The sequence below is a fragment of the Trichoplax adhaerens genome, genomic scaffold, assembly GCF_000150275.1.
Source record: "Trichoplax adhaerens TRIADscaffold_3 genomic scaffold, whole genome shotgun sequence".
Taxonomy (NCBI): Eukaryota; Metazoa; Placozoa; class Uniplacotomia; order Trichoplacea; family Trichoplacidae; genus Trichoplax; species Trichoplax adhaerens.
The window spans coordinates 1,380,907-1,525,085 of NW_002060945.1; the positions used below are offsets into that span (position 1 = coordinate 1,380,907).

At 33.6% G+C, this 144,179-nt stretch overlaps 20 protein-coding genes across 20 annotated transcripts in view; 8 read left to right on the top strand and 12 right to left on the bottom strand.

Moving 5' to 3' along the window:
- The window catches only part of TRIADDRAFT_63722 (expressed hypothetical protein), a gene marked incomplete at its 5' end in the record, with an annotated part of 3,075 nt that extends 278 nt beyond the window's left edge, over positions 1–2,797 (bottom strand). The window contains 11 exons of the mRNA XM_002110799.1: positions 1–25; positions 173–313; positions 377–406; positions 708–785; positions 918–983; positions 1,105–1,202; positions 1,361–1,487; positions 1,613–1,675; positions 1,777–1,851; positions 1,977–2,125; positions 2,746–2,797. The exon at positions 1–25 is cut by the window's left edge and continues 278 nt beyond it. Coding sequence (XP_002110835.1) covers positions 1–25; positions 173–313; positions 377–406; positions 708–785; positions 918–983; positions 1,105–1,202; positions 1,361–1,487; positions 1,613–1,675; positions 1,777–1,851; positions 1,977–2,125; positions 2,746–2,797 — 904 coding nt within the window. The remainder of the gene's footprint in view (positions 26–172; positions 314–376; positions 407–707; positions 786–917; positions 984–1,104; positions 1,203–1,360; positions 1,488–1,612; positions 1,676–1,776; positions 1,852–1,976; positions 2,126–2,745) is intronic.
- Positions 2,798–7,818: 5,021 nt separating this feature from the next.
- TRIADDRAFT_54160 (uncharacterized protein) lies at positions 7,819–12,327 on the bottom strand (the record flags this gene model as incomplete). The annotated part of the gene is made up of 10 exons (XM_002110800.1): positions 7,819–7,980; positions 9,196–9,336; positions 9,408–9,485; positions 9,655–9,720; positions 9,951–10,048; positions 10,191–10,362; positions 10,467–10,529; positions 10,682–10,756; positions 11,019–11,095; positions 12,279–12,327. The coding sequence occupies 10 exons, from the start codon at positions 12,325–12,327 to the stop codon at positions 7,819–7,821; spliced, it is 981 nt and encodes a 326-aa protein (XP_002110836.1).
- A 234-nt stretch (positions 12,328–12,561) lies between these two features.
- On the bottom strand, positions 12,562–17,168 carry TRIADDRAFT_63723 (expressed hypothetical protein; the record flags this gene model as incomplete). The annotated part of the gene is made up of 10 exons (XM_002110801.1): positions 12,562–12,627; positions 14,606–14,746; positions 14,915–14,992; positions 15,141–15,206; positions 15,733–15,812; positions 16,040–16,157; positions 16,307–16,369; positions 16,453–16,527; positions 16,936–16,991; positions 17,114–17,168. The coding sequence occupies 10 exons, from the start codon at positions 17,166–17,168 to the stop codon at positions 12,562–12,564; spliced, it is 798 nt and encodes a 265-aa protein (XP_002110837.1).
- Positions 17,169–19,259: 2,091 nt separating this feature from the next.
- On the top strand, positions 19,260–22,714 carry TRIADDRAFT_22538 (uncharacterized protein; the record flags this gene model as incomplete). The annotated part of the gene is made up of 11 exons (XM_002110268.1): positions 19,260–19,432; positions 20,656–20,752; positions 20,936–20,983; positions 21,153–21,242; positions 21,343–21,437; positions 21,526–21,559; positions 21,649–21,722; positions 21,821–21,911; positions 21,998–22,152; positions 22,346–22,509; positions 22,602–22,714. The coding sequence occupies 11 exons, from the start codon at positions 19,260–19,262 to the stop codon at positions 22,712–22,714; spliced, it is 1,134 nt and encodes a 377-aa protein (XP_002110304.1).
- An 808-nt stretch (positions 22,715–23,522) lies between these two features.
- Positions 23,523–25,659, bottom strand: TRIADDRAFT_54163 (uncharacterized protein; the record flags this gene model as incomplete). Its single annotated transcript, XM_002110802.1, has 6 exons — positions 23,523–23,633; positions 23,833–23,943; positions 24,157–24,190; positions 24,321–24,377; positions 24,542–24,733; positions 25,511–25,659. 6 exons carry the CDS (start codon positions 25,657–25,659, stop codon positions 23,523–23,525), a joined length of 654 nt encoding a protein of 217 aa, XP_002110838.1.
- A 2,773-nt stretch (positions 25,660–28,432) lies between these two features.
- Positions 28,433–39,289, top strand: TRIADDRAFT_54164 (uncharacterized protein; the record flags this gene model as incomplete). The annotated part of the gene is made up of 16 exons (XM_002110269.1): positions 28,433–28,484; positions 31,322–31,500; positions 31,681–31,743; positions 34,710–34,799; positions 35,399–35,509; positions 35,777–35,962; positions 36,188–36,305; positions 36,445–36,517; positions 36,718–36,909; positions 37,017–37,151; positions 37,295–37,370; positions 37,492–37,548; positions 37,644–37,875; positions 37,988–38,266; positions 38,335–39,020; positions 39,125–39,289. 16 exons carry the CDS (start codon positions 28,433–28,435, stop codon positions 39,287–39,289), a joined length of 2,694 nt encoding a protein of 897 aa, XP_002110305.1.
- A 1,540-nt stretch (positions 39,290–40,829) lies between these two features.
- Positions 40,830–43,048, bottom strand: TRIADDRAFT_12445 (uncharacterized protein; the record flags this gene model as incomplete). Its single annotated transcript, XM_002110803.1, has 3 exons — positions 40,830–41,188; positions 41,354–41,591; positions 42,293–43,048. Coding segments are annotated over 3 exons (1,353 nt in total), but the record flags the coding sequence as incomplete, so codon positions are not given.
- Positions 43,049–46,338: 3,290 nt separating this feature from the next.
- On the top strand, positions 46,339–48,099 carry TRIADDRAFT_21945 (uncharacterized protein; the record flags this gene model as incomplete). The annotated part of the gene is made up of 3 exons (XM_002110270.1): positions 46,339–47,142; positions 47,305–47,542; positions 47,720–48,099. The coding sequence occupies 3 exons, from the start codon at positions 46,339–46,341 to the stop codon at positions 48,097–48,099; spliced, it is 1,422 nt and encodes a 473-aa protein (XP_002110306.1).
- A 2,161-nt stretch (positions 48,100–50,260) lies between these two features.
- Positions 50,261–54,644, bottom strand: TRIADDRAFT_22844 (uncharacterized protein; the record flags this gene model as incomplete). The annotated part of the gene is made up of 13 exons (XM_002110804.1): positions 50,261–50,485; positions 50,598–50,764; positions 50,835–51,134; positions 51,205–51,409; positions 51,511–51,762; positions 51,872–52,066; positions 52,187–52,545; positions 52,663–52,834; positions 52,997–53,251; positions 53,499–53,830; positions 53,935–54,100; positions 54,223–54,365; positions 54,584–54,644. Coding segments are annotated over 13 exons (2,832 nt in total), but the record flags the coding sequence as incomplete, so codon positions are not given.
- Positions 54,645–67,741: 13,097 nt separating this feature from the next.
- TRIADDRAFT_54168 (uncharacterized protein) lies at positions 67,742–75,152 on the bottom strand (the record flags this gene model as incomplete). Its single annotated transcript, XM_002110805.1, has 17 exons — positions 67,742–67,873; positions 68,372–68,542; positions 68,682–68,851; positions 68,985–69,201; positions 69,366–69,659; positions 69,863–70,105; positions 70,210–70,404; positions 70,636–70,871; positions 71,034–71,180; positions 71,333–71,510; positions 71,675–71,998; positions 72,129–72,433; positions 72,943–73,005; positions 73,153–73,339; positions 73,539–73,741; positions 74,443–74,551; positions 75,132–75,152. The coding sequence occupies 17 exons, from the start codon at positions 75,150–75,152 to the stop codon at positions 67,742–67,744; spliced, it is 3,195 nt and encodes a 1,064-aa protein (XP_002110841.1).
- A 3,297-nt stretch (positions 75,153–78,449) lies between these two features.
- TRIADDRAFT_54169 (uncharacterized protein) lies at positions 78,450–81,309 on the bottom strand (the record flags this gene model as incomplete). The annotated part of the gene is made up of 9 exons (XM_002110806.1): positions 78,450–78,589; positions 78,722–78,839; positions 78,968–79,138; positions 79,287–79,406; positions 79,550–79,649; positions 79,769–79,794; positions 80,142–80,256; positions 80,414–80,520; positions 81,199–81,309. The coding sequence occupies 9 exons, from the start codon at positions 81,307–81,309 to the stop codon at positions 78,450–78,452; spliced, it is 1,008 nt and encodes a 335-aa protein (XP_002110842.1).
- A 5,248-nt stretch (positions 81,310–86,557) lies between these two features.
- Positions 86,558–95,501, top strand: TRIADDRAFT_54170 (uncharacterized protein; the record flags this gene model as incomplete). The annotated part of the gene is made up of 13 exons (XM_002110271.1): positions 86,558–86,596; positions 89,682–89,729; positions 91,723–91,869; positions 92,505–92,594; positions 92,858–92,982; positions 93,141–93,246; positions 93,408–93,518; positions 93,589–93,917; positions 94,035–94,137; positions 94,292–94,361; positions 94,634–94,712; positions 94,788–94,947; positions 95,091–95,501. The coding sequence occupies 13 exons, from the start codon at positions 86,558–86,560 to the stop codon at positions 95,499–95,501; spliced, it is 1,818 nt and encodes a 605-aa protein (XP_002110307.1).
- Positions 95,502–100,402: 4,901 nt separating this feature from the next.
- On the top strand, positions 100,403–105,587 carry TRIADDRAFT_54171 (uncharacterized protein; the record flags this gene model as incomplete). The annotated part of the gene is made up of 21 exons (XM_002110272.1): positions 100,403–100,462; positions 100,983–101,056; positions 101,406–101,477; positions 101,650–101,732; positions 101,808–101,864; positions 102,007–102,107; positions 102,213–102,305; positions 102,396–102,476; positions 102,620–102,695; positions 102,816–102,906; positions 102,989–103,049; positions 103,135–103,338; positions 103,424–103,480; positions 103,619–103,704; positions 103,809–103,890; positions 103,954–104,049; positions 104,201–104,293; positions 104,910–105,008; positions 105,096–105,194; positions 105,272–105,344; positions 105,487–105,587. The coding sequence occupies 21 exons, from the start codon at positions 100,403–100,405 to the stop codon at positions 105,585–105,587; spliced, it is 1,839 nt and encodes a 612-aa protein (XP_002110308.1).
- A 415-nt stretch (positions 105,588–106,002) lies between these two features.
- TRIADDRAFT_54172 (uncharacterized protein) lies at positions 106,003–108,725 on the bottom strand (the record flags this gene model as incomplete). Its single annotated transcript, XM_002110807.1, has 6 exons — positions 106,003–106,180; positions 106,425–106,569; positions 106,709–106,853; positions 107,158–107,229; positions 108,312–108,367; positions 108,413–108,725. 6 exons carry the CDS (start codon positions 108,723–108,725, stop codon positions 106,003–106,005), a joined length of 909 nt encoding a protein of 302 aa, XP_002110843.1.
- A 6,420-nt stretch (positions 108,726–115,145) lies between these two features.
- Positions 115,146–116,158, top strand: TRIADDRAFT_22252 (uncharacterized protein; the record flags this gene model as incomplete). The annotated part of the gene is made up of 5 exons (XM_002110273.1): positions 115,146–115,224; positions 115,438–115,535; positions 115,622–115,687; positions 115,783–115,910; positions 116,023–116,158. The coding sequence occupies 5 exons, from the start codon at positions 115,146–115,148 to the stop codon at positions 116,156–116,158; spliced, it is 507 nt and encodes a 168-aa protein (XP_002110309.1).
- Positions 116,159–119,314: 3,156 nt separating this feature from the next.
- Positions 119,315–123,006, bottom strand: TRIADDRAFT_54174 (uncharacterized protein; the record flags this gene model as incomplete). The annotated part of the gene is made up of 6 exons (XM_002110808.1): positions 119,315–119,428; positions 119,568–119,675; positions 119,900–119,983; positions 121,603–121,700; positions 122,694–122,790; positions 122,932–123,006. 6 exons carry the CDS (start codon positions 123,004–123,006, stop codon positions 119,315–119,317), a joined length of 576 nt encoding a protein of 191 aa, XP_002110844.1.
- A 761-nt stretch (positions 123,007–123,767) lies between these two features.
- TRIADDRAFT_54175 (uncharacterized protein) lies at positions 123,768–128,571 on the bottom strand (the record flags this gene model as incomplete). Its single annotated transcript, XM_002110809.1, has 11 exons — positions 123,768–123,979; positions 124,406–124,504; positions 124,766–124,877; positions 124,986–125,068; positions 125,138–125,186; positions 125,317–125,418; positions 125,516–125,560; positions 125,637–125,721; positions 126,578–126,659; positions 127,141–127,181; positions 128,549–128,571. The coding sequence occupies 11 exons, from the start codon at positions 128,569–128,571 to the stop codon at positions 123,768–123,770; spliced, it is 933 nt and encodes a 310-aa protein (XP_002110845.1).
- A 2,865-nt stretch (positions 128,572–131,436) lies between these two features.
- Positions 131,437–133,341, top strand: TRIADDRAFT_54176 (uncharacterized protein; the record flags this gene model as incomplete). Its single annotated transcript, XM_002110274.1, has 8 exons — positions 131,437–131,471; positions 131,636–131,726; positions 132,210–132,323; positions 132,427–132,498; positions 132,689–132,772; positions 132,875–132,985; positions 133,134–133,193; positions 133,300–133,341. The coding sequence occupies 8 exons, from the start codon at positions 131,437–131,439 to the stop codon at positions 133,339–133,341; spliced, it is 609 nt and encodes a 202-aa protein (XP_002110310.1).
- Positions 133,342–136,911: 3,570 nt separating this feature from the next.
- Positions 136,912–137,474, bottom strand: TRIADDRAFT_54177 (uncharacterized protein; the record flags this gene model as incomplete). Its single annotated transcript, XM_002110810.1, has 2 exons — positions 136,912–137,126; positions 137,321–137,474. 2 exons carry the CDS (start codon positions 137,472–137,474, stop codon positions 136,912–136,914), a joined length of 369 nt encoding a protein of 122 aa, XP_002110846.1.
- Positions 137,475–138,096: 622 nt separating this feature from the next.
- TRIADDRAFT_54178 (uncharacterized protein) overlaps positions 138,097–144,179 on the top strand; it is a gene marked incomplete at both ends in the record, with an annotated part of 7,974 nt that continues 1,891 nt past the window's right edge. The window contains 13 exons of the mRNA XM_002110275.1: positions 138,097–138,251; positions 139,544–139,715; positions 140,471–141,449; positions 141,547–141,587; positions 141,766–141,867; positions 141,982–142,100; positions 142,205–142,355; positions 142,473–142,663; positions 142,796–143,113; positions 143,237–143,321; positions 143,496–143,547; positions 143,673–143,883; positions 144,163–144,179. The exon at positions 144,163–144,179 is cut by the window's right edge and continues 36 nt beyond it. Coding sequence (XP_002110311.1) covers positions 138,097–138,251; positions 139,544–139,715; positions 140,471–141,449; positions 141,547–141,587; positions 141,766–141,867; positions 141,982–142,100; positions 142,205–142,355; positions 142,473–142,663; positions 142,796–143,113; positions 143,237–143,321; positions 143,496–143,547; positions 143,673–143,883; positions 144,163–144,179 — 2,593 coding nt within the window. The remainder of the gene's footprint in view (positions 138,252–139,543; positions 139,716–140,470; positions 141,450–141,546; positions 141,588–141,765; positions 141,868–141,981; positions 142,101–142,204; positions 142,356–142,472; positions 142,664–142,795; positions 143,114–143,236; positions 143,322–143,495; positions 143,548–143,672; positions 143,884–144,162) is intronic.

Below are 144,179 nucleotides of genomic sequence, written 5' to 3' on the forward strand. Positions count from 1 at the left end.
TCAACGGATGGCATTGTTTATTCATCTAAAGGAAATTAATAACATAGGTGTAAAAAGCATTCATTAATTCTATAATGTACGAAATTTTAATCTCAAAGTATTGATATCATCGTTTTGTAAACCACTATATATAGTGATTAATTATAAATAATTTAGAACGTAGCCGACTTACATTGCATGTTTCAGAAGTATGCTTATTGATGCAGCCATAGATTGGTCCTAAATCGCATTTATTTGGCATCAGAGTGTTAATCTCGTTGGAAAATTGCGTATAAGCTCTAGCTTCTGAATCCTTGCAGGTGTTTACTAGTAACTAGTTATGATAAACATAAAATAGAAGCTGTCTTAGTGTGGTTCATGATGTAATGAAGCTTACTGTACCCGTATATAGGGCAATCATGTAGCACTGATAATTATAATAATTTAAATTTAAATTATCAGATATCCATAATTATCCAATTAGACATTAAAATCTGTCTCTAAATAGTTCTAACAACTTCATATTACGATATTGAAATTTCCATTATGGACCGTAATCAAATTAAAAATTTAGCAGTAGATAAAAGTATTTCTAGAACCTGCCTTGTGATTGAAGAGTTATGGTCGTATAAGTATACGGTATTACACAATCTATGACGCCTACATAAGTTGTAATAAACGAAACTGATATATCTCGAAGCAATGTAGCCCTAAAGCATATGACTTACACGACAGATTGTCCTTGGAGGTAATTTTTCGATAGTTTTTATGATACCGGGCATGTAGTTTCGAATAAAATCTATGCACTGAATATAGGTTATAACATCGAATGATTACACTTAAAAAATGAAAGTTTTCTTCAGTTTTCATTTTAGTCATATGAGTATAATTCATACAAAGGCCTTTAATAGCAGTAATACTAATAAAGTATGGCATACCAGCTTTTGAGCAGCATCGGTTAAACTCTCGCAAGCACGGTCAACGAGTACCTGTATTAGATTTTCCTATAGAGCAATAAATAAGTTTTGAACTTATTTAGTCCTTTCTCTATTAATATAATTTCAATTTGACATATTTGCAAAAAATCATCAATATCAGCATTGGTTAAGTCCTTTTAGAACTTACAAGTTCGCCTTTGCGTTCAAATAATGCTTCAACAACTGTAACAAAATATTCACAGTAGCCACATAGTGTAGCATTCTTTGAGCCAGGAAATGAAGGAACTGCGAAGATTTTAACAACAAAATAAATACGTCAACCCATATATTTTATTCAAAATTAGAACTTTACATAACCAATGAAATATGGCCCTATTTTCAATTTGGGCTAAGATAACTACAAGAAAGTTAACTAGCATTGACTAATAAAATTCGTTACTCACCAATAGGCAAAACACTTTGTGCTAAAGTCTTGCTAATCTTCGCTTCGTAGCATATCTGTTCAGTGGTAGCGCCAACATGAAGTAGTTCAATGATGCTCATAAAGTAATTTTGAGTAATAACTTGGCACTAAATTGATAAGTAGAAAGATTTTAGGATATTAAAAGATTGAATTCGATATCATTCTTCACCTGAATAATAATGATGACACATTATGATAAAAATGAAGCATTTTCTAGGCTAACCAGTCTTACCACTTCACGCGATTGTCCAGGAAGGATATTACATATTCTACGTGATTGCTCAATTATAAATTTCTAGTGTATGTGAAAGCATATAAAAGTTAAAATAGTTAAAACACCAGTCCATCACTATGCAATATTTAAATTGTAAAACTAAACTTAATTTTGAACCATACCTTGGTGAAGTTAAGATTCAATAGTCTTTTCACTTGTCGTGTTATATACAAGCAATGGAATGGTTGCTGTAGTTCCTATATAGAGTGAGTTGGCAATATAAAGTCTTAATTTTATCCATCCATTTTAACAGTAGATATCATGCTGTCTTAGATATATCCAGAAGCATTTTAAAGGAACGCATTAGGCTACTATAAATTACCAGCTGTTCATTGTTCGATGCCCTCCAAGCAAAGACTTGGCAATAGTCGACGGCATTGCATTGCATTGCAGTCTCAGCCGAGCTACACCAGTATGTTGCACCAGCAGAGCAACGGCTTACTCGATGTAGTGTAGCGCTTTTGCATTGCCCTGCAAAGGAAAATCAAGCAAATTTATTTATGTCAATAACATGAAAATAATAATAATAATAATAATAATGCTTTTATGTGATGTAATTCTTCTAATATGCTAATTATATTCTAATTCGATTTTTGCAAAATGTGGTTCCACATGAGCTAACTTGACCAGAACAAGAACGAAGCTAAAGTTGCAATCGATAGAATACTGATCTTTTCTGGTTACAACTAATATGTATCAAGCGTGTATAAGACATCGTCCAATTGGTAGAAATTACTACATGTGCATTTCGCTGGTGTTCTACGGTATATTTTATGGCATCGATTGACAGCTAGCTGTGAATCTATTTAGTACCACACTTGATTTGAGTAGAACAACCCTATCATGACCTCTACGACGAAATAGGCCTCTGGTGGAAAATTCTCTATTCGCCAACATGAATTCATCATAGCATTCAATAGAACAAACTAGCTCAAATCCATGCCATTTCTTTTCGTATTACAGAATTAAATAGGTGAAAAAAAAGCTCTATTTTGCAGCATGTTAAAAAATATTGCTATCCTGAGTAATTAATTATCTATGATTAATATCAATCGATGAGTTGAATGATGAAGAGCTGATTTTTAGCTCACCGATAGAGCAGCAGTAATAGAATGCCACCAGCACGATTATCAATCTCATCATCTTCAATTTTGAATTTTATCCAGGGGAAGTTAGATGAAAAATTCGGCAACTACTTTCAATACTTTGAAAACTTCCAAGTCGATCTGATCAAGGTGAAACCAACTGTCTCTAGCAACTGGCAGCTTACCACTCGCTATTTGATCGGATGAGATTATTTTGCTCGACTTTATGTAAGCGGTACTACCGATGCCTTTTAAATCAATCGATATTGTGATGATAATTGATTTTGTTCGGACAAACGGTAGGAGATACCAGATTTAGAGTACTAAGTACTGTGGCTAACGGTGCATTGCATGGGTAATATGTACAATATGTGTCTAGTTCTATCGTCTTGATTATACAGCACAGTATAGAGAAACAATACTGATGGATCTTCTACGATCGTCGTTGGATGATACCATTAAGAGGGGAAAAGACAGTAGACAGACTGAGCTCGCCAACTGACTTGAACACCAATACAGTGGATGTGCCCATGAACTTAGTACAGTGAATTAAACTACACAGTGGAAAGTATTGTAATCTAAAACCATTACGTAATGTTTTTCGACTCGGCGATCATCTTCAATAAACAAAGAGTCGCCCAGACGACTTTCGCATTGTGTATGATACCATATCGGGTACAATAGATACTTGTATCAGCTATCGTGGGCAAAATGGTTGTCTATGAGAATAGGATTAGTTTAAAATGAAAGGTGCATATACATATACAGTAGTAACGATAGAGAAAAAACGACTATCTTCTTCTAGTGCATCATACAACAAATTAAAGTACGCGCAATACACTAGAGATTGCAAGCAAGGCCGATTACCATAATCTACAGTTCATTTAATTAAAGGACAGCTCGTTTTTGCAACATGACGACGACAATAATAAATAGAAATTAATTTAAAGCTAACTCAGTCAAGTTGTTTATCCTTGCTTACTACCATTGGACAGAGTAGCTAACGATGCAATCAATATATTAAAAATAAACTGATGAAGTCATGCCATCACTATCTCCAACCGATGAAAAGATCGAATCGATTTCTTCCACCTGCATATTGTTCTTATGTTTACATCACGTGGTAGAATGCCTAATGTCAATAGAGCTACTCGCGAGCGATGACCTAATTTGGAAGTGTTATTTTGCAAGGATGGCAGTGAATGATATTCTTTATTTCAACAAAAACACCTTTAATTAATATCCATCAACAAAGCACTGCAGGCCCAGGTAGAACTTATTGTAAGTGTGGAGGGAATGTATATTTCGAAAACGTAATAGGCGGTAATAATATATATTTATCTCCACTAACCAACGATTGCGGTGATGGAATAGAGATGTTATTATTCTGCATGCATCGAAGGATGTCATAGTAGAGACTATTGGATTGAGCATTTCTCTGCTTTCATTGTATATTGAAACGATCTACGTAGGGTTGGCTACCATGATGCGATTGCCAAGGTTGGATATTGGCATGGGGTAGTATGGGTGGATACTACTATAAGACCATAACATAAAGTTGTTTATATACGTGTTTAGAAACGTTTAATGAAGTAGTTTACTTTTGAACTAGAGGGACGAGTTCCAATTTCACAGATAATCAAATAGAAATTGAGGAGTATACTCAATGTTGATCAACAGACAGAAACGCGTAAATTTAGATATAAGGGTATACTTTCGAATATTACTCAAGCCCAATAACAGATATTGTACTATATTAAGTAGTTATAAGTAGAAAATGGCTTCAAGCGAATCGAAAGATGTACGCATGAGTCGATTATATGACATCATTTTTATTTAATGAGTACAAAGTACATATCAATCATGAAATGATAAAAGGTATGTATATAAAATTAGATTATTACTGTACCTCAGTAATAGCAACTTTAGCTCTAAAAACTAATTTGATCTAGTTACGTAATATACTGTCAATAAAATTAATTAAACTACATTTGAACGTAATCATCAAAAAATTAGATACTGTAATCTCCAATAAAGCATGAGATACTCAAATCGATTTTGAGTAGGATGCTGAATATTGATGATCAGACACAAACGCGTAGATTTATAGATATTGGAGCACAGTATACTCTCGAATATTACAGGTATACAAAAACAGACGTTATATGCCCTGTACTAAGCAGGTATAAGTAGAAAATGACATCAAGCGAATCGATTATATAACATCATTGCCGTTTAATGAGTATAAAATACATAATATTACACATCAATCATGAAATGATGAAAGGAATGTACGCTTATATATATAATTAGATTATTACCTCAGCAACGGCAATTTTAGCTCTAAAAAATAATTTGATCAACATACGCAAGATACTATTAATAAATTAAGCTATGCTTGAATCCAATCCTGAAAAAATTGGAAACTGTAATCTCTAGGAAAGCAGTTTTATTGACCTACGTTATACGTTAGTATTCGTTCAAAACAAATCGAGATGGTAATAATCCAGATGATAATAAAGAATTGATAGCTTACATTATTTGCCCAGCAGGAATGCTTACTGCATATTACACAATCAAAGTAGTTTTAAAATACTGTTATCGTGTTTAAAATGTCAATAGTTGGATGCAACCACGACTACAGAAGCTTATGCCAGGCATACTACGATAAATTTTTTAAATTGTAATAATAATTCAATAATGTATACCTAGAAGATTAGAATAACATATCACAAAATTTAAATACCACGTCGTATTGATCAAAGTTTTACGAAGCATTCATCGTGTTATACCTTGCTCGACCAACCCGTTAAATCGATGATGTAATGTGAAAAAGTATAAGATCCATGATACACAGTTCAATCCCCATATAATGACTACATACGCGGATAGCATACTGCATTACTGTAATGATATATTGTAAATACATTAATCATGAAATTACGCTGTATAGCGAGCGTATAATACGCATCGTGACGCTGAAGGATTACCTATACTGTACTGTATGTCTATCACGTTATTTTAACTTTTCTTCTAGTATCTATATGAATATCCATATAAAATCATAATAATTTACCAAAGAATTAAACACTTCATCATGTTGATCTACCTTATAAAGCATCCATCGTGGCATATCTTGTATGGTCAATAGGTAAAATCGATGATGTATTGCTAAAAGCGTAAGGTTCATAATGTAAGCATTATTTTATCGCCATATGAGGGCGATACATGAAACTTAGCACCACATACATCAGCTACGGCACTGTATATGTAAATAATGATGATATCTATGTTGTTCAATTTTGCATACACATGTTTTAGCTATACGGTATAATTTTGTATTTCGATAAAATTATAGCATATAAGGTAAGATTAGCACGCACAATCAATTTTTTTTAAATTGCATGGCCGGTAATAATGCAATATCTGTGGCCATGGAGTTGTTATACCATGCTCCAGAACAAAATATAGTGCTCCGTTGATCATAGTTTGAGAAAGCGCCCATCGTGCAATATTACGAATGGCCCCATAGATTAAATCGATTATGTAATGCAAAAAATCGAGTCCCTGGTGTGCTAACTACATAAGAATCTACGATTTTCTGTATTAATAATATAATTGTAGTATGCATGTAGATACACAGTACATACAAGTATAATCACTCATTCCTTTTGAAACTAAGCAATCATGTAAAATTGGCCCTGTATTTATGGCATGACAAAAGTTTTAATCATGACCAAATAGAAGAACAGCCAAGGTAAGTAAGCCGATCATTAAAGTGAAATGTTGCACGTTTTCATAACTGATGTTACTGTAGACTGTCAGCTACTAGTATTGCTGTAATGCCGGTATTTATTAGTTCATGTTAGAGATCATCCTCCTCCTAGTTTATCTCACTACAGTGTGACATCATCATAACATCGAAAAGGGACGTAATATTGTATTTTTATCGTTGTTTGTTTTTTGTTACCACATTTATAAGTATGCAAATTATTTTATTAGTAAAAATGAGATAAATAGTAACTAAAACTATTTACGGCCTTAAGATGTTTTCATGCTACTGGTAGAATTCCATTCGAGGTTAATAAGCAGACCTGGAACTAGTCCTGTTTTCATAATGAGTAACTTGAAAACAAAGTATGAATTGCTCCAGATATTTTTAGTCGAAATTTTATGAATTATAACAGTTAAGGTACTGAATTTGATAAGAGTATGATTTAAGGAGCTAATAGCAAATAAAGTATAGAACTGCAGCATCCAACATTTATATTCAATTTGGGGTTGCTTATCTAGATGAGCTTTCTTGTCAATTGGCAAATAGCAAGAGATGAAAATTGATCAATAAGTAAAAAATTATAATGAGAGATTGCTTCTTTCGGTAGTCAAGGTTCAATAAAATAATCAAAAGTATGGTACTATGCCTTTCTTATCGAATTGGTTAACTAGTTGGTATCAATTAGATTATTAAATTGCGTTATTGACCTTTTACAGACATCTATTAAAGGTAGAGAATAGCTTTATTGTAGTCTAGCCGTAAGAAGTTAATTTCTAAATTGATTTTTATCATAATATCTCTTCTTAAATTCTCGTTCAAAAAGCACCGTTTCATCTAACAAGATTTAGAAACTATAGTTTATTAAATTGTTCTGTTAAAGTTTGAACTACCTGGTTGATAGTATAGTTGAAAATTTTACTGTTTTTCATTCTAGAGGATATTTTCTGATCGGCCTTCTAATAATAACGTTGCATCCTGACATTTCAGTCATCGATAAGGGTTTTAGCGATACATATCAATTTTAAGTAAATTTATCTTGGAACTATATTTTGATTTCAAGATTATCGCAGATTTGGTCATTAATATATCATATCTGCTAATCTTAACCAGATCAATGTTTATCATAACATATCTCAAACGGCGTTAAGACAAGACATAATCTTCTTAACTATCTTCCAGCCCTAATTAACATTGCAACGATGTTAAGGCAACACGTTTTACCCAGTTTAATTAAAAAGTCTAGAACATTTCTTTTATCCTTATGTAGACTAAACTAGAGTTTTCATTAGTTTTTCCTAAGAGTCCTAGCCAGGCGATGCTCTTTCATCTAAGAAAGGAAATAAAATGCTTTCCTTTGCAAGACTGCTACTATAAAGCGCCGGAGCTTCGGATAGATTAAAAGCAAAGTAAATAACATGAAATTTTGATATATATAACATTGCTCTGTGAATTCTTGGATTTAACAGCTATAAATTGGTCCCAAAACACACCCATTAGGCACAAGTTCATGAACACGATGCAACATTTGAAGGCTACTTTGTCCATCGTGACCATTACAAAGGCGAAAGGTTACAGTAGCTTTAATAAAATAAAATTTATCCGCTTGAGTCCCGGATTATCATTACTTGCGGCTATTATAATTGCAGCTTGCAATAATCACATGAAAAGCAAGCAACTACCAATTTAGAATATTCAATACTTAGGTACTAGGATATTTTCTAATGGAAAGGATAAGGGATGTTTTTTCATCAAAGGATTATAAGGTATAGCAATTGCATATGCACTGTAGCGTAGTCAAAGTAAGTGGAGTAGTAATTTGAACGAAACAGTATTGATCAAAATTAATTATAAAATAATCAGGCTATTGCATCTTTTTGACACAGCCATTTGTGCATATTAAATTCATTTTCGACGCAAAATTAATAAAGATTCTCGCGAAACATTGTGAAGCCTCTTTTTGGTATTAAATGGAATTAATGCAATATATCGTTTATTATAGAGCAAGAAAATCATCTTGCGGTAACATGATTGGATATAAATTTATCATTTACAGATTCTATGAAATTAAAGCTAAGAGATCAAACACGACAGTAATCACTAATTGAAACCAGGAATACAAAATTTTAGTTATCATAAAGGATGAGGAGATAAAAGCTGTAACTTAAATACTACTTTCGCTCTAAACACATATAGAAATGAAACGCTATCCAGTAAACAAACTGTAATCTTCTTATGCTACTGATATCACACTTTACTCTCTTATTTAATCCAAGCTGATAAATCTGCTATTAAGCGATGACTAAGATTTAAAATTTAATTTAACGTGGATGAAGTAGCATTGCATCCAATGCCTACTTGTTCATCAAGATGGTGTCGATATCAGGAGCTTAAGTAGGACGCTAGGAAAGGTTCACGGATAGTACGTTAAAATAAATTTACTTTTCCTATTTCTTGTAATCCTTTCAAGGGTATTCCGACTAAATCATATTTGATAGTGGTAATTTTCTAGTTCATTATTGACCACTGAGCATCTTACTGCACTGCTTTTTCATCTATAATCAGAATTAAAATATGCGAGTCTTGATTGATGAACCTTAAATTCCCATAACTTGATAGAAATCCGACATGATGATGACAAATCTCCAGAAATAAAATGTTAAAATTACTTTCCTTATACTTACATTACACCGTTCTGCAAATTCTTGATTATAACAGCCGTAGATGGATCCCAAAACGCATCGATCAGGAATTAATTGATCGATCTTGTTTAAGATATTAAAATGCTGTTGTCCTGACGGCCCAACGCAAACATTCAGAAATAACTATCATATCAATAGAAATTTCATTTAAAAATTATCCCAATTAACTCAATCAGTCTAACAGTAAAACTTACAAAGCAATCTACTCGTGGAGGTAAGTTGATAAAAGCTTCAATTAAATAAGCTAAGTCATTGTTGGCGAAATACAAACACTAAAATTTTCAAAATAGAAAGATTTAGTTTTAATTTTATCATTGCTAGGTACGACATTAGTAATGCAGTTCTATCACGATCAAATCATATCTAACTCATGGAGAAGCTCAAATATAAACAAGCATAAATATGGTTCAAATTTTCATTTTCCTATTAAGCTTTGCCGACCTCTTGATTTTCTGGTGGTGGTAAATCATTACAGACTTGCATTCTAAAAGAACTAATTAAGTTTTGCTGGATAGATAAAAAAGTAACTAGAAATTAGATTATTATCATTTTAGATGCTACCGTAATCAAAATTTTCCATTTAAATTGTTATAAAATTTATAAAACAATAAAAAATCACGCAGTAAAAGTATTTCTTATACAAATATCATTCAATAGGCGATTTCTTAGATAGTATGGTGAAATAATATACAAAAAATAATCATCATCAACAATCCAAACATAAATTATTCCCTTACAAATTCCTTTGGTTCTTGTAATTCTTGATCAATAAGGGCAAACAAGTATTCGCATAAACCACATATAGTACTGTTCATATCTCCAGGAAAGGGAGCAACTATATTAGAGCCATACAGTAATAACAGTTTTAGACAATTCGCTAACATTGCTTAGCCAAAAGCCAAGTTCCATTAGCAAAATTTGATCATTTAATAGCTCAGTTGCGTTAACCATCGGCCAATTTTATAAGTATTCCTTACTCGTTGGCATATCAGGTAGACTCAATTTTTTAGCTTGCGGCAGCAATTTTCTTGCCATGGTCAATTCACGACAAATTTGCTCAGGCTTTTCTCCTAGCTCGATATAAGCAAATATCCTTTCCAGAAAATGTCGAACCCTAACTTGACACTGCATTTTAGCAGCAGATGAAGGCTAAAAATTTCATTACAAAATCAAAAATTATTTTAGTACAGTTATCTATATATCCAGTGCAGCTAAATGTGCAAAAGTTTATCGAATTCAAATATACTCTATACCATGGAGCGAACGTTAGAGGATATTCTATTACATAGCTTGAAAGCTTGTTTTATAAAAAATTCCTGTTTTAAAAAGATAAAATAGGGACTTATTAGTGTTTTAATTGAGAAAATTATAGCAAGACTGTTTGGGCTCATTGTATAATATTCTCTTTAATCTAAACATAATCATAGTGTCTCAAATTAGAACAATTTCCTATAGTTGGAATCTTTACTTTGGTATTATTAAGGTGTAACCACTGTCGAATTATTCTTGTAGTAAATACGCAGGAAAATGGTTCCTGAAGATCCTATCACCGATATAATCGAATAAAATAAATTTTAATCGTCAATTAATAAATCTGTGTTAATTTATTATTTAAGTAGAATAGAATTCAAATGAAAGCTTTAATACTGAATTTAGATTTATTATTGAAAACTATGCTAGTTCCTTGAACATCATTTTTATAGCTTCAACAATTTATAATTTCAGGTATGCGTATATGTTATAAAATCTAGCATAGATATTAATAATACTACACGTAGGTAATTATCATTCAATTATTGACTTACTTTTAGCTTTTCAGGCAGTGGTGATGAAACATGATTGGCAGGTTTTATCATTTTCATTTCAACAGTTTTGCTATAGCCTTAAACGTCCAATCATACGTAAATTTAGTGTCATGCTAATTGAATAACTTTATTATAAATATCAAAATTGCAAAGCTACACAAATATTGTTATTAAAGCTATTTAATGAAACTCTTTCTACTCTTCTTTTAAAGAAATACAACTCAAATGGCATAATTGCAGTCTCCGATTCTAATATTCCGTGCAATATCTCATTAATATTGTAATAAAATCAATCTAAGTACAAAGTGGTTTTGCGGTAGCCCGAACATTCAACTGTAAACTAGCATCTCCTACTATAATAACCATAGTAACTTAAAAGGCCTATTTTCAAATAACAAATTGCAAGCGTCGATAAAGTATAGAGTAGCTACTCAATAACGGTTATTTAAGCTATTAATTATATCCTAATAATAAGTGCATAAACTCTTTCTGCTCCTCAACCTAATAATTTGTCAAAGACGAAATGGTCACCTAAATAAATCTCTTTGCTTTCATAACTGACTATGATTATGACCGAAATTAAGAAATATCGCAACAACATATGGGCTACTGCTGAATCTAACTCATGCAGATCATCTTCTAAAATTAAACAATATTATCTTCCTATATGGACAGGTATTGGTATAAGGTATTTGTATAGGATAGAGCTCTTCCAACTTTTAATAGCAAAATACTGCTACATGTTGTAAATGAAGCATATTCATCAAATCGCGATTCTCTTAGGTCAGCACGATCAAAAGATGGCTTAACTATGCAATAAGTAAGTATAATGCATCTATGAACTCTTGCTACCATCTATTCAGAAAAGATGCAATATGTTATGGAATCACTTAATAAGCGATTCCCAAGGATGATAAGCAATTTTTCCGTGAGCGACTAGTCAACAATTGAATGTCATGAAAGCTATAAAAATCACTTTATGTCGCCTCTCAAGCTTAATAAGCAATTTCTTCATGAGCAATTGTAGAATCAGCAATTAACTGCCACAATAGCTATAAAAACTAGATCGTTTAGACGATATCTACAACAGCTAAGACTTGATCAAATAATATGAGTAAGCTAAAGTTCTTCTATTGCAATTATAAGTGCATAGTTCAGAGAATTAAAATAGCACAGTAGTAGCTATCGCAGAAAACTTGGTTAAGATAGCAAACATCACAAGCTGTAAGCTAAATCGAACTTAATAAACTATTTTTTTACCTAGTTGGCATAGATAAAAGGCAATAAGTAATAAGATGAAAGCTTTCATTGTTCAGTTTTTTGGGGGAAAAAGTTACAATTAAGTCTATTAAAAATAATCAGTTGCTGGGAATGATCTTTCGGTCTTTATGAGCACTGATTCCTACTTTCACGAGTGTTATCTTATACTACCCCTGTAGATTGCACTAGTAATGATTTAAATAGTAGAGAAGCAAGCCTGTTGATAGTTTATTACCTTTACTTAATTGTTATGCATCGATGTAATCGTTACTCCCTTTTCTAATTACATTTGAAATAGTACAATGACTTTGTTATTATTATTAAAAGCTATGAAGATCTCATTATTTAGCTAATGAAAAGAATGAAAGAAATATGAATTATTCATGCTATCGGATGTTCATGTAGGTTAGAGTTCAGTGGAGGCTAACAGTAATGAAATGATAGAATCTATTAAATCACTAGTCAAGCAATTTAAAAGGAATCTGTATTGAAATACTGGAGGAACTAGCATTACGTCATAGTTCAGAGAGCATGGCGATAACTTGAACGGCTAAAAATTTGAACCTTCTTATGACTGCTTGAAAAGCCCCAAAATTCTCTCTGAATGTAAGAGGAATATTGCTAAGGTATTAGTTTACATCAGTTGTTCATTTCCAGTTATAGAGTGGTGCTATGGGATTAAATTATCGTCTTTACCACCATGACATTAACGACCATAATGTGACTTATAAATGACCCCTAGCATTCGAATAACGCAAACAACATTATTGAGCTCATTCCAAATTGTAAACATTAAGCATCTGAACTTTTACATTCAAGACTCAAATCTCTTATACGAGTATTCCCCTATATAGTTGCAAGTATAATATAAAAGCACATGTAAATCAAGCTATTTTTAGATCAATAAGGAAGTAGAACTGTTTTCATAACCTTCTACGGAATATCGATTCATGTTTATCTCAAAGGCGATAGCAGCCTGTTTACAGTATATCCTCTTAAATATCTATTCTTTCTTAAATTTACTTATTAATATAATAATTCAAACAAACTCATTCAATTCTGATTTAGACTATGTTAAAACTAATCCATCAGAAAAATTTTAATGCACTGGTATTCAAAAATTATTATCTAAGCTGTACAGTATTTCTGCCTAGAATAATTTTTCAATATTCTAGTAATTTCTTTTTTGACCTCATGTGCATCTACCGTGACCATATAGTCCAAATTATAGGCTGTAGTATACTTGGCAATGGTAACTAAAATTATTTATCGGTTATTTAGTAGCTACCTGATTAGCTAATTACATAGTTATATCGCAGTGTATTTTATCGCAGTATGTAAGTGGGCTCAAATACTGCAAAGCAGTGTTGTATTTCCACCAATGATAATTTTTTCACCTTTCTAAAAGCTACCATTTGGTATTGAAGTGGATAAAATCATATAGAGTGAGTCCATGCTAGTATAATTAATTCTGAAACTAGCTCACTCTACCCATGCTCCTGAATTCATTCTCAATTAATAGGTATTATGGTTTGAGTTGGTACCTGCGAATTTCATGTAAATTAAAATATAGACGCTATTACTGTTTATTACCTCATTACGGATGCATAAGACAAGTTAACAAAGATTGCAAGCTCATTATCTGGCATATTTACGAGATTATTGAATGAACAATGCCATTAGCTAGTATGTTCTCTTTTTGATTGTAACAATTTTAAGTCATTGCTAATTACTAGGTGGATATCGAAATGACGATATCAAGCGGCGTTTATTTCTAGATTCTTCGTTTATTTAGCATCCTCATAATTAGTACATGAGAATTTGTTAAAACTTAGGCCGGCACATATATACGTATATGTATAGTATTGTATACGTATAAAGCCTTTTTAAAAATACTTTGGTTTCTTATAATGAATTCTACTTGAAAACATTGAATATTAACCTTGGCAGTAACAATAGAAACTTCAAATGTTATCCTAATTTTGTAAATTTGTTACTGTTTCACTAACTTTCGATTCTATCACAAGTTCGATTTCAATTAGAACTTGTAGTAATCTGTATTACATTATTTTGTAGAGGATATATGTCAATTCTAATTGACATATAACAATTGTGACTATAAAGACGGCAATCATAACTACAGCTTCATTAAAGGAAGGCAATGTTTTTCGGACTGAAAAATAAAATTAAAAAATTGTATCAAAGGAAATATTGAGTTATCAAAATAGTCATAATACTTAATAACGATATTCCTACAATGATTATCGTCAGCACCTTGCTATATTATAAGACACAATTCCTACGATTGCTAACGGAGATGCACTTACGTTGCACTGTTGCATAGTTTTGTAATTAAGACAACCATAGACTGGTCCAAAGATACACTTATTAGGTATCAATTCATAGACTTTATTCAAAAATATGGCATTAGCTTCACTATTAGGACCGGTGCATGTATCTAAGATTATCTGAGAATAAACAGTAAGGATGAACTTAAGAATGCAAGCTTAAATACCAAAATTTGGCTAGGAAACGATATTATAATGATTATACGCGAGTATCACTCTTACTTTTTGATCAAGTGAAACTATTAAATCGTTATCATTCAGACACTAATCGCGAAATTAAATACTTACGAAGCAAAGGGTTCGAGGAGGTAAACTAGCGAGTGCTTTTAGAATATAGGGAAGAACCTCATTTGCAACATCAATACACTGCAAAAATATATTTAAGAATACATTGATTGATAATTCCGGTTAAACAAAGAGCATCTCTACGTGTTCATCATTGGAGTGATCCACGAGAAAGTTAATTTCGAATTATTTCCTGAATAATTAAAGCAATTTGCTAAATCCAACAAACCTTAGCTCTCATTTTTCCATCTAGCAGATTACAAACTGTTGTAATAAAGGTATTTTTAAGTATTTCCTGGGATATTCCGTGAGTTATAGCATTAAAGTTGTAAAAAAGTGCAGTGCTTAGTAATAACGTTTTTAGCAACGAATAGTATGTCATAATTATCTGAATTACTCGCAGTTTAAGAGTAGGAAGAAGCATATTTTGACTTATAATACGATCTTAGTAATTCATCAATAAAGATATATGTTACCACTAAAAATTTAATGAAATAATTTAACACTTTAAATTTGATATGAAACAGCAGTAGCGCTCGGAAATCACCTACTCTTTTAAACTGCCAGAACTACAGTATATGCGATTCAAACACACTATATAGATATAACTACAATAATTTCACTCGTAGAAATTGCTGTCGCGCTTTGGTTTGCTTAAGTTTTTCACATAATAAAATTACGCAAAGATCAGACCTACTGCAAATACGGCTTTGTGATAAAGTATCTTCAAAATATTAAAATAAGAACTAATATTTCTTGCAAAATTTCCTGTTTTATTACATAAGCCTGGTTCGTTTAACAACACTATTTGTCGTACTTACCACTTCGCTGGGATCGTTAAGAACTTTTTCGAAAATTGAAAAATACAGTTTGCATATGCTACAGTTTGTAAATCTCATAGCTATAAAAAGATAATTATAGAGTAGGCTTTAATCCATCCAATTTCGTACTATTAATATATTTGGTACATCTATCTAGGCTAATTTTTAGTAGATTGATGGCAATTATATAAATGAATGTTTTTGATTAAAGCGCGGATGTACAATAGTAAAACTATAGTATGCCAAATACAAAAGCTTTTCTTGTTCGCTTAATACTTAGATATTATCGAATGAAAGATAATCTTACGAGAAGAAAACTGAGCTTGATTCTTCAACGTGTTCTTATAACAGAAATCTTCAGCACTGCTAGCACTTTGCAGGGATATTATTAAATTCAAAGCGTATGATTCAATATTTTGATCGCACTAAGCGTTAATATGTCAAATAGAGAAACAAATGAGCTTCATTAATATCTATCCCAAATTAGTAATTGTATTTTTAATATTCTATTCACTAAAAGGCAGTTTTATTTAAATCAAGTGTGAGGGTAATGATTATTATCTACTTTACTTACATGTGATTTTAATTCTGTAGGAAGAGCTTGACACATATATTTAGCATTCTCGGCTAAATATTCCTTTAACGCAGAATTAAATGTACCTGATAAACTCATACGGTTTCTTAGAATATCTTAATCGAGGAAATGGAACTTTCACTTACCGCGGTGTATTTGTAGTTTAATAAATGCTTAAGATGCCTTGCAACGTATACGCAGAAGAAGGGTTCGGGTGTGTTCTTAAGTATATTTCGATACAATAACGTCAATTAGATAATTAATCAAGCAGCTAAGATGATAATAATCTTATTATGACAAAGTATAAGGTAATTGTAATTATCGCCCTTGTATTATCTAATCGCTACTATTGCAAATATTCACTTTATCTCAAAGTTGATGCTAATTGACAAATGAGTTTAGTCGTAGTCTATCCTATATCAAAATTACATTTACAGCATATGACTTAAAGCATCTCACACAATACGTATCTAACGAGTATATGTGTTATTATGCTTATTAGCCGAGATCGAGTTTTAGCGGTACCATATACATTGGAAGAAATTGATTTTGTACGACTCATTTTAATCTAGTTGTTGCTATTTGTCAAGATTAGTATGGTTACACCATTATTATAACTTTATTCAAACCTGCAAATTGAGATTGCGTTCAGCAACATTGGAGGCGGCAACGTTGTGGAAGTTACCTACTGTAGAGTTGAGTTAATGTTACAAATCCCATGATCATTAATGGCATTGTGAATGCTCAAAGTTGTAACAAAGCTGGTTATCTGAACAAGAATGATATCAAGTTATGAAGGGATTGTACCTGCGCCGAGCATAGCGTAAACCACAAATAATAAATAGATCGATGCTGTAGCCATATTTGCCGTAGATGAGCCCAAATAATGATTGATATGGATTGGCAGCGATCGAGGCTAGGAAATGTTGCTAGGGAAATTTTTCACTTGGTAGAGTAATTGCTGCTAGCCAGTAGACTAGGAATAGCGATCCAACTTGAGAAAGCCTTTTGATGGAGGTTTCGGAAACTTAATTAGCCCGATTAAGGATGGCGATGACGTCATGCACCGTCCCGTTACCATACTGTAACTGACGCCAGTACGGTAAGTCGGTTTATCGTATGGAAGTTTGACCTGGGCCTGGGCGTAAGTTGCAAAAAGAGGGAGGGACGGAGAAACGGACGAGGCCTTAACCAAAGCAGGCTGACCTTTTAGTACGGTAGTTTAATGTACTGCACAATACAGTACTGTACTGCACGGTCAGTACTGTACGTTGATCGTATAGAAGTTTGACCTTGGCCTGGGCGGAAGTTGCCAAAAGAGGGAAGGACGGAGAAACGGACGAGGCCACACCAAAATAGGCTGACCTTTTAGTACGGCACTTTCAGTACGGTAGTCCAATGTACGGTACAGTACGCTTATGGTATGAAAGTTTGACTTGGGCCTGCGCAGAAGCTACGAAGGGGGGGAGGGACGGAGAAACGGATGAGGCCACACCAAAGTAGGCAGGCCTTTTACCTTTTTTACTGGTCATTTGACTGTACCCTACCGCAGTACATTTGTAGCCGTATAGACCTACTGTACTGTAAAGTGTACAGCATTAGAGGCAAGGGCTAGTCAAGGAGAAAGGGACGGGAAATGGTCGCTCCCTCTAGTCAATATGTGATCAATAAATTATCTTTACTGATTATTTTAACGGTATCGCGTGTCTACAATGGTATACTATAGTATCCACGATGGATATCCAACTTAGCTGCAAGGATAGTTTGATGCAGTTTCTGCAGTTTGCTACAGTACAATCATGGAATCAAATCATGGACTGCTGTATTCATGCATAAATAACAACTTGAAAACTTGAAAAGTACATTATCCCTGTAACGAGATCAAGAATCTGAGATTTTGAGCTTTCCTTTCTTTTAGTCTACTTTTTTTGGAAGCCCAAGCCAAGCGCGATATCATACCCACATTAACGAGACATAAAGAACTGTGACAACAAATCAGCTCTAGTGCGAACATAACTTGAATACCATATCCTAATGGACGTAAACATTTCTAGCATGTGATCTTAATCTAGTAACAGTAGATAAAGGCGTAGATAAGCCGTAAATAGTATTGTACGATATCTGGGATTGGCCATGTTCTATGTTGCGTACTCTACAAGGTAACAAGCAGTAGTTTACAGGACAGGCGATGTCGACAAATTCCCTTGCAATGACCTCGGTGGATGAGAGCTTCTAGCGACAAAGAATAAAACCGGTATGTTGGTTAGGGTTTTTCTTTTGCCCACAAAACATACCGGTTTTTCTTTTGCCCTACTACTCTATACTAGTTATACAGTACTATTTGCAGTGAAATTCTGATGCAAATAAAGAAGGTAAATAAAGAAAATTTTCTTGACTGCGTCAGATCATTACGTTGAGTACCACTCTGTAGCCTTAGCATAGTGACATCACTTTTGCTACTGTTTTGCACTACGTGTACTACAGTACAGTCGCACTCGTGACGATTCTTTGCAGTGCTTATTGTCTATACGGTACTGTACTGTACTCCACTTGTTCACAATCCAATAGAGGTGAATTCTATACAATGAAAACTACTGTAGCAAAAGTAATGTCACCATAGTCCGTTCAACGTCTAGGGTGCTGCTAGTCCTGTCCGGTCCAGGGCTGCCTACGCACAGATTGTACTGTACACCTTCAAGCTGACGCAATATTATTCTTTGTCTACGTGACGTTTTGGTCGGAAACGGGGGAAGCTATTTCCAGGAGCCAACAGCCATTTTTTCACGACCAACTAAGGGGCAAATCCTTTCCTCCAACGTTAATTAGGAGGAGGTCTTGCACAGATTAAAACTTGATATTAATTATTAACAAAGTGTGGATAAATAATACTGTAGAGACAGCTCAGTGTGGAAGGAGTTGCTAGCGTCTCTACTAATGCTAACCTTGCTTGAAAATGAGTTACAACAACGAACCCAAACGACGACCAGATTTTACAGTCAATCAACAGCAGCCATTCAATGCTGAACCACCTTGTGATGCCTTAATTCGGAATTATGTCACACCTAACGACTATTTCTACGTACGAAATCATGCCCCAGTACCTTCTCTACCAGGAGAATCTTACCGGTAAGAATTCATGGGATATTGTACAAGTTAGGAGACTATCTTTCACCCGATCTGCAGCGCCAGGCACAAATCGATGGCTTCGATGCAGGCGAGCTCTATTCAGCCTCTACTGCCGATCACTATCGACGAGTAGAAAGCTATCCAAATCTGTTAAGGTTATAATTTGTCCATCATTTATGTTCGAGAAAAGGAAGGATTGACTAAAACATCATAAATGATGCAAGCCTTGAATTGACACTACTTTATATGTGTTTTCATCTTTCTGGATGGACATAAACACAGCGACGTATCTGACTTATTCTATGCCTGACAGACAGCAACTTTTGCATACCTTAAAACGGATAAAATGAGGACAGTAGTCTAAATTTTATAGACAATCAGTTTATAACTGTAATTCCTACATAATTGACTTAAGGGAAAACGAATGATTTATTGGAAAATCAGAAATGAAGCAACTCTTTAATGGACGCTGCTTTATGTGTACTATCGTGTACATCTGTCTTTCATCGTTCTTAGTTAACGTAGAGAAACTCAACGATCTTCTACTGTAGCCTAACCCTAACTCATCAAGGCAGCAACTTTGGCTTACCCTACTGATTTAAAAGTGATAAAAGGATGATCGTGATCCCTATTTTAGTTTGTATATCGCTTATTCTCAGTGGCTCTGCTACAAAAATTACAATACTGTAGTTTAAGTATAAGTTCTACGCTTTCATTCTGGACATGCCAAACATAAGAAAGTGATCATGTTGATGCATAAATAGCAATAGTAAATATAGGAATCGCCATCATCAATAATCTATTGCATAATTAATACCCGGTGCGAGGATACCATTTAGTAAAGACATGTTAATTTCCGGGACCAAGTATTCAATAGCTGCTCAGAAACTACATTAACCAGTTATATGCGTACAGTAGTTGATGTAATCATTAACCTTGCAAATATTAATAAGTTGATTGCATTATAGTTAGCGTATTGTGAGATTATGATACTTCCAATGTACTGAAATTTAAAATCATACATATTCGTAAATTAAATATAAATTGAAGACCAATCAATCTATAAACAATATAGTCGATTCAACTAGAATACAGTCTCACAAACTCTGTTATTAATAAATAATTTGCTGCTATACACGGATTCTACATCACCAGTAGTCCCATCGAAAATAGTACATTGAATTAAAGTCTAATAAATATCCTTTAAATTTATATTCTTACAGGTTAATGATTGGTGGCGACGTTCCACAGCCTATTAGTCTTTCATTATCAGAATTAAAATCTCAATTCCCAAAAGTTCAGGTCATGGCAACTTTAATGGTAAGTTAATCTACGTTGATAAAGTTCCTAGTATGTCACTTGCACCTTGAAAGCAATTGTTGAAATCTTCAGAATTCCGCTTAATGGTTGATAGCCGTAGACGTGTATAATTATTAATTATTCATAGTAAAGCAATCTATCAAACGGGACGCCTAACAGGGTATTGTCTATATTGCAACATAGTGCGCTGGCAATAGAAGAGATGAACTCAATAAAATCAAAACTGTTAAGGTAAAAAATCACGGAATTAATAAACTGTAGCCAAAGCAATCATTGACCTTTTATACGGCTACTTACGTAATTGTAGAATATATACATACATGCTAGCACGGACAGAAGCTGATATTTAATTTAAAACGTCCGGTATACCTACAGTACTTAATGAACTTCTTACCTATAGGGTGTAACATGGGGACCGGCTGCAATTAGCAATGGCATTTGGGGCGGTGTACCCCTACGTTTGGTCTTACATGCGGCTGGAATTATCGAGGTTAGATACTACTGTTGCTATTGGCTTTACCAGTATTAGCCTACTAAGAACATTCTTGATGAATGGACATGTTAATTAATTAATTCATTGCTATGCGTAGTCCAATTTTAGGCAATATCACGTCTGCTTTGAGGGATTTGATATTTGCAAAGACAATACTGGATATGGATCTTCGATACCGATACCAAAGGCCATGTAAATAAATTAAAATAACCCCGTTGTTTCATACTTTAACCGTATTACCAACCTTTAAACTTATATGGTTGCATTTCAACCTGCTTAGGGATCCGCAAGGAGATGTGTTGCTCGCTTACGAGGTTCATCATGTTACAATTTTCTTTCGTCTTACACTTTTTGTCGGTGAAACTAACCTTTGTTTATTGTCCAAATGACTTACCTGTGACAGATGAATGGAGAAGAATTACCAAGAGATCATGGCTATCCTCTACGGGTAGTAGTTCCAGGATATATCGGCGCAAGGTTAGCATCTTTTATGCTCGCATGTCTAATAGCTTACTGTAAGTAGCGTTTTCATTGAATGTCACTTAGAGTTGGCTATTAATTTCTTTATTTCCCAGGAGTGTCAAATGGTTAAAATCTATTGTCGTGCAAAAGGAAGAATCTACAAATTATTTTCAACGCCGAGATTACAAACTATTTCTTCCACAAGTATGCTGCGTATACATATTAATAACCATTATGTTTGAAGAAAAACTTTGTTAATATAGCGTCGCAAACTTAAATAATCATTTTAGGTAAACTGGGATAACGTTGATCAATGGTGGGATAAGAGTCCTCCAATTCAGGAGTTGTCTGTTCAGGCTGCTATTCTAGAACCAAAGAATGGAGCAGCTATAGATACCGGTAGCCCATACGCTATTAAGGGCTATGCATTATCTAATGGGCACAGGTTAGCCAGAAATTATTCAAACGCCTGCTATAGTTTCAAATACCCACAATATTGTACAATATTTATGATCATGTACCTCGATCATAACGTAGTACATTTTCTTAATAGTGTTTTTGAACTTTTGAAGACTGTAAATGATTGCATGTATAATTTTAAATGATAAGTTGAACTTTCCACGTTCAATATCTGATAGGATTGCCAGAGTGGACGTCTCTTTAGACAACGGCGTTACGTGGGAGCCTGCCACAACGATAAATGGTGAAATAAAGGATAATACTAATAGATATTGGAGTTGGTTTCTTTGGACATACACCGTTAGATCTATGCCTTCCCCATGCCGTATCGTCTGTCGAGCGTGTAAGTTCACTCATATCAAGATACTGTAGTTCTAAAATACGTTCACTTTAATAAGACAATAATTTACAATCAATCTAATCGATTAATTTTAGGGGACTATGCATCAAATAGCATGCCTGGAGATGCACCTTCAATATGGAATTTGCGTGGAGTCATGAATAATAGTTGGCATCGAATCGACGTTGTGAGTAAAAGCAAAATTTAGTGAAGCAAAGTGTCATCGATGCTGATTATTACTACTCTTGATTGCGATTTAGTAAGTGAAGTATAGCATCTACGTCTTGTGTTGACAAGATTTACTTGATAAACAACGCTTTTCTTATGACAAAAATGACTTACTATTGGCGCGAAAAATCATACAATTTTTTGTAGTAATTAATAGCTATATTGTCATCTATTTGACGTACGCTTGATGAGCTTCTTGGAGTAGAAGGAAATATCGTATTTGCCAATTCATCTTGTAAAATGGATGCTTGCAAGAACATTTAAATTGTGATATTACTCTTAAAATTTAATGCTGTTTCTTTTATTGATGTAATAAATAAAATTATATCAAACTGCAATAAATTTGTGTAATTTCTCGAAAGATGAATATTTGAACAGGAATAGAAGCCAAGAGTAAATAAAAATTCATTAAGTTATGATGTACTAAACTATAGGGGAATGACACTGCATCATCTTATGATACAAAATTTGGTTTAAGATAAAAAAGTATTTACAAAAGACTTATAGTAGAATTTCAATCTAGATTTTACGTTGTGGCTACTACATAAGGGAAAGGGATATCACGGCAGACGGTAGCAATTATAAGTATAAATACGAGTATACAGTACCATAGGAAAAAATTTTTAAATTGTATCTCGTATTCAAGTTACCAAATTATCACAAATATGCAGCCATATATGTACCTACTCTATGTTGAATAATTTCTTCTCACTTGCATACAAATATTGTATGTGCATAAGGCAACTAACACATCGTGTTATTTTCAAAATTATTCAGTCACTATACAACTATAAACCATACTTTTTTCGTAGTTTGACTAAATCATCTTCATTGAAAGTTATGCTTTGGATATCTTGATTGGAAAGGCTATCCTTTAATTTAACTAATAGCTCTGTAGACTAAAATTAGAAAAGTAATACATTAGCTTTGAAAGAAAATTTGAAATTGACTCGAAATCTTAATAAATAGTGATAGCCTATCACTACTTTAGAAAATTGATATTAATTATGATGTTATAACCAGCTATTTTTAATGTTTTTATAGGATCCATTATTATAATATTGCAACACTTTACATCTATACTATCCGTCAACTTACACATGCTTTTTCTTGCTTTCCAAAGAACATGATTGTTAAACTGAATCGGTCAGATTTAGTTATACAATATAGCATATGATAAATTACTTGAGCATCAGCTGGTTGATAGCACTAACATTATGTAAAGATGAAATTTCTGTTAGAGCCTTCAAATTCATACCTTACGAGCATGTTAACACTTTCTGCTACTACCGAATGTTTGCCATTGCAGTGAAATATAATGTTTAAATTATTATGCAATAAAGTTTACTACAACTAGGTATCACGTATTAATATAAATCATACGTTATATCATTAAAATAAAGCATCGTATATCCTACTGACCTCATGGAGGACTTGTAATAACCCTTCTAAGTTACTAACATGTAAAAGATTTTTATCAGTATCCGTTACATAAACTGTACGATTACAATTTATATACGAAGCTTTTTTTCATATTAGAGAACGGCTAACAGTAGCAAATTGTTATTCATTCGAAATTTATCTACCTGACTTCCGTTTTATATAGTTGATATAATCTTTCTCCTCCTAGCCTACAAAGAAATCTAAATGAAATTGAACGTAGTATAATTATTTAAATAAAAATTTTGATAAAGGCATACAATATTAAAATACTATAAAGTTATGTAATTGCACAATACTACAGTCTCAGTTGATAAAAATGATAACCAACTTATATCTCTCATGGTTTGACTGGAGTTGTTTCCACCGCCTTTCAAATTCAACCGCCGTTTTAACGTTCCAATCTTGTTCATTACTGCTTGGGATACTTGCAGCTATTTCTGCTGCGTCCTGATCATTTTTACTAGCTGCAGCATTCCAAGTCTGAGTTATTCTTTCGTTAGTTATTAATCCTTCTTTGCGATCTAAAGGCCGAAGATGAGATGCAGCCACAATTCCTCTACAATGACAAGGTATATAAAATGTTTTGTAACCATATTCAAGCTGATTCATTCTTGCAATTCAAAGAAAGTCAAAGTTACACATTTAAAGCCAAAGCTAACTAGATCGATATATCCATTTAATCTCATATTTACGTGCTTAAATTATTACATAACGACAGAAGGAAGTCAATTTTAGACATAGTAAGACCCGAAACGAATATGGATAACTTACCCTAAATACGGTAGCCTGGGCTAAAATTATTACATTCTTACTAATAGAAGGAAAAATAGATCGATGCATCTCAACGCCCAAAACGAAATGAATTAATCTATCCATTTAATTTCCTGTATTAACACTTTCAACAAGATTATAAACTAAGACGTAAAATATTTATTTGCCCTTTACTTCTGTCTACTTCAATAATATAGGAAACTCTAATGGTCAAAGATAAGATTATTCCGGTCTTCTTTAATCAGTCCTATGGTACTCGTGTATCTCACTTTCATTTTTTATACCCGTGTGAAATAATTTGATTTCTATCATTATTTAATATTCACAACTTTAAATTATTTCAATTTCCTTTACTAATAATCTAGTAAATTATAGCAGTTATTATAAATGAAATTAATGGTCTTTAACAAGCTGTATACTTTTAGAACTGATTCGATTTCCTTTACATTGAATAATTAAATCCTGATGATATTTGATTAATATCGAGATACCACTTTGAGCTCTGATAGCTACCTATATAAGTACTTAACTAATTGCACCAAATAATAAGAAAATTTCTTACTTAAATTCTTCATAGGTTCCAACACGTTGTCCAACAGCTCTAATTTTAGCATCATTCTCTCGCCAATATTTCTTATCAGCCTCGAGTGCATTGGATAATTCTTTTTCTAATTTTGCAAAATCGATCTCATCTCGATCACTGTGAGCCATATTAAGGCTATCACTATTGCGCTTCTATTATATTCTATTCGCAGAATCGTCAAGGAAGCGATAAAGATGTTTCTATTTTCAAATCTAAATACGAATATATACGGTGTAGAGGTAATCATTGTTGCTATGACAGCAACGTTTGTATCTTTCTGGGATACGCCTGTTTGACTAGCCTACTTGTATCCTACTGAAACTAGACTATTTATTATAGAATTTTGGTTACAATACTATGCTAATGATGTTATTGTAAGATAGAAGTATGCTATTACCGCAATCCTGCAAATCGGCTTTACTATCTCGCAAAGTTCAAATCAATATCACTCTCATACTTATATGATAGTGATCTTAAATGCCTAACAAAGCTGTAATCAACTTAAATGTAAATGCTAACATGCCCACTCTTTATCTTGACTTTGGATAAATCAATCCTAGACAATAATGACAATAGATATGATAATTCTTCTGCTTGCTTCCACGAATTAGACTGCAAGAATATTTTTCCTATATAATACTATATCTCTATTTCTACTATACTACCAATTATATTATTCATGTTCAAATTTTACTGAGTCAATTATCTGTTTTGCGATATATATGATAATCCAATCACCCAGTTTGATTTAAAAAAGAAATTATAAAACTTAATTCTGCAAAGCATCATTCTTAATCACAGCTAACTTTGAAATTATATCAAATAACGGCATTCTCATTCCTGCTTTATAATTTTTTATATTTAAAAATACGTAAAAATTATAGGAATAAAATATCAAAAGTAGGTCAAGGCGATATGATAAAATTCCAGTATTAGTATTACATCGCGCATTTAATACTGTAATGATTGTTATGATATTTGCAAGTAGAGTATGAAATTTATTTTGGATAGAAATTGAAAAGCTCCATTGTATTAAATAATATATGAAACAGTCCTGTAGCGAATGCTTAAATTTACTTGTATAGCAAAGTAAAAGACGCCTGCACGACTGTAACATCTTATACTCGTAGAGTACAACACACGCTCGAATACTGTTAATATTATTCAGTAATCCATATAAATGGTATTTTCCAGTTTTACTTTTAATATTTGGGCGTAAATATTCGTAAAAAACTACCGATTTAAAAATACACAAAGCAGGGCAAGATAATAGGCTAAGATCTGTAACGGTTATCAACATACTCTAAATTTTGTTAATCCCTTAAAAGATCAGTTTATGCAAGCTCTCGCGTATTATAAGCCTGTAAGAACTCACTTTATGCCTTTTGAAGTTACATTAGTGAGGGAAAGCATGGTGTAGGATTCAGGTAATTTTGAAGCTTTTATTATGGCCTAACACTAGAGCTGATTTAAATTAAATCAGATAAGTGATAAAAGTTTAGCAGAGTCATTGCTACAAGATATCTTTATTGTGGTACATGAAGATGTGGACAAAAAGTTGATTTAAAGTAAGCAAAAATCATCAGTATTATCAAGCTATGCCGTATTCCATTAAAACATCAATAGTACCGTAACTTAAGCACGCACAATTCGACATTCAAAAAAATAAATCAAGTGTAAGGCTTACCTTTATAGTTAATTGTAAACTACGAATATACGGCAACTATTGAGTAAATTTTGAAGAATTAGCCTAATATTTGCTATGAGCAACATATTAATTGAAATTAAGGAGTAATCCAAACATTATTATTATCACGAAATATTGTAAAATGGAAAATATGAAATTGCTTTATCCCTGATCTTTGTATGCATTGGTTTCTTAGTAGGTAGAAGTTTCAGTTTCTTCAGCGATCGGATCAAGTTCAGGTCTTACTGATAATTTAGATTGCTTTAATAACATGGGAATGGACGACTTTCTATCTTTCATTTCATTATCTTTTAACTTTATTGTATTTCCTAATTTAATCATCCTATTAACCTTTCGTATACTGCACCACAGGACAATTCCAATCGTAAATAGGATAAAAACGGCAACAGACAATGAGGCGAAAGTGGCAATCTCGTCTGTAGTATAGCTATTGCGCGCGATTACCTTCTCGCATCGTTTTCCGGTAAAACCTTGTTGACAAAAACAGGCTACTTTTTCTTTATAAATAGAACAAGCTGCACCATTATAACATGTGCATGAAATATCTGCTACTGATGAGAATGTAGGCAACATCAGGTAAAAGAATTTACGCTTGAAATATTCCTTGAAAGCAAAGGAAAAAATTGACGAGCCAGTACAAAAGAATAGAGCTTAATTCCTTGTATGATCTGCAGTAAATCGTTACTAATCGTATAGATGTTATTCGCTAGTTTTACTGATCATAGAAATTATTCCAGTAACTATCGTGACCAACCAGGATCAAAAGGAATTTTTCTTGTATTTGATGCCTCAGCTAATAATTTCTGAAGAATTTCGTACTACCTAAATATGAAAAAATGATAATAAGCTGTCGAGTCATCCATGTCTTTTATATACTCGTGTCCTCAATGTTGATTATCCGATGGAAAGACTGCATATTCCATTTTTGTCTATATTTGAAATTGAAATTATCATGTGATAGAAATGAGATTTTAACGTTTTCCCATTTATGACGATTTCATTACTTATTACTGTATATCGTGCATACACCAGTGCTGATGACTTAAGTTATTGGTTTTTATAGATTCTTTAATACGAATTAGCAAACGACGCACTTTTGCAATTTGAATGTCATCGAGTTATCGTCGTGGTGATTGTAATAATTAGCAATTAAAGCCTATGATAAAGCAACATGATTTAATACCGTATCATAAATGGTTCATGATTTTGCGTATGGGATTTTATGCATCATAAATGCCGATGAAGGTATGTAAAATTGCTTCTCAAATAAAATGTAGATTAACGAATTGCTGTGGTGATACAAATCAGATTCGTAAATTATACAGTTTTATAGCTCTAAGATCATTCAATTGCTATCGCAATCGCAAATGAAACGCAGAATACTAAATGATACTTAAAAGTTTTATTCTGATTCCCAGTCAATTAGTGCCATTAAATGTTATAGCTTTGCTAATATAATACAGTAGTATAAAATCTAATAGCATTTATAATAGAAATGGAAGGCGTAGTATTCAATCTTTCGTTCTGATTCAATGAGGATTAATAAATCCTGCATTTTGTATATCAAATACTGTCCAATAACAACATTCATTATAGGAATGAGAAGTATTCGAATTTTATTCTGAATTAACGTAAATAAGTTAATACTACCGTACTATTTGTAAATCAGGAATTTTTGGGTAATTGTCGAAATTAAGCTATTTGTCGAATACGGTATAACTCAGTGAAAAGAAATTTGATTTTATAATTTATAAACAAAGTGTATCCTTCGTCTATTGGAAAGTTATCAATAAGTACGTTACTATAATAAATGCTGTGGATATTTGCTCGTAAAGACAGATGGTGGGCACTTGATATCGTGTCTATAGCGCTGGTAGTTTTTGAAAACTGATGTCGATTATGTTATTGCATTCTTTCATTTTATCTCTATCGTTATTCGACAAACATAAGCTAAAGATTCTGTAATAATTTCAATATGAAAATAAAAATATCTTCATCAAGTACGGTGATCTCATATTGACTGTATTACCTTCAATTGTATATCCAATTACTGTACTGTATACTCATATGTCCCTTATAGAAACAAGTCATTCGAGCTTAGAGCTAAAATTGATTCTGAATAGTACTGAAAAAGAGCTTTCCTAGAATTTCTTGTAGTTGCAATCTATTTTTATCTAATTCGGATCTACCAATGTTGGCAGTGGAACTATTGATAACAGTCAGGGGTACATCCAATATTATTGTACGTCCTTGGTTTAGTATAAGAATTAAAATTACTTTGAGATAATCTTTAAAATAAAGACCTGACAACAACTCATGTAATTGATTCATTTCTATACTGACGATTTTAGCTATCCATTGCAATGAGTAGGTTATTGTAACTCTATACGGACAAGGTCAAGTACTGTTGAATGTCCACAATTTATTTCTGTAGTCAAAATGAAACTTTTTAATGTTTCTCGTGCAGAAATCACGGAAATGATATTTACATATTTATATGTACAAATAGTATTTTGTGGGGTATTAAATTACATATAGCTACTTATGTTAATAATGTAGTAACCTGATCACATCGTTTCGTTCGGCCTATAGTACTCTCTATACTCTAACTATAGCCTCTATTTTGTGGTGTATTAAATTATAATATATACCTACTTATGTTCATAATGTAGTGATCACATCGTTTCGTTTGGCCTACAGTATGACATTATGATGACATGCTGTACTATGCGTAATACTAGGGATTGCAAGGGTGGAAACGACAGTAGTTTCTATTAGGTGCTTGAGGTACAGAATTTCTTAATGCTTGTAGAATCTACGTATAATTCCATGACTTCTATTTGCTGTAATCCACGTTCTACCATAGTAGTCCATGACTCATAACTATTTTGTGGTGTATTAAACTCATAATGTAGTGATCACATCGTTTCGTTTGGCCTACAGTATGACATTATGATGACATGCTGTACTATGAGTAATACTAGGGATTGCAAGGGTGGAAACGACAGTAGCTTCTATTAGGTGCTTGGGGCACAGAATTTCTCAATGCTTGTAGAATCTACGTATAATTCCATGACTTCTATTTGCTGTAATCCACGTTCTACCATAGTAGTCCATGACTCATAACTATTTTGTGGTGTATTAAACTCATAATGTAGTGATCACATCGTTTCGTTTGGCCTACAGCATGACCTTATGATGACATGCTGTACTATGCAGAACAGTAGAGATTGCAAGGGCAAAAATGACAGTAGCTTCTATTAGGTGCTTGATGTACGGAATTTCTCGATGCTTGTAGAATCTACGGACAAGTCCATGCCTTATTTACTGCAGTCCATGTTCTACCATAGTAGTGTATGACTCATATCACTAAGTTAACACGATGACATCATTTCGTCTTTTTTAGACAATCTGCCAGCGAATATACAGTACAGACGGATAGCCAGACCATCCATCGCATAGCCAGACCATCCATCGCATAGAGTAAACTCTATGACCAATGGAAAGGTTTCCGACTAGTACAGTACAGTACAATGTACTGTACGGTACAAGCAGGACAGTGAAGTACAGTACTGTAATTATGTACAGTACAGCACTACTGTACAGTGTACAGTACCTTAATCAATCTTCCCGGTGTTGAGTGTATGGTAGCTGTAACGTAGACTCATACACGTTGGCACTTAGTATTTAGCATCATCATCGTTGTTTCATCATTTTTGAGCGATTTGCAAGGCTTATTGCAGTCCTAGTTGGCTTTTAAAACCTATACAAATTGTTTTCTCTTGGCTAGCGAGTTGAAGTCTTCTGCTACCACGATTGTTGTTGAGCAGCAGTTTATCTCCTGTATCCATTGGCTAATAGTGGATATTGCCTACAGTACGCTACTGGAACGCCGACATTTCGTCATCACCACTCAGCAGAACGACGCGCCGAGAACGTTGCAGTCTAATCTAGACTAATAGTCAATTTGCTATAAGGTAATTGCCGCATACCTAGACTAAAGCAACAGTAGTCCCCAATGAGAGGATTAATGGAACAATTTTGGTAATGACGTTCTACTTTGTTGAATGATGATAATATAGATAGAAATTCGAAATCGACGAAAATAACTACCCACGATCAAGCATACAAAGCCGCATACGTGGACTCTTGGATTATGGAAAACCAAATGTCTTCTATGCACTGCATTGCTTCCTTTGAACAAAAACAGCATGAGCTTGAAGTCCATACTTCAACGAAATGGCTAGATTTGCTTGAAATGGTAAGATAACTGTGCTACTAAAGTACCGATTTGAATTTAGACTTTGGCATTTTTCTTCCATTAATTTCTTACTTTGTTGTTTACTTGCTATTCATCTTCATGATGAATGTTTTCAATTGAAACACCTCTGATGATAAAAATTGATTCCATTTTATATGCGTCTCTTTTCTACTACGCTAGTTGCTTTATTCCTACAATGTTCGCTGTACTTCAATCAAGTATCATGACGAAGAAGGAGACGAGGTACGAAAGAAACTTGCTACCTTTTTGTTTACAAATCGTCCATTTTGATTTATTTGTTGTACTCGGCGCTTACAGTAAGTACATGGTCGAAAAAGATACAAACGCCGTATGTTGAATGTTGGAAGTGTACTACTCTCGATAGATTTTATGCAGTACGCTATACACTACAGTACTGTCTATTTGTATGGATTGATTGAGTCAAAAGATCGCTAAAAAGAGGAATTTTTTCTTAATTTACTATACATCTGTAAACCCTACATTACATCATCAATACGTACATCCACGTACAAGTGAGTAAGGGATTGTCAATCCCAATCGGGATCGAAGATCCAAGTCTTTGCTCCATCCGTGCTAGTCATTTCCTGCTTGACATTACACGCATGGATAAAATGACTACAATGAGTACGTCATAATATGGACAAAATAACCCTTGTCTTTTTCCATTTCCAATCATAAAATGAACTAGTCCACATTCATAAAGGCTAATTTTAGAGTGGATCGAATGCATTGACCAAGTCCTCTCTGTCCTTGTATGTTGATGCCCCGTCATCATTCTATCTATACCAGATCGTGAAAAGTTATTGTAATAACCAATAGAATGATTCTTATCCACTCGACTTGAATTTATCAGCCCATCTATAGTGAGCACAGTACATAAATTTAGATTACTTGAGTAGTTATCGATTAATAATTATTAATTAGCCCCAAAGTCCTGCCGAAATTTTTTGCCGATGGCTTCAACGGCTGAAAGGGCTTTCCATTCAACAAACAAAAACAAGCCGTTCGGACGGACTACACCTGGACATATGTCTACTGGAGTTGCCTACCAACGACAGTATGGATTGTCTCCATTTTCCTCACCAATGGAGAAGATTCATTCGATGTCGTATAGTACAGTATAAGCGATAGACTGGTGAACGCGATAGTATACTATCTATTTATTTTCTTCTCCATACCAGCCAATCAAGCAAAACACTGAAGTGAAACTGCCAGCAAAAAATTGGAAAGAAAGAAATTCAAAATGGATCTCGACATTCTTGACTAATAGCGAGATACTACTAGCTGCTTGTCTACAAAGTTCTCATCCATATTAGCACAACGAAGATTGTGCTAGATAATTATACATTTGATCCTCATACAGTAATGAAGGCGAAGTATTGCATAAAGTAGAAAATAATGCATCGAGTAACAAGACTCCATCCAATGGATGATCTCAAGATGATCGTTTTGTCAACGGAAAGTTACTCTCTTCTATCACGTTGGCAAGAATGAGCCTGTAGCCTGTATAATATACCGATACTGCTTTCTTGCTAGATTGGCCACAGATAACTTTTTTACCTGTTGAAATCTTAACGACAGTAGCCCTGATACGCAATGGCTACGAAAAGTAAATTAATGAATTATTGATTCTACTCTGCACGTGCACAATCTACCGTAGACTTGCAATATGAAACAACGGTAAAGGATGCAAGCATTTGAAGAGCATTGAGGCATGAAAAGGGTAGGGTGTCTTTATGATGTCAAATTCCTGTATAAAACTTGACTGTAATCTCTTGAAAATTCATCAGAAGCAAGGATCATCCAGCTATAAATTGACTTGAGTCAACCATCTTAGTAGAACCCTACTTCGTTCTTGACAAAGGATGATCATCTTGTACTTGTATAAAAAACGCATGAATGGCGTCTAAAAGGGTTCATAAATAATGTAGAAGAGTCAAGCGCTCTCTTATACAGCGGTAAACCTTACCCGTAAATGTAATTAAGGCAACCAGTGAAATCAATACTACCTAACTCAGATTAATAACCAAGATTAGAGTAGACTATTGCGAAACCTACGTGTAGAGCAGCCGATGCAGGACTTGCAATGTATCCAACAGTGATTTAAATTGGCATTACTATATTGCACACTCGGTTGCAAATTGGAAATAGGATTCATTTTATCATGAGTGAAGCAGTTGCTATGAGCAATTGACCTTGTGCAACTTCAATGAACTTCCCGTTTGAAATTGTAGACCTTTAAACATGATAATTGAAAGCCTCATTTTAATTAATCGTCTGGTGTAAATGTACATTATAGTTCAATTAAGATATGATGAAATTGATTGGTCAAAGGACTAGGTGGGTTAGAGTCAACTTTGATCATGTAATTATTGACTTCAATTGATAGACTAGATGGTGATGACAACATAATGTAGAATTCCCCTTAGCATACGCATGATAGACAGTACTCATTACCGTAGAGCGATCACTGTTCACAGAAAGTAAACCTTAAAATCCTTCAACATCTTATACAATCCAAATAATACTACTGTCACCATACTGCTGACAGTATTGATAATTGTCGGATCGATGCATTCATGCATAGGGATAAAAGCAGCCAATCCTTAAATCGTTTATCTCATCTGTATAACAAACCTATCGTCTACAACGATCGTTACAGTAAACGGATTTTCGCCATATTCCCATGGAGACGATCAATCTTCAGCAAAGTAATTGGATAAAAATTCAATACCCTTGGTGCGAGTATTGTTACTGCAAGTGACTGTATCCAAGGATGATAAAAGAATCATTTCCTTTGCCTTAGTCCTTTACCTTTACTGTTCTCTAGCTACCAGTACTGTAGTGTACTTTGATTTTATTTTTTTTTTCTCCATCAATGACGTATGCCTTCTTGAAATATCATATTAATGAATAGATAAGAACATCGATTGAAATAGAACACACCCAATTCATTAAAAAAGAGAAATGAAAAACAGCATAGGAGACTTTGCTATTTAATTAATAATAAGCAAAAGTTTTTATTTTCTTCTTTATGACATTTATTCAATAATAATAATATCAAGTGTCCAATAGTATTATTATCAACAAGTATAAAAGTTCATCCTTTTATTTCATCAATCTTCATGATGATTGGTTGTAATATTGATTGATCCTTATAAAATTATTTTCTGTCTTTTATTATCCAGGTGTCGGTCAGCAGCCAAGGTAGAATCGAAGTCAATAAATGCATCCTTGTTGTTTGCTACTCTACAGTTTTTACTTACTTTCAAGACATGGTAGTCTAATACTGTGTTTACCTGGTATTATTACTATTTAATAATAATCATCAGTACTTTTCCCTATGAAAAATTGTTTTGCCTATTTGTTGTAGTTACTGCATTTTGGAAAAAAAACCATCAGTCGTTAGATCATAGCTGTAATCACTGCTTGATAGATTAATACCGTAAAACTTGATGAGATCAATAGCCTAGCTATTTTATTAAATTACATAAGATACAGTATAGCAGATATTTCTAATAGTTTTAGTTTTTTTATCTCTGATTTTTACGCCAGCAGAAATTCATCACCTAGATCGTATAGACTCTGTGCAAGCATATTAATTACGCGTATTTTGCGTATTTAGTTGACTAATACTGTAAACTTTCACTTGCTTACATTCCCTTTCCTTTTTTATTGTACCTGGATCAAGACGAATGGGAAGAAGTACTAAAGGTAACTTAGATTCTGCAATAGAAAAAAAAGTGCAATGATGTTCAACATTTTCAGCAACATGACATTTTGCTAACAATACTACTAGTTCAAGTTTACGATTATCATTATTAAAATTGCTTATGTAGTCTTGGAATGAATTTCTGATACCGTTATTGTATTTTAGTTGATTAGTGCATCTAAACCGGAGGCTTTCAAATTTTGCATTATCGGTGAAATTGTCAATGAACCTTTCCCTACTGGTGTAGCACCACCAGTAGAAGAAAACTCCAATCAGGTCTGTTGCATAGAAATACAAGAAAAACAATGCAAAAGAACTTCTTATAAATCAAATCTCGTAACCGTCATGTTAAATCCTATAAAGGGCTCTTGATAAGAGAATTTTTGCTCCAAAATTAAACACCGCTACTGTACTATATACTATCTACATACTGCAAAAAGAGCCTCACAACGCGCTTGTTTGGCTATTGCTAATGATGATCCTATTTTTTTATTTTAATTTATTACTGATATCGGTGTAATCCATATAAATTTTATTTGATAGACCGATCTAATAACTGAACCGATCGCAGCCGGTGGTAATGGTAATTGCGGTCGAATGCAGCGAATAAAACGATTTTTAAACAACATGAAAGAAGTTGCAAAAGAGCTCAAAACATCATCTCAGGAACTGCGTGAGACGGTGAATACAAAGGAGCCTCCAGAATGGTTTAAAAATTCATCTGATCATGTATGTTGATACCTAATTTACAGCATAGAAAATTGTAAACTAAAGTATTTCTATTATGAAGACCTTATATTTTTCAATCGCAAAATTATTGCTTTTATGCAGTAACTCAACGATAATTACAAAGAATATTTTGTATATCTACATCAATTAAGCAGTAATTATTACATTCTATCTCTCGAGTAATGAATAAATGAAATCTTAATTTGTTTTATATAATTATTATAGATGTGCCAAATGATCATCAGTGGAGTCTTATCGGGCTTAGATAATGCTGTTGTAGCATCAGTACCCGGTAATAGTACTCTGCAATCACAATTGGGTAATAATTGTGACAATGCACGACGTAAGTTATTTTCATTATAGTTTGTAAGGAAAAAAAATAATCCAGTTTTATTTTCTACTGTCTTTCATCACATGGGTATAAGATAAAGTAATTTTTTTTCCTTTAATGAACTAACAGCTCAAATAATAATTTTTTTTAGCTGTTTATGTCCATGATAAAGTTTTCTGTGACGTCTGCAATCAAACCATCGTTGGAATTCGATATAAATGCGGGTACAATGTCATTAAAAATATACAATAATTTGTATTGACCTATATTAATATATAACCCAAACGATTGCTAAAAGACTGACGGTATACGACTGTGCATGCGTATTATTCTGTTAGTGTCATACCGAACCAATCAACTATGATATTAGTAGCAATTCAACATTATTCTTACGTATGAAATAATTTTATTTGCTTGGTATTAGAAATTGTGCTGACTACGATTTATGTGAACAATGCGAGAGTATCCCAAATATCCATGATAGCACCCATGTGTTTTTGAAATTACGAAAGCCCGTTGTAGCAGCTGGACGCGACCCAGTTACTGGTTTGGTCTCGCCATTACTGCATAAATGTGTTTACAAGCCGACACTAGCGTCAGAGCAACACGAAACAGAGTAAGATAATAACTGTTCTGCTAATGACTTGATTGTAACTGTATTGCACCTATTTCTATTCCAACTACTTTTCTCATGTGCTATGTTATTTAAATTATGATGATTAGTTTCTTCGTATCAAAGCCCCAACCAGAGCCATATGTTATAGACGCTATCTTGGCTGAAAGAAATTGTGAAATTTACCGCGAGAAATCGAGTAAGGAATTAAAGAAGATAATGAAGGCTGAGAAACGAAAACTAAAGTAAGGATTAGCATCTTTTAAAATTTTTTTGTACTTTACATACAATTTAGTACCCAAGCTTTATTCTTAATATGTTAATTAATTAAAGCAGAGGTTTTAACTGTATGCTAAAACTTTTTGCAATACAATTACTTTTGCTATAGGCAAAGTTTAAGTGCAAGCTTATGTAGTGAAGAAAGCTCTCCAGATATTTATTACCCAATCAATCCAAACCAAAAAGTATGCAATATATACTATTCTTTGTTAAAGTTACCTATTCTTAACTGTTCATTGCTTATCGTCGATAATTAAATAAATCTTACAACTGTATAATAATTTATGCAAATAAAACAATTTCTAGTTTACCAAGACTTGGTGCATACGCAATACTGGTAAATCAACTTGGAACAATATCAAGGTAAAGCAATGTGCAATTTTCCAAAATGTAACAAATCATGTCGTAGCATTTTTGATTTTATTTTCTTATCTTGTTAACAATTTATCTTTTTGTAGTTGATTTATATGAAAGGAAAATGTAAATCACAGAGACTTAAACCAGAGGCGGATGGCAAGGTCTTCCTTCCCGCTGTAAAACCTGGTGAAAAACATTTTGTAACCGTGTCATTCATAGCTCCACACTTACCGGGAGAATACTTTAGTATTTTACGACTAAAATCAAATGGCATCAAATTTGGACCTCATTTCATATGCAAAGTTAATGTTGTCAATCAATACAGTCATGAAGGTATACAGATAAAAACTCACTTTCTAATTTCTAATATCTTTTGTGTAACTTATTGCTATCATGATGAAATTTTTAAAATATTTTGAATTTTATTTCATTATTCTCATAATAGATACTTTAACTGAACCGATTGCTGCTATACCTACCACAGAGTTAAACTGTGATGATATTGCATCCTCGCAACAGAGTTCGATTGCTACGTCATCAGATATTGTTATTGTGAAACGTTCTGATTACGATCCGATAGCTGTCGCATGTGAAACGTTATGTGAGGATAACTTATTGAACGCTGATAATATCGATGATCGTAATCTACACGTAGAAGATAGTGAAGCAAAAGAAAGCAGACGTACATCAGATGGTAGCATTGAAACATTATCAGTATCTGTCCGTAAGTAAAATATATTCTTATGTTTCAAAACCAAATATATCCCTAATTAGTATAATGATTTGTAATAGATCAAGATTGCACTCTTCCAGTACAAGATGCATGCAATTATAATGAAAAGACTCAGACTACAGATCGAAAGCCTGCTAATGAGGGTTGTGATGACTTCCTTATTGTGGATTTACCCGACTGCTTTGACATGACAAAACCACTTCCTCCGGAAAAAATTGCTGCAATCACTGAAGCTTTTGAGAAATCTAGGAATGAAAGTTACTTTGGTGTTGATAGTATTGAAAGCAGTTTACAAAGGACGTCAATAAGTGAAGATCTGGATACAGTAAAATCAGCAGAAGATTTTAAAGATATTAATGCAGATGATGTATCTATTGCGTCAACATCTTCAAGCGATAGTCAATCTTACAGTAGCGTAGATGAAGTAGTTAATGTAGCTGTCGTCGATCAACCTGTGAGATTATCACCTGATCGAGATGAAGAAGAGATTATGGAACCTAATATACAGCAACACGATGATTTTTCTAATTCCCAAGAAGTTAATAATGTTCCCGAGCTAGGATATAACTCTACTGATAGAACTCCTACTTCAAGCAATGAAACTGATAACGATAGCATCAGTAATCGAATGATGAATTTCTTAGAAGCGGTCTCTGCGGGCGCCACTTCACTCCAAAATGCAATTTCGCGTGCTGTTGATGGTGATACTTCAGAATCGCAACCAAGTTCAGAGAAAGATTATGAGGTATGTATGTATTATTTCCCTTTATGGATAAAGTATAACTAATATGCATGACTTTGCATAATTCAATTGTACCGTATGATAACTTTATTACGTTAACAAAACAGAAACAAGAGTCGAATCCGAATCTTATGGAAGAGCTAGTCCGGATGGGTTTCTGCGATAGGAAAGTAAATCAAGAATTGTTGGACAAATACCCTGATAACGTTAATGCAGTTATAACAGACTTATTACAAACACTTAATGATGGCTGGGCTGAGAGAAGACATTAACTTACTGCGCTGTATTGTAGTTTTTACAAGTCGTGTAATTGTAATAAACGATTGTAATAACTGATAAAGACATTATCAGGACTCACGGTAATAGTATCGTAGAACGGATTAAGACTGTTTACTACCATGTAGTGCTGATGTTTTACGTCAAGTATCTATTATCATTAAAGTTACCTTAAGCCTTAACAAATGTGGCGTCTAATTGTGTTGTTATTTCAGTCGAATAATAATTGCTAGAATAACTATCTATTGAGACAATACTTCCTATCACTTATTGATTGCTATGTTATGGTATTGTTAATGGCGATCGTTTTATCAGCTTGAGAGTGATAAATTTATTGCTTACTATTGGAAATAATTTATAGGCGATATATATTGCTTTGTAAAGTACTGTTATTTGCCTTTATAACTACGCATTTAAGGCTAATTGTTTTCAAACGCTTAATGATTTTACACTTCTTTCAGATATAGCTATTGTATCTATCTACAAACATTGTAGAGATGGTAAATCAGGTTAAGTGTTGTTTCTTTATTGATCTCTACAACTCATATATTAGAGGCATACTACAGTTTACACCTCTATCTTGTATAACTCATGCGTATATATATATATATATATCAGGTTTACATATTTATACAATTCAGTAAAAGGTACATATACTCGTGTATCACTATTGCAACTTACGGTTATCTTTTATGTGCTATTTGGGAGAAACAACACGTTTAGAAAATAAAATAACTAAAGAATAAAAAATTAATTACTAGATGTGTAGATTCCACTTTGTTGGAGATTGTCCAAAAATGCATTATTTTGACTGTAATAATATTATAAGGTCATTTTAGCAATTGAAGGAAAGATTGCGTTATGATGTACGTACTAGCCAAGACATGGATTCAATGTAGAATTAAGTTTCTTACCGCAGCACCGTATTAAACCTGTGTGTATAAAGAGCACTGATAATATTGTGATTAGCGTTATGTGCGAGTGCGTAGTAGTCTTATGATACTATTTAATAAATAACTATTACCTATTGGATTATTGGCCCACAACTAATTAATCTTAAGTTGAAAATTCATAAAAATTGTGCGACTAAGTAAAACGTCATACTTGCAATTCTTGATAAAGGATTTGGAGGAGAAATTTCATTACTTTTGATCACTCATGAAAACTAATACACCTTATATTCCTAAGCAATATTCAATACGATACGTACTGTATATAACTAAATTTAAATACTAGAAACACAAGACTCAAGGCGTGATAGCGTCGGAGAATAAGTTTATTTATTAAAAAATGGAGTACTGTATGTTCAACATACTGTATCTAGTTCAGTGAAAATAAGAAAGCGTTTGAATATCTCAGTATCTTAACAGTAAAATCTGCAAAAGTAAACTTTTCAATCCTGCGTTTTGTATGGCAATTTATAGCTTATATTTTCGTTATAGCAGAATATACCATCATGATAATTTGCATCTACTCTATATTATACACGAATAATAACATAAATAGTTTTCATGATTTTTTCATATCTTTAATAGTAACATCACAAACTAAAGCCAAGTGGTCAGATGGAGCGTTGGGTGATGGCAAGGCCTTATCTCTTTTGATTTCATCTTCAGTTGGGAATGGGACAACTTGCTTAACATCTACGTATTCTTTTTCACCAAATATATAATCAAGAGTTCCTACAAAATCCTGAACATAATTTGTGAACTGAGGTATACCACATAAACTATAGAAATCAAAGGCGTTATCAAGTACTAAATCGATTGGCTTCCATCGATCTGCGGTTGTTGGGAAGAAATGCTTTTGATGCTTTTGATGAGTAGTAAGTAACTGATAAACATTAGAATTAGGAATACTATTGAAATCGCCACATAATAGAATGGGAAGAACATCTGAAATAACTAATGGAGATATGTTCACATTAGACTTTTCAAGAAAGCTATGATTCTACTAGGCTTAAATACAACAATAGAATGACTTTTACTAAATTCATACAAGTATAGAAAATTACGTAAAGATTAGTTGATTCAATTATAACATAGTGATGAATTACGTACCTGTAAATTTATTGCGAATTAAATTCAGCTGGTGTAATACAACAGATGCTTGGACTAAGCGTACTTCCGGTAGCATAGGATTGGCATACAGATGTGTATTGCCAATACAAAATAATTTATTAGGTGCTTCTCGCCATCGAAAAACACATGCCATAGCTACATTGGGTAAATTAACGCATTTTCTCTTTAATTGTGGATGCTTCTTGATTTGTTTAGCTAGGTGACCTAGGCTTTCATCCTATATAATTTGTAAGTAAGGTATTATACATATATGTTAGTGTTGCAAAAATGCAATACAGTATAAGTTATAATTTTCGATACGATGATATTTATCATAAATCGATAATCTCGTAAATTATAAGAATGTGAAGTACTACTAACTTTAACTAACATGCATATCATAAAGTATAGGTACTGATATTCCTAATAATAACGCAATCGCATACGGCACAATTTTCTGTACGATAGCCTTAATTATTATAAACCAAATGATATATTGTAACTTGTAAGAGTTTGCAGAGCCAATTATCGAAATTAACGTATCTCGTGAAGGAAAGGATATAAATATGTTATGCAATGATAGTGAGTGATATTCTATTCCATTGCATCAATAAATGATTCTATCAGGATACATTGCAATTTCTTAGCACAGAATCATTCGTCATCAGTAGATCATGCTGTAGCTTGCAAGAATTTACGCATTTGGTCAATGTAAAGGAATTCTGTGTATCACCGTTAATTATCAATTAAATTAAATCATGTTATAACTTGCATGTGTCTGCATTGCCAATTAAGCTTTACGGATATATCTTATAAAGTTAAGGTGTGTATAATCCATACGGTAATGTAGTAACATGTGTTGCGATTATACTATACGATATCACTCATTTTATAGCAACAAAGTTAAGTCATAACTAGCAAGAGGATGAAAGAATTTACCTTAAGTAATAAATCTCGTAAGGCAAAGGTATGCAATGATAATAATTGAAATTTTGATCTATTATACAATAACGCAAGGCCTTCTTTAACCTCTGCCTTTTTAAAGATATGATTCCCAGAGTAACCATGAGTACGCATTGCAGGCAGTATGACATTTTGTAATAATTCTTTGTCGCATTCTTGAAGGCAAATTATATCGGCATTATACCCTACTAATTCATCTATTATTAAGGGCAATCGATAGGAATATCGAAGATATCTTGGATTGCAATAGCGAAATACATCATTACTATATCCACTCGATAGGATGTTATAAGAGACGATCCTAAGATCACCAACAACATCTAATTTTGATTGAGTAAATTGATATCGTTGGCGAGATAAGCATCGAATAGGGCCATAACTAACAGGTATATTGGATTGAATAGTAACAGCATCACCATAATTGTCCTCGTGCCGAGGTGTACAACGTAATTTTAATCGTTGGCCGAAATCACTAGGTTGTATTTTATAATGGATATTATCACCGACTTTCTCCCATGATTGTTTACCATTTTTTTGCCTACTAGAAAACCATTCATAATGAGATTGTTGGACACTGCTAAATTCCATCTTTACATTGGGAGCAATTGTAAAGCCAACAAATACGTCGGTATCAGGAAATTGCAATGAAACAATACGAGGTGGATTAACTTGAACTATAAATTGTTTATTATCTAATTGTAAGATATGGCCAGTTTCCCATGCTTCAACATTAGGTAATCGACGTATAATATGAGCTGATGTTTTACCGTGCAATAATACTGGCAAAGTGGTAGAAGCTACATGTGCAGCTAAGCCTTTTTTCATCCTAAAATAGTAGCCAGCAATGGTATCTAAGCCATGCTTTAATTCCGCTTCCTTGTCCACGGAGACATTAAATAAAGTTCGACTGCCATCACGCAATGTAATCAACATCATGGAGAGCTGATGCTCTCTTGCAACCACAGCACGTAGTCTAGGCGGCTGAGCACGATTTGCCAGCCATCTTCTTGCTATTCTCATCCACTGCATCCTACCATTCATTCGTTTACTTTATTCGCTTAGGATATCAATCCAATAGCAGGTGAAAATAAAGTATCAACTCCTGTGATCACCAATACTATGATTAAAATAGTGTAATAGCTTATAATTTCATGGATAGTTGCTGCAATGAGATCAATTGAAGAGGATAAAACGAGCTAGAAAATAACTTGAAAATATTTACCGATAGCTGCAAGACGACACGATGAGAGAATGTTGCCCGAGCAGTTGCATCCAGTCCCACGAACGATATCGTGTCGCATGTAGTATTCACCCGCAATGGCATGTCACCCGTTGAGTGGACAGCTGGACCGCGCAGGCCTTGTAGTCTTCGTGTATGTTGAGTGGGGAATAGGTAAAAAGTTATGTTAGTCTTGACTGGATGGCGACTCATGTTTGAGTAGTACTACTCCGTCGATTACAGTGTACAGTACAGATAAACAATTTACACTGTACACTGTATACTGTACAATTTCTGGGTAAAGATGACTCCATTTTGACTAAAATCACGGTAGGCTTTCGATGGTCCTTCATCACATCAAGAAATAACTCGATTTTGACTAAAATCACTTAGGCTTTCGATAGTCCTTAGCCACAGCAAGAATTAACTCGATTTTGACTAGGATTGAGTAAACAGACTTTCGAGCAGCAGGGTCGTTTGTCGAGTCCCGTTGCCCCCCGATCGCAGGTGTATCGTATACTGTACTATTTGTCTATTTCACTATTTTTACTTTTTCAGAATCAATTAATTATAATTATTGAGAGCCTAGAGCTAGGAGTAAGAGCGAATCATTCATTGATTCATTCAATACAATTTCTGTTCTGCAGTTGGAGTTTTCTTCGTGTCGAATAAATTGGATTTGATCGTAGTCGCCATACTGGCCACAGGACAGCAATGCACTTGTATACAGATATCCTATATAATAATTACTGTTAGCATAGAGTCCGGGTTACAGCATTGCTGCTTAGTAAACGAGGTGATAAATAGACTATGAGGAGATCAAGGCATCCACATTCATGAGTATGCAGATATCCTATACAATAATTACTGTTAGCGTAGAGTAAGGGTTACAGCATTGCTGCTTAGTAAACGAGGTGATAAATAGACTGAGGAGATCAAGGCATCCACATTCATGAGTATACAGATATCCTATACTACAGTATACAATAATTACTATTAGCGTAGAGTAAGGCACACCGTTGCCGCTTAGTAAACGAGGTGATAAATAGAAGACTATGAGGAGATCAAGGCATCCACATTCATTCATGAGTATACAGATATCCTATACAGTAATTACTGTTAGCGTAGAGTAAGGCACACCGTTGCCGCTTAGTAAACGAGGTGATAAATAGAACTATGAGGAGATCAAGGCATCCACATTCTGAGTATACAGATATCCTATACTATAGTATACAATAATTACCATTAGCGTAGAGTAAGGCACATCATTGCCGCTTAGTAAACGAGGTGATAAATAGAAGACTATGAGGAGATCAAGGCATCCTCATTTATGAGTATACAGATATCCTATCCAATAATTACTGTTAAAAGCGTAGAGTAAAAGAGTAAACACCATTGCCGCATAGTAAACGAGGTGAAAAGTAGAAGACTAGTATGAGATCAAGGTATCCACATTCATGAGGTTATTATTATAGGTTGGGACACCTGATTGATCAACCTACTAGAGATTGGTATCCAATATAGCGTGACATTGGACAGTGTCAGCTGCTGTGCAGAGATACCGTAGTCCAGGTAACCTGGTGAAAAATTGCTATTGCATCTGTCATCGATCTGTGCAAGCACTAGCTAACCTCAGCCATATTAATCGATTGATGACGATCAAAATCGATAGGCAAGGGTTAAGCAAGGATAAAATCCATTTATCTGTGTTGTATTGGACCTCAAGTATCAGCTTACTGTAATTCGTAGTCAAATACCTTTGACGAGTAGCCATCCGTATTTGGTGTAGCAATTGGATTCAGCGTAGCTGCTGCATGACCCTATTGATCAGCTTAATTCTAGCCTGGTAAAGAATTGCTATTACATCGATCTGTGCAAGCACTAGCTAACATCAGCTACCACATTAATCAATTGATAACGATCAACATCGATAGGTAAGGGTTAAGCGAGGATAAAATCCCATCTGTCTGTGTTGTATTGGACCTCAAGTATCAGCTTACTATAAATCGCAGTCAAATGCCTTTGACGAGTAGCCATCCGTATTTGGTGTAGCAATTGGATTCAGCGTAGCTGCTGCATGACCTTATTGACTGGCTTAATTCTAGCCTGGTAAAGAATTGTTATTACATCGATCTGAGCAAGCACTAGCTAAGATCAGCCGCCACATTAATCAATTGATAACGATCAACATCGATAGGTAAGGGTTAAGCAAGGATAAAATCCCATCTATCTGTGTTGTACTGGACCTCAGTATCAGCTTAAAATTTTGATCAACTACTTTTTACCAGTAGACATCAGTATTTAGTGTAGCAATTGGAATTGTTGGATTCAGCGTAGCTGCTGCATGACCCTATTGATTAGCCTAATTATACCAGATATAGGAATCGACGAGATTGATTCATAGATAGATGCAATCTACAGTTGTTGTACTATAAATTGATGTACAAAGATAAACTGTTGTTATAGGACAATGATGACTTTGAAGAGCAGATGCCACTTGCTATGGTACAACATCAACACATTAATTCGTCGACAGTTTTCAAGCCAGCTAGAGAAAAATCAAAACTATGCTATCGTCAAGACGTTAAATGATCCTAGTTCTATGACCATATCTCTGCATTATGGTGGAATCCAACAAAGTACAACTAGGAAACGAGACGAAAAACTTCAACGTTGCTTGCAGCGTTTGCAAAATTCTCTGCAAGATAAAATTAGGAAAACAATCAAAGCGGAAAAAAAATCCATTGCAATATCAATCGATCCTCATGTAATCAATAACAATAATCCAGTCAAGCTGCGTTTAATGAATAGTTCCGATCAACAAGTTGATGGAAATTGCCTCAATATTGATGCTTGGATTTCCCATCACAAATTATATGTTGGCCAAATATCTTGCGATATTATTTTGAATCCAGCTGAGGTTTCAGCCCTGTCATTGCCTCGAATTATAATGACGCAGTGTACAATCTATCCTGAGATTCGATTAGAATCTTGTCAAATCCATCAATGTCAATTTACTTGGTATCGTAGTCGTCACCATCATAACCAAGGCAAAAGGCAGTGGATTAAAGTAAGCGACCAATACTCTTACATGCCTACTTCCAATGATATTGATTGTTACCTGAAAGTCAGCTGTAAATTACCTCAGCAAAATACAAGTGAGGTCGAAGTTATCAGCGAAAATCCTGTAATGACTGGCCCATCTTGTCATCTTCTGCAACAACGATTTCACTATACAGAGACAGCGACAACAAATAAGGAAATTAGGACCGTATCATATAATATATTAGGTGAATCTTATGTTGGATCAAAATATGCAAAACGAATATATCGAAATTGTCCAGACTATGCACTCGATATTAATTACAGACAGCAATTACTAATGCGAGAATTAACCAGTTATAATGCAGATCTAATCTGTTTACAGGAGGTTAGCCATGAAACTTTTAATAATCGTCTTAAATACGGACTTCAATTCCAAGGCTTTCAAGGGTTATGGAAAAGTCGAGTTTTTGATAATAATGATGGCTTAGCAATTTTTTATAAAACGTCAAAATTTGACCTCATCTCTCAACATGATCTCGACTTGAATGCCTCTATCCAAAAGGTTAGCAATACATCATTAAATCTTAATTTTTATAAATTTCTAAGATAAAACTTGAATGAAGTAGAAAATATATGATGGTAATTCTAATTTTAACAAAATTATTCTTGAAATACAGCTTGCAAAGAGATTAGCTCGTGCTCTCACCTTTCCTTATTTTCATAGGATTCATATCAAGAAGCACTATTAAATTTAATCCGACCTTATGATCAACTAGTGCATGAAGTACTGAGTCGATCTAACGTTCTGCAAGTTGCTTTATTAAGAAGGAAGGAATGCAATGATCAGTTAATTTGTTTAGCAAATACTCATCTTTATTTTCGACCTTTAGCTGAAATTATCCGTCTCATTCAAATTCAAGCTATAACCAATCATTTATCACTCATATCGAAAAGCATTTCAGGTAGGAAATTGTTAAGCCTATTTATACCCAAAATAGAGGCGATATTACATTTAGTAGGATATACAGTAGTAATGGTGTACATTTAGCTTACCTATAGTAGCAGAGGAAGTACAGAGTAAGGAGTGCTTTACATTGTATTTCTTAAATCTAAACTTGTTGTATTATAATATTTTACAGATTTACCTGTAATATTATGTGGCGATTTCAATAGTGCACCATCTTCTGATACCTACCAGTTTTTAACGAATGGTTACTGCAAAAGTCAATCTACTGCTGACGAAAGTTACTTATTAAAGGATGCAGCAAGTTTTGAATTTAGCCATAACTTAACCTTTGATGCATTATCACAAACATTACACTGCACTCATCACACTACTAATTTTTCTGGGACAATCGATTATATATTTGGAAAACGTGGCTATTTTAATGTTAAAAATGCTATCCCTTTACTGGAGGTTACAAATATCAATGCGAATCATGGACTACCGACGACTGAATTTCCATCGGACCATTTGGCAGTAATTTGTGATATAAGCATGGTACATCATCATCAATAAATATTCGCAAATTTATAAAATGGAGTAGCAATAAATTAGATTTTGCATCATGTTAACAGCGATAATATATCGTATATGTGCGAATATTAATGAGTGATACATTTTGATCACAAAAATTATCCGTTGTGTATTACAAAAAGCCCAATTCAATTAACTATCATAACGCGAATTCAAACCCTGCCTCAATTTTTAATTCTGATATTTGAGCATGTATAAAGTATCGCAACAATAACTATCGAAAATTTGATAAGCAATTTAAGGCAAGAATACTGAAAATTTGGAGTTAAATATCATTCGAACTGTATATTTGCCTAACATATCATATCAACAAATACTCTCCGATTTATATAATTAACAACAAATTAATAAAATTTTTTGCATCATGCTATTAATAACAACAATAATAATGTATCACAGCTAATAACAGGTGATCAAATAAATCATCAATGTATTGATGACTTATCATAACAAAGTTTTCATTCATTGCCGGTTGATATTTGAGTGTGTAGACACAGTACTACACTAGATTATAGGTAAATAGAAATTACTAATCCATTGCCGTTAGATACATACTCTTATTACGTATGTAGCGCAGTTTGAGAAGCTATATTAAATTTCATTTGAGCTAGCACCTATTCCATTAAATCATACGATTTATTCAAAAATCGACAACCAAGTGATCTTTGCGAAAGCGCGAATTAGCCTTTATTTTTATGAATATACGCATAGTCATATCTCTACGTGACAATTACTAATCTTGTAGCCACTAAAACAGCCTAGCTACGTGTTATAAAAGTGTCATACCTATACTAATACGCGCATATTAATTTCTGAAGGATAGCAGGTCGTTCCAATTTTACATAATAGATTTTACAATCGTATACAGTTAGTATTGCATTCTAGCATAGCAAATACAATCCTGTTCAATATCTCGTCAGCCTGCCTAAGACACAGAATTCACAGCAATACATTACCATATTTTTTTAGCAATATAGTACTTATTTATATTATGTCAATAAAATTAATTCTATAAACAAGAGTGCATCTTCATTTTTGATAAGATTATACCTAATTATCAACAAACGGACAACATAATGCAGTTGTCACTGCTAAACAGCCAAACTTTCTAGGAAAAAATTCATACTCAAAGTCTAACACTAAAATCACTGTTTACTAGTAGGCAAAACTCTCTCACGTTAGTAAAGATACTAATTTGATTTTATGTATATCGAAATCCAATTACTAATTAAAGCAATCATTTGTACAAAGCGGACACCTGTATTGGTGTAATTATGTAGTAGTAAAAAATGAAATACTACTATACCTAACCATGGCCTAACATGGATATAAAATATATATAAATTGAGCTTTACGAATTTTACCTTACATATCAAGCGAATTGTTGAAAAATGTTAACAGCAACCTTTATAAGCTTTAATAACATAACAACACGTTAGAATAAGTTAGTCTACAATATTGGTACTTGATATTATATATCGTGTATCATCGTTATATTTGAAAAGTGTTATCATTGCATTACATTCAAGATTTAAAAATAAGGGCAGTATTAAAAACTTTTGGTGGAAAATTACAAACAATAATTATACGACATGATCTCCTTCAGATCTATAACTACATATTTTTTGCATAATATTGCTTGTTAAAAACACATCAATAATACATGCTTAAGTATTATCATATTATGTAGCTCCTTAAGTTTAATAATACTACTGTATCAATAAAATATCCCTCATGATTGTACGATATTTTGTCATCTTGGAAATTGTAGATCTCGTATAAAAGGCAATCCATGTTTCCGCAGGGTCTTTAAGGCAAGCAACCATCTTAATCCGGCATGATACCACCAAAGGCATATTCTAAAGTGGTTGAAGGAAGTATAGTGAGTATATATTTTACACATGTTGAGAAAATGTGTGCATTTAAAAAAACAATATAATGTACACGCGTGTATGTTTACCATCAATTTCGTTCTCCTTTATTAAATTATCTTCCTCACTATCAAGCTGCGAAAAATAAAAATAAATAAGTATAAAAAATATCATCCATATCACAAGAATACAAGTTACTTTATTGTAACTGAGGGTTTACGTTACAACTCTTACTCGTGTATTAGAATTATATACTTTAACTTTATATATATCTATATTTTAAGATCAACATTATCATTGCTAATTTTATTTGTTTCAGTACATACAGCTTCTAATTCCGAGGCAGTATAAAACCTTCCTAATGCCTTTCTTATAGGAATTAAAAATAGGACTAAGATTGGGAACGCAATAGCTGCTGCTGTCAGTTTAACAATCCAGAGTAAGGTTAGAAAGAAAACTTGAACTAATGTATAAGAATAAATTTTACGCGTTGGCACCTAAAATAGGGAAAAATACATAAAATCATTTTTTTACATTTACAAATGTAAAAGGGTTGATATTCAGACTGATCAGGAAACAATAAATCATAAATCAAATAGCGGGCCTTACATTTTTAACATAGATTTCGTTGTGATGCTTGAGCGGCATAAATAGTAATTTGAATCTTTTAAAAAGCTGAATTCCTGTAATAGATGCAATACCCATATACAACAGCACACCAAGTATAACTGCATAGGGAATGACTTCAATAACTTGTGTAAAGTATAGTGAAATACCTACATCAAAAATATCAAACGCTTGTCAATTTTTCTATCTTGAAAATAGTGTAACTTGTATTTATCTCACCCATAAGTACATGAATCAATAGTGCAGTTAATCTTTGCTCCCTGACATAAAGAACTTGGGGTTTTTCGCCCGGCGCGTAGCATTTACTATAAACTGTCAGGCTTTTTAAGTGCGATGCAGATCTAACCGTGGCTGAACACATCCACGGTAACCCAAATAATGAAAAAATTCCAACGCAAAGACCATTTAACATTAAATCCAGATGGAAGCCTGAGCCCTTTCTCATTTTAAGATTCTTCTTGTTCATTAATAGTTCCGTAACTTCAATTTCCATAAATAGCAGTATACTTACAAGAGCAGCTAAAATAGATATAACTCATAATTACGCTCGATATCTACTTATAACTAAAAGATATTAATGTAAATATACCTGGAATAAAAGCGGCAAAGATCCAACCAATTGATATTTTAAAAGGATTAACCAACCAACTATAGCGATAAGGTGATAAGGTTAAAAAGCCAGGCCTAACATCAAGTCTTTTAATGTAAACAACATTTCCAACTCCGTAGACGTTAATAAGCACCATAATAATAATAGTAATCATGATGCCAAGATCACAAACCATGTGTCGCGCCTAAAAATATACCACAGAATTTTATCAAGAATACGTCAACAAAAGGTTGATATAGTTTCAACAAGAGTAAATAGCATTGATATGTTTATAGCAGTAAATACCCAAGTGCCAAGAAATTTACTCCTACGAAAGACTCTCCACGCATAAATGATGCCGAATGTACCGAGAAAGTACATAGTTGATAACAATGCCGTATTAGGGTGTGGTTTACTGCACTTTGTTGTTCCATTATTATCAATATCCAGTAAGGTATAATTTCCCATGCAGGTATAATTAGCATAGCTGCCGGCATAATTCTTCGGTACATAACTTGCGTTACAGTAGTTCGACAGAACAGGATCAGTTGCGTAAATCTAGCAAAGTAGAGAAATGTAATATAATTAGATATAACAATTAAATATAATAAATTATTAATAACTGCCAAAATTATGACTCTAGTAAAAATAACGAAACAAACTATACCTTCAAAAGATTTTTAATCGCTTCATATATAAAAATCAATGATATCAAGCTCGCAAATATTTCTTCTGTAAATCTTGTCAGGTATCGTATTAAAAAACTTCCTTGCAATAGTACGACCAGAGATAAAATTAGAAATACCCATAAGCCTACCCAAACACGCATGGTCAAGAAATCTACGTGGTTTAGTTGGCAAAACTGAAAGGAAGCAGTAAAAAAAGTTAATTTAGAGCTGTCTGAAGAATATAATTAAAATTTTATGTGATGATCACACATGCATACTTAAATGCTATATCTCTCTATCAGAATTAATCTTACATCGAACAGCGCTTCTTCAAAAACAAGGATAGGGCCAGTAGCTCCCATAATAAGTAACGGTTGGCCAGCTAAAACTGCATAAATAATACCACAGATGGAAGTGGCGACTATCGTCTCAGAAACACCAATCACTCCTTGAGTATAATCTCCTAAAATAGCTCCAAATGTAATTGCGGGAGCCATGCAAGCAAAGAATATAAATACAGAAGCTGTAAGGCATTGCAAATTAAATGCATCCGTGTAGTCGCTCAAATAGTGCGCATATCGTCGACGCATGTCACGTAGCAGTCCGCTGCCACACTCTTTTGTATACATTAGAGGGTCTAGGTCTGAACTGCTGCTTCCAAATTCCTTAACATCTGTTACGAAAAATAGTTTCAATTAACAGCCGACAGAATCTATCTAAATTATAAATATCGTCTTTTCTATAGATTAGTCATACGTATATATTGGTACTTAATTAGTCAGAATACTACTGCAAATACCTGGGACATCTTCAGATTTTACTTGTCTACTTTTAACAACTGGTTCTAACAGATCTTTATCCCATTCACCAGGTGGAAGAACAACGCTACCGTCCAGAAAGAAATTAACACCTTGTAACAAGTCGGCTCTACAGTTAGCCTTATAAGCAGCTTCTTTGAATATCTTAAATAGAGATACGGCAACAAAATTAATTAAGTCAATTTACATCTTTAAGGCTTTTTATCGCCATTCTTCGAATATAAATCGATATTGATAATAAAGCTACTCATACGATAATCCAATTTTAATATGCTGCTAAATGATCTCTTTATCCTCGTAGTTTACCTTGTTCGACATCAGTGTCGAAATAGCACGGCCAACTTCTCGATAATCGATATACTCTGTACTTGGGCCCAACAGCATAAAAAAAAATCGAACAGGTATTGGAACTTGCATCATATTATCCAGTAAGTGGCCAGTCGACAATCGAACAAAAGCAACAACAGCACAATCAAGCATATCTAAAGAGCCAACTAAAACAGTCATGCCTTCTGAGCCAGTTGGGATTTTTTTTAAGAGTTCTTTGTCATGATATTCGTGCTTATTTGAAGAAGTAACAGTTGATTTTTTTTCAGTTGGTTTCGAATTGGGTACAGAAAATGTGATCCCATTTTCTGTATCGTTGTCATCATCATAATTCGAGAATTTGACAATTGGAATATCACATTCTCCTTTCTATTGGAGTAAAGTGTACAAATCAAGAATATATTCAAAAATACATTCAATCCTAGACATTACTCATTATTCAATGATAAAACAGTATTATCTAAAACATCTGGAATATTACCTCTCTTACAGTTGTAGAACGAGCAGCTTCAATATCATGACTTGATGAACGTAGCCAGTTGAATCTGTTCCTCTTAGTGTGACCTTTCTTAGGAGTATGTAAGTCATTTTCAGCTACATTTTCTTCATCACCAGCTAAGTGTGCTACAGAACCCATATATTTGAAAAATGAACTGCTATGATGATCGTGATGATGAGAGTGCTTTAATTGCAAAACTTCAATAAGGCTGTTTCGATCAGAAGCTGAAAGCTGATTAGTGGTCGCTAAATCGTTTACGATTGCATTGACGATATCTGGAAAATCTTGCTTTTCAAGATCAAGTAGTACGGTGCCTATATGCAATGAACCCCAATGAAATTACGATAAAGTAATCATTTTAGGCAATAGATCATGAATAATTCCACGTTGGAAACTTGCAAGGTTCCTTCGTACTAACCGTATTCAAAGCATCTTCGGAGTTCCAACAAACTATGAAAAGATAGCGTAGCAACATGCGGTTTACCCCATCTATCAGCACGTTCTTCAAGATCTTCTTCAAATTTAATCCAACGTGCAGTTTCCTTCCATTCTGCTCCTTTTAATTCTTCTAACTCTACAAACACCTAAGTAACCAGCAATGTAATAATCGATTTATTTTCACAAAATAGAAGTGTTATGAACTGATAACGGACAGCCAAAAACAGAGCAAATTCCATTCTAAGGTTATAGATCATTATAAACTCACCTCGTGAGGCGTATGATCATAGACCTGTTTACTTTTCTTATGCAGTTGGCCATCAGAACTATATTGAGTAAATTTACTCGGTGTTTTTTTCCTATTGGTAATAGGATGACGATGAACTGCGGGTACATCTTCTAATCGATGAACTGAAATAAAATAAAGGCCTCAATAAGTAACTTCTACGCCCAAGACTAATATACTGTAGTGTTTGTAAAAGTGAATGTTACTATTGTACAAATTAATCTATGATATAAATTATAGCAATAATGTCAAAGATTTTATAACAACTACACATTCGATTTATGAGTAAACAGAATAATTTAAGGAATAGTTACAATAAATTCTAGTACAGATTACCACATACTAGTCATATCGTCTAAATCTTTTTCAGGTAAAATGATTGCTTCTTCAAGTTCAGTCGGAAGAATAGAAACGTCACTATCCAACTTCGTTTCAGTACCAGATCGAACAAAGTGAGTCTAAGATCATTAGAAGAGCTCAGTTAATTTTATGAAAGTTTACCATATAAATATAATCTTAGTGTATAGTATTTTAAGTCATATATCCGTTTAAATCTCGAATATGTGGGACAAACACTGAGTAAATAATTACCAAAACTGGATCCTTTTCACCACGCCGTTTGCCGTGGTGATGGTGATGATGATGATGATGGTGATGGCGATGACGATGTTTATCGTGTTCTAAATCTTCAGCTATTATATACGCAAGGTATAAGAAATATTACAAGTGACATTAACCTTTTTCAAAGAATTAAATATAGCGCAAATTTACTCTGAAATAGGTGTATAACGTTAGGATAAACTCAATGCTGAGCGCATGGAAGCAATTCTACATGTCTTTACCAGACGTTTTCTTTGTCTTGTCACGATCCTTTTTCTCCTCGCTATCTTCACTTTTCTTCCTTTTCTCGTTCACACCGTCTTCTTTCTTTTTCTTTCTCTCCTTTTGACTATCTTCTCTTTTCTTTTTATGCTCTGTTTTTTCAGGTGTATTTTGCTGATTATCCAAATTGCGTACAATACTTTCATTACTTTTAGTTTTATGATTCTTTTCATGAACGCTCATATTATCTTTGACTTCGTTGGTAGATTTTTTTTCAGTATTATTACTCTGGTTAGGAATATCATTGTTAATAGGTAATACTATTGCATCCGCTGTATTTTCATTATGGGAGTTACTTCTACTTCTGATATTAGAGCTTGCAGCGTCAGCTAATATAGGAGCGCTCTTATTCTCAACACCCACTAATGATTGTGTTCTACGATCCCGTCTAGCAAGGTTACCAGCACTTAAACTCTTGTTTCCTCGACCACATTCAACAATATGTCGAGTTTTGACGGGTTCCTTATGATGTCCTAGATTGGATGGAGAGCGATGAATTTATTGCTATTTATACATAGACAATATCAGCAAGAAATTTTACTGCACTTCACTGTCGAATCTTGTGATCTACATTATTTGATATCATTAATACAATTTCAAAAGTTGTCTTACCTTCCATATCTTCATCATCGACATGAGCTAATTTTGTATATGGTGTATCCAAAGTTTTCTGATCTTCTGCTCGGATAGCATCCATGTCGGTCATCGTAACAACTTTATTAAGTTCTTCATCAATAGAAGGTTGCCGATGGAAGGTAACACTTCGTTCCTAATATCAGACCAAATTTTAAAGGAGTAAGTAAATCTATATCCATATAAATAATACTTGTATAGACAACATACGGTAATAAGGGGTAATCAAGATGGATCAATGCCAAACGCAATGGATTTAACGAAATTAGAAATTTTTTTTCTTGTAAATGATTCAATTTAAATCAGCAATGGCAAATTAAAAAAAATTATAATCACTTCTATATACTGCTCGATCATTTACTATACTAAGAAAATTTTTGAATTGCTACAGTAATATACTCAACTGCAGTATTAAAGTGGCGTCTAATATTCAGCTCAATGTTGACTGGTTGAAATCATTTTTTGTCGATTTATTGGCGTAAAATTGCCTAGCATTACATTTCATTAAAAGAGTAATAAGCCCATAGAATATGAGTATTGCTTAATCAAATCAAGAGAGCAATATGTTCTCCTAAAAAATAGCTGTACAATATTTTAGATAAACTAGTTACAAGTCTGATCGTTATCATACTTTCATTTTTCTTCATTTCTTAGGTCAACTACTTGTATTTACTCAATAACATTATCCAATGATACTGCTCGATTAGCTCATGATTAGTAAGTAAAAATTCATTGATATTGGAGACGAATTGAAGACTTTGCTCCAATTGTTTAAATCATCGAGATTGAGTTAATTCCATTCAGTCTGCATGATGATACAGTATCATATTGAAAGCCATTAAAATGAAAAATTTGCAATCATAACTACTGTCCACTACTGTATCCAATTGCTGTGTTTTCTTATTAAGTAATACTGATTCCCAGCTCTTTTAAAAAAAATGTGTACAATTTTATAACGTCAATAATAACTTTTTAGCAGGTTTACATAGTCTTTGCATCAATATTTTCAATCAAGGAAAGCCAAGGCGGATGATGAAATAATTTTAAGAAAGGAGCAATCTATTCATTGTGTAGTGGATAGATAGACCGACATGAATCGTGACATGCCGGAAGTTAAAATATCCACCAAGGATAGAGTATCCAATCAAAGTCATGATAAATAGCAATATGGAAAAGTAAATAGACGAACATAACATGAAAAAACTATCAAAATAGGTTTAGCCATCCCTATTTCAATCAACAAAGCAAAAACTTAATGATGAACTACTTTGAAGATAGGATTAAGTCATTCATTGCGTAGTGAATAGATTGCCATGAATTAGGACTGGAAGTTCAACAAGATTTATACCATAGTATTCTTCAATTAAATCAACATCAAATGCAATATGAAAATGTCCATAGATGAAAATTGATGGATTACATAATAAATGAAGGATCGATTGACTTTAGGATAGGATAGATCGTTTTGACTGGATTAAAACGATTAAAACGATTAAAGCAATTAGCCAAGTGATACAGTATTTATAAAAATCAACACCAAATGCGATATGGAAAAGTAAATAGATGAAAAGAGTATCTCAAGCTACCCCCAAAAGGTCTCGTTAGGGCACTATTCTCCGTGTTGAAGTAATCCCTTTTATGTGTTACATCATCGCTAAGTGTAAAATAATATCAAGAAAGGATAAAAGAATTTCTACAAGATCAATACCACAAACACTTCTCTATCAAAGGTTACCGATGAATAAAAAATGTTTTACTATCAACAATTCAATCAAAATTAACAACTAATCCATTTTTTTAATACCATTTTAGCAGAGTTGGATCAATATTGAAAGTAAGACCGCAAAAGAGATGGTTGATAGAAGCAATTTGAGCGTTTTTATGAATAAAATACAATCGCAATTTTCAGTTGTGCCCAAGGAATTTAGAATAGACGTTGATCAATCGATCGATGAATAGGTATTGAGTTATGATCGCCGTGATAGTAAAATTAAATTGGATTTGTTGGATATTATTTACTTCTATGCGTACGTGTCTACTGAGTGCATCTCCTCCGTTTACAGTAACAAATATATAGACGGGTATACAAAAAGGAGGAGAGTAAATCATAGCACAACTATGTCAGCAAAAGAACATTATTCTTATTATGCAATCCTACGCATGTAACATATGTGATGCAATGACTCCAATCATAAGCAAATCCTCATTTCTTCTGCCTTTAATAATATAGATTGTTGTCTAATCCACGGACACCTTGCTGGCATAGGGTTACTTTCCAATCATTGAACCTCTCGGCTTGGCGAAAATATGGCTTAGACAAACAATGCACGGCTAAGCATAAGGAGATTATTATCAACCAACATTGCGTACATGCATATGCACTAGTGGGCAAAGAGTAGGAGGAGGAAAATGCCGGCATGTAGTAAACAGGCGGCCATGAGTTATTTAATGGCAATTTAAATGTGCACGTTGAAGGGATAGAAAGGGCTTGCAAAGAAATTTGGACGTTAACTCAAACTCTGATTTGTAGTAGCCTCTTCCTGTGATAGGATAAACATTTTGTTTGAAGTCATGACATTGGAATGGTATTATTTTTAATGGCTCTTTATGTGCAAATTTGAGGGATTGAAGGGGCTACCATAGAAAGAAAAATTGGACTTTAACTGCAATTTCGATTTTCAACAGTCTCTTTTTGTAACAGAATTGGCATTTTATTGAAAGTCATGACTAAGGTTTGACAGCGATAGGTTAGAGAAGAAAGCTGATGTAGGGTAGACAGGCGAACAATTATTTTATATATATGCGTATATACTGTAGGTAACATAACATATATATTTAGTCATTAGTCATGCAATGATGCTTTTAATGGCTCTTTATATGCTCGTTTGAGGGTTGAGATGGCTTAGAAAGAAGTTTTTTAAGTTCACTACAATTTATATTTCCCAAAGCCTCTTTCTGCAAGAAAATATGCATTATGCATTTTAAGCTATACAGTAACTAAGGTTTGACAGGAACAGGGATAGGTTAGAAGATAGCCGGTACGTAGTAGACAGGAGAACATTTAGTCATGGAATGATACTTTTTTTAATGGCACTTCAAGCTTGAGGGGTTGCAAGGGCTTACAAAGAAGTTAGACACCTAATGCAATTTTTTATTTGCACTAGTTACTTGAATAGAATATACTGTACGTAGTATTTTAAGCCATGATTGAAGTTTGACGATAATAGGAACGGTAGACAGGCTAGTACTGGTCATTCATTGGTATTTCGAATGTGATAGTTTGTGTGGATTGAAAGAGCTAGAAATAAGTTTACTCTTCAGATAATATTTTATTTCCTGCTGCCTCTTTCTAGAGTAGAATGGGTTTTATTTTAGCCATTATTACAAAGACTTGACAGCAAAAAGCTAAGAAGAAAACTTGTACGAGCTACGTAATACGATAGACCAGTAATAATCATTCCATGTGACTTTAATGCGCTAGTTTGCGAGGTTGAAAGCACTGGGAAAGAAGGTTTAAATGCGAGTGCAATTTTTATTTCCAGCAGCCTCTTTCTTAAATAGAGAATATGTTCAATTTAAGCCATCACTACGAAGGCTTGATTAGCAATAGGAACTGCTAAGAAGAAAGCCGATTACGAACTATGTAATACGAGATAGCCGAGCATTAGTATCATCCCAAGCTGCTTCAAGTTGGAAGAAAAGCCGGCAGTATTATGTCAACAGTGCTAACCAGCTAATCATTTGAAATCCTAGCTACCTCTTTCATTATTTAAAATGGAATAGTCATACATTTGAAGCTATTCTAAGGACTAAATAATTTAACTTATGGACGTACAAGGATGATATTGTGCACTCTCTACACAACTAATTATTATAATTAAAATTGAATGGGGTATGCAAGAAATAGAATAGAAAAAATACCAGCATTTAAGGTTAATATATTACAAGATTACCAAAGTATTTAGTCGAGAGTTATTTTTTGACGCCATTTCAAATTACCAGCGGTGGAAGAGAACATGGCTGGAATTGAAAAATTTCACTGATGCTTAAATGATTTGAAGTCATTACTAATGCTAATATTGGCATAGCTATGAATGGGATATGCAAGGAATTTGATGAAAGAAATTACCAATAGTATAAGATAGGAGGGCTACTATTATAATATTGATTGAAAACTACTTTTGACGCTATTGCAAATGGTAACTACATGCTTGAGTTGAAGACACATTAAAATGGAATATAAAGGATGGGAAGAATTCAATAGGTGCTCAAGAGGCTATTACTTGGATTGGAATTATCTCTAAATTAATGCGGTATGCAAGGGACTTGTGGAGGAAGAAAATGCCGGTGATACAGTAATATGTGGCAGGATTACCATAGTATTGATGTATTTAATGATCATTTTTGACGCCATTTTAAATTGGACCCCAACTGCTTGGAGTTGAAGATAAAAATGGATGTGAAAATTTCAGATTTCAAATGATACTCTCAGGATATCTACTAATTCCAGGTTAGGACCAATTCTGATGAATAACGCAATAATTAGTTATTTACAACTGTCAAGAATCATATATTCAATATAATGCAATATCAAGGAAATTCCGTACATAACAATAATATCTAATATTTTCGTTCTGAAAGCAACATGCCGAAGTGAAATCGGGCAGTGTATAAATAGCAAAAATGGATCCTCTCTAAGTTGAAGTTTCCATCCTTTTATACCCGTACAGTATACCGTTGTCATCGCCTATGCGTACTATATACTGACTGTAATTTATCATGAGGAAATAACGTAGAACGGAGTAACATAAATAATTCATTGATTGCATAATAAATAAATAAATAAATAAATAAAAATTGGTTATCCGATGATCTCACTACCGGAATATCTAGTGTACAGAAATGAATAACATTAGCCATGCAAATCGACTACGATATTCTATATTCACGAGTTTCAGAATGAGTAGTAGAGATGGAAGAAAAGTATACCAACTAGAAAGACTATCGACTGCTGTATCCTGCACATTTGCACACTCTTGGGACTAATGGATATGTAATTAACTTTCTTCCGACAATTTCAACTAGTAGTTTACTTAATGGATCTACGAGTGCTTTCCCAGGAATAAACTCCAATCCGGAATACCAAAATCCTAAACGAATCGATTAATCTATCAACTCGATAAAACAATGCTATGCAAGATGTTTACGCTAATCCAGAATATTTCCAGCTTAAGCAGATCGGCTAATCTATCAACTTGATGAAATAATGCTAAACACGATAAACTCTAAACTTAGGATTATTCCAATGCTAAACGAATCGACTAATCCATCAACTCGATAAAATCATCCTAATGACCATAAACTCTAATCTGGGTCACTCCAATACTAGATAAATTGACTGATCTAGTAATCCGATGAAATAATACTAAATATGATAAACTCTAATCTGGAATATCCCAATGCTGAGCCATAGATTGATCTATCAACTCGACCAAATAATCCCAAAGATGATAACCTTAGTATTAGTAGCCAATTAACTAAAACTGGTCAATAGTCTATTAAAATCAACATACTCGTAGTTCGAGCAGTAAATCGAAGATGGCCAAAGACAGACAGCTATAAATGAATGCACTTATATTTATACAATATAGAGGTTGAAATAGTCCAATCTCGACTAATCTGCTGTACTAAAAGTCAGCTTACCAACTTATTCTACGGAAAAGCGACATGGTTTGATCAGAGAAAATCGATGATAAAAAAATTTGTTCGTATACCCGATAATAGTTGATAAGTAAATTCGCCATCTATTTGACTCATAATTTAAAAATCTTCATTAAAAATGATAAACTTGCTTGAATATCTAAATACCAATCAATGGATGCAATACCTATTAAATAACTCGTATAATGCTCATATTTTAAAGAAATCTAATTTACTTTGTAAGACTCCCAATGAAATTGATTGATGTAACTTGACTATTTCGGAGTGAATCAATGCATAAATCCTAACCTGTATAATAATTTAGTGCAAGTACTCGAATACTAACTAGCTACTACCTATCAACATTATCTAAGTCTGGTAATAAGCTGGCTGACTAATAGTTTACGAAGAAGGCATGCTGGCTAACCATCCAATTCATAATTCAATATTGAGGCAAAACCGGATCCGGTTTGATAGGAGTAACGAGTCAATGTAGCATTAATCCAAAAAAGGAATGCATACGGACAGTAGATAACTTTCTTTAATCGAAGAATGTGTTAAAAGTGTCTTGATAGTTAATACCAAATTACTTCTGTAAGCATGAGTAGATTGCTGTATTTCCTTACTACGAGATTTCCGATATCAAGCTCAATAAGTTACAATGACATGATGCCATCTACGTATATCTACTTTGCATAGAAAACAAACATCAACACTGTTTTCAATTGATAGAACTAATAAGGATGCTATACCGCAACTGCCTGCCGATAGCATTTAATCAGTCCAACTAATTATAATAATCTAAAACTTGGGAATAAATCTATCGACTCCAAAAAGAATTTACAAATCAATCAGATAAAGCGACTTGTAATTAAAGATTACTAACTAACAAATCTAGGAAGAGTGACAGAACCGATACATCGGAAACTGCAAATCCATCCGAAAAAGAGGACTTGCCATAATTATAGAGGTTATAAATTAATAAAATAAAGGAAGAATAGTACAAATTCAGATAGCTACATGGGCCTTGCAATTAATGAAGATGTAATTATTATACAAGTACGCGTAGAATAGAAATGAAAGAAGCGCTGAATTGATGCTCATGCAGTAGAATACGTGATATACGCCCATTAGACCCAACCATTTCTCTATCGGTTAAATCAAGTTTAATAAATTTGGAATACCGTAGGATCGAACACTCCATCGGATGTTATAGGTGATAATGGAATCGATATTATTGTCCGATAATGCTAATCAGTTATTAACAATTCTACCCATAGTTTCTTACAAACACATCTAAGCTATTTAATACAGAATTATATCCAAAGTTATTTCCGGTAGGACAATTTTAGCCAAGGTTAATGAGATCATTATTAAGATGGATCTATTCTACTGAGCTGCAGTTGATTTTACATCCAATAACGATTTATTCCAGCTGCTTTGTAAGGCTTTCTATCTCATCCGAGAAAAGAGGAAAAAGTCTTTTAATCTATTGTCGGGTATACTGAAGGATAGTTGTGGGGACAACCTAGTTCAGTCCATGCATTTAGAAAAGCCTTGGTCTTGTTCTACCTGCCAAGTCGAGCATTACTTCTTTTCATCCCATCTCGAGATACAGTTAATTTTTTCAAGGTAAATAGCAACTAATCCAAAAGAAATAAATCTATCTACAAAATTCTACTTTCTGTCGCCATTAGCGATAAATAGGCACATTAGCAAAATGAATTTGTAATTGACATGTGAGATGAAAAGCAAATCAAACTTTTATTCCATAGCATTTCTTTCTGTGTGAATAAATTAACATTTATTTTTTCTTTTTCTGGACTTTATTCATGGATCGCTAGAAAGGAACCTAGCTTTCTTTCTAATGATTAATGACTTATTCAAGCTATTCCTACGCTACTGTAATGCTCTACAACGCTCGATTACATTGAGAGAAAAATAATAAGTGTTTGCTAATTGCAATTGGTTACCTTCATCTGCCCTACTACTACTGCAGCTGTACATCGGGTTGGCCTCATATCGACTAGACGAATAATTACTCTAGTATAGCGTATATCGATCCGGGATTGAATAATCTTCATGGATGTTATTGACTGTAGATCGTAAAAGGAATTTGACACCTTGCAGAAAGTATGGCATGATCAGCAGGAAAACTTGAAAGCTCATTAAACGCCTTGAGTTATATATAAGAAACAATTTTAAACTGCTACTTATCCGTCCAGAATGCTGTAGACGTTGACGAGAAAGCATTCGTAGGCGGGTAGAATTAGATGTGGATAGCTGGATAAGATTGTCAATTCTAAATTAACTGTCTAATCAACAAAGAGAAACATGTTGGCTAATTTTGGCTGGCAGTGAATAAAATACAAAGTGATATCAATCATGCTAGTGTCAAAGGAAATATCTGTTATGAAATGGCTGTAGATACAACGTATACGAATTTTGGGGGGGCCTAGGTTAGCACCTAATGTTGAATTTTAAATTACTGTACCAGCATGAAACATTTTTGTTCCATAACGAATAGACACAAGAATAAACGCTTCCGTATCAACATTGGGCTAGCTACAAACTTCGATCGAATATCATTGTCGATGAAATAGTATACAGATGGCTATTCGTTGATTTTAAAATGATTCTAATTTATACTATACAGTCAAAGTCATATTCTACGTCTACGTGCAAGTGATGGAAGATCCGTTAATTAAAGACGACCAACTTAATGACAACATTACTCTATCAGCAATTACCGCCCAGTGCGTATAGAATTAATGGACTGGAGCAGGTAATTTCAATTTAGCTCTTGATGGCTTCGAATTTATTTCAACAAAAATTGTCCATCTTGATTCGCTACTTTATCCAAAGTTTAGGAAGGAAAGCAACAATATCCGATAGACAATACTGCAACATCCATGCTAACAATTCTTAACAACGTGTACAAGTGATGTTCAAAAAAGCCCTCTTCAAAGTTCAAGCCGATCGCAAGCCGATGCTACCAACAATAACCCTCACTACATTGCTACTACCCTTTACCATCATGTCAAAATCATTTTACATAAGCATACCATGTATGTTATTGGAAAGTCATTCCATAAAAGCTGAAAAGTTATTTCTATTCTTCATCAGTTTGATCGATCATTTGTTATACCTGTAAAAATATTCTATTTGTAACTTACCCGTACTAGTGTTTCCTTCCTATTAAGATCATCCAACGCTGTCGCTTCATGATCCTGCTTCTCCATTCCTACTCGATTCTACTACTATATTAATTTAGTGGTACTGCAATTAAAAATGGACACAGTACTGAAATTAGCCGATAATCATGCCATCAATAAAGTAAATCGTCTTCCACAATTAATTTCCATCGACAGTGGCCCGGGGCAGTCGACAAGAATTGATTATAATATTATCTATGTAGATTATTCTTTTCGTTAGATAACAACTACTTCATATCCTTTCCTATGATTGCATACAATTTGAATAAATGATGTGAGCGACTATGTTACAGTATCGATTACTGTAGACGTTACAGCCTCTAGGCTATCGAGCCACGACAGCTAGTTGGTCCTGGTTACACCATGGTTCCACCCATCCAGTGGTGAGGTGACCCGAGTGTGAACCGTAACGTCTTTTTAAGGACAACCTATTAATGGTTAAAGCTATAGTAAACGATAGAGTGCAACCTGGTGATTCAGTGTGTGTGTGATGGCAGTTCAGCCATGGTGTGAAACGGAACACTGCTATGTTAACGTGACGTGACCGTCATGACCAGACATTGCGATTCCCTACTACTGAAACATCGCTACAGGTTGCATAAATTGACCCATGAATCCAATCCAGAGGTACAGTAGATCGGGTATTCGAAAATGGCTGTAAAATAATGAAAGTTCCAAATTAATTTTATTTATTTATTTACTTTGTTCTCAATATTAACACTGTACGCGGTGTACAGTAAATGAAAATGGAGAATGCAGCGTATACACAGTAGTACAAAAAACTTCTTTGACACGGTGTTTATCGTAGAAATTTAGTCGCTCGATGCTGTTCGACAAGCAAGAAAAAAGCCCTTCAAGGTTCGTCTGCAAAGGCTCACTCTATGTGCCATAGGATTAGCCGTTTTTACTCTCCAATTAGATACGACTATATACTGTTGTGCTATTGCAATGGAAGACCTCACATGTACGGTTAAAAGACCAGATAATGATTCAATCCAGACAGGGTATAGTTCACTATAGTATTTCACACACTCTAAACTAGATTTATTTAGACAACAAATGACTGACCAAGGTAAAAGATTATGCCAGTTTGTAGAAAAACTTTTATTCGCTCGACAGGACCGGTGTCAATTATACCGTAATTACCGGTAAAAATGTCCCATTCATAATGTTGAAGTCAATGTAGTGTACTGTAGTACGCTAATTTAGAATCATTAGATCCATTAGTGCCTCGAAATTAAATCGACAATCATTGTAATCAGCTGATGCGCTGATCACTGGCTCATATTTTGTTGTACATACTGTACTGTATATTACAGTTCAGTACTATACTCGTTCTACAGAAATACCAGATATGGTTTTAACCAATGATAGTATACTTTACACCTTTTATATATCGTTAACGAATCATTTCATATACCCTGGCTTTAAACTTTGACTGCTGATCAAACATTAGACAAGAATACATTGTCTCATGAAGAAAGCTAAGGCAAGGAAAAATATTTTTTCCCCAACCGCCAAATTTCCATCAAATGCAAAGCGGGTTTGCAATTTTCCCGCGAAATAGGTATACCACCAGTGTGACGTCATGGCACATTATGCAAATTATTTGTCCCATAAGTGATGCTATTTCATTGTAAGTATATAAATCAATTGCCTTTCTAATGGATCTTTGCCTTAAACTAATGAGTAAGGAAAATAACTGAATCCTGGTGACGCGGGATTCGCATCGTATACGTAGTTATACGTGAAATTTTTGCCGGAGGAAGGTCGTCCTCAGGTGACCCCCACTACTTTTAGGGGGATGCCTGTGTTGTTGCGATCTCCGCTCCCTTTATTATAATAAAACCAAGAATAATTTGATTGATTTTGCTTTTCTACTATGCTCTCGGTAGGGATGCACAAGGCTATAACAATGTTATTATAATTCAAGCATATAAACCTATCTCTAATTATGGAAGACCAGACTTTTAAGAAGTTGTTGGCAATACATCGAAATATCGTATAGCATAAACACATTTTAGTATCGATTCTGCTTGGCATCATTTATTAGAAGTGGTATTATACAGATGGAGATGGACCTAAACATTTACCTGCTGAAATGCCCCTTATAAATCAAGCATATGAACTTATCTACAATTATGTAAGACCAGACTTTTAAGAAGTCCTTGGTAATACAAATGTCGTATAGCATAAACACATTTTAATATCAATCAGATCGATTCTGCTTGGCATCATTTACTAGAAGTGGTATTGTACAGATAGAGATGGACCCAAACATTTACTTGTGAAACCTCCAAAAATGCCGCTGAAATGCCTCCATAATCTATACCTTCACTATCCTTGTCCAAGCAAATTTGCAAAATTTTAACGAAATAAATTAAGACCTTTTTGGTTAATTTTGCTAAGAACTGGCAGATATGTTTGGACAAATGCGTTAAAGTTATACGCGTATAGCTGTTTCAACGGCATTTCTGGATATATCATAAGAAAATAACTAGATCTAATGTACAATCTCAACACTGTATTCCAGCCTAATTATACTCGACGTATATCTGCAATCAATCAACTATACGGTTAATATGAAGGGAGTCATACACGTAGAATTAAGCATGAATATAAGTAATGCGGAATAAGATTTCATCTTTATTCTTGGATCTATTTATATCGAATAAATAATAGCATGGCAATATTATTAGCTTAGCCTACAGAATTGCAAGACTACAGTTATTTCCAGATCTTTTATAATTCAATGTTACCGTGGTAATCATCATTGATCTACTCTAATCGAATGAAGAAACTACCGCGTTAGCCACGCATTATAGTTATAGGCTTTAAGCATGAAGCGTTTTATCAATATAAGATATGTCGAAATTAATCAACATTTTCTATAGCTAAACAATTTTCAACAAGAACATCGCCTTACAATAATATGATCATTTAACCTTTATAATTCATATGATGTCTTAACTTAAATGTTGACACAATGATTATTTAAAATTTGCCAAGTACTACAGTAGATGTGGCAGCTTGGTAACGTCCAATAAATATTGATCAAGCTTTGGACTAATCTAGACTGGAGAAGCAGCAGATTTAACAGAAGTTTCAGTTCCATCTTTATGACCTGCTCCAAAATCCGGCGATTTAACTTCAACTTCATCTTCTTCATCGTCAGGTAATGGAGTTTTACCGTCGTTGTCAAGCTATGCAAAACAAATCAAAAATTTAATAGCCTTTTACGATAAGTAGGAATAATCGAAAAATCTAATCAAAGTAGCTAACAGCTAAAGGTTACTGAATCTGTCATTATTACATTTAATAACCGTAATATAGAAAACTCCTTGTAATGATTATAATTATCGTACTGTAAACACATTTCATAAGAAATGACATAAAAAATCAAATTCCATTAAAATATTGTAGATCAGTTCATATTCAGAATATACAAGAAAAGAATAGACTCGAATAAAAACGTAGTTCTACTTTCGTCAATGTCTACTATGTATCAACGGAGTGATTTAATGAATCTCACTAGGAATAATGAACTTAATATACGAGCTATACATGCTGATTTAATAGTTGTAATTTAATGGCAAGGTTGTTCCGAAATCTTTCAATAATATTTTTAACTAGCCTGAAAATACTGCTTATTTCATAATTCGCTGATTATGTGATAAAGTTTGCCTAGAAACGAGACTTACTGCTATCAGTTCTCTTCTCGTGAAAAAGTGCTTCATTTGCCAGCGAACTGGAATAGTCAAAATTATAAAGAGTGGGAAAGCAATAGAAGCATCGGTCGATTTGATAACCCAAAGGACGACGATGCATACAATTTGTACTAAAGTGAAAAGATGAATCTTTCTTGTTGGCACCTGATGAGATAAAAAGTTAAAGATACTAATTAAGAAGCCACCTATGTGTAGGTAATAATTGACATACTTGTACCGCACTAGTCCGACAATATTTATGTACCAAGGTATCGAATGTAAAATTTTAGTCGCAGTCACTTACATTGCGAACAAATATAGTTTCTGGATGGTACTTTGAAGGCATAATCAGCATCTTAATTCTTTCTATTAGCTGAACTCCGTTTAAGGACGTAAATCCCATGTATAGGAAAACACCATAAAGAACCGGTATAGGGATTAATCGAAGGACATCAGTTAAGAATAAGGAAGCGCCTAAAGATAACGGCAATAACGCCATGTTAATACAATAAAAGTTTAAATTTTATAGTGATGATAGTGTTATTTTCCTTTCAATTTTTCAAGCCTATATCTTGATATCAATATATGCAGCAGTGTGTATACTTACCTATCATGATATGAATGAGTAAATTGCTAACTCGTTGTTCTTTAACTTCAACTAATTGGGATTTTTCTCCAGGAGCATTTGATTTACTCATGACTGTAACACTTAAAGTATGAGATAGCGTACGGACAGTGGCAACGCACATCCATGGAGCACCAATAAGTGATGTTATACCGACACCAATACCAACAAGGAGTAAGTTAATGTGGAACCCAGATCCCTAATCAAAGTAGATACACAGTGTAGCAAACTTAAGCAAGCAATTGAAATAAATTAAAGCGATGAATAATTACAATTAATCAGTAAGAGTACTCTTTTTTTGTCAATTGAAATGAGTACTTTAACGTTAACTGCCAACACGAGCATAGCATTATAAATACGCACCTTCTTCATCTTATTCTCTTTTTTATTAACTAAAAGCAATGTAATTTCTGTTTCCATAAACAATAAAATCAAAACCAGCAAAGCTGGAACAGCCGCTAAAAACATTAATCCAACCGGGAAAGGTTCTTTTAATCCAAGAGGGTTTATTAACCAGCCCCGTTTATGTGGAGAAGTTGTCGATAGACCACCTGGTACTTCCAATGTTCTAACATAAACACCATGAATCAAAAGATTAACGACTACCATGGCTGCAATTGAGATTGGGATACCAAAATCACTGATAATTTGGCGGGCCTAAAATGAAAAACCATATTAAACGACATATATTAGCAAATAGTATCCAATCATCAATAACGAATATTTTGCAATCCGGCTCTAAAATTGACCAGACAATTATAACACAACATTTAACGTTGATACAATTTGGTCACCAAAATTAACCTTTTCAATAAACCTAATTGAATTAGAGCCTTAAATCACTCCGAAGCATATCTTACCTGGCGTCCTAAATATTGACTATTTCTAAATTGGCGGAAGAACATGGCCAGACCAAATGTTCCCAACATTAAGATAGTGGAAAGTAAAGAGGTATTGGGGCGAGGTGGAATCACTTGTACAGCAGATGTTGTATTTGATATATTGCTATTGAAAAATGAAATAGGTATAGTGGCGTTGGTAGTGGAAAGATTGTTTTCTACCACTGTGCAATAATCGCTTATGAGAGGATGATTTTCGTAGATCTAGGAGGAAATGAATTTAGTGTCATTAACGACAAGAAAGAATTCTATCAAATTGATAGCCCCCTGTTTCGATAGTATATAAAAAGTTTCCATTACTATTATACCTTAATGAGATTAAAGAAAGCTTCGTAGATAAAAATGATGGATACCAAAGCGGAGAATATCTCTTGAGTAAATCGTGAAAAATAGCGTACAAGAAAGCTTCCTTCTAATGCCACGGTTACAAAACATATAATCATAACCCACGCACCGATCCAGAATCGGAAAACGATATATTCGATATTAAACTGGCCACACAGCTATAACATGTCAAATAGTAAATTAACTCAATACTAATTCCAATTTTGTTTCGTAACATAAACATATGTTTAAAGTAGATAGAAAGCATGCATTGTCTTTTAATTAAGTAAATTGATAATTCTATAAATTTAAAAAAGATTCTATCTTGCATCTTCTCTATGTTATAATGTGTGCTCACTTGTAAAATCATTAATTTATAAAGAACTACGATATTTAATAAAGCAACTTACCTCATAAACAATTTCTTCAAATATCAATATAGGCCCAGTAGAACCTATGATAGCTAATGGCTGCCCAGCAAAGAATGCAAACATAAGACCAATAATAGCTGTACCTAATATCATTTCGCTTACACCAATCCAACCGTCGGTTTTTGAACTAATTAAACCTCCGAATGTAATTGCTGGTGAAATGCATGCAAAGTAAATGAAAATAAAAGCTGCCAAAGTTTGAAAATTTAATCCGTCTAAAATAAAAAAAGTGCACAAAAATATTACGATCAAAATTATTACATGAAATATTAACTTCATTTAGAAAACGAAATTATATAAAACATACTATAGAGCAATATTACCAAATGCCAATTAGTGACTATCGTATATCACAAGAAGAACAGTTGATTGTTTACCTTTGAAATCACTAACGTAATAAGGATAGCGCTTCTTGCATTCATTGATAAAGCCTCCAAATAATCGCCCTGTTCTTTTCAATGGATCATTTTCTTCTTGTCCAACCATATGAACATCGGCAAATCGTGGTGATAGCTCGTTCTCATCTAATGCATTTCAAAACAACCACTTAATACAGCCTTTATAATCTTATTTCATATTTACATCCAAATTACGGATGTAAAACCATGCATCAAGTTAATGCCATTCGTAATACGCGTATACTTTAGAAAGACCCACAATTATCATTTTTCACTACCTGCTAATATTCTGACTGTACTACCGATACGGTTAGAATTATCTGGTAGCGTTACTGGGTCCAACATATCTTTATCCCAATCACCAGGCGGTAAGACAACGCTTTGATCCAGAAACTGGTTAATCGCATTCAATAAGTCCATGCGTGTCTCAGCAGCGTAAGCTGCTTGATTAAAGCTCTACAATGTAAAATAGCAAAATACGAGCGGTCAAGACGGATTAAAAGAAACTAGACAATTTCAAGTACAGTAGGTAAAGTATGTATTTGCTTCTTACGACTGCGTCTCTCAATGCATACAAAGTTAAAGTATGATATCATTTCTTAAGCTAGTAGTATCGTTACCTCATTTGACATCAATGTTGAAATTGATCTTCCAATTTCGTAATAGTTAATAGTATCATCTTCCGGACCCATCATGATGAAAATAAAACGAACTGGTATGGGTGCTTCGGCTAAATTGCCTAATCGTCTCCCTTTCGTCAATCGCGCAAAGGCGACAATTGGCTTTTTCATGTCATTAACGGTACCGACGAGGACGGTACAAGCCTCAGAACCTGACGGAATCTTGCGTAATATGCCTGAATCGTCGCATTCTTCAATCTCTTCCTGTTTATCTAAATTAGTCACTGATTTGCCTAAATTAGCACGAATTTGATCCCTCGATTCCTAGAAGATAAATTTTATTATGACAGCAGGGCTGAGTACAAGTTGGATACTTGAGTAAATAAGAGAAAGGAATTACTCTCCAACATTCTATGACAATTTAGTAACCAGCTCTCTTCGAAATGTTGCTTACCTGCAAAAATGCCACCGATGGTGATAACACACCTTTCTCTGCTTGCTGCATACTAGGCGATACTGGAGTCATGGGAACAAATGGTGTAAATACCTCAGCTTGTGGCGGATTCTGTGCCTGTTCATCGTTAGATGATGCTTTCTCTGCTGTATCACTTACCATTTCTAAACTAACAAATTGGCTTGAATCAACATTTTCACTATTAGGAACGTCACGAACACCAGCTCCAGAAGCAGGGGCATCCTGGTATAGTTCTGTTTTGGATATGTCACCCTTAGAACCAGAATCGCTTTTTCGAGTAGGAGCTAAGAAAGGCAGGTAAAAATATGGTAAAATTAAACAAAGATAGCGCTGTGATTAAAAAACGGGATCCTACGGTATATATAATCATATGCTGAAAGTTGAACTGTAAACCGGTAGGATAAAAGTAAAAAATAATTTGAAAAAATCTCTACAGTAGATTTCCTCTAGTTAAACTGCAATTCTATATAATATCTCGAAGATCGCAATATTAATATTTACAGTTAACGTAATACTTTACTTTAAAAGTACTGACTTACAATATTAGTTTTCTGTATGTTTGTATAATATGATTAAAGCATTTCTACAAATAAATAAGATTGCATAACAAATAGATTATGGTTTGATTTACCTTCATGCGTTTGAGAGGTTTTTCTGTGCTTGTGATGATGATGATGATGATGATGATGATGATGATGATGATGATGTCGTGATTGATGTTGATGTTTTAGTAGTAAAAGTTGAAGTATTTTGGCACCAGTCTGCACATCGGTATCATTGGTCAAGATCATACTTTCTACTAAAGAAATGGCAATACTGCCGAAATCGCTTTCTTTCATATCTAGCATAACCGTACCTGAAATACATAGTTTACAATTTTAATTCATTCATCTAACGTAGACTTAATGTTCTTCTTTAAAGAGCAGCAATGCAGTATTTAGAAAAGCTTGAAATAAATATGATTTTCACCTCAGTACTCCTAAATGTCTTAGAATAAACTTACCGACTTCTAAACAGCGCTTCAACTCCAACAAGCTGTGAAATGATAAATAAGCCACATGTGGCTTTCCCCATCGATCAGCTGCTTCTTGAACATCTTCTTCAAATTTAATCCATCGTGCTTTCTCTTTCCAAGCTAACTCTTCTCCACTATCATCAACCGCAACCAGCTCTTCTAATTCAGCAAATACCTGCAAAAACATTATAACAATTACAACTCTTGAACTCATTTGAGTAAAATTTCATCTACTCAATATGCTCGCAATGTAATTATCTGAGAGTAAAAGTATCCAGAATTTTACAATAGATTTCGATATAAAATACTCAAAAAATCAGCGATTACTAAAGATTTCGATATAAATGCGCGAATATGTTATACTCTATTAATACCGGATGAGGAGTTTTATCGATTAATTTGTTTTCCTGAGGAATTTGAATAGTTAAACTCGGTCCCTTTTTCTTTTTTGGCTCATTATTTGCTTCCTTTTCCTCAGTATTATCTGATACTGGCTGGGATTCTTTTAAATCATCAGCACTAGCAGATGTTGTTTGGTCGGCGTTAATATTTTGTCCTAATTCCGCCGAGTTTTGGTCTATCAATTTCATGTATAAGTACAAAATGCAAAGTTATCAATAATCTCACAGTAGATTTAAATTTATTCACTATTAAGTTTAAGTTTCGCCGTGAAAATAAGGTACTTTATTAGTTTAGAAGTAGAAATTTAAAATTTCTATGGTAGCATAGGAAATAGGTATGGTTAGGAAATACTCTTTGGTCCTTTAGGCTATTAATAGATGTTATGTAATAGCCTCTCTTTCGTAGACTATATTTAAAAACTGGCAAGGTAATTTTACTACAGTGATGATCGAAACTAAAGTGAATCTATAGCTTGCCCTCTAAATGATCCGTAACATCTGTGTTTCATCATCTAAATATCAAAGATTGGCCATCGTTCTATTGATTAAGAGTAATTTATTCACGCATTTTATCGTAATATTGTGTTCTCAAATACTATGTTATTAGACATACAAGAGGCTATTTTCGATATATTGTACATATAAGCTAAATCTTGACTAAGTATAAACTGAAAGTAGGAATATAACAAGGTATAACAAACGTAAAAGTTACATCAACGAAATGATTCTTAACTACTTTGCCTTTCTTTCAAATACTTGTTGACAATCATGTTTCGGTATTGATTACGGTTTAAAAATAGTCACATTTTAAAACGATATCACGGCTTGACTTTTTCCTCTTCTGCAAATACCTATGAGAAATCGTCTTTTTTCTTACCTGCTTTAACATCGTCAGTGGACATTGCCTCTCCTGATAACAGAAGTGGTGACAATGGTATTTCGGCAGTGGTAGTTAAATTACGAATGGAGGCTTCTAATTCATCTTTCTAAATGATGGTAAACATTACAAGAGTACATTCCACTATTAAACATAATATTACAATATCTCTGCTAACGACAATTTCTCTATTCTACAATATTAATCAATCAAAATTTATTCAATATGAAAGGAATGTAATATCTAGCCATATACTTGATAGCGTGCGTTCAAATTTTAGGATGCCCTAAAAGCAAGATCGGTGCTGTGTTCCATCACTGTGTGGTACTGTAAATATTTTTAAGGTAGTTAATCTTACCATATATTTACGACCTAGATAAACTTTCGAAATAGTATAGTATGAATTTAGAAGATAATCGTAACAACTATTTTGGACTGGTATATTTTTAAATCCTGTCGAAAAATGACTACAATTAAAACTAATAACTAAATTTGAAAGACAGTTGTAAAAAGTGGCCGAAACGTCGGTATCAGTCCTAAGCAATAAAATGTGTATGTTGCTATTTATGGATAGTTAATTTAATTAGAGCTAATTCGTAGACTTTAAATACGACATTTTAATACTTTGAATTAGTGTATTATAAACTGATTAATAGCAAATAGATACGACAGCCGTGAAAATACTTTACCTGAACACTTAGTGACGACATGTTGGGGATGCCGTCGGTTGTGAATAATGAAATAAATTTGAGAAAATCGACTCTCCTCAAGGTAGTACCTTGGAGTGATTGAAAAGTTCAGAAATGACGAAGCAAATACGTAGAGTATTGATCTTAAATAACAACTTCTGTAGTTAAAATTTGTTTTATTTCCTGATTAGTTATTGGTCTATCGCTAATATATTTGTTTTAAGCCATATGTAAGAGTCCGGAACTATTTGAAGTTTATGAAGGCGTAGATGCCGGCAACAAATGGCCATCGCAGTTTGGAAATGATTTATTGGATATCGTAAAGTTCAATATCCGATTTTTTCTAATTAATTATTACCTTTAACTTCCCTTTTTCTTACCTTGCTAAATCATCTAATTATTGATAAAAATAACTACCATATTGGAGAATCATTCTGAACAAATAATACATTAATATAGTTATACTTGCTCGTATTCCAATTCGAAACTGAATTTGTCTTCGCTATTACTAAGCTTTATTTTAGGAAAATAGCTTTGTTACTGTAGAGTAGCTTATTATAACTAAAGTATACAACGCTATCTAATGCATTATATGGTAAATGTTACTTTCTAGGCGACTGATTACTGTCATGAGCTTTATTCCAAATTAAGAACTTAAGCTAAAGGAATACTTTATCTAAATTGATTCAATTTTAGAACTGTAAGGAAAATTAATTTAATGTCAATAGTGCAAGTAATAGTAGCTTTTAACAATCATCTTTTATTCACCTTAGGTAGGATATCATAGTCTGACCACACTATTTTATAAGTTGCAGACAAGATTAATCATAATTACTTAGTACAAACAATATCAGCGGGAACATATAAATTGTCCACTTTAAAGTGATTTCCATATTTTACCAATTGCTTTACTGAAGACGATAGCTAATTTGATCAATAAAGAGATCAGAGAATTCTAAGTGATCGATTATAGCTTCTATTAGAATTTCTATTCTCTAGAGTAGATACTACATATACAGTACTTGCGTATGAATAAGATTACGAACATTAACTTTATCGGCTTACCAACAAGGTCAAGTTAATAGTTGTCCTTGTCACATAATTTGAAATAAACATAAGTGTAATGACATTAGAATCATGGAAATGAATTGATTGTAAATTTTACATTTTTATTTAAAAATTTCATGGATTTTGATTTTAGTTTTATGAGATCTGACGGCCGCATTTTTTAAATTTTAGCTTCTTATTTTTTCTCTTATTGTAATAATATTTGAAGTTATGTTCAGAAGAGTAAGTACGAATGGTGCGTTATGCAAGACTATAAATGAAGCTAAAATAATATTTGATAATGAGCTTGAACATTGCTGTTTAAAGAATGATCAAAATGTTTGACGAACGATTAAATGAAACAGCATGATGTCGCAATGCTATATTAAAAATTAGTTCGTTTTAAATCTAGTGGGTATCTGTCGAAAAGTCCCGATAATATATTCTGTTAGATTATACTATTTAAATACTACGACATTCCTTCATTAGTCTAGTATACGAACGACTTTACTCTACTAAGGTCGGCTAAAATAAGTGAAAGGGGTTGGTCAGAACTATAAAATTAGTAACTTATTTGCATAGCTTTTACTTGCCAAAAATATTTGCATCTTTTATTCGGATTGAGATGAAGCGTGGTCTAATTTTCATGATTGAATTCTTTGAATCATTCCAGCTTATGATAGGTCAAAGTCAATATGGTACCATGAATTTATTAACATTGATTCTTTAGTAGCAATGTAGGCGTGGAAGGCAAATATAATAGCTTATTTCCTTCAGGGTGGTTTGAATGATTAGAATTCTGAACTACATTTCATCTAGCTTAAACGGTTATCTCTTACATATTTTCTTAAGGTAGCAATGATAAACGGAAAGCAGTATAGTAATAAACTATGGTTAACAATGGGACATCACGATAAAGAAGTTAGTTAACAATAGTAAAAGATGGCGAGACATGGTAGATTCATATCATGCTACGACATCAAGGAAACTGGAAAATCATAATCATTGAATATTATGATATTTTAGTAAATTTCTTGTATTTCATGATAGTAATGCACTACACATTTTTTAGTAATGAAGAACTCTTTAAGAGCAGGAATTTTAAAGCAATATCATTTGAGTTGTCTTCAGCTGTAGAAAATCTTATCCCTAGTGACCTATCATCTTATGTTAAGAATACAAATATACAAAGCCATGATGCTTACTCTAAAGTATTCATACTGAGAAAGTGAATTCTACGTAGAGAAAATTCCTAAATAATCAGTAATGCATAGTAAGCAAATTGCTGTTTATAGAATTAAACTGAGAGCACATATGTTACTTTTAATAGTCTAAGAGTGAGTAATGAGTAAAGAGTGAGTGAGTAATGTATGAGGAGTTGAATGCTAATTATATTATTATCGACTGACGAAGTTTTTTTGCAATTTATGATTTCATTTACTGGTTAAACTCAAGATCATAATCTTTAAAAGTTAGAATGCATAGCAACCAGATGTAAATTTAGTTTTTAAATATCATAGATAGCGAACAATTTCTAAATGACAGATCATCTATCTGTGCACGTATACTTGTTAATAGCTTCCATATGAAAAATGAATTTATTGTAAGAGCATTTGTAGTTGTATAAACTTTTGAATGAAATAGTAGAGAGTAAAGGCATTCGCTTTATGTCATGTATATAGAATGTAATTCTAAAGTTGCTATGTTGAACCATGCATACATAAAAATTTAGAATGAAAAAATTTAAGAGACTTAGCTTTAACGTAGACCTGCATTGGTTGTATTACAACTATGTACAATTACCGATCTCAATAAAAATTCTATTCGCGTGATTTTAATGCATTCTTCTATCGAAATTATGATACATTCTTTCTTACATGACTGCATATACTCAAGACGCAATTCCTGAAATGGAATAAATTAGTCTATAAATCAAGTTAAAATATATAAAGATTCATATAACAGCATTATACTGTAAATCATGGAGATACTTTACAATAAAATGTACGCTTCAAAATCTTTATCTCGTAAATAAAATTAGGTGTGGTTAAATCAAAAAAGATAAAAGTTCCAGAAGTAGTCTATTTCATTTCAATTTTATATGATACTAACAGAAGATACAATTCTTTCAGCACTTGTAACAATACAGTATAATAGCAATAGCAAATTTACTCTGTATCAAAAAAATATTGAGCCGATAGGCTTTGATAAAATCATATATGCTATCAAAGATCAGGGGATCAGTTTTAATAATCCTTTCAGAAAAATATTTTAAGAATTTATCAAGGTGACGTAGGTTTTATCTCTTTTATACAATATATAATGTTGAATAATAAATATAACATCAAAAGCAATGGATAATACACCTAGCCCAAATTTGGTCGGATTTCCAAGCATTGATCCCCAGTCATCTAGTAAAATAGATATTTCAGATATGATGAGAAACTTTAAATCATTGAATCAAGGTAATGATAACCGTATGATTGGATGTAACATAAAATCTCACTGCCATAATGAGACAAATCTAATATAGTGATATTTACCATGATTATATGCAATTAAGATCATTTGCAATACGCTAAAAACACCTCCGACAACGTCTAATAAGACGCCAGTTATACTCCATCCTTCGGTACTTTGACGCTTATAGTTTAAATACACCTTTGAAAAATTCGTTATAAATAATATCATTTTAGTCCAATATTCCTTACTACTTCTATTGATCTAATCGTTCCGTAAATATCTTGAAAAGGCTCTACATTTTGACTACTGCCTTTTGTATTTGTTACCTGTGGCACGTTTTTTACTACATTAACTCCTAACTTTACGTAGGATAAATAATAGAAGAAATTTAGCCACGATATCTTGCCCACTATGGCTAGTATCAGTGATACGAAAATGAATATGGTTGACCCAGATACCAAAATAGTGCCGGTCCTAGAAACTTTTTGATTACCACGCTAGATAGACCCATCAAAATAGTTACAAGTTATCGCATATTTACTAAGGATATATAATTAAAAATTGAAAAAAAATTACAGCATAACGTACTGTACTTACACATAATTGACAACTAAAATGGGCTACACACTGAATTTATTAGCCTACCTCATAGCGTATACATTGGAGAATCAAGAAGATTGTCAGAATAACGGAATGAATACCAAAGAATACATCATTGCCTTTTACAGGAATTATTTCATAAGGGTGCAAGGCTTTATATTCTTTCTAAGATTGACAATGAATAGGATTAATGGCATCAAAACAGTTGTATCATTGCCGAATAAACAATCTACTACAAGTGGTTAATACTTTGAGGTAACATTATCAAATGTTGCTAGGTCTATGTTTAATCCAAATAGTATGGCTACCTTGATTTCATCTACCCAAAATAAGTTAATATTAAATGCGGCATAAGCAGAAAATCCGATCAGATTTAAAGCCACTAGATCGAAATTTAATCCAATGACACTAAGAAAAAAATGCCGTAATGCATGTCATATACTATATTTTACTATGCATACAATAAAGATTGTACTTTCTTTTTTATTAATTGAAAATAAGTTAATAGCAATATTTTCCACCGGTACCTTTTTCTTTGCCAATTTTCTAGAACCTACAGTCATTATTAAATTAAAGTAACTTAATGATTATATTAATCCAAAATCAACTTCAATTAAGGTTTTTTTATTAATGATAATATTAATTTGCGTCCATATACTTTGTTGGCTGTAATGCTTTGATATTTTGACTATATTTCATAAGATAGCTATTATGTGCTAAGTGAAAACTTGGGCAATATCTTAAAGCCTCAAGATATTTCTTAATGGTAGAGTCATGAAAGCATGATATTCACAGCCGATAAAACCCTTTTTAGTTCACATTCATAAAGAAAGCTGAATACTAGCACTGTCTATGTATATGATAAAGTTTAGGCAGTACCGGTATTGTTACTTGGCTTACTTGCGGATAAAATGATATTGTCCAAGCAAGGAAATATAACCATCCAATAATTGCATTAATCACCAATAGTGTCTGAGAACGAATAACTTCTACCTTGATATAATTGTGAGATATACTGTCATAATTTAGGAGAGATCGAAGTAATAGGTTAATGTTATTCTGTTAAAATCGATATTTTACATCCTGTTTAAGAAGTGATCACAATTGTGCACTGTTGAAAATAACCGAAGAACATTGAAGTAATAATAAACAGCAAATATAATATACAGTACTTTGAAATTTCTTGAGAAGTAGTATTCATGATGATTTCAGTCTCTCCTGGGCCCACAGCAGTGATAGTAAAATTGGCTCTAGGAGCGGGATCATTTTGTATTGTAACCTATATCCATTCGGTGTTTTATTGAGCAATTTTATTAAAATGGGTTGTTTCAACAATCTTTCATGATCATAAAGTTGAGAATGCAAATTTCAACTCTTTTAATTCAATTATAATTATGTAGATTTACTCCAGTGAGGAACACTTTGATCGCTTAATAACTATGATGATAAACTGAGCACTCACAAGTTTTTGTTTTATACTTTGTATCTTATGTTAGGTTACTGTGTTATGAATAGTCTTAAAGGCAACTTAGTAGGCCTAGTAATCATGGTGAGCCTTAAACGTTATTTATTTGGTCTAGTGATAAAAATTAATACACTGCACTAATGTAATTTCCATATGAAATGGAATATTTTATGTTACGTATAACGTGACATTATTGATGATAATATCTTAACTTTAAATGGTACTTTATAATTTTTTGTTAGAAAATTTGAATGTAAAATTTCTAGATTAAAAAGCATTAGACAGAGCATTAATAGCCATATCATTTTATGATATACAGGTTAAATAGAAAATGTGTAAAATATACGTACTATACTCGTACATATATTATATAGGTAGTAATTTCGGTATCTATCTTCAGCCATACGAGAAATTTTAGGATAAATTTATTGACCAGTTTGATTAAGTAATCACTGGATTAAAATCTATAGTAGGATCTAAGTTGAAGTTTACCTCGTCTGGAACAGTAACCACCAATATATTGCGGCTGTAAAGGTTTATCGTAGTTGCTTGCTTTGGAATAGCACTATCAATATGATATAAATCTCTCAAATGGTTTGTCATGATCTTGCTATAAAATGATGATGCAATGCAATCACTATCGTATATAAATATTTCAAGTCTATATAAATCGAACCTTAGTTGTAGCGAGGCTAACCCATGGTTATTAACTTGAATATTAATATGTTCAGGGATGGTTTTAAGGATAAGGCTGCCATAGCTATGATCTATAATGTCAGATAAATAGCAGGTGTCTTATGTTGTAAACGCTGGTTATAATTAGGAAAAAAGTAAGTATTAGCATTGCGGTTGCCATGTTTTACGTGTATAATGTCATACGTATGTATAACATCAGATTAATAGTAGTAGTCTGACGAGCACATTATGAATGCCGATTAAAAGGGAGCATTTTTTTTTGTAATAAGGTTACCATGCCTATGATTTATAGCGTTCGATTAATAGTAACAGTGTTGCGTTGAGAATTCTGGTTAGCAAGAGTGTATCTAATTTGCAATAAGGTTACAATGCCCATGATTTATAGCGTTCGATTAATAGTAACATTGTTACGTTGAGAATTCTGGTTAGCAAGAATGTATCTAATTTGCAATAAGGTTACAATGCCCATGATTTATAGCGTTCGATTAATAGTAATAGTGTTACGTTGAGAATTCTGGTTAGCAAGAGTGTATCTAATTTGCAATAAGGTTACAATGCCCATGATTTATAGCGTTCGATTAATAGTAGCAGTGTTACTTTGAGAATTCTAATTAGCAAGAATGCATTTAATTTATTTATAACAAGGTTGTTCGCCTATGACTTCTAATGTTCGATTAATAGCAGTAGTCTTATTTAACGAATGCTTATTAAGAAGATATTATTTAATTAGCAACAAGGTTACCACGTTTATGATTTATAATGCAAGATTAATAATAGTAAACTAATATTGCGAATGCAAATTAGGAAGAGAATAATTGATTTGCAGTCGATCTTTTACGGCGTTGCCTACTGTATGGCATTTTTATTGTATTGCAAGCTGATCATGTAAGGTAGCACAACATTTAGTGGTGTAGGATCGTAATTATTGCGCTTAAACTTGGATAATTATCATCGATCACTGTTTTAGTAGAACAAAGGGGGAAAAGGTATAGGATACAAGAAGGAATCGTAGCTTTTTCCTGTAAATACGAGTGGTTACTGCATACAAGTCGTTCATAAACAATTGCGATGGAGTCGCTTTACTGTTTGTGCGATTAACTTAAATCCAATAACTACTACTTTAGATATCATCTGCTAACTTGGAAATAGCAATGCAATTGTAAAACAATGAAAGATGGAAGCAATTCAAAATATTTTTATGTGATTACTTCGTGAATGATGTGAATCAAGTCGTAGAAAAAGTTTAGATGAATGCTATTAATAGAGTAGACAACATTTTCAGAAAAGAAAATGGACTTCAAAGAAATGACCAACACTGTGTTAAGTATTCCACTATTTACTTGTATGCACGTAAATAAACAATCGATTGATGGAAGAGTTTATCCATTGCAGGATATTTTAAAATCATCAATACCGATTTCTTGTGAATTGGACGAATCATACTGCATATTCTTCATCATAAACTACTAGCTTTGAGTTTTACTACAGCGTTATGATTTCATGATAAGACATAAGATAGGTAGAAATAGGGTTGATATTAATTCCATGGCATTTCTGTCTTTGTATTACATTGTCGATTTTATCCATATTTCATAGTCTACTCGTCACGTACATTCTTCAATTCTCATTCTATTCCATAGCGGTAACCTGAATATTATTTACGAATTTGATTGCATGCATCAGTGATTGCTAAATAAACTATTCATTCTTAGGGCACACGTTATTTCTCAATTCATTCCTACTGTGGCATTTTGAGGAGATTGGAGTATTGCATTATGAATTTGTCTTTATATCGATATGTAAATAGGATCTCATTTTAGGATCGAATGGGAAAAAAATGCGTACCTTGGCCTAATTGATTGACGTCATCGACACTAAGATGGCTTATTGATACGGTGATTTCCGCAAGAAGAATTACTGTTAGTGCATAACCTCGATGATTCTGAAATAAGAAATGACGCAATAGCATCCTTCTTTTAAGAAAGGATGAAGAAAGTTGAATTAGTCTTGACTTGCTAATAATGGAAGGAAATGATTTCCCTTGGAAGAGCGTTGATCATCAGACTGTTAGCAGTTTGGAATAGAAGTTTTCGTGATTATACTGTTGTTCACTGGACCTTGCAAGTACACTACAGTAGTTTACACCTAGTGAACGACTTTAGCAAAGTGAAAAATCAACAACGTTAATCGCTCAAATCTCTTCATCGAATGGCAACCTCCTACTGACTACCTCGACTCACAACAGTCCAATCGTTTCATTTGAATAATTGCCCAAACAAGGATACCCCTAGGTGCTTATTCTATATTGAATTGTAAATGAGCAAGATTTGTACGTGCATAGGCATCGTCTGGAAGTCTGTATATCTTGGATGCATTTAGGCAAGAGGGTTGGATGCGAATGAAAAATACTTCCGATTTTATTTTAGGTGGTAATGAGTCCATCAACATGAAGATCCTTTTTTATGTGGGAGCTTTATTCAGTTATTATTGCGTGTAACGCTTTTATATGGTTCCAGTTGTCTGTAAGAACCAGCATCGGTCAAGAAAAGAGTCCAATTCATGACTCTGGTTAATATAGGCATTTCCGTCGTCATTGGATCTGGAAATGCGGTCATTGCGAGTCAAGTTTACCATTGTACAGCATTGATTGGCAAATTGTTGATGTTAAGCTACTCTATTACGTCGTTCTTACTGACTATTTATCGGTATATCTATATTTATCTACTATAGCAAATCAAACTATTATCGTTACGAGTGTAGTTTAGTATGCTGCGGCATGATGTTTAACTGCGTAGTCATCACTTCAACATGCATTTACTATGTCAAAATAATTGGTTACGAGTCTAGCTTACTACGTATGCTACAGCATGCTGTTCGATTGCATAGTCATCACTTGAACATCCATCTAGTATATTGAGATAATTTGTCACCAGCCTAGTTTATTATGCTACAGATTTACAGCATGTTGTTCTGCTACGTAGCGATGACATCATACTTCATCTACTATGTCCAAATAATTTGTCACCAGTCAAGTTTACTATGCTACAGATTTACAGCATGTTGTTCTTCTACGTAGTGATGACTTAATACTCGTCTACTATGTCTAAATATTTCCGTCACCAGTCTAGTTTACTATGCTTCAGTATTAGTAAGGAAAGTCTTGGAGTCATGCTGTTGTATTGCGTAGCCATGACGCGGTCAAGAGTGATATCTAACGAGCACAGTAGGTGAGCGTGATCAACTACAGTATATCCATCTCCTCTCCAATTCTGTCATCGCTAGTCTAGTTTACTCTGCTGCAGTATTGCGTAGCCATGACGTGGTCAAGAGCGATATCTAGCGAGCACAGTAGGTGAGCGTGATCAACTACAGTACTGTATATCCATCTCCTCTCCAATTCTGTCATCGCTAGTCTAGTTTACTTTGCTGCAGTATTGCGTAGCCATGACGTAGTCAAGAGTGATATCGAGCGAGCACAGTAGGTGAGCGTGATCAACTAGATCCATCTTCCTCTCCAATTCTGTCATCGCTAGTCTAGTTTACTATGCTGCAGTATTGCGTAGCCAAGAGTGATATCTAGCGAGCACAGTAGGTGAGCGTGATCAACTACAGTATATCCATCTCCTCTCCAATTCTGTCATCGCTAGTCTAGTTTACTATGCCGCAGTATTGCGAAGCCATGACGTAGTCAAGAGTGATATCGAGCGAGCACAGTAGGTGAGCGTGATCAACTAGATCCATCTTCCTCTCCAATTCTGTCATCGCCAGTCTAGTTTACTATGCTGCAGTATTAGTTAGTTAAGGAAAGTCTTGAAGTCCTGCTGTTATATTGCTTAGCCATGACGTGTCAAGAGTGATATCTAGCGAGCGCAGTAGGTGAGCGCGATGAAGCTGACTAGCAGGTTCTCGTCAATGAGTTGACAGCACCTTGCATTGGTGTACCCATGTACAGTACATACAGTACAGTACATCATACATTGTACTGTATACAGTGTACTGTACAGTACAGTACAGTAGAGCTACTGTTACTACAGTGTACAGTACTGTACAGTAGGGAGCGTTGATAAAGTACTGTACTGTACTGTACTGTAGCCCGAGTAGGATACTTTTCACTGTAGTCGAGCTAGTGTACTGTACTGTACTGTATTTCCTACAGTATTGCTTGACGATGCAATCTACAGTATAGTACCGTACTGTACTGTAGAGTTGGGGACCACAAGCAGAGTTGAATGTATTGTACAGTGTACACTGTACAGTACTGTAGCCATGGCGTCATCATTGTACTGTACAGTATCGTATCATGGTGCGTAGTTTGCCCACTTTTGCGCAATGTAAGAAATACGCAGGTGCATTCCGTATTTTACACGCTTTGAGGGAATGAAGCAATTACGCAGGCGCATTCCGCCGGAAGCTGAACTGCGCATCCGCGTTCCGTTCCATTCCGTAGTTTACTCGGTAGTGTCCAGCACAGTACTGTAGCCAAGGTAGGATACTTTTCACTGTAGTCGACAGGACTTCACCCACGCTCCCTACAGTACAGTATACGGTACACGGTAGACTGTAGGAACAGGACGATAGGCTACTGTTACGTCCATTACCGCTAGCCGGTAGAGGAATCGCTTTGGCCTAGCCAAAGCTAGGCGGCGGATGATTGTAGCCATGGTTATTGCTAGTCAAGTCCATTGGACGTGGTAGAATCCAGTTGGAATCAAGGGAAAGTAATCCATCCGATATCCACGGTTCAATGATGACAACGACAGAAGATTAATCGCTGGTAGTATATTGCAATCACGTTGACAACGAGTAGAGTGTTGTCAGATAGACTTTGGATGTATTTTGCCTTGTTGGCTCGACACTCGGTCAAGATTCTTCACTGAATTGGCAGACGAGTAGAATAGCAAATCCTGACTCATCAACATCTTGGTTTTACGCGCTAGGGCGTCTATTCCTGTAAGTTGTCATTAGGAGAAGGAAATGAATTTCTTTCTATGGTCCATTGGTAGTTTTTTTTTCCCCTCATTATTTCACCATGTTATCCATCGTTTCATCATATGGATGTTAGCAAAGCCAGTTTTGGATGTGCTTGATACAGTGGATCATATTATTTCATTGTAGAGTTGAGACTTACTTCCTTGTAAGTGGTGAATGCAACGCCATGGCTATGGCAGCCTGTGAAAACAATCATCAACCCAAGGTAAAATGGACTCTTGTTGTCCACCAATTGGTCCACATACACTTGACTATTCAATCACTTCCTAATACATTGATGAAGAGTAGAAAAGCACCCAAAGGAGTAGCATTTAATAACCTTGTCTTGAGCAGAAATGATCGGACTCTGGACTGTCTGTAGTACTGTCTATCCTTTCTCTCTTGCAACATGATACCGTAGTCAATTCACTTACAAAGGGGTGCATATCCAACAATATCGCTTACGACAACACCTGCTACTTTCAAAAATCACTTTACTCTCATCGACTAGCATCCACTTCATCCTTCAAATAAAGCATAATCATTTCCAATTTCCTCTACTTTGACGGCCAATCATGGTGAACCTTCCATAGACATTGTTGTGCAGGCAAAAGTCGCAATGGCCATGGTCAAGCGATCACGACCATGATGGCATGATACAAAGTGAAAATAACTGTTTGAACATGGATCAAGGGGAATTTAAATAACAAGTTCATCTAGTCTCAGTGTGTGCTGATATTCTCTTCTTTTTTACAGGGGGCTATCAATCGACTATCCTATGTATCAAAAGATGAGTACAGTCATTTTGGGGCCATTCCCAATCATGTCAAAATCCAACGACATCATCTCATCATGATCCAATCAACGATATTGGATCACCAACTTTCATCGTACTTTATCCTGACACAATTTTACTTGCACAAGCTTGACTACAGATCAAAATATTGCAATCGAGATTGATTGGAGATAGTATACCAATCGCTAATTTTATTACTTTTACCCTGTCTAATGACGATATCCATCTATCCAATCTCAATCTCAACAAGAGAACAAGATACTGCTTGAAATTGCACTTTGAACGCCAAGTGATGACTGTACACTAAGCATTCCACAATATCCTAGCAGATAAAGAATAGTGTCCTTCTAAAATGTGCATAGTTTTGTTGCCACTTATTTTTCCAACACCTTCTACAAAGTCCAGTAACATCAACCACACTAACTGGCCAACTAAAAATGGTCAAGTGAACAAGTTTTTCTTTTACAAAACACTTGAGATAACGTGACTAATTTTGCTAGCCATCCACTTGATAGTAATTACAGTAGAAAAAGCATGTTAACTGTATTTTCATACTTTCAACTTGATCATTACTTCATAGTCGACTCTAGTCGAAAAATCGTTATTTTCAAAGATACAGAGCTCGTAATTCATCCATTTGATAGCAATTGTAGCCAGAAAGCATATTAGAACGGTACTGTCATACTTTCAACTTAATCATGACTTGGATACAACAGTTGAAAGAGGAGGATTCCTTCAAAATTTCAATATTTGGACCATTTTTGATTTGCTTTCTTTTTCATCCTGCAATCGAATATGTATACAATATTTTGATGCAGCATTACCAACGCTATTCAGCTGTATACAGTTGCAAAAGGATTCCTTCCAATTTTCAATAGTTTAACCATTTTGGGTTTACTTTCTTTTTCACTCTGCAATCTACATTGTAGAAAGTATTCGAGACGTTATTGAGCTACTATCATTGCAATCACAGTCGTAATCGTTATTTTGAAAGATACTTCGAGCACACCTAGTACCCCTAAAAAGACAAAAAATTGCAAGATTTAAACATTCCTACCATGTATCTTTACATACTTTGAACGATCATGATCGACAATGCTAGTGAACTATTTTTTGGCTATCGTAACAATCTTGTGTTGCAAAGATAATCTCGCTATCGTATTGATGGATGATTTCAACAAACGATTATCAAGAGTAACATCTGAAAATCCAATGTAATCTGTCCAAAATGGATGAAAAGTTGACTACTAGCTACTTTGACGTTTGCTTGAATTGCGTCCAATGGAAAAAATACATTTTATTGATTTGTCAATTCTATACTTGGGTGATGAAGTGATAGGTAGATTATGCCGTAGCTATCCCCTGTAGAGTGGCTATTATTTGCAAGCTCAACTTAATTGTAGGTGATAAATTAGGTAGCACTTGTCCACTGTAATCATTTGGCCAACACCTACAGTATCAGAAAATCGTAATTTGAATTGTCATTTTGATTTTTGCCTGCAGGCACTTTTAGTCCACGTACGTGTGATTGAGATATCCTGTGATCACATCAAGTTAGGCCAGCACAACTAGTAAGATAATCAGAAGCAAGCAGCCTATTTACTGTCGATTTGGTTCAGTCGACGATAGTGAATTATTTATTTTCATAATGTGATCTCATGAATGTTTTTATTTCGATCATAACTGTAATTTTCAATATGTGGTAGTTGCTTTTACATGCGTCTTTTGACGACATTGCCTAGGGCATAGGGCGTACTACCTTCAATGAAATGGCATCTACCGTGAAGCTAAAATCTCCATTGTAAATTTGTTCATCTCGTGATTATAAAACCCTCTACATTGCATACCATGATAGTGGATGAAAAAAGCAAAACTGTAACGATGTTGAAAAATGATAAAATCATTCGTATTATCCAGTGATTCTGTAGTGTCGATTATAGTAATGAATTATTCTCACGATAATAATAAAATCAGACATGGATCATGATGATTGTACATCACACACGATATTCGTCCTTAACTAGGGTTAAAGCATTCCTGTCATCGTTAATACCTACTAGTAGTATTCAATTCCATTACGTGGCTACTCCTTTAACTAGAAGTAATGGAATCAAAAATTTCAACATATTCACCTTCGATCATCGTTATGATTCATAAATCATTAAATCATTTCAACTATTCATCATCTGTATAATTTCCTGTAGAATGATCAATAACGAAGACACAGTATCGTTATACACCAGCCTCTTTAGATTATTTCAAAGTTAGAGTAATTACAAACTGAATGAAAAATTGACGTATAATGATTCTTTCATATTGAAATTGTACTAACAGCTGGGTTATATAGTAAAATAGCGTTGTTACAGTATAACCTTGTAAACAAATCAAATTTAAGGTTATAACTAAGAAATTGACTCAATCAATTTGCAGAATGGTACTTGATTATATCGCTACAACGGTTCTCCTTATTATATCCAAGTCATTATTGAATATCTCTTCTTTCGCTTAATTTTAGGGGACTGACAGTAGCGCTAGTTCGGAATCGGAGGAAGTACGCCAGGAGGTAGCGTAGTTTTAAGAGACTAATCTATCTATGTGTCTTACCAGTTATTTTATGCTCAGGTGATAAAAATACAAACACCATATTAGCTCTATGTATATCGCTGACATAATTCATGAAATGATGTCATGAAAGAAATTAGATTTCCCAATAGTATTGTTATAGATTGTATTATTAAAAATTTTCCCACTCAATTACTTTTATTAATATCGACATTTTAAAGCAGTACTACATCTACTTTATACGGTATTCCCCAATTTTTCAACTGATTTTTTCACGTTAACTTTTCAAATTAGTCGCGATGCCTATTCTCTTATACTCCATACTGAATATAAGGCTATCAATTTGGTCGTCATGATGTAACCGTTAACTGTGTCTTTCTTCATAGTGACAGACTATATTACTCTCTTGCAATAGAGATTGATACATCGCTGTAGTATGGGAAAAAAGTTTCAAACCTAAATGATGTTACTCGGCTGATATCTTATATGCCTCTAATTCTATTCCTAACCAATACCCTATTAATCAGAAACTTTATTTATAATCATTGTTATATGTATAATGAATTAGTTGGTGAAACCATATTTCTGAAATGACTCATTTGCAATAGATACACCTATTCCAAAATACTATTTTAATACAATGTATATGCTTTTATAAATTTAATAGCAATAGTACTGTTCATATCCGGCTAGAAAATTTATTGCTCATACCGTAATTAAGATAGATACGGAAAAGAAATGGAATTATACGTCTTAGTTGTAATGCTTCAAGTTCACTACAGTATCACAGTAGGCAAGATATTACAGAATATCATGCCAGTGACACAATCGAAATCTACTACTGTTGCACTAAAATTGAATGGATACTGGCTGAGATTTTAGAAAGTAGAGGATAAATCAGCATAGTCCATGATAATGGATATGAAGAAAAAAAATGACGTAATCATACTGGATGTATTAATATTATTGCTCATTTTTCATCTTTAAGTTAACAGTAAATAATTCAACCACTGTAGGCAACAAGAATGAATTCGACTAATTTATTAATCCTTTAGTAATACCCCTATTTTTAGTTACTGCTATACAACGCTTGGATAGATTTGAGAGTAGGCGTTAATTAATGATTCTATACTCTGGAATAACAAACAATTCGTTTGTTTGACATAAACTTTTTTCCTATAACAAGTTCTAATTTGGAGGCACTGTTTATTTGTAGTTCAAAAAGAAAATTATTTACGTTGACATATAATGCATTACACGTAGACATGATCTCAGTCGACAATTTTTATATAAGACTAATCTCCTTATCTTTCTATTGATTATAATCTGATAATGTTTTGAACAAATAAGTATACAAACAGATTCCAATTCTTTACGGTAAAGTATAAGTAACAAGTTGCAACTATTGTCTAGATTACTTACACATATTGAAAAAAAAATATATGTTATTATCCTTTACCGATCAAATTATATTTTATACCATCATATAAAAAATGTTAGGTATACCGATTTTATTTACTGTAAGTTATAGTACTCACAAAAATAGACCTGAAATACTTTTTGTTTGCTTATAGCAATATTTATCTCGTAAATATAGACCTATCGAATTTTTTTTATTTGTTAGTTTCGTCGCATTCTGTTCAGTACGTTATACAATGTTACATCCGTTGAACGATAAAGAGTATCTAGGCTATTTTCTTTTATTGAACTAGATTATTTTACGATAATCCCATTACAGATTTCGCTGTATCACTTATCGTATTCAACATTAAACTATCCATCTCGTAATGATATTATCCGCTAATAGTAACCATTTTTATCATGCAATTTTTGATATTTATTTAGTTTGTAGGTTATAATCTTTCGGATGAGTTAGTAATACACCTCTTTTAATAACAACATTGTTAGAACTAATTTAATATTACTGTATACGAGTATTTTTTTTTAGTTTGGTAAATCACGCCATTAATTGTCTTTTTCTGCATATAATGCAGTTGATTCAACAATTTCTAGAGGATATTCAAACATTGCAAGAGATGGATGATAATTTTACCAATATCAACACACAAACTGCAGAAATATTTGTAGCTGCTCGAAAAAATGACATAAAGCGAGCTAAGACACTGTTTCAACAACATTTGGTAAATGCTCTTGTTTATCCCTTGAATTGATATTTCGTTACTACAAGATCGTATTGATATTAAAACAGTAGCTATTGTGTATAGATGGATTGGCATAAAAAATTAATCTCTAGTGGTATAACTTTGATCTTTCAACCGAGTTACAATCTTAATTTAACTGTATACAAATAGAGAAAGAGAATTATGTTAATAGGATTAGTATTAACTTTCTATATTCTGATATCAAGATGAAATTGAAGCAATGTCCATTTTGTCGTGCTTCGATTAAGTGCTGTAAATTGTTGTTCCTGATAGCAATGACGTAGTTATATGTTTCAATATTAGTATCTGTATCCTACTTTTTAATGTACATTGGTAATTATATTTTCTTTTCTTATAGACGTATATAGAACTGTAGTAGTCTTTAGTTAGCTCTTGTACTATCTATCTAAAGATTGTAGTCCTGATTTTGAACTTAGATATAAGAAATAGATGTCAACTACTATATCATTTTAGGTGCCATTGATAGTAGTGAACATTTTTATTGTCAGTATATTCTAGTTACACAATATAAAATTTATAAGGATGATTCACACAGTTGGAATGATAATGTCATACCTATCGACACTTAATATTTTATAATTGCTCATCCTTAGGACTTTCGAAAAAAGTATAACTTATGCAGGATTAATCCTAATGATAAAGATTTACAGGATGAATTGAGAAGTCGTCGATTTTATATCACTGTAAGTATCAACAAGACGATTAATACACTACTACCAAAATTACAATTTTAAACATTTATAGCATCAATGTAAACTGATATCTTAGAAGTAACTCTGTCTATTGAAGGGATTAGTCTTCCTGCCTTGTACCGCATTTCATATTATGTTACAATATATTGTGTCGGTGTCCAAAATTTCATTCAAGAAATCAAATTTATTACTGACAATAAAAAATTATGCTAATATATTCTACCAATATTATCTTTATTTTACTTACTACTTAGCGTTTGGGCGATAAAGATCATGCTTCCGTTCTTCTACTAACGGCACATCGTTATAAGAAGGAAGAGAACTCTATTCAGACTTTTTTGAAATCAATGATATTTCAATTGGATCAAATTCTAAAAGAGTACGGCATATAATTTTTTGTGTGGTCTGCACAGTTTACGCTTGTATATTGTCCTTGTATTGTATTACTATTTTTGCAGCCTTATATAAAAATGATGTGAAGTAAAAAGTAGGCTGTATATCATTTAAGATATGTTATTGCAATATTAATTCTTGTAGTCCCCGAACAAGACAATCTGGTGTAATATTATTAATTGACTTGACCACTGTTGGAATAACATCTGGTGAAAAAGATTTTGTCCGCACTATCTTAAAAGTTATACAGGTATATTTTCCAATAGTTATTCTCAATTTTAGTACTTGAATTAAATGTGGCACTTTTATTTAATCTCTTTTTATTTTGCTGACTTTCTATTGTGTTGGTACAGAGTATATAGGACTAAACCATACAAGTTTAAACTGTAATCGTTTCTACTTGGCTTTTAGGGAAACTATCCGATATCTGTGAAGAAAATATTAGCTATCAATTGTAGTCTGATTTTGAGATATGCAGCAAAATTTTATTTTGAAATACTTAATCGGAAATTAAGAGATAGAGTAAGTTTTGCAGCAATTTCTATTTCCGATTTATCAATTGAAATAATTCGAGCTTACTGCACTTTTTTAGGTGGTATTCGTAGATAATAGTAGTTTGAAGAAGTTCGTACCTGAAGATGCTTTACCTAATGAATTAGGCGGAAATTCCAAATTTTGTTATAATATTTGGTTAAACAAGCTAACAAATAGTTGCCATATTTACGATGTCCAGAAGGGATTTTATTACACGCGTACATCAGAATTGAAAAGACAAAAATCAACTGGACAAGCAGCTCTAAATTTTCAAGATCTTAAAGATCGTACCAATGACAGGGATCAACTACTAGAGGAGTATCAAGAGATTAGCAAAAAATCACGATGGGATGAAGAATCAAAAGGAACTAATTTTGAATCATCTTTGTAAGCTTGAAAATAAAATTTACTAAATTTGATGTCAATATAATATCAACATTTGAGATCATGTGTGTTTGCTAATGGAATTCCTATCTTTGTATGCAATTTATTTATTTTACTTAGAAAACCTTGTAACAGAAAGAAAAATAGATACCAGAATATCCTTTGCCTAGAAAGTAGTCGTGTGCGTTTACCTAAAGATATTGGAGATGACAACAGCAATGAGGTAGGGTGTAATAGTTTAGTTACGTCTTGATCTTGTAGTTTTTTTTCAATTATAAAACCAGTGAAGCTCACAATGTTTAGAAATACTAATTAAGATTATAAAAAATTACGCCAGCTGTTCAATCGATTAATATGTATTGAAATTATTTTTTCAGGATTGTTCTTATATACATGCGAATTATGTCAATGGATATAGCAATGGTAACGCATATATTGCAACTCAAGGTAAAATAATGCATGGATACAGGGTCCTTTAAATGTAAATTTCCTTCATTCTATTTTTATGGGATTGTAGCGAAAGGTTTATTTTTTTGTATTATTGTGATTGTGTTGTTTTGCTATCCAAGTACTATATTTGATTAAGGATTGGAGCATTTTTCGGTGTTACTGTGTGTTAATTGCTGTAAAGGTTATGAAATTAATTTTACTAAAGATGGCTAGCACCTAAACTAATGTACTTACTGACCCACTGTATGTATATCGTGTATGTATCTTAGGACCTCTGCCAGATACAATGACAGATTTTTGGAAAATGATTTGGGCTGAAAAAGTTAATATTATCGTCATGTTAGCAAGGTAGAACTCTCGATCTGCGGTTAGATAAGTAATCGATGTATTCTCGACTCATTAAAGTAATCTTTGTTCAATTAGATTATATGAAAATGGCCGCGTTAAATGCTCCCAATACTGGCCTAATGACGGCGAGATTTTGATTTATGGCAAATTAACTGTTGAACACGAATCGACAACTGAAAAGGAACATTATGTCTTGCATAAACTTAGCATATATTGCGAGGAATCGGAAGGATCGGTATGGTAATAGTTACAGTATTGGTATTGATATCCGTATGTTCTTATGAAATGAAAAAGTCATTTATAGATTCTTTTTAGTTCAATCTATTATTGTGCTAAATAAAATAGTAATTTCTTTAATTGATGGGTAATTAATTGTAGCTCAGTACCCGATGCATTTACCTATTTCGGTTTACGTCTTGGCCTGATTTCGGTATTCCTCCTAGTGCTTCTCCATTATTGAAAATGATCGAAAACATCAATCACCTTAATAGAAGTGTAAATTCTTCAGTTGATGATAACACTAACAGTAAAGAGCAGCCTTTACCACCAATTGTTATCCATTGTAGTGCAGGCGTTGGTAGAACGGGTACCTATGCTACAGTTGATATTTGCTGTCAGCAGTTTGCAAAGACAAGGAAAGTCAATATTATGGAAACTGTTTGTGCGATTCGAAGCCAAAGAGATGCCATGATACAAACATGGCAACAGTATGAATTTTGCTACAAAGCTGTATTAGAGTTTGCAGAAAAAAATGTATCTCCTACTACCAATTCATTAAGTGAAGAATAGCGTGCGATTGATTGTACATGAAAGGAAGATTTGAGGTAGATTAATTTCATTCAATTTTTAATGTATTTTCTACAGTTGGAGTAGCCTATAAGAATGGATGATGGCATACATGCTCAATTGAAAAATTTAAAGTTTATTACGCTACAGTAAGTCTATTTATAACGACGATAATTCTACACTACGTCGTATATTGCTCAGGCATGAACCTTTGAAATGACAATTGCGCTATCGCACTGTAGATATCTACGACTTTGTACTATAGACTATAATCTGATAATCACATACTAGCATAAACCCATTGTGTTAGTAATCCTTTATGAACCAAGCACTTTATAATATTATTCGCTGTAAAAAATTGAATTATGTTGTTACGAAAAACTTGCTACTTTCGTATCTTGAATTTACCCATGAAATTAAACTGTACAATTGTGCAAGCCAAGCTTTAAAATATTTTTAGCAAACCATATAATAATATGACATTTTTGTTTCATTGGAAGTTATTTACTAGTAATTTTATCGGTACAATATTAACAAACCAACTTTATGTATTTTTTTATTAATTTTCAAAGAAATATAACATAATATGATGCCATGGACCAATAATAATATTAAGGTTGATTGTAGTAGACAATAGATATTAGTTTGCATGTAGTTGAGGTAACCATAAGTTATTTAAATATACACATAACGATGGCATCATATTCTATGCGAATTATTTTGTGAGCAGGATCACGAGGTTAACAATATTAATTTAATTATTGCTGTAATTTTAAGAAATAAAGCTCGACCTGTATTCAAAGTTTTATTGGTAGGGAGCATATTTACTGATTCCAGATAGCGTCATCAAGGTACACCATACTGTTGGCAAAGTCATAACTAGTGAATAGTGCATGGCAGAGTGCAGTATCGGTAATACGAGTAATGTCAAGGTAGGGTTCCATAGTTGTATATGATCATTTGTGTTTACTACCGTGGAAATAAAGCGTAACTATAGTGTTTATCAGTTAATACTACCATAGAAGTAGCATGCATAAATAGTTAGTTTGAGCTACAGGCGTACGAGTATATAAATGCCTACGAGCGTTATGCATACATTTTTTCCATGAAGAAGAAAGAGAAGAAGCTGCATGTTATTGTAAAATAGAGCAGTACGCTTCAATAGCTAGTTTGAACTACAGGTATACGAATCTAGAAATATCTATGAGCGTTGTACTTATTGACTTGGAGAAGAAAGAGGAGAAACTACGTGTAGATTGCTGTCTGCGTATAATTGTTCGATGGAGTGCGTGATTTGCTTTAGTTATGGACTGTAAAAAAGTAATATTTGAAAGTTTATCTGTTAAGAACACCTCTGAGCGTACAGTTGTCATGTATACTCGTATGAAGAAGAAGAGGTGAAACTGTATGTGGATTGCCATCTATTACTGCAAGTTGTAGTTTGAGTTAGTAAGGCAAGTAAAGCTCATTCGCATATGGATTGCTGTTTATTCATAATTATGACCACGGCTAGTCTACAAGATCAAGTCTATAACTAGTTACAGTGGATGCCTACAGGGAAAAAAACACAGTGTACATGTACACGCTATTTTAAGTTGATCTTGCCATGCGTAGAAATTATTCATTTGAACATATGCAGTATGGAATGGAGATTCCTTTTTGCTGCTGTAAGATAGAGTCATGAACTCCTGGATGCATGTAAGAATAGTCCATGATCGAGTTGATGAAAAAATGATAGACCTTGATCACTAAGCAGTGAGCAGGCATCGTGGAAAGGAATATTTTAAGTTTGTCTTATAAGTGGAGCTAATTCATTATTTATTCAATTGATTTGTAATGCATTTTATTTTCATACAAAACATTCCCTTATTCTTAATTTTCCCTTGATCATATTATATATATAACATATATATATTATATAATTAGCTCATTGACAGTATATCCCTCCATGATACCTGTGGCCTCTAAATTGAACAGCCACTCGAGCACTCTGCCGGAGGATTGGTGCAGAACATCCGTCCACCAGCTGTCTGTAACAGGAAAAGTAAAAAAAAGCCCATAGTAATTCTCGCTCTATTAGAGTATTAACAGGCTTTAGTATAGGTTAGAATGCACTACGCCGTACACTACTTTGCAGTTATTGGCCAGACTACATTGATATCAATCCACCAACAGGGCTGATTCTTGATAGTAAAATATACAACACTGACTACTGTATAAAACACCATGCTGGACATCCATCATGGTAGCCGAGCAGAGCCAATTCCATGGCAACTGGCCATTTCGACAGTCTAACGTCTAGTATCCAGTATAAGCTATCCATCGTTTCCACGCGCTCTTTTACTTGGCAAGTCTAAGCTGCAGTGTGGCGCCTCCAATTTGATGACAAATATCCAGTTAATCCTTGCCAATTATCGTTGAAGATCTTCCCTACATTACACAGCGATCTTTTCTACCTATTGTATTGAAGATGATTTTTACTTTGGTAAGAAAAATTTGCATTGTATGACGATGATCATTTGTATGATGGAATGTTAGCATAGCAAGATGGAGTTCAATGGCAACGTTAGTCAATATGTTGATGAATGACAATTTGTTGATATTGATCGCTTTAAATTGGATTAATTCTGATAGGGAAGTATAGAAGATTTAGTCTTAGTTAGAGAAATGAGTTTATAGACTCTCCTTGATGCTGTCACTTGTGGTAATAAGATCGATTAGTTGTAGGCCGTTAGTCATTTTCAATTGGACCAATACTGTATGATCAGTAGTGATGATGATACAATGCAAAATCTGTTCATGTCCTAGTTACATTGGCTTAGTTTTAACAAGGAGATGTAGGATATTGGTTGGCAAATGAATTTATAAGCTCTCTTGTATTGTGATGTGTTAGGAATGAGTATGAGTCTTGTTGATTTTCACTTGGTAATCCAAACAACGGTGATGATGATGTACACAGACTGACTATAGGATCATCAATAATACCTTAAGATTCTACTTATATTCTCCTTGTTGGATTGGATTATGTCGAATCGGGAGGTATAGAGCATTTATTTCCAGTTAGAAAAATGATCTATTTCACTCTATTGGATAGTAGTAATATAGCCATTAGCAGTTGTCTGGATGCAGTTTCAATTCTAGTATGGAGAGATAGAGCATTCACTTCTAATGAGAAATAATGTAGGCTGTAAACTCCTTTTCAATCTGAAGGAGAATTAGTCTTGATTTTCTATTTGTAAAGGATGTTGAGATAATGATGATGTTATAGGATCATCAATAGATAATCTGCCTATGTAGTTCTAGTTGCATTTGATTAGTGCTAATATGGAGGTAGAGAAGATCAGTTCATAAACTCTCCTTGATCCAACTCTAGTAGTAGTATAGGATTTGTTATTACTTATTAGTTTTACTGATTTTCGATTCATGAAGGACGCAAAGATGATCGTAATGACGATGAATATGGATGCTATCATGTAATTCATGACTATATCCAATAGATAGCTTTCATCATCGAATCTACTCATACTATAAAAATTGAGTTTTAACGTATATCTCTGTTCCTAATACCCTATTACATAGGATTACAATAGTAAAAGAAAATAGAAGCTAGAGAATAAATATACATTTTAATGAAGCTAGAGGGGGAACCGATCAATTTGTTAGCATAGAATGACTGACTAGCACGTCTTCCTCTAAATGTAGAAGATGATTCGAGTTGTCTTATTGGCTTAACTTTAATTCTATCATTACGTATAGGCCAAGTCATATTCATTCATCAGCATTGGTCTTTAATAATATCGGACTTGTTTCTTTTACTGATTTCATTTACAAGAGGCAATAGAAATTTCTCAACGTACCGTCGATAATCATTCGAAACGATTGCCTCAAAATAGATCATTTTAACATGCAACTGCCTTATGATACTCCAATCCTGACAGATAGCTGGCTTACGACATGCGTCACTCGGGGTGTCTGAATTTTGTATTTGATATTAATTGAAATTAAATATCCTTCTGTGATTAAAATACTTTATTAATAATTTTGTTCTAACACACATACTGTCCTAAAATAGAGGGGAAAAAATGCTTATTCACGCTCTATTCGTTAACCTTCAGTATACAGAACTGCGCAACGGTAAAACTGTACTTGTACTCGTAGATCGGGCTCATCAGTTAAACATCAATTATACTACCTTTCCATATAGACGTGTATATCTACGAAACGTAATTTCTCAACTTAATAACGATAAACTTTTAATCGATGCTCACAGTCCATGACGTTTTCTGTTATTCATTTCTATTATCCAAAATATTCACAGTGATGTTAACTCATGTTACATGACCTTTTCCTAACATTTGTTTTTCCTACCAACTATGACGTAACTATTAAGAAATAAAGTATAAATTAGTATACATCCAAAACTAACATCGTATTAAGGCAATTCCGCGGAAAAGGATACTTGTCCTCCTCCCTTCCCGGCTCGCTTTTGTCATATTATCGTTGAAATCCCCTGATTGAGCTATGGAAAGTAATTCATTGATAATATAGTGACATAAATCTCACCTTGACTAATTTTTCATCAAGTCAAATTATAGATTATCATAGTATAAACACTTAATCTTACGTAAGATGATAACTAAACAATTTTCTTCATCCTTGACAATTTTAACACAAATCAACTGTACTGTATAAACAATTGTTGCTAGTGCAAAATCATTTCCAGGTAATCTTAGAATCTTCATGGTTTAAACAGTTACTCAAATACCTACTTTAATGGCTGATCAATTATGAAAGATTGAAAATCTTTATAAAACATACCTTGATGGGATAGATTTAGGAATATAACATGATAGCAACGTACAATCGATTAATTACTTATTTATGCAATATTCAATATTACCAAAATGAGAATAGTAATCCATCATCATAATAAAAATAACCGTAAATTGTTTAATAATACTGGGGTAAGAATTATAATAGATTATTATTATTATTGAAAAAGGCCTTTGTGTCATACGAGTACCTTGTAATTTCTCATCGTAACAGTAATTTATTTATTTACTTTGAAATGGCAAATTTGTAGCATTTAATTTTATGTAATTAATTAAAGTAATATGTTTATACATTAGGATACATTATTATATTTTCCTAATCGATTACAATCTAATTTTGAATTTTATGAATAAGAAAGAATATTTTATGTAATATTATACTTTCGTTGTCATTATTTACGAGTTTATTCTACGCGACCAATATGGTGAAATGGATAGGCCAAATCGAGACAGAAATTTCACCTTTTTGCTTCTCTTGATATGCACGTGTAACAATTTACTAAGCTTCGATATAAAGTATAATTTCGATCATATGTAACGTTTATAGAAATGAGATATCCTAATTATTAAATGCCAATCGATCTTAGCTGCGTGCCCTCAAATTTATAAAGATTACTTGAGTGAATTGGATGAAATTTTTTTATTTATTTAGGAAAAAGAAAAACATCAAGCGCAGATTGATAATTTATTTAGCTCTTCAATAGAAGAAAGGAAGGCAACTGTAGTGTAAGTTTACTAAATATATCACGCTATTGCTATTTAGAGATTCAATAGTTTTCCGAATGACATGGCATGAGCATTCACTACCTCTTAAATCTAAGTATATCTTGTTAAATGATGTTCATTTTTAGCTACGTGCACAATATAAGTATTTTTTATTTGTTGTTTAATTTAATTAATCCTACATACCTCTGCCCTGTTAGAACATATTTTTTTATTAATTTATAGACTATGATAGCAAACTTGTTGATAGTGATTTTATTACTGTTCGATGTGATGTATATGATACAGCATGATGTACCCTTAAATATTATTTGCCTACTTATCATTTCTTTCTTATGGATATATTTTAAAGTGACATCAAGAATGTTGTTATTGGCGATGTTACTAAGAAAGTTGCATATGTAGATTTAGGAATAATACCCAGGTAAATTATTAGTGATATTAATTGCTATAAAGAAGTAGATGTTGAACGATAGTTATGTCATAGGTCATTGCGTGACATTTGGATGCTGTAATTAAAAGTTTACCGCATTAATGTGCACGTATAAAAAAATGTAGTCAAGTCTTAACATGTACATTATTATTTCTATTGATAGGTTACTACATCTAATGGTCCAGGACAATGATTGCAAATGGATAATAATTGAATCGACAATAATTCTTGGAAGCTTGAGTAAAGGTAACTATCTAAGGATTATTACATATTTCTGTTCTGACTAATATCTAACCTTAAATTTCGATAAAAAATTAATAGAAAGGCAAATTATGGAAAAGATTCTACAAACGCAGGCCTTACCCATCGTTATTAAAGGTATTGTCTACACGTAATATATTGAAAATAACTGCGTTTAAATCATACCGTAGCTTCATGAAAGTGAATATGGCGAAAATTCTCATAGACTCTTTTAATAGCTATTATATAATTAATGTATTACTGTCATAATTTATTGTAGGATTATTTCATGATGATCATGACGTTGTAACGGCTTCATTACGCACATTAAGAAATTTCTATCTTTCTGATCTGACACCGAGTGAACCTTTATATGAAGAAGTAACAGCATCTTTTGCATATTAAATCGATAGTACTATCAATTTCTGAATTTGTGATCTAAGAATGAACGGCTAAACAATAATAAATAATTCGCCAATATTTTAGAATTCAGCTGGGATTATTAAGCTTTTACAACTATTATCACGTTCTCGCGTACATTCAGAATATGCGACTTTGATCCTATCCAATTGCTGCAGGGTACTAATAGTTCATTAATCATCTTGCTATTGCATTTTTCATAGTGCTGATTTAGTGACCACATGTAATTACTTGATTTTTACATTATAGAACTCGGAACAACAAGTAATTTTGTTTAGTGCCAATGCAGTTGACATTCTAAAGCCGCTATTGGAATATAAATCGGAAAAGGTAATTACTATTGTTTCTTACGTTATCGTACAGAAAGCAAGCTAAAATTATGCCATCGTACGTTAATTAATTAGATAAGTGTTTAAACGCAAAGAACTTAATGCAACTTCCCGCTTTTGACAAATGGTCTATTTTTTATAAAGATCTTAGCTCCAACATTATCTTGTTTTGCAACCTTGGCATATAAAAATGGAACAATTGCTGAAATAATTGCAAAAAGTTAGTAAATTTATACTATTTTTATCATTTCTCTTCGTTAGTGAAACTTGGCTAAAATTTTGTAAGGCTATGATTTGAGCTATGTGTACTAAAATTTCAGTTTTTAATTTGTACCAACAGCTGAAGAATCTGGCAAGACATTAGTGGAGATTTTCGGAGGAATGATAAGCAGAGACAAGTCACTCTACCTTCAGTTCCTCGCTGCAAAGTGGTGAGCGATCTAGTTGCAATGTATTGCTGAAGAATTGATTCGCATGAGTTTTACTGACTGCTGTTTTCTTATTTTCATTTAGTCTCACGTACTTATGTCGTACTGGGGTTATTTCAAGTGATAGAGTTTTAATTCGTTTGAAGGTATCCTCTTTATTCTACCGTTAGTAGATTGATAGTAGTACGGCAAGAGATTATAATGAAACACTTGATATAAATAATTTCATAGGTTATGCCAACTTTAGCCCGCATGTGTAAGGGGGATAATCCTCCTAGGATACAGTATCTAGCCGCAGATATATTATCTTACCTCTTGGAAGATGACCAGGAATTACAAGAACTAGCAATGTATACGAATCACCTTTTGCGCAGTATTTCGCGATATCTAAAGAGAACTGAACTTGATCCAGACACTTTCTCCTACATGAAACAGGTTTGAATTAACACTTTCCGATTAATAATAGCAGATTATCTTAACAATTTGAAACTATACCGCTACCATTTTGGGCAATATCTAGGGTGCATTCCATGTCTTTGCTGCGTTATGTGCTCATAGTGAAACTAGCAGGAAAAAGGTAATGTACTATTGTGATTTAACTCCTCCATCTAATGAACTAGATTTAGAATATTTCCGCAGTTGCAGATGTTATTTAAATGAATTGGATTATGCAAAAGTAGTTTTGTAAAGCAAATATTTTGGGATTGCATTTTAGGTCACAGAAATTGAACCACACATAATAAAACATGTCGTTAGAGGTTTAGAAGATTCTAATTATAAAGTGAAGCACGCAGCTGCCAAGTAATAAAATATACCAGCAATCGTCAAATATACGCCTACCATACGAAACCATCAGAACCGTATTTAAACTTAATGGTTTTATATTGTATCTGTTTTTACTACAGTTGCCTTCTTAGCTTTTCTCGGTCTGTACAGCAGTTACGAACAAATCTTAGTGATAATGAAGTCTGGAAGCCTGTGTGGAAGGTATAATGTGACGCACAAATATTCCTTCGCTACTGCATTGATAATTTTAATCTGCTTTTGTAGATTCTTAATGAAGATAAAAATATTTCGGAAGAATTGTTAACAATCTTGAGTGCTGTTATCTGCAATCTTGTACTTGACTTTTCTCCGGCTAGAAAGGTATCCTCCGCGTAATTATTATATTTCATGATAATGTCTGATATATGATAGATGTAGTGACCAATTGCCAATATTACGCCGAGTGTGTAAGATCGCAATAATGCTCCTTTTTGACACTTTTTATTATCATTTTGTCTATCATCATTTGTAGTCGTTATTGAAAGTCCCTATTTTAAAATTTCTATCCACTCTTGCTCAACATGAGTCGAAGAGCATTCAACTCAATGCCCTTTGGGCGTATATGGTATGAGAAATATATACGTGCACGTACGATGGGTTATACGATATAGCGTATTTACTGTTATTACTACTAATATTATTATTACCCACTATGGATGTATTTGCAGTTAGGTAACTATTTCCGTATTTTTGATAGAACTTATCACATGGGACCGATATAGATACGAAATGTAACATAATACTATCATTGTCACCTCAACAACTTTTTGAGTAAGAGCTAACTATAAAAAGCTACTATTTGAAATGACTTTTCGACTTTCGTTGATATAAATACTTGCTTTAATTTTCATTGCCATCTGCAGTAGTTTACAAAATTTCATAAGTTATTATGAGTTAGTAATCTAGTGTCTAGAGTGTGTTGTAAGAAATAGTTAGATATGAAAAGTGCTAATTTTTAATTATTTACTCTAATTATAACTGTGTATGTTACTTTTTATATTGTGTGATGGAACAGATTTTTGAACATAGAATATTTACGGACTGTTGATGGCAAAGCACGAATTTTAAAATGTCTTGGGTTGCTACGAAATATCTTATGTTCAACAGAAGTAAGAGTTATGTGCACAATAATTCAGATTCGCAAATGAAAATGGTTAATACTGTTTTATTATTCTTACAAGGATGCTGATTTCATTATGGGACTTCACGGATGCAATATTGTGGCTGCGTTAAGATCAATTATTCTCTCGAATGACTATGATAAGGAGATTCTTGAGCAGGTAAAATTTACCTACTGTAGTACTGCTACTAACTGTACGCTGTACTGGAGGAAATATTAATGCAGTAATTACATTCTTTGGGGGTAGACGTTATGTGTAGTATTGAATATGGCGAGTGCTGGGGTAGCCACGAAGGAATTGATGGCAGCTGATGATGACTTATTGAAAGCTATCTTAACGTTAATGGTACGTGAACGCATGAGATTATTTGTATGTATTTGTTACTCATAAACTCTAAACTAATTTTGCAAAATCGAATTTAGTCATGCGAGAAATCTGGGATACAATTAGCGGCTTGCCGCGTAGTTTCAAATCTCATCTCCAACATGCATGAAGGTATTTAGATCAAAATACTAAATTTTCGAACTGGTACTGGTGTATGATTATGCGTACTTTTAGAGTAATTTTAATTTCTACATATATGGTGAGTGACCTGATTTGTGTTTTGACGTTCATGATTTTAAATAATGCAATCTAGGAGCATCAAGTCGAAGGCATAAATTAAGCGAATTAGGCATCCAAAAGACATTGCAGTCGTTAATATCATCATGTTCGGATAGTAACCTCTTCGACATGTAGGTCACCGTTTCATTATGAAAACGATTAATCATATTAGCGCTTATTTAACAAAATTTTTCCGTGTTTTATGTAATAGCATCAAGACGATAATGCAACAATTAAAACTAATTACATAAAAGAAAAAGAAAGCAAGCTCTCCAGCTGCGATAGAACTTTCGCGCGAGATAGATATATTTTGTTTGGTTTTCCATTGCATGTAATTATTATTGTAAAGCGTATTCATAATATGATCAATATAATTGGGACTAGATGATGGAAAAACGATTTTTGTACTGGCATTTTTTAGCGTTGGAGCTAAAATATTTCTGTTTGACTGCATAAATGTAGTGTATACTGTATAGTTGAGATCATTATCTAATGGTAATTTTTATGATCTGTAAGCAATGGATCATTATAAGTCTAAATTTTTCAACGACTATTTGCTTATAATAATTCTCGAGCCATAAACCAATTTCAAATTCACAAACCATTTCTTCATGGTAACAATAGTTACGAGGGCAATATCACCGATAGATACAGTAAAATTTGAATAATAATATTTACTATACTCTTTTCCATTGTGCATGTTACCACCTAACCATTTAAATTTGGACCTACGAGTATTACATTTAGATAATGCTGTCGTATTGACAAAGTGTCTGCTGCTTTTGACTATTAACCATTAATCTTCACTTGTGGGATGAATAAGTTTGAAACCCGATACAGTCCAATCTGGCTCTGCACCGGTTGTAAATTCTCGCTTGTATCTAAGCATTGCATTGTAGGAAAGAAGAAGGGTAATATAAAAGTTACTGTATTTCTGATTTTACTATTTAATAAGCCGTAAGTGTTTCTAACCTCACTGATGCCATAATAAATTTCATATCATTCCTTAATGATATTCTTCCTTCTTCTGAGAATAACTTTGAACCAACAGTTTCAGGTTGTATAGATGACAAATCAACGTATAGGTACCGAACGCATATAAAAATGAATTTTTTACCTATGTGTGATTAACATAGTTTATTAACAAGAGTAATAGTTATAAGATAGCCTTGGTCGGTTTCAGTCGCTCATAAATTTGTGTAAATTCTAGGTAATTTCAATCATAAAACAATTTTACTTGGCAAATTAGCAATTACCTTCAGGTTCATAAATTATTGTTATTATAGATGGAAAAACCCTAAAGATTTGGGTTAAAGGTTGTCCGTTATAATTTAAAATATTACGTATATCCCATCCACGACGGTCTAGGGTCGTTTTGCACTGTTTAGCAGAAGCTTTTGCCTAAATCAGTAAAAGAGGTTATGGCTTATGTTAGATAACCATTTCCTTTCCTGTTGGTAAATAATTAACTAATTCTTAAGATTAAGCTTAATCATCTAGAGATTTCGAACTTGAAATTTGACATATCAGTTTACTATTCAAACGATCAAAAGTTTTGATGGTATCTAAGTTTGAAATTTACGGTAATGTCTTTTAATATTACTAAAGATAGTACTAGCAGAATATCTCTGTATTGGTAAGCACCTTAATTGAACTTTAAATACATATATCTACATAATGGTATCCCTCGATCAAGTTGCCTTACTTCTGGACTGAGTAAATCTTCAATCCTTGAATAATCATCGGTAGAGATTGCATCACAAATCATTTTCATAGCCTAGATAGTGCGGAAAATAATAGCAGCGTTAAATACTTACAGCAATGTAGATGTATACTGCGTATAAATGCGAGCACAAAAGATATCTAATCCATTCACTTAAATTAGAAATCGTTCCATATGTTATAGCTATGATGGTCGCTATCTATGCTATTGAGGTAATCCTAAAGTCTATATATTCATATAGTCAAGGTCCATTTCTCTGAAATATGTCAATTTTTGTTGTGCAGTAGCAGTATTAAATGATAAGAAAGTAGAGAGTACGTCACACAGTATTTTGAAGTTCTGTAGTAGTTCTTTGTACAGATTGTTGATTTAAGAAAGTGGTCTCTAAAATTAGTAAAACTGTAATACTATACGAGCAAGATGATCGACCAGATATTTGTACTGACTGCCCATTTCAAGTGTTAGTACAGCATGTATACTTACCTGATAAATTGCAAAGTATAGGCGTTACTAGGGGTTCTTTTTTGTAAGATTTGTGAATTGCAGTACTGTAATATAATAGCATGGAATAACATAGCGAAGGTGTTTTGAAGCTATATTCGATGAGCCCTTAACTTGTAGCTGTGCTACAGTAGAATAAAATACTTTAGTGCAAATTAGATAGAAGTACCTAATTTACCTATACATACATGTAAATCATAAACTATAAACTACACTCCTAAGAGGAAGTCCTTTCCTCTAAGATTTGTAGAATTAGAGTCATATAGGAGCATTGATTGACGATGGAACGATATAGTCCATGTCCTATTTTCAAGCTATTTAGAAAGCCTCAACCCGCAGTTGTACTACTGTAAACTAAGTCATCCATGCCAGATAATAGCACCTATACGTTTAGGTGAATGGTAAACGACAGCATGCACACAAAACTCGAGATTCTTGTCTATTAGCACCTACTGTATTTAGTATCCTTCAACTGGTATTTGTGTGGATACCAACTGGTCAGCTATTTTCGTAAAATTGTATAACTTAATGAACTAGTATCAAGTTGAGAAGGATTTACTTTTCAACTAATGTACAATAGACTAGATGCAATTTCAATTGTATAAGTAGTTGTAGCTATTTAGCTATTTCTCTACCTGGTTGGCACCTTCTAAGAATGAATCCTTACTAAAGTCATGACCAAGCACTCTTCCTAGTAAGAAGAATGTAACAGCAGTTTTAATGGGTCTTGTCAAACCTGCTAGATCAACTGTAACAATTTTGGTTTCTCCGGCAGGATTATCACTTCTATTATTGTCGTTATTTAAGTTGGGACTGGTTCGATTGACAAATAATCGATGATGTTGAAGATTGGCGTTGAATGTTGTTGCAAAGTAGTGCTTGGATTTTCCATGGCTAAAACGAATAATATGGTATGGTTTTCTACTCCAATCGAATGAACACGCGTGTGAAATTGATCGAACTCCAATAAGTGTTAATCTATTACGATAATGTAATCCATACTTGGTACAATTCCTAGCTAAAGAACTGTTGCAAGCTAAAAAGACCATGATGATGACGATGATAATAACTAGATTACAGTACGATGATCTATCCTTGCAGTAGAAAGCACACTTATCCTTCAGCTAGTTTTTGAGCAGACACTCCAATCTTCGATCCACTCCCTCTTAAACAAGTCCACTACAAGTTAACTCAAGTAGTTTATTGCCACTTTCTTCCAGGTAGGCTGATGCAGTAAATACTGTCTTCAAAGTTTAGCTTGAACTAGATTGAAAATAATCAAAAGGATGAGTATTAAACCAACTGTTTCAGTAAGCCACTTGGCTGGTCCAGGCCACCATGTTTGTTAGCTGGAGCTGATGTTGAAGGTCGTTCTTATGTTGAATTGTATAGACACCGAGGCACTAGTTGAAAGATAGTATATATAGTATGGGATTATGGGACTGTTTGGTAGCCATGATAAGATTTTGACTATTTATAATTAATGTATAGTACAGTACTGATTCCTGATTCTTGCAATACTAACAAATCCAATATGGCATTATAGTGCTGTACAGTGTAGTATATAGTGATCCGTATGGATAGCAGTAATGCTTAATTAATTCATTAATTAATGTATAACATAAATTAATTAGCTGTCCTGGAGTTGCAAATTTAGACATTTGCAATGCTGCATCGATATTGATTTATTATAATCAATTCATTAATTAATCATTTACAATGTAGCAAATAACCAGTTCTCCATGCATTAGTTTCTCCACCAAGGTGCTGCCATACTATACAAATCTACAGTTATATACCTAATGCAGGCGAGCCTTTGCAATCTCCCAATCTAGCCTCATTTGTCATTTCTTTTTCTGTAAATCTACCAAGGTGCTGCCATAGTGCCATACTATACAAATCTACACTTATATACCTAATGCAGACGAGACTTTGCAATCTTGCAATCCAGCCTCATTTGTCATTTCTTTTTCTGTAAATCTACCAAGGTGCTGCCATAGTGCCATACTATACAAATCTACACTTATATACCTAATGCAGGCGAGACTTTGCAATCTCGCAATCCAGCCTCATTTGTCATTTCTTTCTCTGTAAATCTATCAAGGTGCTGCCATACTGTAAAAATCTACAGTTATATAGCTAATGCAGGCGAGACTTTGCAATCTCGCAATCCAGCCTCATTTGTCATTTCTTTTTCTGTAAATCTGCCAAGGTGCTGCCATACTGTAAAAATCTACAGTTATATACCTAATGCAGACGAGACTTTGCAATCTCGCAATCCAGCCTCATTTATCATTTCTTTCTCAGTAAATCTATCAAGGTGCTGCCGCACTGTATAAATCTACAGTTACATAGCTAATGCAGGCGAGACTTTGCAAGGTGCTGCCATACTGTAAAAGTCTACAGTTATATAGCTAATGCAGGCGAGACTTTGCAGCCTAATTTGTCATTTCTTTTTCAGTAAGTAACACAACCCAGGTTCATTTTATCGTTTCAAAAGTTCAATCTAAACATACGTCGGATTGCAAGCGACAGCTAGCCTAGCTGCTAACACTGCTACTCATGTTGACGACCCTTAGATCATTTGATAATATTAATCGATGAAATGCATGCTGCTGTAGTCTCGACTGGTTAACGTAAAGACAGCATGCTACATACGATTGTCATGATAACATCACGTCGAAAATCGATCATTACAATAATTAATTACTATTAATACCCTAAGTTGTACATTCAAGCTTATGTCTGAGCAATTGCAAGTTTTTGCAACTAGTATTTCAATAGTTCAACCGTCAGCTTCGAAAAAATGAATACTGCACTTGGTTAAAAATACGAGAAACACCTCCATTTTGAATACACGAGTAGAGCTTATGCTGGAAAACATGGCCAATGATTCGATATAGAGCATTTGGCATTTGCTACGCTTGTCTGATACTAAGTAGAGTTCGTCGAATCGAATCGAATGTTAAACCCTAGCTTGAGCAGTCAGTAACTTACTGATGATGCACTACCTGGTCCATTAATTAATAATATTTTTGTAATACATAATGCAAAGAATTTGCAAACACCTATTTCTGAAATCTCAATATTGCAAGGCCTATGCACCGAATACTTTAAGGATCCCTGAGGAGTGCTCAACTCCTCTAGAATTAATTGAAAAAAGAACGAATGCAGTATGCTTCGATTGAGTGATATACTGTACTGTAGCATATATATTGTCATATATAATAAGGCATAAGGCAACAAGTATCGTCCATTATAATAAATTATTATTAATGTCAACGATTATGTTGCAGCTAAAAGCCTAAACCCGGATATTAAGCATATAACAGACCGAAATGATCCGATATAAGTTTAGTCTGATTCAGCCTTACAGTATAACTTCCGTCGAGCAATAAAATCGATTAATACGATTAATGTTATACTGATATAGCCAGCTAAAGGCCGAAATTCAAACATTTTTTCCTCTTAATTCCGACTTGGCCAGTTATTACTCGTATGCATAATCCAACTTAGGCATACAGTAGCAGCCTACCTAAAGCTAGAAAACTCAACTATTTTTCCTCTTAACTTAGACTTAGCCGGCTATTATGCATAATCAAGCTTAATTATAGCTAGCTAAAGCCCAAAATTCAAATATTTTCCCTCTTAATTCGGACTTTAACCCCCAATTCAAGTCTGCATCATCATTCAACATGTAGAGTCTAGTTTCTCTTTTACGTAGGTTACGCCATGATGAGACTACTGTAGCTAGAAGCTATCGATACTGTATAGTGTACAAGACACTAGCGAGCATACTATACTGAATAGTGTATTCCAAGACTTCGGATTATGTTGTGTCAATACCGGAAGTACTGAGACTACAATATCGTTGTCATAGTATCCGACTTCCATCTTTCCTTCTTGTTTGATCATTTATTATTCAGCAGAAAACTGCTGCGTCGATGCTTTTGATCTTCCCTCTTGCTTTCATCAGGGTAAGCTTTTCCTCTTCTACAGTAATGGAAGTTGTAAAGACGCTCAAGTACTTTCTTGTAGCGTTGTATTGTGTTGAAACTCTATTTCTATCTCTTAGTTTAGCTTTTGCAAGAAAAACCCTATTTTCATTATCGTTGTTGTTACTCTGCTACCTTGTCAAATTATGGAGGAAGGTTTGTCAATTTTGGATATTCTACATGTGTTAGTTAATCATTATTGAGAAATTAGTGATCGTATACTACATCAAGTATCTATAGTAGATGATAAATTACTAGAAGAATGATGGAATGTAGCAACAGATAGGAAGATAGATGTCATCGATGACTAGATTTTCACCTGATCAATAGCCAGTATTCGGTAGTTTATGAATGTATGTAGAATAAAATCTTTTTCGCTCTACTGTGCAGTATACAAGAATTATGCTGTAAATTGTACAATAGTCTCTTTCATCAACCTCACACCATATTTCGCACTTTAATATTACCAATCTATGGCAATGGCTTGGTTCTTCTGAATTTCAATTACTGCATGATTACTGCATGATTACTGCGTGATAAAATGACATCAAATCATCACTTATCCAAAGGATATTACTGCAGCTATGGATTATAGACAAGTGTTATTTGTGCTTTAACATGTTAAAAATACTCTCGATTGCATGACTAAACTCCGTATTAAACCTCTCTCATACCATATTTATGCTATGTACAAATGTACATGAAATTGATATTTACTTGTACAGTCTTTCCAATGCATGTATATATATTGCACAATCTATTAATATAGAAATGCAAAACAAAATACAGCAGATCATCACTATCCTGGTGGTTTTGAAAGTCACAGTTATGTTACGTGCAAGGGTATAGTGTATGAAATTCGCTTTGATGGCATGCCAATATCGGATAATCCAGATGTTCAAAAATAGGCACCAATGTACAGTAGATCCACCTTATGGCTTTGAAAAACTAGGTTTATGGTATATGCAAGAAGACATGCTATTTCAATTCATAGTTTCTTAATTGAAACCAACAAGATACAATATAAATAAAGAAAAAAAGGGAGCTAAAATGCAGTAGGTCATCCAATCCTAACGGCTTTGAAATCATATTTATGCTACATGAGAGAATAAATGAAACCCACACTTTCGATCTCTTGATTATCCGGATGTGTGTGTGAGGATTCAGTCTGGATTTTGAAAAATAGAAGCCAGAATAACATTAGGTTGCCTGAATCCCTAATGGCTTTAACTCTTTGTTTATCGGATGTACAATAATAATACACTTGCTATCTTCGTCAGATCCAAGGCAATATAGTCTAGCCATAAACCAATTATAGCAAAGATGCTATAAGCCTGTAATAAAACCTGCTCTACTTTTTTACTGTAATTAAAGTGTAGTTCATGCAAGTAATTTTAGAATAGCAGATTTTATTACTGGTTCTCTATCGATTGAGATACTACGTAGATAATAGTACAACAAGCTCCAAGCCGCCTCCAACAGACAAGGAAAACTTCCTACAACAGCAGATCTTAGAAAAGAAGGACTAAGAACAACAATGACAGAAAAGTGTAGCTGCTTAAATATGTTACCTAACTTGTTTACAACATGATAATTGCGAAAAACATAATTCAACGCTTACAGAACTTAGTATGAGAATAAAATGATATGATTAGTATCATATTCTATGAAGCTGAAATCAACATACTTGAATTATCACAAACATTACTTATATATATATCTATTATTGTTAACAACCCTAGATTTTGGTATTATTTTAAGTTATATCTAATTCACCTCTACATAACATGTTGACAACAATAGCTTGTCTAACAGCTTGACTACAAAGCCGAAAATATGGTAGCCAGCCAAAATATTAATAGCTTTTCATACAGCATTTACATTTTATGTACTGGAATGCGTAGAATAGTGTAAATCTAGCAAATAGATCAATCATTTACATGTCATAGGATATAGCTGGTTACTATGAAATGATGAGATTGCATTTCGTAACTGATACTGGTAAATTAGCTTTGTCAACATGCTAAAGTAACCTAAAACGTACATTACAAAAGTATCAAATAGCTAAAATTGTTGCAATTTGTTGAAAACCAGAAAATTAAAATTTCCAATGTAATTAACCTTGGTGTAGCATGTGTATATGTTGAGAGTTAAAACAAAATATACGTTTAAGTTTGTTTAAAATCCAATAAATCCGTGCTACTGTAGATACACAGACACTAACTATGGACTCAAATGATGAAACTGCCTCTCAAGATGCTGAAATTACTAAGCAAGGTAACAAAAAGTTTCCACTTATAAGTAGAGAATTGATATTCCCATGTCCGATTAAAATCTAACAAGAAACTCACATCACATTACATGTAGAGACACAAACTATGGACACAAAGGAAGATAATACCTGCCAAGATGCCGCTGAAGAAGGTGAGAGAAGCTCTTTTTCGCTGTCAGAGAAATTTTTAGTTTTTATCTTAAATATCAGGATTACGTATGACTATATTTATAAAAGATTGCTCTATCGATAGCTGGTTAATATCATTGTCACACGGCTAATACACAACAACTCGCAGATAATCACTTTTACTTATACCACATTTACAGGGGCGATATAGTTATATAGCACTTTACTTATTCTGTTTGCTAAATAAACTAGCATTACAAGATATCGATACAGTGATCAATGAGAATATTCATGACACTTTTTTATCTACATTGAGAGTAATAAAAATATGCATTTAAATTTGTTTAAATCTAATAAATCCGTGCTGCTTTAGATACACAGACATTAGCTATGGACTCGGATAATGAAATTACCTCTCAAGATATTGGAATTACTAAGCATGGTAAAAGAAATTTTCAGCTCATAAGTAGAAGAATTAGTATTACCTTATCTCATTAAAATCTAACAAGGAATTCACGTCACCTTACATGTAGAGACACAAACTATGGACTTAAATGAAGATAATACCAGCCAAGATAGTGCAACCGCTAAAAAAGGTGAGAAGAGTTCTTTCTTTACAGTCAGAGAAATTTTCATCTTAAATATTAAGACTGCGTATGATTATAATTGTAAAGGATTGCTTTTACGACAGTTTGTTAATGTTATTATCACACTGCGGATGATCAATAACTCACACATAATCCTTATTACTTATATCATATTTGCAGAGGCCATTAAATTATACATCACTTTACTCAATCTACTCGCTCAACAAACTAGCATTACAATAATAAGATATCAATGCAATGATTACTAAGAATATTCTTGACATCTCTTTATCTACAATCATGGAATTACCATTTAATTCGTTTTGCTATTATTCGATAGTACCAAGTCGACAATCATCTCAAGACTTCCAAAGTGGTACTAGACGTAATTGCGATGGTATTGATATCATATACGAAAATAATCACATATCTGCAACTTTATTAAATCATCATGCTACCCTTAAATCTTATACATGATATTCTTCTATGATACTGCACTTTCAAGATCAATATGAACAAAACTTTCCATCAACACTGGAGGGATTTGGATATAAATTTGATGAAGGTTATGCAGCTATTGTTATTTGATAGTGCCAATAAATAACTGATCATGTGTATCATAGCGTTACGAAAATTGAAAAAGATTTCTGTAATAATTATAAGTATTGAAGTCACTTATATACTAGTAGTACGTCAATTAATTTAAAGTATTCAACGTAACGTTTTGAAAGTAGAATCGGGAAAGATATCAAATTTTTTCTCATATTTTCAAAAGCAGATGGTGAATTGAGAAATATAAACTCGAATAGCCCATTTGTATTTGATGTCTCAAGCAGTGGAAGCTATAATCAGAAACGCTATGAAGCTCTCGGAGAAGTTCGTTGTATACTCTATTACACAAATTCTTCGTATAAATTACCCATGCAAGTTTACAAACGTTTCAATTCTACCAATTTTTTAAGGTAATTGAAAAGTATGTTTACGAACTTCTTGTTAAAGATTGCCATCTGGAAAAGATTACCTTACCGGTTTGTATATTAGATTTTGTTAGTCACTGATATATAACGTTGGGGGAACTCGACGCCTACGAGTGCAATGCAAACTTAGTTAACTCTATTTTTAGGTTGATCACAAGAAAGACGAACCCACGAACTTCATTTTCGTTAGCGACGATGCTAAGACTAATCGAGAGAAATTAATGATTCTGATTCATGGCTCTGGCGTAGTTCGAGCTGGTCAATGGGCAAGACGGTATATGATATTAGTATCATTCTTGTACAATATAGTAAAGCTGATACCGATGTCAATATTCAAATCAACCTACTGTATAATACTCAAAATGATTTTATTCTTGGTTGATTAGCCTAATCATCAATGATAGTCTCGAGAGTGGCACTCAAATTCCATATATAAAAAGAGCGCAGCAGGTTTGCAATAGCTATAAAACAAGTTTTGACTTATCCATTTTTAACAAATATCATAAAGTTACTATATTATAATCTCATATACGAGTGTAAGACTGTAAGTAATCAAACCATAGTCTAATTTGTAGCAATAACTCCCTTCAACATGTAAGAACGTATCAAATATCGATTGAAAGATACTTTGTATGCACTATGGTGATATCACTATTCTATACGTTTACTGCTGTAATATCGACATTTAAGCGTAACGCTGGTATGGTTTTATGGTATTAGTTGACCTATATGCTTATTACTAAATAAGAGGTTTATAACGAATTTATCTCTGCGATTTTACCTCAAAAGTATCCGGCTAGACATAAAAATAGAATTTACATTGCTTATAGTATATAAAGTATACATTGTACATGAATAATAAGTTTGTGATAAATGGAATCTTTGTAAATTATTAATACAAAGTCTTTAAGACTTTCAAGGAGGCAGTTTATGTTTTAGCAAATATATACATACAATTTATGTTAGGTTTGGTATGATAAGAGGCTACTTAACTTAATGTCATATCCTAATGTTCAAATTGTTATGATGGTCTTTTAGGAAGGTTATGGTGTAGTCGTATTAAATACCAATTATAACTATGACGAAAAGAGGAGATTTATTAGGGTAAATTAAACATGTAGTATAACTAAATGTGATACCGTTGATACTTGCTGTCTAATTCTGTCACTGTTGATATAAATGGAGGCATACGGCTATTTCAATTCTAATACCTTATGCTACCTACTCTGTCAAATGTAAATAAACGTAACTTCTAGTATTTTGAATTAAAATAGGATTTGCTGTATCATTAAAGGGTAAACTAATGATAGATTAATGTATTACAGGGTAGCGAATGTCCTGAAAATCATTTTGTTTACGTTTGGGATAAAATTATTTCTGAAATGCTGGCTAAAAAAATCTTTATTGTAGCGCATAGCTATGGGGGCGCTGCTATTGTGAACACGGTATTGGAGTCATTGGGTTTAAATTTCAGAGGCTTACTTACTTTGAAAAAATTTTAACTTTTATTAATTTCAAGTCAATGTACAGTTATCTAGAGCAAATGAGTGTGTCCTGCAAAGAATATCTGCTATCGCTTTAACGGATTCAGTGCACAGTCTTCATGAAATGAAAACCAGAAGATTCCCGGTATTCTGGAGAAAGGTAGTTAAATCGCTACCAATATAGTTTGTATCCGACCGAGAGATTTTTCAGTAACACGCGTATGATTTGCTCATGGTGTCATCGGTAAAAGATTCGAAAATGGATATATATGATTTATAGGTTGCTGTAAATTGGGTAACATCCAGTCAAAAGACTGATACAGTCCTTTCTACGGGAAACGATATTGATTGTCAATGTCGATCGGCGGGTAAGGTGATACCTTATGCTGAAAGAGCTTTATACTACTTTATAGCAGTAAATTTTTCCGTGGAATGCTCTATGTATCACCCATTTAAAATTGCATGATTGCTATGTAGGGGTGACGAAGCATGAAGAAACTTCCTTTGGAGCTTTCAATGCGGTATTCAAGTATTTTTCACAGAAGGCGAAAAAGACTAATAATTAAATTTAATTGTATAAGAAAGAGTTTGTCGAGATTGTTCTGATCTAGAAATTTTTCTATTGATGCAGTTTCAATATGGAATGATTTAGGATATTACACGGTTTATAATATTTGCTGTGCCCTTATACTAACAGCAATATACATGTGGTGTAGAGTATAACCTATTTAACAAACCTTACAGCCGATCTATGAATATGATGCTAATTTTTATTACCTTTAAAAATCACAGTGACTTGACTAATTCAATTCATAAGACATGTTATGTCTGAATTGGTCTCTTATAGCACTAAAGCCATATATAGTAAATAGCAATTTTTTAACTTTATAAGGCATCTCTAATGGTATTTGCTATGATATAACATGATATAATAATTCTGTACATAACTCTTAATTTTTGTCTCAATCGTTGATTGTATCTACTGCAACGCTAGGGCATGACACAAAATTTAGATAGCATAATTAATTCCTTTAGATCTTATCTTATTACATATTTTTGAAAAAGTGACTGCTTGTCTACTATACTTATCAACTACATTAATTAAATAAAGAATGTCAACAACAATCCCAGTAGGTTGTCGGTATCAGATGGTTAATCTATAATCCACGAGCAGTACACTTATTTCTTACATAGTGAAAGCTGTAATAATCAGCAGGATATTAGTAACGTATTCATTGAATAATGAGATATTTGTCGCACCAAATGCTACAACCTTTTTTAGATACGTAGATTACAGACATAATTTGCTACTGCAGTATTACAGAGATTTTCAAAAGGTTCAAAGTCTCATTCAGATCCATTAATTGTGATCTGAATAAATAGCGCCAAGTACACCGCCAATCACAATATCCCCTTGATCTGAAAATGGATATTCAACAACATCAGTTTAATTCAGTAGTTTTTATATATTAAATTTAAGTATATAATAATATTGTGCACACAACAAAATATTATCATCAAACTATTGTAAGTATTAGGTTGTACGATAAATATAATAATTTCTAATTGTTCATAGAAAGTTTAGCGGAGATTATAGTGCAAAATTGACTGTGATCTAGAATCTAAACTCATGTGCAGTACGAGTACAGTAAGCCTATTTCATATTATTGTTATTATCATATTAGAGTAGAAGGGCAAAATACAATAATTTTACTAGGTCAGCTTGTAGAGCTATTTGTATCCACGAACTCCTTAGAGCTGCAGAAATGTACGTACATTGTCGAGTTGACATTATTTATCAGATATCGCCTTAGAAGCTATTAGATTATCAAGATAAATTGAAACTTTATTTATCATCACCTTTATTTGTAGGTCCAAAACTTTCTCGTGCATCGCTTGAAAACCGCATTATAGGTTGAGTATTATTTATTCTATAATAAATCAACCAACCAAAATTTTTTCATCAGCTTTTCTAAATGAAATACCCTGTTCCTAATTAAGAACCTCTATTACGGTGTAGCTACATACTTAATAACGGAAATATGTTTTTAAGTTTAGATGCATTTACAGTTGCGCGGTATAATTTTGCATCATATCTACACTAGTAGTAACATACAGCACGGAGGTATTGAATAATAAACATAGTAGAGGACGCTAAATTCATCTACGAAAAGAGAGAATTTCAATGGAAATCTTACATTCCACTGAGGATGTAATTATTATCACTATTAGAACGGCTTTTGCTGCCTATCCCTAAGAATTCATGTAATACGGCATTGATTTTTCTATCGCCACGGCTTACTATATCCTAATATGTAAAATTGCAAATAGCAAAAATTATTACTGAAAATGAAAACTATACAATCTATATAGTAAACAATGAAAACGAGGAGCAATAATATCATTAACAATTGATAATTGAGAATATTAATCACGTAAGTCATTACCTGTAAATAAATTTCTAATAATTTTCGACGAGTTTCAACGACTTTAGGGTTATTTTTCATTAATGTTCTTTTAGGAAACTTTGGTAAATTTCGACAGACATCTTTTAACTGTCAGGTTCCGTAGTTTGTGTTGTTTCGATTATTACCAAATATGCCAATTTATTGAAACAATCCACAATTATTATTATTATCACCTCTGTTGTATAACCTGCTAATTCTGATAATTTGGCTATCGCGTAGATATTTATGAAACTGATCTTTAAGCTATTCGATGGAGAGCTTTAATGAGACCAACACTATTTACTAAATCTTACTATACTTAATGAGCTTACCGATTTATGAAGATCTAGGAATTCACTATAACGTTTTTCAATAATTTGTAGTGCTGTGCCTTCCACAATTTCAATTGCATATGCCTAGTATGAAGGAAGAAGAAAGGATTACAGTTTGAAAACTATTTTGCTACAACATATAAACGGTGTAATAAACTCACGGTATAAGCAGAGAATCCAGTATGGACTTCACGAGCATTACGTATATCTATTTCAATCATTTTTACCTTCAATTTAGCCCGACCTTGATTTACTTAATATTCTGCAAGTTAGACATAGAAGCAAAGTTAACATGACATATCTATGCCAATATGCAATCAAGAATCAAGGTCAATATTAATCAAGATGCTGCCGGGTAGTACAGCAGTATCATGCCTTCATTATCGGAAACTAGCACACTATAAATAAATTCCTCAACCATACATCAACATCAGAAGTGCGTAGCCTTCTTGATTCAATTACTTCTTTTAAAATATCTTTGCTAGTACAGTTTACGTAATCATGATGTGTTGCATATGTACTACTAAGTGCAGTATTAACAACCCTGGGTTGATTGCTACAAAAGTAAGCGTTGATATGTATATACGAGTACCATTATTTTCTGATTAATCTCTTTCATGATATAGCTCTACACATTACAGAATGCTGCTGTACGGTGTACAATATAAGAGAAAAAGGAGATGTTGCGGGTAGCTTGCGATGTTATAAGGTCATCTTTGACCCTTGTAATATGGATGATATTATTATATAAAGTACTGGCACCGGCCGTCTGCCGATCTAACAAGGAACTTGTAAGAGAAGTTGATACAGTCATGTTGAAATGACTATCATTAATTAACTCTCAATATGCACAGTATAAGTAATTCGAATGGGCAACATTTAATCAGTTACTAGCTTACTAATTTATACAAGCCCTTCAAACAGGCTGATTCTGATTCCATTTGTTCAAGTTTACTGTAATGTCTATACTGCATAAACAAGCGTTGAAGATGCAGTACAATATTGAACTACTGTATTACGATTCAGATTGTCTGAGGGAACTGCCTATTCTTCGGACTGAGTTCTATCAGACGATATCATTCAAGGCATTTTAAGCAGTTTACTGAAATCGTTCCTCTTCTTCTTCTTACTACGGTAGTAAGCTATGCTGCCGTCTACAAATGTTGACTTGATAAAATTAAGAGTTCATTAAATGATCACTTTCCATTGTTCATCCATACGTACGCTATTCATTCTTTTAATTACTACATTATGCTTAAAGATAGAGTAGACAGGATCATGAAAATAACCTTCAACTAGTTCTGCGTTACTACTAGCTTGAAGAACGCCAGTAATGATGATCGGTGCCTGTAACTCTAGAGAACTACAGTACAGTACACCGCGATTCCTGGATAAAGATGGAACGATTACAGTAGGCCATCATCATTGATTCCAAATCAGAAATTAACAACAGCTCGTATTAACCTTATCGTTGGCAGTAGGTACGAATTGAATGGATATTCTTCGTTGACATTCAAGAGGCTAATGGAGGAAATGGGCTGCTATCATGATATTCAAGTGGAGATTGTCCCAATGAATTAGAAACCAAAGTCGATTGAAAAATCGCCGGCTCTTCAATCACGCTATGGTACTGAAGGACAGAGTGTACGGAATCAACTAACCCAAGCTGCTACCGGAGTATCCTCCTCATTCAATTACTCTACCACTGGGACTCTGGTCATGGGACTTCTAGGAGATCTAGAAGTCCATGCTGTAGTATTGTATAACATATATCCATTTGTCCAGGAATGGACGAAAGGACCTTTAAATAAATAAATGAACTTGTAATAAAAGAATAGAAAAAACTATAGACTACGGTAGTACCATAATGATGTGATAGCGCAAGGACAAATGTCGATATTGTAGATATACGCTATGCCATCGAACCCTAATCGGGCAGGGCAGGTGTCAATTTGATCCAAATCCTTTTCACTAGTACAGACTGTGGACATCAGTACAATCAAAATTTTCCAACTTTTTTACCAGTCCTATCCCGCCATTACACCTCATTACTTAATTAACAGCTAATCCAAATACGACAGTACTACAGCTTAATATTCATGCACCCATGTTAATCTATAGTACAAAGTTCGAAAATCAACTATCCGACTTTACAGTTTTTAAGTTAATTAAGGGGGACGGGATACAAAGGCTTTCCGCGTTACTGAGAAATATTATACAATTCGGCCATTATTGGCTATGCAAATACACTTTTAGGCACAATACTGTACAATGTACCGTCCTATGTACAGTGTACATACAGATAATGTACAGCACCGTATTAGTCCACATGCATCATTACTAGTCCTAGACTTTCTAGAAACTTGAAACCATTAGCGGAAAGCACTCTTGCAAAGTCTAAAATATCGTAAATGCTTTTGATATATTTGGCACTACACTGTGGCCAGGGATCACATTGATGAGTGTGCCTGTGAATGCAGTACCGTTATTAAGGAATGACATCTCCATTCCTCGACTAGTCTAGGAATCATGGCGTACTGAGTATGTGCGATAGATGGACAGAGAGAAAAAAAATCCCTTGGGCTAAGCGAATCATAGAACAAACAGTAAACCGTTAGTACAAGCCCTTAGGCATTGCCGTAGCGATAGTCCAAATGGTTTCATTCGCATTTCGCGCGTAAAAAGTAAAAACATCCATCTTTTGTTTTCTACGTAACGCTATATAGTGTAGAACTCACTTGTTCACTCAGTCAGCGCCTAATTGGATACTTCTCTATTACATCCATCGACGTACTACTATACTTCTGACAAGTATCAATACCGAAACAATTTACACCTTTAGGACAGTATGCTACATCACCACCTTGCAAAATAATTATAGATATCCTATCCTGTAATTGGACAAACCAAACTATTAATTATTTACTATTAGTTTCATCTAACATCGAATCGTAATAATTCAACGTTGAGCTGCTCATTCTAAAACAACAGTATAAAATTCAGATTCTCTTGTTGTCATCTAACCAACTTACTTTGAAGCCACAAAATGGCCATAACATGCAGGATGTTGCAATGACGATGATAAACAATCTCATTCGAAGGCACATACTTTTCTCACAACTATACGTTTTTCATTTTTTTTATTCATGACGTCATGAACATTTAATATGTCAGCTGTGAAACGCAAAAACAAGAGTAACTGAGACGAGATTTTTAACTACTGCTGTTCTTCTCAATCTCAGTCTCTACACAGAAAGGTAAATAATTGCTAATTATCATTAATGTTACGGCTAAAATTAAAATTATTTGTACTTAATAATTAAGTATGGCTGGTGCTACTCTACTGTATAAAGTGCCTGTTTAATATCAAGAACACAATGTAATCTTATTAATCAGTATAGCTATATTATTACTCGATGGGAATATTCCTTTTTTTTGACAACCGGCCACAAGCCATACTTGAAATACCGTATGAAAGAACAAGAAACTCATTCGTAATAGTTGCAAATAGTCAATTACGGAAATATAGATTAAGTAATGTAGTAATTACTGGTATAACTAAATAAGAACATATAGCTACCATACTGTAAGGTAATTAATTATAAGAGGATTAACTCATCTACACCATACATTAAAAGCAAATAGCATACATCAAAGCTTATTGGCGTACTATTATCTACTGTAAATCTAATAAATGCCGAATGTTTCATGTGTCAAAACAAGACATACAAAACAATACGCGGAAAACGAAACACAATTAAGCATAAAATTAAGGGGAAATTTTTGTTTTTCTCCGCTCGCAATTCTTTCCTTAAGTAACAGTAACTTGAATAGCTTTCCCTTTTTAAGACAGAATTATTCTGATCCTTTACATATAACTTTGCATGTTGTTATAGTTAGGTACACTTCTAAAACTGTCGCTGGGTCCAGCAGAATTCATTCCACTATAGCCTGTAGAAGGCGCACTCGTATATGAAGATGTGCCGCTTTGGGATACACCAGACGACATATTACTGTAACTTGACTTTCCAGGGCCATAGTTAGTAGCTTCTTGTCCGTAATTAGTGCCCATCGTTTGGTCTTAAACATCAAATAAATAAATCATAAGATACTTATTTTAATAACTGAGATATTAGCAGAATATATTTATACATGATTCTGACGAAATCAATGTTATCGCTCATATCAGGGTGACGGCTAATAAAGCGATATCAACGACACTCGCATTAATTAGTGACTGTAATAAGAATATGAGTTTATGTATGATAGTTACAGGGGTTGTATTTTAACCGATAATTAAATTGTGATTATCTCATACTCTGTTAAATACTAAGTAAATAGTAAGCTCGATAAAGCACAAATTCAAGATTCATTTCTATGAACAGTGTACACCATAATCACTACACCTTGTATACCTTTGTATAAAAGTGATAGCGATATTTTCGGGAAAATAAGAAACGCTATTATCTTTACAATTTGTAATAGTTACTGTTAAAATAGACTCACCGTAAGCAAATGGATAGCCAGGTACAGCATAATTTCCACCATAACCGTACGAACCATATCCATAGGAACCTAGCATACCACCACTATTACCATAAGGGCCTTCACGTAAAAAATAAATTCGTTACTCACGTGTAGTGAATCACGAATTATAAGTACTAATGACTAAACAGTAAACACTGTCCCTTAGGTACTCCGTAACAGCTAAGCAAAATTTAATCATGCTAGCCGTGCAGACAACTTAAGAGCTGATTGTTATACACCCCGTTTGACACTCAACAACATTGTATAGCTGACAAGTAACGCTCAGGGAGATGACATCAATTCTTTACATTACAGCTCTATCATGGATTCATTATTTACCATATTGAGAAGTAAATTGCATATTAGGAAAGTTTCCACCTCCATACACATTAGATTGGCTACCTGGAACACCTCGATTTGCACTACGATCTTCGGCTAGTTTAACTTCGACCTGCAAATTCATTACAAAGGATATAATTACAAAAATCGACATAACGATGCAATTCATAATTTAAAATGTTGAATTAATTATCAACTAGCTACAATTTAGATAACCGACCGATTTGCCATTAATATTATGGAAATGTACGCCACAAGTCTTTTTTACGGTCTCATCATTTTCAAAAGTTACAAATCCGAATCCTTTAAATAGAAGATGATGCTAATGAATCAAAAGAAACTAATGAAACAGTTTAAATTACTTAAAAATACCTCGCATTCGCTTCGTTGTTTTGTCGTACATAAGTTGGACATTTTTAACCTGAAAGAGTAATTGAATATGCATGCAAATGAATAATATTCTATTTTAATTGAAAGATAATATCGCAAGTTAAGAAAGGTTCATACAATGCTACATTAATGAATCTATTTTACATTGAAAAATTACTAACCTGTCCGAAACTAGAGAAGTACTTTTTGATCTCATCTTCGCTTGTATTCTGGGCTACGCCACCGATAAACACTTTGTTCGTATTAACATTACTAGGGCTGGCCTAAGGGTTAATAGTATGCAGTCAGTCAGTTACTTTAGCTACGGTAACAAATTCTTTAACAACTCCTTATAGATCTTAATAACAACAGATATTGTACCTGGGGTGCAGGTTGTCCCTTTTGAACAGCCGGTTTAGGGTCAATCTGAATAATAAAAGTATAAAAAGCTTAGGTTTTTGATCCAATAGGACAAAGTAGTACTAAAGAATTCAATCCATACTTGTTTGCCATCTAATAAATGTGGACCAGCATTTAATACAGAATTAACACAACCAGGATCTTCGAAAGTTACAAAACCAAAGCCCCTTTATGGAATAGAGATAAGTAAGCATAAGTAGTTAGTCTTCTTGTGTAACCTGGTTCACAAGCTACGAATAGGAATGGTTGTAATAACGATAGATTAAGCCAGCCAGCCAGCCAGTATACTCAGGTAATCGCTTAGCTTTATATGTTTAAGATTTAAATATCTTACAAACCCTATACAGTATTAATTTATCGTAAAGCGATCAAGCAGAACCGTGCAAGTGTAGATATACAGTAAACATACACAAAGCAAAATCTATATGTGAATAGTTTTGATCCTGCATTAGCGTTGTAATCAACTCAACAAGGTCGGATAAAAAGCTACGCGATAGCTAATACTGAGATACAATCAAAGGAATAATATATCCAAAGTTAAGAATTTTACTGAGACAAATCAGTTGTCCAGTTACTACTACGGTCGGCGCAGTTCTTTCTATCGAGACTAGCAAGTATATATTTTAGAGATGTATAAGCATGCAGCACGAAATTAATAAAAAAATGGAAATATTACAAGAGTGGTGTAGGATAATTGAATAGGTGTTCAACTATCATAGACAACTACAAGACTTGCAGTTATAACGCAATCCGGTAATAGAACTGACTAGTGATCACCATTATATCTTATACTAAACTTCAAACCAATATCAGCTAACTTTCACCCGATTAAATCCTTCTGTACTGTACATTACAATATCGCATTTTTTTCATGCTTCTAAAAGTAACACTATATTTGACACTTTAAAAACTACATTACCAAATTAAACTATTATAAATAGGACTTCTTTACAAATATGGGAAATAGTAAGATTAATGACTACAAGTTACGTTATTAATTGATTCAATAATGACAAATCCTACCTGGAACGTTGTGTTACGGGATCCTTCTTGATAACACAATCCGAAACATTTCCGTATTTATTAAAGAATTTTTTCATGCTATCTACAATGTTGAAATGCAGACATGATATTATCATTTTATATATAACACACCAAACGTAAGCAACACCAAAGTCGAAATTGCAATAGTTGTCTAGTGTTGTTGAGAAACATATTATACGACTACAATTGCAACTCAATACGGTGTCAACTACCAACTAGAAAATGATAAATCACATTCGATATCACTAGTACTTGTCCTATCCTACTGTTCCGTTATTAACGGAGCATTGCATATTCCAGGTGTACGCCTTTGCAGCAATTTTGAGCTAAGGTAGACTACTACCATAAAACTACCACTATCATCAACGGAATGGTGACAATACTACTTTCACATATTTGTAATGAAGACCGCCGCATCGTGATTAGCAGGCGGACAAATCAATTCCTATTAATTACATAGCAAATACAACATTACTACTATACTCAATCTAATACGGTCATTGTCATCAAAGTAGAGTAAGTGAGAAGGCATTGCATCTTACCTGAATCTGTGTCCGGGTGTAAACCTCCGACGAAAATTTTTCTATAGATATAATTTGAACAGCAAAGAATAACGGTTTAAGAGTTGCATTTATTCACAATGCAAGGTAGCAAGCAATTCGAATACTATTTTACGTCAGTTCTTTTTCACGGGCGTAAAAGACGTATACTATATCAGACATATTTGGAGCAGAGGAGAGTAAAAAAAAGGATCCATAAAAGGGAATCATGGAATATTGTACTACTTTGCAACGGTGTTTCTATGTTTGTCGGACAAATCAATCACTAGTAAGGAGATGGTAGTGCATTTGGTCAAGAGAATTTAGTAAGGCAATTCTATGAAAAGGAGTACATATTTGTGTGTTAAAACGAAGTTCTTAACAAGGTGATCGGTTCTGTACATAGTATAGGCACCATGCATCCATTGAAGGTAAAAAATATCACCCATTTTCCAATTCTAGCTGTTCCAGAAAGTAACGTCATGGAAACTACAATACTAAGACATCGCCGACAAAGCGGCGCTAAACGTCGATACAGTAACGCGATGACATTGTAATGAAAGAGAGCGGGCATTTTACGCACCAACTAAATTCAATTATATCCGAAATAATAAGTTTATCGCTACAAATTGGAGTTTTGAAAAGCTAAATGGCCATCTGTAGAGTATACGTTCTATGTAAGGAAAAAGGGTTGGAAAGATTGCGTCGTATGAGTCTGCACGAGTTCCTTTTAGTTTTGACCATTGCCGTCTTTTAGGCGGTTCACACATCAGCGTTTGATACACTACACGCGAGCAACAATATCTTTGGCCAGGGTGAGTATGGATGCGCATGCTATGACAGTAGAATCCATTCGATCCTATCGCTACTAGTCATTCCAGTCTTCAACTAGGTCAAATTGGACATGTTAAGATAGGGTAGAAGACCTGTACAATTTTTTAAAATCCAATTTTAGCCGTTACTAGAGACACTAAAGCATTGCAGTTAGCCACGTCGAAAGGTATCATGTTGGCTTGATCCATGGCTACAGATACATGTCATACCATTACATACTACCGTACACAATGTATAGTCAAGTACACGACGCGTCAGGGAACAATTACGGCTAAAAAGGATGATTGCTATTCTCTATCGAGTGGAGAAAATCAAGTTGTAATGCAGAAACGAGTTTATATTCAAAAAAATTGGTAAAGTAAGAGCTATTATCGCTAATTATGGATCATTTCTGATGGAGCCACATGCACGAGTGAGTGAGTAATCGTCGGGATGGAACGATCATCAACCGTAGTAAAAATCATGACATAAAAGGCCCCACGTGCAAACGCCTTCAAGTAGGATAGTGGATGCATTCTACACATTAAACATGTAGTAAATTGAACTTTGATAAAAATGAAAAACATGTAGTACTTACCCAGTATCATTATCTCGACTCATTATGGAATTCTTGTAAGCAAAATTAAATCTTTAAACAATCCGTAAAAGTCAGTTTACCTAAAGTATACAGTATATGCAATTTTTTACACAATTACAATTAATTTTACTGTACTGACTACTAACATCAAAGATGGCAGCTCAGTATAAGCTGCAAATTGGCAAATGACAACCGTTGCGGGAAAGCTCCCGTTGACTTATGGGTAAAGGCCTCGTCTTCAATTTCGCGCACCTGTATCATACACTATGGTATGAAATCAACCGCCGTACGATTGTGGATTTTGCACAATGCGGTATGACTGGTATACAATACAGTGTAGAAGGGGTGCACAAGGAATTGTCTGTTTCGGCGCTTACATGCTTTCAACTGCAACAGTGACGTGACGCTACGGTACGGCACGTTGTGCTTTCAAAAACTTTCAAAAAGTTGACACTGTACTGTACAATACAGTAAGGAACAGGACAAATCCAGCATGTGCCCAGTTACAGTACTAAGTACTGTAGACGGGACAGCCGTACTGTACAGTACATACAGTACAGTACATGATTGTGTACAGTACAGTACAAATCCAGCATGTTCACGGCTACAGTACTATTGTATAGTACAGTACTGTACTGTACGGAAAGAGAAATAACCATGCGGAAAATTGAGCCGTTGTGTACAGTACAGTACTGTACAGTACAGTACTGTAAAAATCCAGCATACTGACGACTACAGTACTAAAATACTGTACACTGTACAGTACAGTACAATACAGTACAGTACAGTACAATCATGCGGAAAATTGAGCTGTTCTGTACGCAAGCGCTGTACTGTACTGTACACAAATCCAGCATGTGCACAGCTACAGTACTAAAGTACTGTACACTGTACAGTACAGTCATACTGTACTGTACTGTACCGCGACGCTTTCCACGCATTGTACTGTACGATACAGTAGTATAGCGTAGCGAAATACTGTACTGTAACCAAGCGGAAAATGGAGCTGTTGTGTACGTACAGTACAGTGCATCGTACGGTACAGTACTGTACTGTACCGCAAGCGACGTACACGTGTTGTAAAATTATGAAAGATTTTTCCCCCCTTTTTTCCTAGCCTAATCACGACGTCAATGATCTACTATGCAGTACCCAGTGCTGTACCGTACCGGAGTAGTTGCAATGTAAACACTGCTCAACTACTTGAGATAGATTGGCCGCTTGATGAAATTTGACAGTGTTGCAATAATCTTTGAATGCACACGTGCTGTAAAAGATCAATTTTTCTCTACAGTAACGCCACTAAACTGAATTCTTTCTGAAGTTAATCTATACTGCGATTTATTTTATTTTACTGTACAGTACTTTCAAACGCATGCACAACAGAATTCAACAGCGCATTTCTTCCTCAACTTACTGCCAAGCAGACGCTGAGTAACAGCATAGTTAGTACATCCGAAATGATCGATGTAGTTCAATTACAGTAGTTCAGTATAATAACTTATTCTACAACTGTACTATCCCTCGCTCGTGTATTATTTCCTTTTTTCTCATTTTCTTTTCTTTTATTTATTTTATTTTATTTTATAAATTTATTCTGCAAAGTGGGTCAGGGCCAAACCAGACCATAAAGACCTCTACAGTATATACTGTACTGTAGTCTTTCCGTACAGTACAGTACAGTACTGGACACTGTACCACGTACAAACTGTTCTTACAGTACTGTACAGTACAGTACACTGAACCGTACCAAAGAGTCTAGGGACTACTCATTTAAAAGATTTCCCCTCAAAAGCAGTAACTAAAAAATTTCCAAAATTTCCCAAATTTTTAGTTGACGGCAGAGGTCTGCAATGAGCTTAGAGGATTAGACTGCTGACGTCTGGTTGACCGCTTTTGAGGGGGAACTCCTAGTTGAATAGTCGTTGACTTCACAATAATGCACATACAGTACAGTACAGTATTTTAAAAGTCTACAGTATACAAATGCTACAGTACTGTACGGTACAGTACAGTACTGTACGGTACAGTACAGTACTGTACTGTACTGTACAGTACAGTACTGTACAGTATGTCTCACTCCGAAATTACAGTGTGCTGTACACTGTACAGTACAGTCAATGCACCGGAAACTCTCGGATAGACAGACAGAATTCTTGAAACCAAATGTATCCAAAATATCCAAGTACTACAGTAAGTACTACAGTAAGTGCTGTACTTACAGATCTTCTGTATCTATTTTTCTTACTTGTAGCAATTGAAGAATATTCTTGACTTTATATAACTGTTTTGAAGCAGAACTTAGTAAAATAGAAGAGATTTCAATAGAATATTACTTGATTTAGAAAAATAAGCGAATAACAGAATCGAGCAACCGCTTAAGGATATTACAACGAATAGAAATGTTTGGAACAGTATACAGAATGACAAAATATCCGACCGTCCGAGTAGAGTTTCCTGTCCAAGTGTCCATATAGCCACGGACTTCTAGATCTCCGGAAGATCTAGAACCTCCTTTAATGGTCCATGGTAGTAGTGAATACTTAGTAGATTATGGTAATGATCATGATCGCTGTGAGCCAGTGAGAGCACATGAACACTTTCGTCAGTAGTGACTGAGTAGACGACTGTGGTCGTAGACTCGCAGTCCGGTCTGTCCGGGACTCGTTGTCCCCACACGGACTCTGATATGATACAGTACAGTACCAGTAACACAAGTACTGTACAGTATTGCTAAAGTAGTCCAGGACAGTACCTTGGCTCAAATTTGATATTACTTTAACTTCACGTCATTTATCAGAGCATTGCAACTTTGCAAGTGAAGCCGAACCACAACTTGTAGATTGCCGAGATTTGATTCAACTTCTTTTATACTTAAAATTAAAAAAATGGCTGCGAGTGCCATGTTTCAGGCTACTGCAAAGTAAGATCGATGTTGTTTATCTTATTTTCCGCTCAGATTGATGCATTTCCTTGTGCAAAATACAATTTTAGCGTATATACTTTCATTTTGTAAAAGCGTACAGTATACGACTACAAGAAAATTTAAATGATTAATGGAATGGTTAAACTATCTTCGTATTATAGCATTAAAGGAGCTGTGTCATTAATAAATCAATTGGATACTGAACGATTTCCGCTCTTGCTAGTTCGCATTTTACAAAAACTCCACGTAAAGGTAGGTTTTACACTGATAATCGAGATTGTTCAATACTGATTATGATGTAACGATGTTTACTCTGCTCTTGGAACGCATGAAATTCTTAATACAGTTGATGAAGTGTATCCAGCTACTACTGTAGTTAGCAATATTCCTTCAATTTAGGTAAAAGAAAGAAATGCAAAACAGTGATTTACTTCTAGGGCCTGTTACGTTTTGTACAGCTTTTCCTATGGAATGTTGATACTGTATTGATTCCTTTTATTGACACGATTGAATCGGTATCCTGCACTCGTATATTTATTTTCTTGATTAGCAAAGTTTTAATACAGACACTGTTACCGCGGCATGTTCGTTGTTATTACTGATGTTACAGTATGATCAGGCTACGCGTCTTACCGTCAAGAGATGCAAATGATTATCGCTAGATTAACTGCCTACTACGTGTGGTATGGACAGATCATATAAAACGTACTAATAAGAAGAACTTTTGGTTACTAGGAGGGAAGAATTTTCACAGAAGAGGAAGAGAATAAGCTGCAAACTTCTCTTGGCATAGAAGAAAAGAAAGATCTTCAGCTCATACTGGATATTCTATCCTTCATATTTGAGCAAGTCAGATATCGTTCAGTTTGATACATTTACAGTATCTGTTAATTAAAATAGAGAAATAACAAGCATTGTTCTAATGTGTACAACTTTTATTTTCGTCCATTAGGCAGTTTACCATGTTGCTAAACCTGCAGTCTTAAAGCAACAACTATTGAATATTGACCTAGATGAAGTGAAGGTATAAACGCTGCGTGCATACTCTTACGTGTATTATTGATGTCATATCTATAATAATTCTTGGCGAATAGTTTTGGTCAAGCATATGACTATCAATTTGATCTGTTTTAACTATTTTAAGATGAGTTGATATTAAGATTCTTTACCTATGCTTTAAATTTCTCACAAATGATAACTATACTCGTATATAGGTTGACGCTTTTATCGAAGCCTGGTCTACAAATGCGAAAAATGTTATCGACAGAGTTAGACAAAGAAATTTTATAAATAATCAGGTAATATCTTAATGTATAGTGTACTTCCTACATTGGATAGCATCAATTACACTGATACTTTTATCGTTACTGACTTCATGGCTACTGTGGTCTTAATTACAGTTAGAAGATATTAATTGGCAGCTCAATTTACAGCTGGCACAAAGTGAAAAAACAAAGATGAAAGCTCCAAACGCTATCTTGGAGTTAGGGATTCGATCAGAAGACAAAAACGTTCGTGCCTTATTATGCCGTTTATAAGATTAGGCTAAGATTTTTAAGCAGCTGACTTGCCAACACAGTACTATGTTTATCTATATTAATGGATCTTTCGTATCGTTAATACCATGTTCCGCTTTTCTACTGGGTGCTTCTGATGCAGACTAAGGAAAAAGTTCATGTAGAATTTTCACATGCAGAATTATATGACTTTTATGACAAGGTAATTTCTTAATATCAAAGAAGCATTACACAGCGGTATACTCGCTAATAACTATAAGTTTTTAATATGTAAACTTTTTTCTCTTATATTTTCTAAACAAACCTAGCTGGAAATTATCCAATCACAACTGGATTCACTTAACAAATGAACTAACTAAAAACTTATACATAGCCTTAAATTGCACTCTACGGAGGGTTTTAAACAGTTTTGACTTAAATTACTTAGTGATTCTACTTCATGTAAACAAATAACCGAATAAATTGGCCACTCGAAGAAATTTTCACCTACTACTTCAAATATTCGAAAGTGTTTATTCGTTAATATAAATCTGTTTATGGATTTTATACCTAAGCAAAGTACACTAACTCTTATACAACAAGATTTTTATCTATTGTCAATTATATCCATTATGTAAAAGTTTCCTAAACCGGTAAACGAAGTAATGAACCTATTACTATTTTTATACGACGCTAGCGTTATCATTTGGTAATACTGTACGGTATTACAATACCTAATATAGAAAATTGTATAAAGACAAGTGAGTAATTGTAACTAAAATTCATTAGTAGTATGAGCATACTCTTTCGGTCTAAACGGTGCTATCCTTAAGTTTAATGAGAATTGAATACTATGTGATACTCAGGCACTATTATAAACAATATTTGCTATCGCACGCAAATGATAATTTGTATTTAGTAGCTACTATGAATTGAATAAATTTCCTTTAAAAGATTTGTTGAATAAATAGAAATCTGAAATTATGATAGTTATGCTTTCAGCTCGACGTGAGCTGTTGATCCTATTTTCGTTCTTTGTAGAAAGCTTTTCCCATTCCTCGAAGCTCCTGTTCATATTGAATGTGCTCGTCCTCAAGTAGCTTTTTTAATTGCGCTCGGCGTACCTTAAATATATAGATGAATTCTATTATAGCACCAAACTTATTTATACTCACTTAAATGTACATATAATAGATATAGTTACAGCAAGTTGTGATATCACTTTAACAATATCTACGTACGAGTACTATATAATAAATGTAAGAAGCTATTACACGTTCGCAATACTGACATAGTTCTGGTGATAGCGAAATTCATAAGTTACTGTCTAATGTTAGCGCAGTTTAATTATTGTCTTATGCTTACATATAACAATTCTTTATTAGCCATTTTCATTTCCTGTCGAATTCCTTCATGCGTATGTTTCAATCTTCTGCGGTCGCTAGCCTGTCATAAAATGATAACTTTAGAAATGCACCTGAAACATTTTTACTGGCTTCTTCGGGAAAATTTCATAATCGCATTAAAATCCAATATTTAGTTTCAGCTTGAATTATCAGCGCGAAAAAATGTTATACTTTGGCAAATATGACTAATATAAGTAAATATGAGAATGATATATGCACAATAAATTACATTATTTCTGTTGTCTGTTCTGCTTCACATAAGCAGATACAGATTACAAGTATCTAGACGATCCTTTATACAGTACTGTAAACACCTTATTAGTTTACCTCTTCGAGCTGTTCTGACCACTTAGCTATCAAATTTCCTTTAGAAGATCTGTGATATGACAATTATACAGTATAAAGGTCCATCAAATTAAATGAATACTGAAATCAGTGTAGATTAATTACCCAAGAATTTGCAGGCTATTAAGTTTGACAATATCATATTCGTAAAACAACGCAACATACTCACAGTTCTACAATCCTTTCATTATTCAAGACCTCTTCTTCTTTCTATATCGATGTATCATATCATAAAAAATTAAGTGCACATTAGCAAGTTTCTTAATAACAATTGAAAAATATAGCGTTTTACTTTTAGACTAGAGTATCATAATCATAAATTTAAAAGAGCTAAACACGAGCTATCTTTTAAAAATGCTAAGTTAACTTTCTAATTTGCAGGAATTTTTAACGTTACAAAAACATATACATGCACTATACATGAACAGAAGATATGACCGTTCAAGCAGGGAGTCTACAATAGTTATTCGAAATAAGTTATTGTAGTAAACCTGAATTCTTCGTTGTTGATCCCTAACGGCTGCGGTTGTTTTGGTCCCAATACATTCATATCGGAAAGAAGTTGAGTTGTATAGACGGGATTGATACAGTTCTCTCGCAGTCATGTCTTTGAAAAATAGTATTTCGAAAATGTGATATGACTATAATTATGATGAAGTATATATATATAAATTTTAAATAGATCCCTTCGCTCGGAGTTTATATACTAGTTTTAATTCAAATTCTATCGTAGGTGTAGCAGCAAATACAGTAATATGGTTACGATATTTGTTAACTGTAATACGCGTATTGTGCAGAGGAGATATTAAATGTTTTCACAGAGCAGTTGTAACACTGATTGGTAGTAATCTAGTCTACAACTATAGTAGTGTATGCTGTAAATAATTAATTGATATAGAACGACTTGCCAAAGATTGAAGTTGCTATTTACTGTTACCAAGGTAACGCAATGCATAGCCCCGAGCCCCGACTCTCTCAATACAGTCAGTATGAGATATGATAATATACTGTATACTAAACTAAAAGGTCTCTTTCTATAGTTTTAGTGGTCTATGCACCTACAATAAGGCAATAGCAAAGTACGATATACAGTAATTAGTACCATTCGCTTCTATTTACAGGTCATCAACAAAGCAGAAAATTCCCCCTGCGTATTAATTAATAGTCATACTGTACAGCTAGTTTTATTCTGAGCTAGTTAAATTGGCGATATCGGACGGACGGTCAATAGACACCGAACCTTAATTTCCGTTACTCATATACTTTTTTATGTTAGAAATTTTCATTCACGAAACGTTCATAACTATTCATTCATATTACTGTATATGTCTGAACTGGAAGTCTCAGGGTGCACTGTACACCCAAAACTATACATAACTCGTCTAAGGTTTTATTTTCATTAATGTCCTGTTCAATTTCAAAGCATTTCTTGTTACATGGAGCTGCTCTATTATTATCAAATACTATTGTACTGAGATGATGATAGATAGCTAGTTTAACGATTTTCTTAAACTAATATTGATGTATGGGTGATATTGGATATTCGTAAGATGAAGCTAATATGGATGAAAATCTTAATATATCTAAACAGACATAAAGCTAATTTAGCTGGTACATTGTAGGCTTCCTCATAACGTAATTTATTTACAATAACATATTTACATGCACCTAGCTGTGCAACGTGCATGTAATGAGTACAGCAGAAAGAACTCTGCACCTATATAAAAAACTGAAATATATATATATATAACATATACAAGGTATATTTATAATACACAGAAAATATTGTTAAATAGGGATATCTAGGTAGTAATATATAAGCCATCATGTGTATACGTATAGCGCATACATATGAGCATATCAGAATATACATACAGTACAGTATGCAGCATACGTATAGAAATATATTTAATATGACTTATATAAGCTACAGCTTCGAGACCCCATACGCGTACACAGTCTCTCAGTTACGAGAATAAGATCAATTTAAGAATTTGCAAATTTAAATGTAACATCAATTATTTAAAATGACCACAATTGCTTTAGTTACAGTAATGACGATATATGGATACTACACGGCAATGAACTATGCTCCGGTGACACTAACTACGAACATTCCATTGACAGAGTACTCCATATCGGGAACCATACTGAATTCGTCCCTTTCTAATTTTACCGTCCATCTTGTAGTTATTTTATTCTGGACGCCAGTTCTTTTAGATTTCTTTCGTTCTCTTCTATCATGGATACGTTCTTACTACTTTCATCCAGTAACGAATTAATCTGTGATCTTAATTTCACTGTTTGTTCAGCTTTGTTATATAATGATAGTATATCGGCATCCGATAAATCATTCCGTTGCTTTTCAGTAAGATCGATGGTCAATGGATCAAAATTAGTTGTATCTATTATAAAAGTAAATATTAATTGATAATCAGTCCTATTCGAGATTTAAGGCTAAAGTCCCTCCGTACTCTGCAGTATTTTAGATCTTAAAGTGCGCTCGATAGAAACAATCAATTATCATTCATTGACTAATTGAAAGATTTAGGTCATACTGTATACCAAATGCAAACTTTGAATGAAAAAGCTTACTAACCCTGCCAATTGGAAGGTAACGAGACTAAAACAGCGTCATTCGCCAGTATATTGGTTAAATCTTCTTGCATTTGCATTACCGTAGGTCTTTGAGGTGGAGAAGGCAGCTCATCAACATCAATTAATGGCTTTAACTTTTTCGATCGAGCAGCCATGATTTAGAGCAGTCACGACAACCATTTATACAGGATCGAACAGGAACAAGGCTTGTACACTGTACTCTACTGTACTGTATGTATGTACAGTATCATGCAGACTTGTGATCAAAGTACCTCACAGTAAAGAGAGAGCGTTTCTCATTGTGAATCCTATATTACAATGGGCTGCATGAGTATGCCCATGGAACAGTAGGGAATTACTGTACACTGTATATGCAGTATCCGAAGAAAAGTTTCTACCGTAGTAACTCTACAGTAGTAAGTAGCAGAGACTGTACACTGTACACTGTGTACAGTACTGTAAGGAAGGGCTGGCAAAGTTTACGTTTGCCCCTGGTGGCTCATTATTCTGGTTGTTAGGTTACGTGCTACTGTACTGACCCGGTAATCATCAGCCCTGGTATAGATCACTGTATTGGAAGATAATAATGTCATGGAAACAAGACCCTCTGACGGTCATTTATCTCAGATTATACCTAAGCATTGCTTGGAAAAAGAAATTTCATGACTGCAAGCGCACTAATTGAGACATTTTAGGTGGTATTAACTATATAATATGCTGAGAAGAGATTGAAGCTATTATTTGAATATCATAGTCTTAGTAGTCGAAGAGAGAGAGATGTCGCTTAAGAGAAAACAAGCTAGGACGGAATTGGCTAAATATGATATCAATCATGTTTATACACCATCTGAAGTAACTAATTTACCATCCATTGAACAGTTGGATAAATTAATATCCAGCTTGGATAAAGCTATCGATAACTGCTCTTCTGGGTAAGATTACATAGATAAGAGTAAATTGCAATAGCTGCACTCTGTAGATGTGTCCAAATGAAGATTGAAGATTTATTATTTATATTGCAATGTCATCACCATCTGTGCTACTTTGTATTTACAATCTTGGACAATCTTGGTTTTGCTTCTCTGTTGCCTTGAGGAAGGAACAAGCAAGAACGAGTGCATTTATTACGGATGTAGAAGGACTAGTCAACTGAAATAGAGTACATTCGTTGTCTAGCTTTAGACATCAATTTGATTGCGATTCCTACTTGAAGGGAATTTAGTGCTGTGCCTAGATGATTGAACAAGTGTATAGCATTTCAGCTTCGAACTATCTGTAGATTCTCTTGTATAAGTATTACGTTCATGAAATATCTAGCTATTAAATGGAATAACCATTGCAGTTAGAAACTTTCGATTGTATATCTTAGTTAATTCACAGATAACTTGAAAAATTCTTCAATAGCTGCTAATCCACTAACTAGTGTCCTTCTCAAACAGTGCTAATAAACAAGTTCTAGCATAGTAGTCGAGTATTCTGTACTATCAAAATTGATCTAGCATAATGTTAAATGCATGGCTTAGCTAATATTCAATTGATTTAAAACTTGAATAGCCTTCCATCTTATAGCTACGTATCATTAATGTTCAATTAACAATAAACCTAAACATTTAGTGAAGTTATCGCTGGTATTTCTCTGATCAATTTTATTTTTAGTAAATTTGGTCACATTTTGTAAGCTGAACTATGACTAATTTAAGGGGCATGAAAGACTTTGATGACCCCTAATCTGATAGCTGATAGTCCTTATTATACTCTAGCAACATATTCTAGCATAATCTATAGATAGACAAAAAGATAAAAATAATAACTGTAGCATTACATTATATGATAAAGTTCTACGAATATGTTAGAACCTAATATCGATCTAAAAAATCTCTGACTGCCTGTAGACCATTATCATGCGAATAATACGTCTCACTTTGTATTGTATCAAAGAGATCTATAACAGATACAGTAATAGAGATTTAGCATTAGGATGTCATATTGTAATTTTGTAAGTGATCGTCTATATACCGTTCTTGTATGCTATTACAACATGAATTAGATGAAGGCAACTATTATATACGCGTAGTACCTAATGAAGGAAACGTATAGCGAAAACAGTGATCAATACAGTATTTCCCAATTTCAGCTGTTTAATTGAGATTCTAAGATTCACATTACTATGCACTGCTATTATTTTCATAAGGTTTCAAAAATTCTTTTTGACTTACTTTAACAGATTAGAGGAACATCGGAAAGCGTTTATGAGTTATAGTACTGCAATCCAAGATCATGGCAGAAAAATCAAGACCATCCGTGATGTTACTGAATTTGTTCGACATTCCAATTTTATCGAAAATAATACGTGTAATGTCGATCCTCAATTAACAGTTACATTCTTAAAAAAATTGGTTAGTATGCAATTCTAATAACTTTCCTGCATGACATCATATAAATTGTATCTACTAAATTACCACTGTAGTGTTCCTTAGTTAATTTCAAACTGTTACCTTTCGTCTATTATTATAATCGCGTAAATACTTATTACTACCGACTATTATTGATGTAATGATAATTTTTTGATTGGCTAATGCTCCGTAATATAGAACTTAACTGATAATACTAGAGGATGAAGGTAAACTATTCAATATCATCGATTTTTGACCAGTAGCCAGAAATATTTCTATTAGTGTCAACACAATTCAAAGATCGTTGAAATTGAGGATAGGTGTTAGTTTTTAGCGAAATATCTGGATTAGCGCGTTAAACTCGCTATCGTGCAAATTGTGAATATAATATATGATTGTACTGTAAATCCTGTAGTTGTCACTCCAATGACTCTATCTCCAAAATACCTACACGTACGCAATTTCTTTAATAGCAATTCACGTCTTTACTGTGTTGATAAAAGTGTTATCTCACTTCTTATCTATAGTATAATACCTTGTTTATACTCATCGTAGTCTTAGACAGCAACGGGATTGTTTCGTTACTTATAATTACTTTAAGTACGACGCTTACTTGTATAGTGTAAAAAAATCGATGATATAAAACAAGAGTACCAGATAATTGATTAAAATTTTGCGCTATATTTATAGCAGGTACTGTAGAATCAACGTTATTATTACTGGAAATTAATAATTCTAACCATTTTCTCAATCATTAGAGAAAATTGTTACGTGAAAATCGTGGCAATGAAGATGTTGTTCTCAATGATCTTCTAGAATTAGCTGCTGATCATGGTTTATCTATCCCTTCTATCTTGACGGATGAAAATGTCGCTAATGCGGACACACAATCGCTAAATTCATTAAACACGATTCAGAGTGAAATGGAAAGTGAACAAGGTGTGGTTTGGGAAAGTATCAAGCAGCACTTAAAATTATGTTTATTTGAGAAGTTACGCCAGTTACCAATTGTCAATGTAAATGAAAATATGCCGAATATGTCATTTATCAGTCAGCGAAGACAACATTATCTAGGTAGTCTACTAATGTTATTAGATAAAGGTGAAGTATTAGAGCAATATCAGCGTATAAGATGGTGGCAAATGAAACACGTCATTGATAGTATTAACACCAATCCATCAGTATTACCTATTAGTGAAGCACAAAGCGGACAACAAACACAAATAGCAAAATTAAAATTCTATTTCGATCATGTAACCAATTGTACACATGAAGATGCTGCGGTATTAATGCCGCTCTTAAATCAACACGAAGACTTAATCGATTGGTATATTAGAACAACGTATGTGGAAAAATCATTAAATGATGTCCACGATTGGTTGCAGCATTCCTTAAATGGCTATCTTAATAGTACTGAACAAACAGCTATGGATTTTGACGATTTAGAATTGATATGTGACATATATGCGATTGTATCTCAATCTGTTAAGACTATCACCGATATGTTAGAACTATGTGCAGCTGCTGATAAGCAAAGCCATCAAAAGTTATTACTGAGTGCAGGATCTGCCTCGAAATTAGAATCGCCAACAACTATATTAAGTAGAGTATTTAAACCGTATGTGCAGTTAATGGCTCAAGCTTTAATCCACTACTCGAATATAACTATTGAACAAGCCACTCAGGCTGAAAGCCATTTAACATGGGATAATATGACTGTTACTGTCAATGCTACATGTAAGACTTGATTTAAATTCAACTGATCCACTTGATCGTCACGTTCACTTACTTGAGCTGAATTTAAATTTTTTTATTTCAAAATCTTACGAAATAGATAATCTAGATTCTCATCATCAACCTAAGGTTATCTTTAAGGTTAGTCGTTAATCATATCAATAATTCTAACCGCCTTTATTGCTAATCACCTATAAATTATATAGATCCATTCATTTGATACATATGATACCAAAAGTAAATGTTCCTATTGTGTTTGAATAGTTATAGCATTCCGTAAGTACTACACATACTAATTCGATCAATACCTTATACATAGGGCTGCGCTTCATTGTTTAAAATTTGGGATAAATTTTTACCGATATTAACTAACGATTATGGAAAAATATATACTTCTCTTAAAGTTGTTATTGTGGATGTGGTAGGCGATAAACTCTCAAAATATTACGATCATCTTTGGGATGTAAGCTACAATATGTTGTAATTCAAATTTTAAAAGTAGTCTACTAAGAATCGCTTCACTTTTATTATGTAGATTTGCCAAAAAGCTATTGCTGATATGTCTCCTAGTCCTGCATATTTAGCAATTGCCACTGCTGCTTTTATCAAAAATCGATTATTAACGTTTGATCAAATCCTAAGCACGGATACTAGGTAAAATTTGCGACATCTTATGAGATGAATAGAAATAATATTTTACATACTTCGCTTTGGTAATAAACACGTATCATTTGATCATTTTTTAATGTACAATGTAGGTTGTCGTTCTTTACATCTTATGAGCATTATGCCGATTTAGTAGAATCACTATGCGAGCTAATCGTGGAACATCATAATACGACTATCTCAACAACAGTCCTTCAAGATTCAGATAGTAACAATTATTCTAATCCAAGAACATTTTATGAGGTATTGCTTCGTATTCTAAAATTGCCAGTCACAGTCTACATACTCCTGATATCGCCTACTGTGATTTCAATATTGCTTTAACGACTGCTTGAGGATGCTTTTGATACTTTTTTACAGGGCAAAAGATGTTCTTTCTCAATTCAAATGTGGAACTACTACTTGCATAGTATTAGACATGATCTGTGGCAATATTGTCCTTTAAAACAAGCACAAAGAATTTTTATATCTGTGTTGGAAAATTCATTATTGACACTTTCTTTCCGTTATGGTCAAATTAAGCCGTCATTAAGGCGCTTATGCCAATTCAGGTAAGAAATTCTAGTATTTACAGTCAAAATGCCTTGCATACCAAACTCTGTCTTGTCTATTACACTAGAAATCAACATTTGAAAATATTACTAAATTTATGTAACATTGCTTCTACTTTTGTATAATTATAGAGCCGATATTAACGCAATTATATTAATTTCCTTATCTTTCATTTGGTTTACTGGACAAACTGTGAATTCATTAGTAAATCCAGATTTTCATGCACTATCTACAGCTGATTTCAATCCACAATCGGAAATTCCAAAAATATATAACTATTGCAACTTATTGCTAATGATTGTTGTGGCTGAATCTTGTCCAATTGACGTTTACCCAAAGGCAATATCACGATTCCAGGATGGCTCTAAAATCTCTGGTTCTAATAACATTTGTGGAACATTTTGGCTAAGCAATTACTTACCAGATATGTTCAGCTCGATTGAATTGAGGTAATTTTAGGATTAAAGATACTTGCTATAATTTATTAACACCTAAAGTCTGACTTTATTCGGTCATGATTTTGAAAGCAAGTTTATTGTCTAAAATTTGTAATTTCATCTCTTCTTATGCAGTGATATACCACCACAAGTATCATTGAAGATTGCAATCAAGTTATTGCGCCATCGAACTGGTATTGACCTGAAACTAATATTACAGGTGAGAATCTCATCCAGCTTCATAAAATACTTGATATTATTGATTAGTTGTCACGATAGACTTGTTGAAGAAGAATTTTTTTCTGCCAAAATAATGCATTAGGACCCTGTAAAAATTTTTATCTACCAAATAAAATAATAAAAATAAATCGTCGCTATTTAATTATCCTGACAGATTTTACTATCAAATAAATTTTCCGCTTTGAAGCTAATTATAACTGAAACAGGTAGGCCATTATTAAGATCTTGCTGGCAGTAATCATCGATACATTATTTTGCTTTACACATTAATTTTCAATCCAAAAGATGTTACTATTTTAATCAATTAATTTCCATATATATCTAAATCTAGATACCGCTGAACTATATAAATCTGCGATAGAATTCACACCTCACCATGATGATACGGACGATGCAATGTCGGAAAGCAGTGATATGTCCGTTGAACCTTCAAATGATTTACAAGATTCCTTTATTGATTGTTTACTATCTGTGCTAATTATATTGGACAGTCATTGTCGTAGCCGGGCAGTTCATGAAGTATTGACTCGCATTGTTGAAAAGTAAGCACGATTTGATTATACCCATAAGATATTTTACCTCTTCTTATCGCAATATGGGTATTTCCCTTACTCAGTGATTATCGATTATACAGGGAAAATGATAAATTACCATTATTCTTTGAAAGAAACGTTGACGATATTTCGGTAATAACTTATAATCTAGATGTTGATATTGTTTATGTGATCATGACATGCAATTAAGTTATTTGATCGTAGACTAATTTGCTTGAATACCCATATCCTGTGACTTCTAACTTCAGCTTTTAATAACATATGCAGGGAATACACTGGCTGCG